General features: G+C 67.8%; 18 protein-coding genes and 1 long non-coding RNA gene across 19 annotated transcripts in view; 12 read left to right on the top strand and 7 right to left on the bottom strand.

Moving 5' to 3' along the window:
- Positions 1 to 590, top strand: part of KEAP1 (kelch like ECH associated protein 1) — a 6,830-nt gene extending 6,240 nt beyond the window's left edge. The window contains 1 exon segment of the mRNA XM_058419166.1: positions 243 to 590. Coding sequence (XP_058275149.1) covers positions 243 to 430 — 188 coding nt within the window. The 3' untranslated portion in view covers positions 431 to 590.
- A 74-nt stretch (positions 591 to 664) lies between these two features.
- LOC131378479 (uncharacterized) lies at positions 665 to 1,882 on the bottom strand. Its single transcript, XR_009207528.1, has 3 exons — positions 1,765 to 1,882; positions 1,607 to 1,683; positions 665 to 846 (listed from the first exon to the last, which is right to left on the bottom strand). It is a non-coding gene; the product is annotated as an uncharacterized LOC131378479 (long non-coding RNA).
- Positions 1,883 to 3,016, bottom strand: LOC120748305 (uncharacterized). The gene is made up of 4 exons (XM_058419165.1): positions 2,948 to 3,016; positions 2,549 to 2,795; positions 1,983 to 2,111; positions 1,883 to 1,914 (listed from the first exon to the last, which is right to left on the bottom strand). The coding sequence occupies exons 1-4, from the start codon at positions 3,014 to 3,016 to the stop codon at positions 1,883 to 1,885; spliced, it is 477 nt and encodes a 158-aa protein (XP_058275148.1).
- Positions 3,017 to 3,199: 183 nt separating this feature from the next.
- On the top strand, positions 3,200 to 5,750 carry LOC120748304 (YLP motif-containing protein 1). The gene is given in 3 exon segments (XM_058419164.1): positions 3,200 to 3,269; positions 3,771 to 4,423; positions 4,425 to 5,750. Coding segments are annotated over 3 exon segments (1,182 nt in total). The 3' UTR covers positions 4,884 to 5,750.
- Positions 5,751 to 7,077: 1,327 nt separating this feature from the next.
- BEST2 (bestrophin 2) lies at positions 7,078 to 12,278 on the bottom strand. Its single transcript, XM_040054430.1, is given in 10 exon segments — positions 7,078 to 7,300; positions 7,976 to 8,121; positions 8,522 to 8,602; positions 8,894 to 9,046; positions 9,579 to 9,656; positions 9,865 to 10,019; positions 10,934 to 11,083; positions 11,086 to 11,166; positions 11,830 to 11,924; positions 12,127 to 12,278. Coding segments are annotated over 10 exon segments (1,314 nt in total).
- Positions 12,279 to 13,812: 1,534 nt separating this feature from the next.
- Positions 13,813 to 18,108, bottom strand: GET3 (guided entry of tail-anchored proteins factor 3, ATPase). Its single transcript, XM_040054438.2, has 7 exons — positions 17,942 to 18,108; positions 17,290 to 17,437; positions 17,060 to 17,208; positions 16,819 to 16,969; positions 16,332 to 16,439; positions 14,657 to 14,854; positions 13,813 to 14,024 (listed from the first exon to the last, which is right to left on the bottom strand). Exons 1-7 carry the CDS (start codon positions 18,106 to 18,108, stop codon positions 13,893 to 13,895), a joined length of 1,053 nt encoding a protein of 350 aa, XP_039910372.1. The 3' UTR covers positions 13,813 to 13,892.
- Positions 18,109 to 18,353: 245 nt separating this feature from the next.
- On the top strand, positions 18,354 to 20,152 carry TRIR (telomerase RNA component interacting RNase). Its single transcript, XM_040054446.1, has 3 exons — positions 18,354 to 18,636; positions 18,935 to 18,998; positions 19,552 to 20,152. The coding sequence occupies exons 1-3, from the start codon at positions 18,365 to 18,367 to the stop codon at positions 19,657 to 19,659; spliced, it is 444 nt and encodes a 147-aa protein (XP_039910380.1). The 5' UTR covers positions 18,354 to 18,364; the 3' UTR covers positions 19,660 to 20,152.
- Positions 20,153 to 22,046: 1,894 nt separating this feature from the next.
- On the top strand, positions 22,047 to 38,202 carry TNPO2 (transportin 2). The gene is given in 25 exon segments (XM_040054445.2): positions 22,047 to 22,146; positions 22,638 to 22,713; positions 22,803 to 22,952; positions 23,876 to 23,982; positions 25,025 to 25,158; positions 25,878 to 25,959; positions 26,147 to 26,269; positions 26,958 to 27,076; positions 27,369 to 27,429; positions 28,088 to 28,250; positions 28,766 to 28,918; positions 30,242 to 30,467; positions 31,325 to 31,496; positions 32,785 to 32,871; positions 33,237 to 33,344; positions 33,754 to 33,769; positions 33,772 to 33,911; positions 34,527 to 34,614; positions 34,698 to 34,796; positions 35,434 to 35,529; positions 35,644 to 35,719; positions 35,813 to 35,885; positions 35,887 to 35,913; positions 37,422 to 37,496; positions 38,065 to 38,202. Coding segments are annotated over 25 exon segments (2,658 nt in total). The 5' UTR covers position 22,047; the 3' UTR covers positions 38,173 to 38,202.
- A 1,142-nt stretch (positions 38,203 to 39,344) lies between these two features.
- FBXW9 (F-box and WD repeat domain containing 9) lies at positions 39,345 to 41,685 on the top strand. The gene is given in 12 exon segments (XM_058419163.1): positions 39,345 to 39,591; positions 39,877 to 39,941; positions 39,943 to 40,017; positions 40,096 to 40,227; positions 40,340 to 40,452; positions 40,531 to 40,622; positions 40,708 to 40,856; positions 40,947 to 41,060; positions 41,150 to 41,156; positions 41,159 to 41,238; positions 41,360 to 41,425; positions 41,513 to 41,685. Coding segments are annotated over 12 exon segments (1,215 nt in total). The 3' UTR covers positions 41,588 to 41,685.
- Positions 41,686 to 41,969: 284 nt separating this feature from the next.
- DHPS (deoxyhypusine synthase) lies at positions 41,970 to 44,562 on the top strand. Its single transcript, XM_040054447.2, has 9 exons — positions 41,970 to 42,198; positions 42,291 to 42,452; positions 42,757 to 42,880; positions 42,963 to 43,060; positions 43,472 to 43,558; positions 43,648 to 43,753; positions 43,829 to 43,932; positions 44,027 to 44,152; positions 44,241 to 44,562. The coding sequence occupies exons 1-9, from the start codon at positions 41,998 to 42,000 to the stop codon at positions 44,454 to 44,456; spliced, it is 1,224 nt and encodes a 407-aa protein (XP_039910381.1). The 5' UTR covers positions 41,970 to 41,997; the 3' UTR covers positions 44,457 to 44,562.
- Positions 44,563 to 44,593: 31 nt separating this feature from the next.
- Positions 44,594 to 46,623, bottom strand: WDR83 (WD repeat domain 83). The gene is made up of 9 exons (XM_040054428.1): positions 46,413 to 46,623; positions 45,947 to 46,067; positions 45,762 to 45,867; positions 45,618 to 45,666; positions 45,399 to 45,525; positions 45,249 to 45,316; positions 45,047 to 45,155; positions 44,855 to 44,969; positions 44,594 to 44,775 (listed from the first exon to the last, which is right to left on the bottom strand). Exons 1-9 carry the CDS (start codon positions 46,621 to 46,623, stop codon positions 44,623 to 44,625), a joined length of 1,059 nt encoding a protein of 352 aa, XP_039910362.1. The 3' UTR covers positions 44,594 to 44,622.
- On the top strand, positions 46,610 to 47,421 carry WDR83OS (WD repeat domain 83 opposite strand). Its single transcript, XM_040054443.2, has 4 exons — positions 46,610 to 46,656; positions 46,771 to 46,876; positions 47,124 to 47,221; positions 47,303 to 47,421. Exons 1-4 carry the CDS (start codon positions 46,622 to 46,624, stop codon positions 47,367 to 47,369), a joined length of 306 nt encoding a protein of 101 aa, XP_039910377.1. The 5' UTR covers positions 46,610 to 46,621; the 3' UTR covers positions 47,370 to 47,421.
- A 1,053-nt stretch (positions 47,422 to 48,474) lies between these two features.
- MAN2B1 (mannosidase alpha class 2B member 1) lies at positions 48,475 to 58,940 on the top strand (the record flags this gene model as incomplete). Its single annotated transcript, XM_058419162.1, is given in 29 exon segments — positions 48,475 to 48,561; positions 49,101 to 49,203; positions 49,714 to 49,785; positions 49,788 to 49,886; positions 50,380 to 50,457; positions 50,460 to 50,495; positions 50,498 to 50,571; positions 51,379 to 51,511; positions 52,294 to 52,436; positions 52,933 to 53,044; positions 53,152 to 53,239; positions 53,378 to 53,498; positions 53,593 to 53,620; positions 53,623 to 53,670; positions 53,760 to 53,869; positions 54,471 to 54,592; positions 54,670 to 54,788; positions 54,875 to 55,062; positions 55,178 to 55,275; positions 55,361 to 55,389; positions 55,392 to 55,477; positions 55,568 to 55,686; positions 55,777 to 55,878; positions 55,973 to 56,060; positions 56,511 to 56,591; positions 56,666 to 56,921; positions 57,639 to 57,898; positions 58,557 to 58,658; positions 58,737 to 58,940. Coding segments are annotated over 29 exon segments (3,174 nt in total), but the record flags the coding sequence as incomplete, so codon positions are not given.
- Positions 58,909 to 65,248, bottom strand: TRMT1 (tRNA methyltransferase 1). Its single transcript, XM_040054439.1, is given in 18 exon segments — positions 58,909 to 59,017; positions 60,071 to 60,182; positions 60,383 to 60,502; positions 60,612 to 60,688; positions 60,803 to 60,911; positions 61,410 to 61,495; positions 61,803 to 61,937; positions 62,017 to 62,086; positions 62,183 to 62,266; positions 62,344 to 62,492; positions 62,597 to 62,709; positions 62,793 to 62,908; positions 63,682 to 63,742; positions 63,745 to 63,868; positions 63,962 to 64,074; positions 64,169 to 64,224; positions 64,518 to 64,776; positions 65,191 to 65,248. Coding segments are annotated over 18 exon segments (1,881 nt in total). The 5' UTR covers positions 65,213 to 65,248; the 3' UTR covers positions 58,909 to 58,942.
- Positions 65,249 to 66,995: 1,747 nt separating this feature from the next.
- On the top strand, positions 66,996 to 70,020 carry NACC1 (nucleus accumbens associated 1). Its single transcript, XM_040054440.2, has 5 exons — positions 66,996 to 67,886; positions 68,150 to 68,326; positions 68,423 to 68,528; positions 68,647 to 68,744; positions 69,662 to 70,020. The coding sequence occupies exons 1-5, from the start codon at positions 67,010 to 67,012 to the stop codon at positions 70,000 to 70,002; spliced, it is 1,599 nt and encodes a 532-aa protein (XP_039910374.1). The 5' UTR covers positions 66,996 to 67,009; the 3' UTR covers positions 70,003 to 70,020.
- Positions 70,021 to 72,661: 2,641 nt separating this feature from the next.
- IER2 (immediate early response 2) lies at positions 72,662 to 73,305 on the top strand. Its single transcript, XM_040054426.1, has 2 exons — positions 72,662 to 72,991; positions 73,144 to 73,305. Exons 1-2 carry the CDS (start codon positions 72,662 to 72,664, stop codon positions 73,303 to 73,305), a joined length of 492 nt encoding a protein of 163 aa, XP_039910360.1.
- A 1,683-nt stretch (positions 73,306 to 74,988) lies between these two features.
- CACNA1A (calcium voltage-gated channel subunit alpha1 A) lies at positions 74,989 to 116,549 on the bottom strand. The gene is given in 62 exon segments (XM_058419160.1): positions 74,989 to 75,117; positions 75,119 to 75,397; positions 75,399 to 75,452; positions 77,209 to 77,306; positions 77,309 to 77,488; positions 78,780 to 78,798; positions 78,801 to 78,977; positions 80,376 to 80,411; positions 81,268 to 81,306; positions 81,308 to 81,379; positions 81,491 to 81,629; positions 81,812 to 81,903; positions 82,461 to 82,561; positions 82,632 to 82,641; positions 82,643 to 82,740; positions 83,935 to 84,040; positions 85,386 to 85,485; positions 89,230 to 89,357; positions 89,601 to 89,751; positions 90,826 to 90,926; positions 91,209 to 91,274; positions 92,059 to 92,175; positions 92,295 to 92,378; positions 92,641 to 92,751; positions 93,349 to 93,513; positions 93,619 to 93,820; positions 93,912 to 94,052; positions 94,136 to 94,296; positions 94,400 to 94,499; positions 95,338 to 95,444; positions 95,541 to 95,604; positions 96,158 to 96,283; positions 97,295 to 97,410; positions 97,412 to 97,440; positions 97,530 to 97,651; positions 97,693 to 97,881; positions 99,383 to 99,530; positions 99,533 to 99,608; positions 99,610 to 100,016; positions 100,019 to 100,134; positions 101,350 to 101,456; positions 101,556 to 101,623; positions 101,726 to 101,843; positions 101,936 to 101,988; positions 101,991 to 102,007; positions 102,221 to 102,352; positions 102,443 to 102,545; positions 103,310 to 103,432; positions 104,345 to 104,554; positions 105,372 to 105,389; positions 105,392 to 105,460; positions 105,575 to 105,631; positions 106,490 to 106,605; positions 107,262 to 107,298; positions 107,301 to 107,364; positions 108,044 to 108,231; positions 109,222 to 109,374; positions 109,460 to 109,551; positions 111,982 to 112,121; positions 112,807 to 112,913; positions 116,266 to 116,323; positions 116,325 to 116,549. Coding segments are annotated over 62 exon segments (7,011 nt in total).
- A 3,609-nt stretch (positions 116,550 to 120,158) lies between these two features.
- YJU2B (YJU2 splicing factor homolog B) lies at positions 120,159 to 123,612 on the top strand. The gene is made up of 8 exons (XM_058419159.1): positions 120,159 to 120,789; positions 121,412 to 121,465; positions 121,737 to 121,819; positions 121,919 to 121,974; positions 122,107 to 122,167; positions 122,387 to 122,529; positions 122,659 to 123,159; positions 123,281 to 123,612. Exons 1-8 carry the CDS (start codon positions 120,787 to 120,789, stop codon positions 123,610 to 123,612), a joined length of 1,233 nt encoding a protein of 410 aa, XP_058275142.1. The 5' UTR covers positions 120,159 to 120,786.
- Positions 123,613 to 123,806: 194 nt separating this feature from the next.
- Positions 123,807 to 126,188, top strand: MRI1 (methylthioribose-1-phosphate isomerase 1). The gene is made up of 6 exons (XM_040054442.1): positions 123,807 to 124,021; positions 124,167 to 124,408; positions 124,971 to 125,143; positions 125,266 to 125,442; positions 125,580 to 125,804; positions 125,962 to 126,188. The coding sequence occupies exons 1-6, from the start codon at positions 123,890 to 123,892 to the stop codon at positions 126,090 to 126,092; spliced, it is 1,080 nt and encodes a 359-aa protein (XP_039910376.1). The 5' UTR covers positions 123,807 to 123,889; the 3' UTR covers positions 126,093 to 126,188.
- Positions 126,189 to 129,471: the final 3,283 nt, after the last annotated feature.

Genomic DNA, 129,471 nt, shown 5'->3' with positions numbered 1-129,471 from the left:
CTGTGGTCACTCTGGGGGGCTCCGGGCTAACCCTGGGGGGTCTGTGGTCACTCTGGGGGTCTGGGCTGACCCTGGAGGTCTATGGTCACTCTGGGGGTCTGTGGTCACTCTGGGGGCCCCGGGCTGACCCTGGGGGGTCTGTGGTCACTCTGGGGGGTCTGTGGTCACTCTGGGGGGCTCCGGGCTGACCCTGGGGGTCCAGGCTGACCCCTCTGACCCCGCTGCCCCTCTCTCCCGGGCAGGGGGCTACGACGGCCACTCCTTCCTGGAGTCGGTGGAGTGCTACGACCCCGGCGCCGACGCCTGGACCGAGGTGGCGCCGATGCCGTCGGGGCGCAGCGGCCTGGGGGTGGCCGTGGCCGTGGAGCCCCGCCGCCCCGAGCCCCCCCCCGAGGAGCATGAGGAGCCCCCCCCGGGCCGGCCCCGCTGACCCCGGCGCCGCCGGCGGGGCTGGGGGGGGCTCCCCAACTCCGCCTTCATCCCAAATTTAAACAAACCCCCCCAAATCCATCCCCCCGCCGGCGGCGGAGCGAGGGGTGCAGGGGAGGGGAGGGGGCGTCACCGAGACCCCAGACCCCCCAACCCCCTTCCCCACCCTAAAATAAAACCTCGACGGGAATTTCCTGGAGCCCCCAGCCCAAATGCGGCGCGGGGGGGGGGTGGGTTTCGGGGACGGCCGCGCTGGGTGCGGGAACGGAGTGGGTTAATTCGGGGAGGGGTCCGGGGGGGCTCTGCGGGGCCCCCACTGGGCGGGCACCAGCCCCCAGAGGTAGTCGCAGACGAAGGTGCCCGAGTGGCGCGACGCCTCCAGGTCCAGGGGCACGGCGATGTCGGGGCCGTGGTGAACTGGGGGCGAAGGGAGCGGGGTCACGGCGCGGGGGGCTTGGGGAGGGGTCCGGGGGGCTTTGGGGAGGGTTTGGGAGGGGTCCGGGGGGCTTGGGGGCTTTTGGGGAGGGGCTGGGGGGGCTTGGGGGGTGCCTTGGGAGGGGCTGGGGGGTTTTGGTGGGTTTGGGGAGGGGTCGGGGGGGTGTTTAGGGAGGGGCTGTGGGGTTTAGGGGGCTTTGGGGAGGGTTTTGGGGGCTTTGGGGAGGGGCTGGGGGTGCTTTGGGGGGGTTTTTGGGTTTGGGGAGGGTTTTGGGGTTTCTGAGATGTTTCGGGGTGGTTTTGAGGGTGTTTTTGGGGGTGTTTTTAGGGGTATTTTGGGCTGGGTTTTGGGTTGTTCTTTGGGTTCATTTGGTTTGTTTTTGGGCTGGTTTTTGGGGTGGTTTTGGGGCTGTTTTTTGGGGTGGTTTTGGGGCTGTTTTTGTTGTTTTTTGGGCTGTTTTTGTTGGTTTTTTTGGGTGGGTTTTGGGGCTGGTTTTGGGTGGTTTGGGGCTGTTTTTTTGGGGTGGTTTGGGGGTTTTTTTTGGTTGTTTTTTGGTTGTTTTGGGGCTGGTTTTTGGGTGCTTTTGGGGTTGTTTTGGGCTGTTTTTGGTTTGGTTTTTGGGGTTGTTTTGGGGCTGGTTTTGGGGGGTGTTTTTTGGGCTGTTTTTTTGGGGGTGGTGTTTTTGGGCCGTTTTTGGTTGTTTTTTGGGGTTGTTCTGGGGCCGCCCCGGGGCTGGCTCACCGCCGCGGATCCTCCCCGGCTCGGCGCCGTAGTCCCAGTCGATCCTGCTGATCTCGTAGTAGAGCTGCGCCACGTACCTGCGGCGGGGCGGGGCGGGGCTCTCACCTTGGCGCGGGGGCTCACCTGGGGGGGGATGGGGGGTCCCCGCGCCCACTCACACGTCGGGAGGAAGGCCCCGCTCCTCCTCCTCCTCCTCCTCCTCCTCCCGTGCTTCTCCAGCTGCCGCAGCTGCCGCCGCAGCTCCTCGGCGTCGCACCGCAGCGCCGTGGGATGGGGTCAAGGCAAACGTGGCGCCCCAAAAAAACCCCCTACCCCCAAAAAAAAAAATCCTCCCCCAAATCCCAGCAGCGCCAGGATATCGTGTCTGGTCCCTGGCGCCGCTCAGGGCCCCCTGCGCCCGCTGCAGCTCCGCGCTCCAGCTGCAGCCTGCGGCCCTGCAGGCGCTGCGCCTCTGCCTGCGCCCGCTGCAGGCGCCGCGACAGCCCCGCCTCGGCCTGCGACAGATCTGGGGGGCAGCGGGGATGGGGGCAATGAGGGTTTGGGGTTGTTCGGGGGTCAGGGGGGGGTGGTTTTTGGGGCGGTTTTGGGTGCGCAGTTTTGGATGTTTTGGGGGTGCAGTTGGGGTGTCAGGGGGCTGTTTCAGGGTGCAGCGGGGGGCAATTGGGGGGTCAGTGAGGGTGTTTTGGGGGTCAGTTTGGGTGTTTTGGGGTCAGTTTGGATGTTTCAGGGCTGTTTCGTTTTCGGGGTGCAGTTGGGGTGTTTTGGGGGTCAGTTGGGGTGTCTGGGGGGCTGTTTTGAGGTGCATTTTGGGCTCTTTCAGGGCTGTTTGGGGGTGCATTTTGGGCTGTTTCGGGGTGCACTTTGGGCTGTCCGGGGGCTGTTTTGGGGTGCATTTTGGGCTGCTTTGAGGCCGTTTCGGGGCACGCCGGGGGTCTCACCCACCCCGGGCCAAGCCCCGGGCCCTGCTCTGCGCCTCCAGCAGCCGCTGGTCCAGCCGCTGCCGGCACTCGAGGCCGCGGCGCAGCAGCTCCTCCGTGCAGCCCGAGCTCAGCTCCCGCAGCAGCTCCTGGCTCAGCTCCTCCACCTCCTCCACCGGGGGAAAACCCGCAGAGTCCTGGGGGATGACGGGGCAAAGAGCCGGGGTTTGGGGTTTGGGGTTTGGGTTTGGGGTCTGAGGGGGCGCAGAGGCCTGAGGGGTGCGGGTGACACGGGGAACCACGGGCCCGCGCCGGGATCGGGTTAACCCCCACCCGTCCTCCGTTTCTCCCCTCCCTCCCTGCCCGTTTCCGGGCTGGTTTTCCCCCCATTTTTTTTTTTTTCCCGTTTCCCCCATTTTTTTACCATTTTTTCCCTTTCTCCGGGCTCCGGCCCGCGCGCTGCGTTTGAACCGGGCGCGGCCGCTCCGCGCATGCGCAGCCCCCGCTCCTCCCCGCCCTCTCGCCGCGATGGTTCCGCCCGCCCGCGGCGCCCCCCGCGCCCCGCGATGGTTCCGCCCGCCGCCGGTGTCACCCCGCCCGCGGCCCCCCCCGCCCCGCGGCCCCGCCGCTCCGGTTCCGCGCTCGGCGGGTTTCCCGCGGCGGAGCCGTTCCGGTGATGGCGGCGGCGGCGGCGGCGGGCGGAGCGAGCCGCGGGCTCTGGGGGCGCCTGAGGGACAGCCGGCTCGGTGAGGGTCCCGGAGGCTCTCAGGGGCGACGGGGACCTCGCGGGGCGGGGAGACCGGGCCCTTGAGGGGGCGGCGCCGCGGGGCGCTCCGGTGTGGGGGCGATTCGGGGCCTCGGGAGGGTCTGGGGGGGTCTGGGGGTCCCCAAAGCCTCCCGTTCTCCCGGGGGGACCCCACTGGTACCGAAAGAGGAGCTCGGGGTGGTCCCCATAACTCAGGAGGGGCTCGGGTGGTCCCCATAACACGGGGGGGTGGTTTCCCCTCTCCCGGGGGTCTCTCTCCCCTCTCCCGGGGGTCTCTCCCTTTCCCTGGGGTCTCCCTCTCTCCCTGGGGGTCTCCCCTCTCCCGGGGGTCTCTCCCCGGGGGTCTCCATTCTCCCTGACCCCCCTGTCCATCCATCCATTCCCCGTCCATCCATTCTGGGGGGTCTTCCTGTCCCTGGGGGTCTCTCCCTCATTCCCGGGGGTCTCTCCTCTCCCTGACCCCTTGTCCGTCCATCCATTCCCCATCCATCCATCCATCCATCCATTCCCGGGGTCTCTCATCTCCCTGACCCCCCTGTCTGTCTGTCCATTCCCCGTCCATTCCCCGTCCATCCATCCATCCATCCATCCATCCATCCATTCCCGGGGTCTCTCCTGTCCCTGACCCCCTGTCCATCTATTCCCCATCCATCCATCCATCCATCCCTCCCCATCCATTCCCCATCCAACCATTCCCCATCTATCCATTCCCGGGGGTCTCTCCCTCATTCCCTGTCCCTGACCCCCCTGTCCATCCATTCCCCATCCATTCCCCATCCATCCATCCATCCATCCATCCCGGGGTCTCTCCTGACCCTGACCCCTTCTCCATCCATCCTGTCCCTGACCCCTTGTCCGTCCATCCATTCCCCATCCCTCCCCATTCCTCCATTCCCCATCCACCCATCCCTTCCCCACCCCTCCCGCTCCCTCCCCGCAGGCCGCTGGTGCCGAGCCCTGCTCCGCGACTACTCCACCTCCGTGCGCGAAGCCGCCGCCGCCGCCCGGCGCCGCCCGCTGCCCGCGCTGCTCTCCGCCGCCTCGCTGGCGCTGTGCGCGGCGCTGGCGCGCTCCGTGCCGGACCGGGACTCTCTGGAGAGCGCGGCCGTGGCGGCGGCGGCCGAGCTGGGGCGGGCTCCCGGCGGGGTCGCGGAGCCCCCGCGCCGAGCGCAGGGTGCGGCGGCTGCTGCGGCTGCGGGAGCTGGGGCGGCTCCGCGTCCGCGACCTGGGGCTGGTGGCCGTGGCCGCGGCCGAGCCCCGGGCCGCCGACGCCGCGCTCTACTCGGCGCTGTGCCCGCACCTCCGCCCGCCGCCCTGGAGCTTCGGGGAGCTGCTGGATTTGGGCTTCCTGGGGCGCTGGTGGCTGCTGCGGGAGGCGCTGAAGGACTGCGACGTCAACGACGAGGAGTTCGGGCACCTGCCGGAGCCGCTGCGCCGCCTGAGCCGCCGGGAGCTGCGCTCGGAGCGCAACGAGCGCCTGCACCGCCAGAACCGCAGCGCCGTGGAGCTGAGCCCCGCCGTGGAGCTGAGCCCCACGGAGCTGAGCCCCGCCGCGGAGCTGAGCCCCGCCAGAAGCACAGCGCCGTGGAGCTGAGCCCCGCCGCGGAGCTGAGCCCCACGGAGCTGAGCCCCGCCGCGGAGCTGAGCCCCGCCAGAAGCACAGCGCCGTGGAGCTGAGCCCCGCCGTGGAGCTGAGCCCCACAGAGCTGAGCCCCGCCAGAAGCACAGCGCCGTGGAGCTGAGCCCTGCCATGGAGCTGAGCCCTGCCGTGGAGCTGAGCACCGCCGTGGAGCTGAGCCCTGCGGAGCTGAGCCCTGCCGTGGAGCTGAGCCCCGCGTGGAGCTGAGCCCCGCCGTGGAGCTGAGCCCCGCGGTGGAGCTGAGCCCCGCCGTGGAGCTGAGCCCCGCCGTGGAGCTGAGCCCTGCCGTGGAGCTGAGCCCCGCGGTGGAGCTGGGCACCGCCAGAACCACAGCGCCGTGGAGCTGAGCCCCGCCGCGGAGCTGAGCCCCGCCACGGAGCTGAGCCCTGCCGTGGAGCTGAGCCCCGCCGTGGAGCTGAGCCCCGCCGTGGAGCTGAGCCCCGCCGTGGAGCTGAGCCCTGCCGAGAGGGGCGGCCCGCGACGGGCTGAGAACGGGGAGAAGCGGGGAGGAAAAATGCGTGAATAATATGGGTGAAAAAAAGTGAAAAAATGCGTGAATATGTGGGGAAAAAATGCGTGAATATGGGTAAAAAAAGTGGAAAAATGCGTCAATATATGGGGGAAAAAAGGGAATGTGGGGGGAAAAAAGGCGAAAAAATGCGTGAATATGGGTGAAAAAGGTGGAAAAATGTGTGAATATGGGTAAAAAAGGTGAAAATGTGTGAATATGTGTGAAAAAAAGTGAGAAAATGTGTGAACATGGGTAAAAAAAGGTGAAAAATGTGTGAATATGGGTGAAAAGGTGGAAAAGAAAGGGTGGAAAGGGGAGAAAAAGGGTGAAGAAAAGGGGTGAAAAAGTGTGAAAGCGTAAAAAATGTGTGAAAAGGGTAAAAAATGCATGAAGGGAGTTTAAAAAAGGGGTGAAAAGGTGTTTAAAAGAGCGAAAGGGGTTTAAAAAGGAGTGAAAAGAGGTGGGGGAAAAAAAGGGGAGGAAAGGGTGAAAAAAAGTGTGAATACGGAGGGAAAGGTGGAAAAGAAGGGTGGAAAGGGGTGAAAAAGGGTGAAATGGGTAAAAAAAAGGGTGAAAAAAGGCTGAAAAGGGGTGGGAGAGGGTGAAGAAAATGCGTTTTGCGGAGCTCCAACCGTTCTGAGCTCGCTGTAAAGCTTGGCCGTGATTCCGGCTTTGCTTCAGGGGTTTGTATTCTCAAAAAAAACCAAAAAAACCCCCAAAAATGAACGGGGCTGGGCGCGAGCGGCGGCGCGGGTGGGGATCCGGGAGGAGGAATTTTGGGGTTTGGGAATTTGGGCGTCGGGGTTTCCAGGGCGGGGATTCGGAGGTGAAAACCTGGGTTTGGGATTTCGGGGGTTGGAATTTCGGGGGTCAGGAATCTGGGCCTCGGGTTTTGAGGGCGGGATTTCGGAGTCGGGGTTTTGGGTTGGGAATTCGGATGCTGGATTTCAGGGGTGCAGATCCGGAGGCGGGATTCCAGAGGTGGAATTTCGGAGGCGGGATTTTGAGTGTGGAATTTCGGGTGCCGGATTCTGGGTGCGGGATTTTGGTTGTGGAATTTCGGAGGGGGGATTCTGGGTGCGGGATTTGGGGTGTGGGATTTTGGGTGTGCGATTTTGGATGTGGGATTCTGGGTGTGGGATTTTGGGTGTGGGATTCTGGATGCAGGATTCTGGGTGCAGGATTTTGGGTGCAGGATTTTGGGTGAAAGATTTTGGGTGTGAGATTTCGGATGCGGGATTCCGGGTGTGGAATTTCGGGTGCGGGATTCTGGAGGTGGAATTTCGGAGGTGGGATTTTGGAGGTGGAATTTTGGGTGCAGGATTCTGGTGTGGAATTTCAAAGGCAGGATTTTGGAGGTGGAATTTCGGATGCGGGATTCTGGGTGCAGGATTCTGGGTGCAGGATTCTGGGTGCGGAATTTTGGGTGCAGGATTTGGGGTGTGGGATTTCGGGTGCGGGATTTTGGACGCGGGATTCCGGGTGTGGAATTCCGGGCTCTGTCCCTCCTCACCCTCCCAGCCGCCCCTCTCCCCTCTCCCGGTTTTTTTTTTTTGTGTTTTTGTGGGTTTTTTGTGTGTGATTTCCCCGCTTTTGGTTAAATCCGTCCCTCCTCCCCGGTTCCGGGATCTCTCGAGTTTATTGGGGGTCTCGGGGTGCTCTCAGACGGCGTTCTCGGGGTGCAGCAGCCACCGCTCCTGGGGGTCCCTGTCGCCCCCCGGGGGGGTCTCGGGGCCGCCGCCCTCGGGGACAGCGACGGGCGGCGGGGAGCGGGGGCGGCGGCGGGGAGGGGTCCAGGGGGTCCCCGGGGGGGTCCCCGATGTCCTCCAGCGGCTGGAACTGCATCTCCTCCTTGGCCAGGCTGCGGGGAGCGCCGGGGGGGGTCAGCCCAAAATCCCACCCCCCCAAAAAAAAACAACACGGGGAACCCCAAAAAACCCAAAAACAACACGGGGATCCCCCCCAAAAAAACCCAAAAACCAGCACGGGGAACCCAAAAAAAACCCCGAAAAACAACACGGGGAACCCCCCCCAAAAAAACCCAAAAGACCAACCCGGGTCACCCCAGGCACCCCAAAAACCCCTCAGGGGGAGGCGCAGAAGGTTTGGGGGGGGGGGTGTCCCAGGAGTTTGGGCAATCCCAGGATGTGGTTCCCATTTTTGGGGGGGGGGGCGGATCCCAGGATGTGGTTTCCCGTTTTTTTTGGGCATTCCCGGGATGTGGTTTCCCGGTTTTCGGGGGGGTCCCGGGGAGGGGGTTCGGGGTTCGTGGGGGTCCCGGGGGGGGCTCGGGGGGGTCCCGGGGAGGGGGTTCGGGGGTCCGGGGGGGGTTCGGAGGTGGGGAATCGGGGGTTCGGGGTCGGGGGTCCCGGGGGGGTTCGGGGTTCGGGGGGTTCGGGTTCGGGGGTTCGGGGTTCGGGGTTCGGGGTGTCCCGGGGAGGGGGGTCGGGATTCGGGGGTCGGGGGTCGGGGGGGTCCCAGGGAGGGGGTTCGGGGTTCGGGGGTCCCGGGGGGGTCGGGGGCCGGGGTCGCTCACGTGACGTCGAAGGCGGAGCCGCGGAAGGTGGGGCGCGGCGCGGCCGCGGCCGTGTAGGGCGCCCGGGGGCTGGCGGCGTCCCAGTAGCGATCGCGCTCCAGCGCCGGCACCTCCCCGTAGAGCTCATCCACCGCCAGCATGGACACCTGGCACGGCGCGCACCTGGGCACGGCTGCGGCGGCCCGGGCCGCGCCTGGGGCAGCGCTGTGCGCACCTGGGGCACCCCTGTGTGCACCTGGGGTACCCCTGAATACACCTGGGGTAACCCTGTGCGCACCTGGGGCAACCCTGAACACACCTGGGGCAACCCTGAATATACCTGGGGCAGCCCTGTGCGCACCTTGGGTAACCCTGTGCGCACCTTGGGTGTCCCTGAATACACCTGGGGTGTCCTTGAATAAACCTGGGGTGTCCCTGAATAAACCTGGATCCCCCTGTGCGCACCTGGGGATCCCCACACTCACTCACCCGGGGATCCCCCACACTCACCTGGAGCCCCACACTCACCTGGGGATCCCCACACTCACCTGCTGTCCCCGCACTCACCTGGAAGTTGCGGTCGATGAGTGTGTTGGTCTCGAAGTCGTCGTCGTCCTCCCCGAAGGGGTTAATGAGCTGCTCGGCCACCTGCGGCGGGGGCCGGGGCTGGCAGGGGTCCCCAAAACCCCACAGGTGTCCCCAAAACCCCACAGGTGTCCCAGGTGTCCCCAGGAGTCCCAAAACCCCCTCAGGTGTCCCAGGTGTCCCCAGGAGTCCCCAGGAGTCCCCAACCCCCCCCGGTGCCCCCAGGTGCCCCAGGTGTGCCCCAGGTGTGCCCCAGGTGCCCCCAGGTGCGCCCCAGGTGTGCCCCAGGTGCCCCCAGGTGCCCCAGGTGTGCCCCAGGTGTGCCCCAGGTGCCCCCAGGTGCCCCCTGCGCACCTTGAGCCAGCCCACGTAGAAGAAGAACTGCAGCAGGGTGAACACGGGCACGCCCAGGTCCAGCTCGTGCCCGGCGTAGCCCTGGGCCGGGTCCAGGAACTGCCGCCCGATCAGGCAGGTGAGGAAGAAGGTGTACACGGCGATGGTGACCACCTGCGGGGACAGGGCCCGTCCTGTGTCCTGTGTGTGCCACCTGTGTGCTCCATGTGTGCCACCTGTGTGCCACCTGTGTGTGCCACCTGTGTGCCACCTGTGTGCCACCTGTGTGTGCTCCGTGTGTGCTCCGTGTGTGCCACCTGTGTGTGCCACCTGTGTGCCCCCTGTGTGCCACCTGTGTGTGTCCCGTGTGCTCCGTGTGCCACCGTGTGTCTCACAGGTGTCCCCAGCTGTCCCCAGCTGTCCCAGGTGCCCCCCGGTGTCCCAGGTGGTGTCCCCAGGTGCCCCCCAGGTGGCCCCCAGATGTCCCCCAGCTGTCCCAGGTGTGTCCCCAGGTGCCCCCCGGTGTCCCAGGTGTGTCCCCAGGTGCCCCCCAGGTGGCCCCCAGATGTCCCCCAGCTGTCCCAGGTGTGTCCCCAGGTGCCCCCCGGTGTCCCAGGTGTGTCCCCAGCTGTCCCAGCTGTCCCAGGTGTCCCAGGTGTGTCCCCAGCTGTCCCAGGTGTCCCCCGGTGTCCCCCGGTGTCCCCACCTGTGTGTACACCAGCGGGACGCTGATCCAGTCGTAGTGGAACAGGAGGCTGCAGTGGGCCCGGAACCGGTTCAGCTCCTGGGGGGTTCGGGGGGCTCAGGTTGGTCCCAGGTAGTCCCGTCGTGTTCCCGGTGTTCCCGTGGTGTCCCGTGGTGTTCCCGGGGGTCCCGTGGTGGTCCCAGGGGTCCCAGGGTATCCCAAGGTGTCCCGTGGTGTCCCATGGGTGTCCCATGGTGGTCCTGGCTGTCCCGTGGGTGTCCCCGGTGTCCCCGCGGTGCCCCGGTACCTCCATCAGCAGTTTGAGCGCGCAGTCGTCGCGCACTCGCCCCTCGCGCCGCGCCTGCCCCACCAGCGCCCCGAACCACGCGCACGGCACCCAGAACTTGTTGTAGGGCGAGCGCAGCCCCTCCAGGCGCCGGCGCTCCTCGCGCGTCAGGAACCCTGCGGGGACCCGCGGTCACCACGGACACGCACGGACACACGGGGTCACCATGGACACACACACACACGGACACCACGGGCACACACGGACACACACGGACGGACACGGACACCACGGACACCCCTGGATCCCTGGTGTCACCTCCGGGGTCACCCCAGTGTCACCCACGGACACCCACGGTCACTCCAGAGCCAGGGTGTCACCTCCAGACCTGGGACGTCACTCACTGCCCACACCGGGCACTCAGCGGTCACTCAGTGGTCACTCACTGCCCACACCGGGCACCCAGCGGTCACTCACTGCCCACGCTGGGCACTCAGTGGTCACTCACCAAGCACCCAGTGGTCACTCACCAGGCACTCAGCAGCGGTCAGCGGTCACTCACCGGCCTGCACCAGGTGGTCCGTGGTGGGGAAGTGGTCACTCACTGCCCACACCGGGCACACAGTGGGCACTCACCAGGCACTCAGCAGCGGTCAGCGGTCACTCACAGCTCACACCGGGCACTCAGTGGGCACTCAGTGGTCACTCACTGCTCACACCGGGCACCCAGCGGTCACTCAGTGGTCACTCACCAGGCACTCAGCGGTCACTCACCGGCCTGCACCAGGTGGTCGGTGGTGGGGAAGCGGTCACTCACAGCTCACACTGGGCACTCAGCGGTCACTCACTGCCCACACCGGGCACCCAGCAGTCACTCAGCGGTCACTCACAGGCACTCAGCAGCGGTCAGTGGTCACTCACAGCTCACACCGGGCACCCAGCGGTCACCCAGCGGTCACTCACCGGCCTGCACCAGGTGGTCGGTGGTGGGGAAGCGGTCACTCACTGCTCACACCGGGCACCCAGTGGGCACTCAGTGGTCACTCACTGCTCACACCGGGCACCCAGCGGTCACTCAGCGGTCACTCACCGGCCTGCACCAGGTGGTCCGTGGTGGGGAAGCGCTTGTACACGGGCGTGCTGACGGCGCGCAGCACCAGCAGCGCCGCCAGGCTCCCGTAGCGCAGCAGCGTCCGCCGCAGCAGCCGCCCGCGCGCGTCCGCGCCGTGGACACTGCCGCCACGGCCAGCATCAGCGCGTCCGGCGCCGGCACCGCCCGGAACTGGGCCCACCAGCGCTCCAGCACCAGCGCCACGTAGAACCCTGCCGAGAGCCGCGGTGACTGGGAGCACTGGGAGCCCTGGGAGGGGACTGGGAACACTGGGAACGGGACTGGGAACACTGGGAATGGGACTGGGAACACTGGGAATGGGACTGGGAACACTGGGAACACTGGGAATGGGACTGGGGGGACTGGGAACACTGGGAATGGGACTGGGAACACTGGGAATGGGACTGGGGGGACTGGGAATGGGACTGGGAGCACTAGAAATGGGACTGGGAACACTGGGAGCACTGGGAGGGGACTGGGAGCACTGGGAATGGGACTGGGAACACTGGGAATGGGACTGGGAACGCTGGGAACACTGGGAACAGGACTGGGAGCACTGGGAGGGGAACTGGGGGGACTGGGGAAACCGGGAACGCTGGGGGAACTGGGGCAGCTGGGGGGAACGGAGGGAACACTGGGAACACTGACGACTTTGGGGACACTGATGACTTTGGGGACACTGATGACTTTGGGGACACCAGGGGTCCTGGCGGTCCCAGAGTGGTCCCAGGGTGGTCCCGGGGTGTTCTCGGGGGTTTCTGGGGGTTTTGGGGGGGTCCCAGGGGGTCCCAGGGTCGTCCCAGGGGTCCCAGGGGTCTCAGGGCAGTCCTGGGGGTGCCAGGGGTCCCGGGGGTCCCGGGGTGCCGGGGTCTCACCGAGCACGAAGGACACGGGGATCAGGTTGGCCGATTTGTCGCAGTACAGCGCCAGCTTCTCGAAGAGGCGGCGCTGCGCCTCGGACAGCAGGAACCTGGCGGGGGACGCTCGTGTCCCTGTCACCTCCCGTGTCCCCGTGTCCCCGTGTCCCTGTGTCCCAGTGCCCCCGTGTCCCTGTGTCCCCTGTCCCTGTCCCTGTCCCTGTCCCGTGTCCCTGTCCCTGTCCCTGTCCCTGTCCCCGTGTCCCCATGTCCCCTGTCCCTGTCCCCGTGTCCCCGTGTCCCCGTGCCCCTCACCTGTAGGCCAGGCTGAGCCCCAGGTACGCTCCCAGGAAGAGCAGCAGCTCCCGGTACAGCAGTTTGTAAATGCTCCCGCGCCACAGCAGCAGCAGCCGCGAGAACCCGGCCAGGCGCGCGGTGGCCACGCGTGACGTGTAGGTGACAGTCATGGGGACACCGGGGGGACACCTGCGGGACACGGGGGACACGGGGGGACATCAGGGGACACGGGGGGGACACGGGGGGACATCAGGGGACATCAGGGGACACGGGGGGACATCAGGGGACACGGGGGGACATCAGGGGACATCAGGGGACACGGGGGGACATCAGGGGACACTGGGGACATCAGGGGACACGGGGGGGACACCGGCAGGACACGGGGTGGCACCCTGGGGACATCGGGGGACACCGCGGGGACACTGACCCCAAAGGAGGACACCCCCTGGGGACGCGCCACCCTCAGGGACATCGCAGGGACATGGCGGGGGGGGGGAGTTGGGGACGCTGGGGGGGCTTGGGGACACCAAAATCCCGCGGAGGGGGGACCCCAAACCGACCCCCGGGACCCCCCCCGCACCCCAGGGACCCCAAAACTGACACCCAGGGACCCCCGGGACCCCCCGGCACCACCCATGGGGACACGGAGCCGACACCCAGGGGACCCCAAATTGACACCCAGGGACCCCGAACCGACACCCAGGGACCCCAGGGACCCCTCGGCACCACCCCTGGGGACCCCAAACCGACGCCCGGGACCCCCCCCGCGCCCCTGGGACCCTCCGGTGTCCCCGTCCCCCCCTCACCTGCGGGCTCGGGCTCCCCGTGCGGGCTCAGCCCCCGCCCGCGCCGGCGCTTAAATGGGACACGGGAGGGGACACGGAGGGGAGGGGACACGGGGATGGGGACACGGAGGGGAGGGGACACGGGCTCGGGGGGGACACGGGCTCGGGGGGTCCCCGCTCCGGTTCCCCGGCGGTGGCCGCGCCGGTCCGAGCCCCCCGCGCCGGGCTCGGGGGGGATTTGGGGACCGGGGGCGGGGTTGTTTTGGGTCGGGGGGATTATTTTTGGCCGGGGGGGGGTTGTTTTTGGGACAGTAGCGGTGTTTTTGGGTTGTTTTGGGTTGTTTTTTGGGCTCCGGCTCCATCGCGGTGGCCTCGGGCCAGCGCCGGGGACAGATCCCAGCGGGACACGGGGGGGACACGGGGGGGGACACCGGGACCCCCCCCAAAGCGCCGCCGCTCCCCGGCTGCCCCTGCCGGGACCCCGAACCCCCCCCCGGGACCCCCAAATCCTCCCCAGGACCCCCCCCCCGCGCCCCCCACCCTTAATCCGGTGTTAATGAGGGTTCCCCGCCACAGCCGGGCTCGGCGCCAGCGGCGCTGACGTCACCGCCCCAAAATCCATCCGGACCCCCCCAGATCCATCCTGACCCCCCCCAAAATCCATCCTGAACCCGTAAAATCCATCCGGACCCCCCCAGATCCATCCTGACCCCCCCCAAAATCCATCCTGAACCCATGAAATCCATCCGGACCCCCCCCGATCCATCCTGACCCCCCCCCCAATCCATCCTGACCCCCCCCCAACCCGTCGCCCCCCTCCCCAATAAACCAGACGCGTTTTTGCTTCTCAAATTTATTATTTACACTCCCCCCCCACCCTCGGGAGGGGTCCCACCTCCGCCCCCAACCCCTCCCCAAAATGGGGGTGACAGCGGGGTGGGGGCGGTGAGGAGGGGGCCGTGCCCCCCCCGGGGGGTCGGGATGGAGCCCCGGGGGGGGTCATTTGGGGCTGGGGGGCTGGTAGGGGTCCAGCAGCAGGGAGCTGAAGGTGTTGACCTTGTCCCCCCCCCGCACCTCGTGCGGCAGCAGCGGCAGCTTCACGATGTGGAAATCCTCGTACAGGTCCTCCATCTGCGGGGGGGGGCGCGGGGGGCGTGGGAACGGGACCCCCGGAGCGCCCTGAGCCCCCCCGGAGCGCCCTGAGCCCCCCAGAACCCCTCAGAGCCCCCCCAGATCCCCCTGAACCCCCCAGGATCCCCCTGGATCCCACTGGACCCTCCTGAACCCCTCAGAGCCCCCCAGATCCCCCCCCCAAAAACCACCCCCCAAAATCCCTCAGAGCCCCCTGAACCCCCCCCAGAACCCCCCAGAGCCCCCTGAACCCCCCCCAGAACCCCCCAGATCCTCCTAAACCCCCCCCCAAAATCCCTCTGAACCCTTCAGAACGCTCCTGGATCCCCCAGTACCCCCCCAAACCCTCCCCACAGCCCAGGTGAGAGTTACCTGTCCATTTAACCCCTTCCTGACCCCATCCCACAGCCCAGGTGGGCGTTACCTGTCATTTAACCCTTTCCTAACCCCATCCCGCAGCCCAGGTGAGTGTTACCTGCCCCCCATAACCCCCCCAAACCCCATCCCACAGCCCAGGTGGGCATTACCTGTCCATTTAACCCTCTCCTAACCCCATCCCACAGCCCAGGTGAGCGTTACCTGCCCCCCATAACCCCCCCCAAACACCATCCCACAGCCCAGGCGGGCGTTACCTGGTCCAGGTACTTGGCCTGGATCTTGTGGCGCGCCTCGCACATGCGGCAGGGCCGCAGCGGGTCAGGGAACACCAGCTGGTTCACCACGATGTTGTGCGTGTCGATGCGGCACTTGGCCAGCTCCTGGATCAGGCGCTCCGTCTCGTAGAGGGACAGGAACTCGGCGATGCACACGCAGATGAACGTCGTCTGCTCCTGGGTGGGGACACCAAGGGGACATCAGGGACATTGGGGACACATTGGAGACATTGGGGATATCAGGGACACTGGGGACACAGCAGGGACAGACACAGGGACACAGGGACACAGGGACAGGAACTCGGCGATGCACACACAGATGAACGTCGTCTGCTCCTGGGTGGGGACACCAAGGGGACATCAGGGACATTGGGGACACATTGGAGACATTGGGGACACAGCAGGGACAGACACAGGGACACAGGGACACAGGGACACAGGGACAGGAACTCGGCGATGCACACGCAGATGAACGTCGTCTGCTCCTGGGGACACTGGGGGACATTGGGGACATTGGGGATATCAGGGACACTGGGGACACAGCAGGGACAGACACAGGGACACAGGGACACAGGGACACAGGGACACAGGGACAGGGACTCGGCGATGCACACGCAGGTGAATGCTGTTTGCTCCTGGGGACACCGGGGGACATCAGGGACATTGGGGACACATTGGGGACAAGGGACAGACACAGGGACACAGGGACAGGAACTCGGCGATGCACACGCAGATGAACGTCGTCTGCTCCTGGGTGGGGACACCGGGGGGACATTGGGGACATTGGGGACATCAGGGACATTGGGAACACAGCAGGGACAGACACAGGGACACAGGGACACAGGGACACAGGGACACAGGGACACAGGGACACAGGGACAGGAACTCGGCGATGCACACACAGGTGAACGCTGTTTGCTCCTGGGGACACCGGGAGACATTGGGGACATTGGGGACATCAGGGACATTGGGGACACACTGGGGACACACTGGGGCAAGGACGGACGCAAGGACACAAGGACACAGGTGCCACCCCCAGGTGCCCAGAGGGCTCCCTGTCCCTGTCCCCACCCTGCCCTCAGAGATGGCTCTGCCTTATCCCTGTGCCCATCTGGATCGCTGTCCCTGAGGCGTCGCTGTCCCTGTCCCTGTCTCCATCCCTGTCCCCATCCCTGCCCTGAGGCGCCCCTGTCTCTGTCCCCATCCCTGCCCCGAGGGGTCCCTGTCCCCATCCCTGTCCCCATCCCTGCCCTGAGGGGTCCCTGTCCCCATCCCTGTCCCTGTCCCCATCCCTGTTTTTTATTCTTTTATTCCCCTCAGGAATGTGCACGGACTGGCTCAGCCCTGTCCCTGTCCCTGTCCCCACCACCACTCGCTCCCAGCACCCCCCAGTCCCCCCCAGACCCCTCCAGCCCCCTCCCAGTCCCTCCCAGTCCCCTCCCAGTCCCTCCCAGTCCATCCCAGTCCCCTCCCAGTCCCTCCAGTCACTCCCAGTCCCCCCCCAGTCCCCCCAGTCACTCCCAGTCCCCCAGTCCTCCCAGCACCCCCCAGTCCCCCCAGCCCCCTCCAGTTCCCTCCCAGCCCCCTCCCAGTCCCCTCCCAGTCCCTCCCAGTTCCCTCCCAGTCCCTCCCAGTCCCCCGTCCCGGTGCTCACCGGGTCCTTGAACTGCTCGCTGACCGAGCGGATCACCGGCAGCGTCTCCTCCAGCTTGGACGCCAGCTGGTCGGCGTTCATGTCCCCGAGCCCCAGCATGTTACACATCTGTGGGGACGCTGCTGTGACCCCAAATATCCCCAAAACCCCCCCCCAAAAACCCCCCTGAATCCCCCCCAAAAACCTCCAAAACCCCCCTGATCATCCCAAATCCTCCCTGAATCCCCCCCTGGATCCTCCCAGCCCCAGCATGTTACACATCTGGGGGGGATGCTGCTGTGACCCCAAATATCCCCAAAACACCCCCTGAATCCCCCCCAAATCCTCTCCCTGCCGCCCCCCCGGCCCCGAATCCCCCCCAAATCCCCCCAAATCCTCTCCCTGCCGCCCCCCCGGCCCCGAATCCCCCCCGAATCCTCCCCAAATCCTCTCCCTGCCGCCCCCCCCCGGCCCCAAATCCCCCCGAATCCCCCTCCCGAACCCCCACCTGCGAGATGAAGGGGCTGATCTGGTTCTTGATCTGCATCAGGCGGCCCAGCCCGCGCTCCACGATGGTGGGGAAGTTGAGCAGGCGCAGCGTGTGCCCCGTGGGCGCCGTGTCGAACACCACCACCGAGAAGTTCATCCCCTTCACCAGCCTGGGGACGGGGCGGGGGGCTCGGGGGGCTCAGCACGGCGCCCCGGGAGCCCCCCCGCCTCACCCCGGCCCCGTCCCCCTCCGGGCCCACCTCATGACCTCGGCGTAGCTCATGGCCTCGTCGATGCCGGGGAAGGCGCTCATGGCCTCCTGCATCATCTTCTTGCCCATGCTCAGCACGTTGTCCTCCTCGAAGAACTCGTCGGGCAGCTCCGCCACGCCCAGGCTGGGGTCGATCTCCTGCGAGGACGGGATGGGGATGGGGCTCAGCACGGCCCTGGGACCCCTCCCCAAAACATCCCACCCCACCCCGAGACCCACCATGGCGAAGAGGTTGTCGTAGCCGGTGACCTTGGTGGGCACCTTGGAGAATTTCTGGTCGAAGGCGTCGGAGATGTTGTGAGCGGGGTCGGTGGAGATGATCAGCACGCTCTCGCGCACCCGCGACAGCTGCACGGCCAGGCTGCAGCTGGGGACGGCCACGGGGGGCTCAGGGGGGCTCGGGGGGGCTCAGGGGGGGTCTCTGGAGGGCTCAGGGGGGGGCCTGGATCAGGATCGGCCCTCACTGATCCCCCCCCCGAGCTGGAGCCAGCCCTCGGCAGAGGGGACAGGGGGGTGAGCGTGACCCCTCGGGGGGCAGGTGCCCCCTCAGGTGTCTCTGTCGCCCCTCGGGTGTCTGTGCGTCCCTTCAGGCGCCTCTGTCACCTCTCAGGTATCCGTGTCACCCCTCAGGTGTCCGGGTCCCCCCTCAGGGTGGTCGCTGCGTTGTCCCCCCCGTGTCCCTCCTCTGCTGTCCTCGCCACAGCGGATCCTCCATCCCGGCCCGGCGTCCCCGGTGTCTCCCGGCCCATCCCGTCCGGGGCCGCTCCTCCAGCCGCGCCCCGAGCCCCCGGCCCGTCCCGTTCTCCCCAGTCCCGCCCCGATCCCCGCCACACCTCCCGTTCCTCCGGTGCCGTCCCGGTCCCCGCCGCACCTGCACGTGGTCTTGCCCACGCCGCCCTTGCCGCCCACGAAGATCCACTTGAGGCTGCGCTGCTCGATGATGTTGGCCAGCGTCGGCTCCAGCGGCTCCACGTCGGGCGCGTCCTCGAACTCCTCGGGGGCCTCGGCCGCCCACCCGCCCGCCGCCGCCGCCGCCATCTTCCCCGCGCCGCCGCCCGCCGCGCTCTGATTGGCCAGAGCGCCGCCGCGCCCTCCGTTCTCTCTATTCCCATTGGCCGTGCTGGCCGTCAATCGCGGCCGGGGGCGGGGCGGAGCCGCGGCAGCCCCTCGCGTTGCCTGGCAACGCCGCCCCGCCGGCGGGGGACCTCGCTGACGTCACAAACCGGCGCCACCGCCGCCGCGGCGGTCGCGCTGACGTCATCCGGCGGCGCCGGCGGCGGTGGCGGCGGACAAGATGGCGGCGCGCGGCGAGGACCGGGAGGCCCCGGAGGCGCCTTCGCCGCCCCCCCCGGGCCCGGGCGGCGGCGTCAACGTGTTCGCCAACGACGGCAGCTTCCTGGAGCTCTTCAAGCGCAAGATGGAGGCGGAGGAGCAGCAGCGGGAGCGCGAGGCGGCGGCGGCCGCGGAGGCGTCCGGCGGCGGCGGCGGCACCGGGCTCGGCCCGCAGCGCGGGGCCGACGGCGCGAAGAGGAGCGGCGGCGCGCTCAGCTTCGTAAGGACGCGGCGGCCCGCGGGCTCCTCCCGGCTCCGCTCCCGCCGGCCCGGCCCGAACGCGTGAGGGGAACCGGGGCCGCTCCCGGGGCCGCTCCCGGGGCTCCTCGGGGCCGTGCCTGGAGCTCCTCGGCGGCGGCGGTGCCTCCTCCTCCCCGGCGCCGCCGCCGGACTCTTCCGTCCCGGTGCCTCCCCGGTTGTTTCCCCGTTCCGGGGCAGTTCGGGGCGGGTTGGAGCCCCGGGGGTCACCGCGCCCCCCCCCCCGCTCCCGGTAACGGGGCAGGTGTGTCCCTTCCCCAGGTGGGGCGGCGGCGGGGGGCAACAAGCTGGCCCTGAAAACGGGAGTGGTGGCCAAGAAGCAAAAGACGGACGAGGAGGTGGCGCGGGGGGGCCGGGAGGGGGGATTGGAGGGGTTTTGGGGGTCCTGGAGGGGGATTGGGGGGTCCTGGAGGAGGACTGAGGGTCTGGGGAGGGGAAATTTATCATCAGGTGGGGACATTGGGGGTCCTGGAAGGGAAATTTGGGGTCAGGGTGGGGGACTGGGAGGGAATTGGGGGTCCTGGAGGGGAAATCTGGGGTCGGGTGGGGATATTGAGGGGTGGCGAGAGGGGATTTGGGGGTCCTGGAGGGGAAATTTGGGGTCAGGGTGGGGGATTTGGGGGTCCTGGAAGGGGTTTTGGGGGTCTTGGAAGGGAAATTTGGGGTCAGGGTGGGGGATTTGGGGGTCCTGGATGGGAAATTCGGGGATCCTGGAGGGGATTGAGAGGGATGAGGCCAGAACTGGGGGTCCTGGAGGGGATTGGGGGTCTCAGGGTGGGCGAGTGGCCGACCCGGGCTGGGGTTCGGAGGTGGGGCCGGGGGGGGGTGTCGGGCGTGCCGAGACCCTCCCCCGATTTTTGGGGCGTTTTGGGGGCGTTTTTGGGGGCGCAGGTGCTGACGAGTAAAGGCGACGCGTGGGCCAAGTACCTGGCGGAGGTGCAGAAGTACAAAGCGCACCAGTGCAGCGACGACGACAAGACGCGGCCCCTGGTCAAATAGCGCCGGCCCCCCCCCAAAAAAAACACCCGCGGGGGGGGCCCCCGGCCCGGCCGGGACCCCCCAAAAAAACACCCGGTCAAAGAGACTCCCACCCCCCCCCCAAAATACCCGATGGGCGGGGCCCCGGACACGCCCCCTGCCCCAAAATTACCCGATGAAATAACGCCAACCCCCCCCCCAAAAATACCGGCTGGGGAGGGGGGGTCCTGACCCCGCCCACCCCCCCCAAAAAACATTTGATGAAATAGCGCTGACCCCCCCCCCCAAATGTGGCCACGCCCCCTCCCCAAAAACGCTTTCCAAGGCTGCGCCCCCCCTCCCCAAAACACCCACTGGGGGGGGTCCTGCCCTGACCCCCCCCCAAAATACCCATTGAGGGGGGGGTGCTGGCCCCGCCCCTTTTCTATGGCCACGCCCCTCTCCCCACGCCCGCGTTTTGGGGGGATTTGGGGGGGGGGGGCGGCGCAGCATTAAAGAGCTCAGAGGTTTCGGAGGAGCCGAGTGGTTTTTGGGGATTCTGGGGGGGGGGGGGGTTTGGGAGGGGGGGGAGCCCCAATGCCCCCCCCCAGCCTCAAAGCCTTTCTTTACCACGCCGCTTTCCCCAGCACTGTTTTTTACTTGTTTTGGGGGATTTTCACCCAGATAAAGTTGGGGGGGACACCGCCCTGAACCCCACCGGTTCATCCCAGTTCCCCCAGACTCCCACCAGTTCACCCCAGTTGCCCTCAACTGCCCCCATTTCCCTCCCAGTTCCCCCTGATCTGTGCCCAGTTCCTCCCAACTGCCCCAGACCCCCTCCCCAGTCCCCCCAGTTCCCTCTGGAGCCCTCCCCAGTCCCCCCAGTTCCCTCTGGAGCCCTTTCCAGTCCCCCCAGTCCCCTCTGGAGCCCTTTCCAGTCCCCCCAGTTCTCCCCAGTGACCCAGATCTGCAGGGGTGGGGGGGGACGACACTTGGTATTTCCCTCCCCCTCTTTCCTGGCAGTGATTCCGCCCGCGCGCGGTGCGCGCTGGGAGTTGCAGTCCCCGCCGCCTTCCGGGGACTCGGCGCCTGCGCGTTGCGGGCTCCCCTCTTCCCCGCGCGCGGCTCCGCCTCTTCCCCTCGAGGCCCCGTCCCCTGCGCACGTGACGCGGCCGCGCGGGGCGGACGGTGGCCGGCGGGGGTCACGGGGGGCAGCGGCGAAAACCCCCCCGGCCGCGCTCCCACCCCCCCCCCTCCCCGAACACCGGGACCGGCCCCCCCCCCGCAAAAAAAAACACCGGGATCCCCCCCCCCAAAAAAGAAACCCACACCGGGACCCCTCCGGGACCCACCGGGCAGGTACCGGCAGCGCGGGGGGCGGCGGGAGCGGCGCCCGGGGCCTGCGGGGGTGAGGGGGGGGCGCCGTGAGGGGAGAACCGGGGGTCCCGGGAGTGGGGAGAGCGGGAGAGGCCCCGGGGGTCGGAACCGGGGATCGGGAGAGAGGAGCGGGGCACGGGGGTGGTTGGGGATCTGGGGGGGCGTTGGGAGGGGGATTGGGGGCAGATCGGGGGTCCAGGGGGGGTATTTGGGGGTCCCGGGGGGTATTTGGGGCTCCGGGGGCGCTGCGGGGCTGTTCCGGGGGCGGGATGCCGGGGGCGGGGGCGGCCGGGGGCTCAATCCGGTGTGGGGCGGGGGGCGATGGAGCTCGGGGGGTGCCGGGGGGATTTCACCGGGGGCGCGGGGAGGGGAGGGGGGGGGAACCCCCGGATCCTTTCCATCCCCCATTCCCCCCTCCTCCATCCGTCCCGGTTCTCCCGCCATTCCCGGCCCCACGTGCGCGGCGCGCGCGTCCCTCCCCACCCCCCCCGAGCCTCCGGGAGGGGTCCCCAATGTCCCCCCCCACCCCCAAATCCATCCCGGGAGGATCCCAATGTCCCTCCTCACCCCCAGATCCATCCCAAGGGATCCCAATGTCCCATCCCGAATCCATCCCGGGGGATCCCCAATGTCCCCCCGACCCCTAAATCCATCCCGGGGGGGTCCCAATGTCCCCATCCCGAATCCATCCCAAGGGATCCCAATGTCCCCCCCCCACCCCCAAATCCATCCCAAGGGATCCCAATGTCCCCCTTCACCCCCAAATCCATCCCAAGGGATCCCATTGTCCCCCCGACCCCCAAATCCATCCCGGGGGATCCCCAATGTCCCCATCCCGAATCCATCCCAAGGGATCCCAATGTCCCCATCCCGAATCCATCCCAAGGGATCCCAATGTCCCCATCCCGAATCCATCCCGGGGGATCCCCAGTGTCCCTCTTCACCCCGAATCCATCCCGGGGGGGGGGATCCCCGCTTCCCGCTCCCCCCGGGACCCCCCCGCCCCATCCGGCGCTGTCTCCGCAGCCCCCCGGGCCCCCCGAGCCCCGGGCCATGGACTGGCAGCCGGACGAGCAGGGCCTGCAGCAGGTGCTGCAGCTGCTCAAGGACTCGCAGTCGCCCAACACGGCCACGCAGAGAGTGGTGCAGGATGTATCCTCGGGCACGGGGACACGGGGTGGGGACAGCAGGAGTGGGCTGGGACCCCCACACTGGGGCTTAGACTGCGGGGATGGGGGGGCTGGAACCCCCAGGATGAGGCTGGGACCCTCAGGATGAGGCTGGGACCCCCAGGATGGGGCTGGAACCCCCGGGATGAGGCTGGGACCCCTGGGAATGGGGCTGGGACCCTCAGGATGGGGCTGGGACCCCCAGGATGAGGCTGGGACCCTCAGGATGGGGCCGGGACCCCAGGATGAGGCTGGGACCCCCAGGATGGGGCCGGGACCCCCCGCAGTGGGTCTGGGGTCGCCGGCATTGGGTGGGTGAGAGCACCGGCTCTGGGGCATTCAGACCTTTTGGGGGCCGGAGGATCCCCGTCTTGTGGGGGGAAGAAGCTGGGGTGGGCGGTGTGGGCTGGGCGCCCCTGTCCCCTCTGCGCCCCCCCCGTGGTGCCCCCCATGCCCCCCTTAACCCCCCGGCAGAAGCTGAAGCAGCTGAACCAATTCCCGGATTTCAACAATTACCTGATCTTCGTGCTGACGCGCCTCAAGTCCGAAGGTGGGGGGCGTTCGGGGGGGGCCTGGGGGTGCTGGGGGTGTTCTGGGGGGGGTCCCTGCAGCCCCCCCAAAAGCCCCTCTGCCCCCCAGACGAGCCCACGCGCTCCCTGAGCGGGCTGATCCTCAAGAACAACGTCAAGGCGCATTTCCAGAGCTTTCCGCCGCCCGTGGCCGAGTTCATCAAGCAGGAGTGCCTGAACCACCTGGGCGACGCCTCCTCGCTCATCCGCGCCACCATCGGTGAGGGGCGCCCCAGAGCGCACCTGGGGCACCCCAAAACGCACCTGGGGCACCCTAAAACACACCTGGGGGGCACCAAAGCGCACCTGGGGCACCCCAAAACGCACCTGGGGCACCCCAAAGCGCACCTGGGGGGCACCAAAACGCACCTGGGGGCACCAAAATGCACCTGGGGCACCCCAAAATGCAACTGGGGGGCACCAAAACGCACCTGGGACACCCAAAAAATGCATCAGGGGCACCCTAAAACGCACCTGGGGCACCCTAAAATGCACCTGGGGTGCACCAAAATGCATCAAGGGCACCCCAAAATGCACCTGGGAGCACCCAAAACTGCCTGGGGGGCACCCGAAACTTCCTTGGGGTACCTAAAACCTGTCCGGGGGCACCCAAAAGTCACCTGTGAGCACCCCAAAACCTGCCCAGGACCCCTGCTCAGACCCCCACCCACCTGTCCTGTCTCCCCCTTTCCCTGTTTCCCACCGTGGTTTCCAAAAGATGCAGGTGTGACCCCCGGAGTACCTCAAAACTCTGTCCAAACCCCCCAAAATCCTTTCCAAACCCCCCAAAATCCCCTCAAAACCCCTCAAAACCTCATCTGACCCCCCCCAAACTCATCTAAATCCCCCCATTCCCTCTCCAAACCCCCCAAATCTGCTCCGAACCACCGAAAATCCTTTCTGGACCTCCCAAAATTCCCCCCAAACTCCTCTCCGAGCTTCCTAAAACCTTCTCAAATCCTAAAAACTCCCTCCAAGCCCCCCCAAAATCCTCCCAAATCCCCCCAAAACTCCATCCAGACCCCGAAATCTCTCCCAAAACTCCCTCCAGCCCCCCCAAATCCCCCAAAATCCCCTCCAAGCCCCCCCAAATCCCCCAACGCCCCCCGGCCCCGCCCCGCCTCACCTGAGCCCCCTCCCCAGGTATCCTGATCACCACCATCGCCTCCAAGGGCGAGCTGCAGATGTGGCCGGAGCTGCTGCCGCAGCTCTGCAACCTGCTCAACTCCGAGGACTACAACACCTGCGAGGTGCCGGGGGGGGGGGTGGCACACCTGGGCACACCTGGGCTCAGCTGGGCTCACACCTGGGCACACCTGGGCTCAGCTGGGGTCACCCGGGCACACCTGGGCACACACCTGGGCTCAGCTGGGCACACACCTGGGCTCAGCTGGGGTCACACCCAGACGCACCTGGGCACACCTGGGCTCACCTGGGCACACACCTGGGCTCATACCTGGGCACACACCTGGGCACACACCTGGGCACACCTGGGCACACACCCAGACACACCTGGGCTCAGCTGGGGTCACCCGGGCACACACCTGGGCACACACCTGGGCACACACCTGGGCTCACACCTGGGCACACACCTGGGCACACACCTGGGCACACCTGGGCACACACCCAGACACACCTGGGCTCAGCTGGGGTCACCCGGCACACACCTGGGCACACACCTGGGCACACCTGGGCACACCTGGGCACACACCTGGGCACACACCTGGGCACACACCTGGGCTCATACCTGGGCACACACCTGGGCACACACCTGGGCTCAGCTGGGCACACCTGGGCACACCTGGGCACACACCTGGGCACACACCTGGGCTCAGCTGGGGTCACCTGGGCACACCTGGGCTCACCTGGGCTCACACCCAGACACACCTGGGCACACACCTGGGCTCAGCTGGGCTCACCTGGGCACACCTGGGCTCACCTGGCTCATACCTGGGCTCACCCGGGCACACCTGGGCTCACACCTGGGGTTACCTGGGCTCACACCTGGGCTCACCTGGCCTCACCTGGGCTCACACTTGGGCTCATATGTGGGCTCACCCGGGCACACCTGGGCTCACCTGGCCTCACCTGGGCTCACACCTGGGCTCACACCTGGGCTCACACCTGGGCTCACCTGGGCTCACCCGGGCACACCTGGCCTCACCTGGCCTCACCTGGGCTCACACCTGGGCTCACACCTGGGCTCACACCTGGGTGCACACCTGGGCTCACACCCGGGCACACCTGGCGAGGGCGTGGCCCCCGCTGACCCCTCCCCTCCGCTCCCCTCAGGGCGCTTTCGGGGCGCTGCAGAAGATCTGCGAGGATTCCTCGGAGCTGCTGGACAGCGACGCCCTGAACCGGCCGCTCAACGTCATGATCCCCAAGTTCCTGCAGTTCTTCAAGCACTGCAGCCCCAAGATCAGGTGTGGGCGCACCTGGGGACAGGTGTGGGCGCACCTGGGGGCGGGGAGAGCCACCCCCCGCCCGGGGATGGGGGGATTGGGGGGTTTTGGGGGCTGAGAACGGAAATTTCTGGAAATGTTCCCGGATCCCAGTGGTTCCTGCCCCAGATTCGGGTGTGGGAGGGGCTCAGGTGTGGGTTTTGGGGGTGCCCAGGTGAGTTTTGGAGTGGGTCTTGGGGATCCAGGTGGGTTTTAGGGTGGATCTTGGGGTTCAGGAGGTTCTGGGGGTGCCCAGGTGAACTTAAGGGTGAATTCTGGGGGTGTCCAGGTGGATTTTGAGGATTCAGGAGGTTCTGGGAGTGCCAGGTGAGGTTTTGGGGTCAATTCTGGGGATCCAGGTGGGTCTGGGGGGGGGGTCTGGGTCCAGGTGAATTTAAGGGTGGATTCTGGGGATCCAGGTGAGTTTTAGGGTGGATTTTTGGGGTACAGGAGGTTCTGGGGTGCCCAGGTGAGGTTTTGGGGTGGGCTCTGGGAGTGCCAGGTGGGTTTTTGGGGTGCCCAGGTGAATTTAAGGGTGGGCTCTGGGTGCCCAGGTGAGGTTTGGGGTGCCCAGGTGAGGTTTGGGGTGGCCAGGTGAGGTTTGGGGTGCCCAGGTGGGTTTTTAGGGTACCCAGGTGAGGTTTGGGGTGCCCAGGTGAGGTTTGGGGTGCCCAGGTGACCCCCCCTGCCCCGCCCCACAGGTCCCACGCCATCGCCTGCGTGAACCAGTTCATCATGGACCGGGCACAGGCGCTGATGGAGAACATCGACACCTTCATCGAGGTGAGGGCACACCTGGGGCACACCTGGGGCACACCTGGGTCACACCTGGGGTTACCTGGGTCACACCTGGGGGTCCCTGGCTCACACCCGGGGCTCACCTGTGCCCGTGCCCAGCACCTGGGGTTACCTGGGTCACATCTGGGGGTCCCTGGCTCACACCCGGGGCTCACCTGTGCCCCGTGCCCAGCACCTGTTCGCGCTGGCGGTGGACGAGGACCCCGAGGTGCGCAAGAACGTGTGCAGGGCGCTGGTGATGCTGCTGGAGGTGCGCATCGACCGCCTGATCCCCCACATGTACAGCATCATCCAGGTGAGGGGCACCTGGGCCCGGGGGAGGGCTTGGGGGTGTCACCTGGGCCCGGGGGAGGGTTTGGGACACAGTTCAGGGGTTACCTGTGCACAAGTTAAGGGTTTGGGGAGCAGTTTGGGGGTTACCTGTGCCCAGGTGAGGGTTTTGGGGCACAGTTTGGGGGTGTCATCTGTGCCCAGGTGAGGGTTTTGGGGGTGTCACCTGTGCCCGGGGGAGGGGTTTGGGGCACAGTTCAGGGGGCACCTGTGCCCACGTGAGGGTTTGGGGGTGTCACCTGGCCCAGGTAAGGGTTTTGGGGGTGTTACCTGTGCCCAGGTGAGGGTTTGGGGAGCAGTTTGGGGGGTGTCACCTGTGCCCAGGGGAGGGTTTGGGGCACAGTTCAGGGGTTACCTGTGCACAGGTGAGGGGTTTGGGGAGCAGTTTGGGGTTACTTGTGCCCAGGTGAGGGTTTGGGGTGTCACCTGTGCTCAGGTGAGGGTTTGGGGAGCAGTTTGGGGGTGTCACCTGTGCCCAGGTAAGGGTTTTGGGGATGTTACCTATGCCCAGGTGAGGGTTTGGGGAGCAGTTTGGGCGTTACCTGTGCCCAGGTGAGGGTTTCGGGAGCAGTTTGGGGCTGTCACCTGTGGCCAGGGGAGGGTTTGGGGGTGTCACCTGTGCCCAGGTGGGCTCACCTGTGCCCCGCGCTCAGTACATGCTGCAGAGGACCCAGGACAGCGATGAGAACGTGGCGCTGGAGGCCTGCGAGTTCTGGCTGACGCTGGCGGAGCAGCCCATCTGCAAGGACGTGCTGACGGCGCACCTGGTGCAGTGAGTGACCCAAAAACACCCCAAAAACCCCCGAATTCACCCCAAAAACCCGCCCTGAACCCACCTCAGAGCTCACGGCGCACCTGGTGCAGTGAGTGACCCAAAAACCCCCGAATTCACCCCAAAAACCCGCCCTGAACCCACCTCAGAGCTCACGGCGCACCTGGTGCAGTGAGTGACCCAAAAACACCCGAATTCACCCCAAAAACCCGCCCTGAAACCCACCTCAGAGCTCACGGCGCACCTGGTGCAGTGAGTGACCCAAAAACCCCCGAATTCACCCCAAATCCAGGCTGATCCCGATCCTGGTGCACGGGATGAGATACTCGGAGATCGACATCATCCTGCTCAAGGTGAGCACTGGGGACACTGGGGACACTGGGGACACTGGGGACAGCGGGGACATTGGGGACATTGGGGACACTGGGGACAATGGGGACAATGGGGACATTGGGGACACTGGGGACAATGGGGACACTGGGGACACTGGGGACACTGGGGACACTGGGGGACACTGGGGACATTGGGGACATTGGGGACATTGGGGACAATGGGGACACTGGGGACAATGGGGACACTGGGGACACTGGGGACACTGGGGACATTGGGGACACTGGGGACATTGGGGACACTGGGGACAATGGGGACACTGGGGACACTGGGGACATTGGGGACATTGGGGACATTGGGGACAATGGGGACATTGGGGGACACTGGGGACGCTGGGGACACCAGGGACACTGGGGGACGCTGGAGATGATGACAGCATCGTGCTGACCCCTGTGATGGTCACTTGTGTTCGTACTGTCTGATCCTGCCCGGGGTGCGTCACGATGACGTCATGTCGCGATGCGATGACGTCACGTCCCGGCGCAATTACGCCGCGCCGCCACACGGCGGCGCTGTGCCACAACGTGATAACCTCACGTCGCAATACAGTGACGCTGTGTTGCGATACATTGCCCTCATATCACGATATGTCGCCCTCATATCGCGACCCGGCCCCCCCAGGGCGACGTGGAGGAGGACGAGGCCGTCCCCGACAGCGAGCAGGACATCAAGCCGCGCTTCCACAAGTCGCGCACGGTGACGCTGGCGCACGAGGAGCAGCGCGGCGGCGACGGCGACGGCGACGACGAGGACGACGACGACACCCTGTCCGACTGGAACCTGCGTACGCCGGGGCTTCGGGGCGGTTTTGGGGTGTCCCCGGGTTTTGGGGGTCCCCGGGGGTTTGGGGGTGTTCTCGGGTTTCAGGGCGTCCCCAGGATTTTGGGGTGTCCCAGGGGTTTGGGCTCCCCCCTGTGGATTTTGCGTTCCCCCTGTGGATTTTGGGGTCTCCCCTGTGGATTTCGGGGTGCCCCTGTGGGTTTATGGTTCCCCCCGTGGATTTTGGGTTCCCCCCTGTGGATTTTGGGGTGCCCCTGTGGGTTTATGGTTCCCCCCGTGGATTTTGGGTTCCCCCCGTGGATTTTGGGGTCCCTCCCCGTGGATTTTGGGGTCTCCCCTGTGGATTTCGGGGTGCCCCTGTGGGTTTATGGTTTCCCCCCTGGATTTTGGGTTGCCCCTGTGGATTTTGGGCTCCCCCCCGTGGATTTTGCGTTCCCCCCCGTGGATTTCGGGGTCCCTCCCCGTGGATTTCGGGGTCCCCCCGGTCCCGGGGCGCCCGTGACGCGGCCGCGCCCGCAGGGAAGTGCTCGGCGGCGGCGCTGGACGTCCTGGCCAACGTGTTCCGCGAGGAGCTGCTGCCGCACCTGCTGCCGCTGCTCAAGGAGCTGCTCTTCCACCTCGAGTGGGTGGTCAAGGAGTCGGGGATCCTCGTGCTGGGGGCCATCGCCGAAGGTGGGCACGGGGGGGCCCCGAAGGCGGCCTGGGGACCCCAGACACGGCCCTGGGGACCCCAAACACGGCCCTGGGGACCCCAAACACAGCTGGGGACCCCAAATACAGCCCTGTCCTGGTTAGAGGGACCCCAAACACGGCCCCAGACAGAGCTGGGGACCCCAAACACGGCCCTGGGGACCCCAAACACGGCCCTGGGGACCCCAAACACAGCCTGTCCTGGTTAGAGGGACCCAAACACGGCCCCAGCCTGATCCAGGGGATCCCAGAGCTGGGGAATCCTCAAATTGCTGATGGGTGGAGATCCTGTGCTGGGGTGACAATCCCTGTCCCGAGAGGTGACAATCCCTGGGGTGACAATCCCTGTGGTGACAATCCCCGAGAGGTGACAATCCCTGTGGTGACAATCCCCGAGAGGTGACAATCCCTGGGGTGACAATCCCTGAGAGGTGACGATCCCTATCCTGAGGTGACCCTGGCAGCGCCCCTCGGGATCAAACCCCCTCTCCCGTGCCGGTGTCCCCGTGTCCGTGTGTCCCCATGTCCTGGTGTCCCCAGGACCCTGATCCGCTGCCCGCAGGCTGCATGCAGGGCATGGTGCCGTACCTGCCCGAGCTGATCCCGTACCTGACCCCACACCTGGCCCCACACCTGACCCCACACCTGACCCCACACCTGGCCCCACACTGACCCCACACCTGACCCCGTACCTGACCCCACACCTGACCCCACACCTGGCCCCACACCTGGCCCCACACCTGGCCCCACACCTGACCCCACACCTGCCCCGCAGGCTGCATGCAGGGCATGGTGCCGTACCTGCCCGAGCTGATCCCGCACCTGATCTTGTACCTGACCCCACACCTGGCCCCACACCTGACCCCACACCTGGCCCCACACCTGACCCCACACCTGACCCCACACCTGCCCCGCAGGCTGCATGCAGGGCATGGTGCCGTACCTGGCCCCACACCTGGCCCCACACCTGACCCCACACCTGACCCCACACCTGGCCCCACGCCTGACCCCACACCTGGCCCCACACCTGACCCCACACCTGCCCCGCAGGCTGCATGCAGGGCATGGTGCCGTACCTGATCCCCACACCTGATCCCGTACCTGACCCCACACCTGACCCCACACCTGACCCCACACCTGCCCCGCAGGCTGCATGCAGGGCATGGTGCCGTACCTGATCTCGTACCTGACCCCACACCTGACCCCACACCTGGCCCCACACCTGACCCCACACCTGGCCCCACACCTGACCCCACACCTGACCCCACACCTGGCCCCACACCTGACCCCACACCTGCCCCGCAGGCTGCATGCAGGGCATGGTGCCGTACCTGCCCGAGCTGATCCCGCACCTGATCCGCTGCCTGGCGGACCGCAAGGCGCTGGTGCGCTCCATCGCCTGCTGGACGCTCAGCCGCTACGCGCACTGGGTGGTGGCGCAGCCGCCCGAGCTCTACCTGAAACCGCTCATGACCGAGCTGCTGCAGCGCATCCTGGACGGCAACAAGCGCGTGCAGGAGGCGGCCTGCAGGTGACCCTGGGGACACGGGGGACAGTGGGGACAATGGGGACACGGGGGACACGGGGGGCACTGGGGGGCACTGGGGGGGCACTGGGGACACTGCAGGTGACCCTGGGGACCCTGGGGACACGGGGGGCACTGGGGACACGGGGGACAATGGGGGCACTGGGGACAGTGGGGACACTGGGGACATGGGGGACATTGGGGAACTGCAGGTGACCCTGGGGACACTGGGGACATTGGGGACATTGGGGACACTGGGGGGCACTGGGGACATTGGGGACATTGGGGACACTGGGGACACGGGGGACATTGGGGACACTGGGGCGCTGGGGACAGTGGGGACAGTGGGGACACTGGGGACAATGGGGATCTGAGCCCCACGTTGTGTTTTTTTGGGGGTGTCCCCATTTTTTGGGGTTCTCCCTGACCCCGTGCTGTGTTTCGGGGGTCCCTGTGTGTGTTTCTTGGGGTCCCTGTGGGGTTTTTTGGGGTCCCCGTGCTGTTTTTGGGGTCCTCCCTGACCCCGCGCTGTTTCTGGGGTTCTCCCTGACCCCGCGCTGTGTTTTTTGGGGTTCTCCCTGACCCCGTGCTGGTTTCTGGGGTCCCTGTGGGGTTTTTTGGGGTCCCCGTGCTGTGTTTTTGGGGTTCTCCCTGACCCCGCGCTGTGTTTTTGGGGTCCCTGTGTGTGATTTTTGGTGTCCCCGTGCTGTTTCTGGGGTCCCTGTGGGGTTTTTTGGGGCCCTCGTGCTGTTTTTGGGGTTCTCGCTGACCCCGTGCTGTGTTTTTGGGGTCCTCCCTGACCCCGCGCTGTTTCTGGGGTCCTCCCTGACCCCGCGCTGTTTCTGGGGCGCCCCGGCGCGCAGCGCCTTCGCCACGCTGGAGGAGGAGGCGTGCACGGAGCTGGTGCCGTACCTGAGCTTCATCCTGGACACGCTGGTGTTCGCCTTCGGCAAGTACCAGCACAAGAACCTGCTCATCCTCTACGACGCCATCGGCACCCTGGCCGACTCCGTGGGCCACCACCTCAACCAGCCGGTGCGTCACCGGGGTCACCGGGGTCACCGGGGGGGTCGGGGTGTCACCGGGGTGTCACCGGGGTCACCGGGTGTCACCGGGGGGTCACCGGGGGGTCACTGGGGTCACCGGGGTCACCGGGGGGTCACCGGGGTCACCGGGGTCACCGGGGGTCACCGGGGTCATGGGGTGTCACCGGGGTCACCGGGGGGTCACCGGGGTCACCGGCGTGTCACCAGGGTCACCGGGGTCACCGGGGTCACCGGGGTCACCGGGGGTCACTGGGGTCACTGGGGGGTCACTGGGGTCACCGGGGGGTCACGGGGGGTCACCGGGGTGTCACCGGGGTCATGGGGTGTCACGGGGTCACCGGGGTCACGGGGTGTCCCCTGGGTGTCCCCAGTGCATCACGGCATCACCGGGGTCACTGGTGTCCTCTTGTGTCCCCTGGTGTCCCGTGGGTGTCCCCTTGGTGTCCCGTGGTGTCACCGGGGTCACTGGTGTCACCTGGTGTCCCCTGGGTGTCCCCTTGGTGTGCTTTCGTGTGCCCTCAGTGTCCCCGTTGTCCCCCAGTGTCCCCCTGATGTCCCCGGTGTCCCCCAGTGTCCCCTCATTGTCCCCCAGTGTCCCCGGTGTCCCCTCACTGTCCCCCCGGTGTCCCCCTGATGTCCCCAGTGTCCCCCAGTGTCCCCCAGTGTCCCCAGCGTCCCCAGTGTCCCTCTCACTGTCCCCCCAGTGTCCCCTCACTGTCCCCCAGTGTCCCCATTGTCCCCCCAGTGTCCCCAGTGTCCTCTCACTGTCCCTCCGGTGTCCCCAGCGCTGTCCGAGCCCGGTGATGACCACAGACATTCGAATCCCGAATTCCCCCTGTGGATGTCTCTGCTCTGAGGGCCTCAGGGCACGGCCGGGGTCACCTCCTGTGTCACATGTCCCCAAACCTGGGTGTCACCTGCTGTGTGTGTCCCCAAACCTGGGTGTCACCTGCTGTGTTCCCAACCCCTCAGTGTGTCCCCCAGGTGTCCCCCAGGTGTCCCCAGGTGTGTCCCCAGGTGTGTCCCCCCAGGTGACACGCTCCCTGCCCCACAGGAGTACATCCAGAAGCTGATGTCCCCAGGTGTCCCCGTGTCCCCCAGGTGTCCCCAGGTGTCCCCAGGTGTGTCCCCCCCCAGGTGACACGCTCCCTGCCCCACAGGAGTACATCCAGAAGCTGATGTCCCCAGGTGTCCCCAGGTGTCCCCAGGTGTCCCCAGGTGTGTCCCCATGTCCCCAGGTGTGTCCCCCCCCAGGTGACACGCTCCCCGCCCCACAGGAGTACATCCAGAAGCTGATGCCGCCGCTGATCCAGAAGTGGAACGAGCTCAAGGACGAGGACAAGGATCTGTTCCCTCTGCTGGAGGTGAGCGCGGGGGGGTCCCCAGGTGAGCGTGGGTGTGTCCCCAGGTGTCCCCAGTGTCCCCAGCTGTCCCCAGCTGTCCCCAGCTGTCCCCCCTGTGTCCCCAGGTGAGGGTGGGTGTGTCCCCAGGTGTCTCGGGTGTGTCCCCAGGTGGGGTGGGTGTGTCCCAGCTGTCCCCAGGTGAGGGTGGGTGTGTCCCAGCTGTCCCCGTGTCCCCAGTGTCCCCAGCTGTCCCCCGTGTCCCCGTGTGTCCCCAGGTGGGGTGGGTGTGTCCCAGCTGTCCCCAGTGTCCCCAGCTGTCCCCAGTGTCCCCAGCTGTCCCCAGTGTCCCCAGCTGCTGTCCCCAGCTGTCCCCCGTGTGTCCCCAGTGCCTGTCGTCGGTGGCCACGGCGCTGCAGAGCGGGTTCCTGCCCTACTGCGAGCCCGTGTACCAGCGCTGCGTCACCCTGGTGCAGAAAACGCTGGCGCAGGCCATGGTCAGCCCGGGCGGGGTCTGGGGGGGCACGGGGGGGTCACAAGGGCTTAGGAGGGGTCGAGGGGGGCTCAGAGAGGGTCAGAGGGGTCTGGGGGGGTCCAGGGAGGGGTCAGAGGGGGTCATAAGGGGGGGTAACGGGGGGTCAGAGGGGTCTGGGGGGCATGGGGGGGTCTCATGGGGGCTCAGGGGATTTCAGGGGGCTCAGGGTGGGTTCAGGGTGGGCTCAGGGTGGGCTCGGGGGGGCTCAGGGTGGGCTCGGGGTGGGCTCGGGGGGGCTCGGGGTGGGGTCAGGGGGCTCAGGGGATGTCAGGGGGCTTGGGGTGGGTCAGCGGGCTTCAGAGTGGGTTCAGGGGGTTCAGGGGGGCTCAGGGGATGTCAGGGGGGCTCAGGGGGCGCCGCTGCCCCCCCAGATGTACAACCAGCACCCGAGCAGTACGAGGCCCCCGACAAGGATTTCATGATCGTGGCTCTGGACCTGCTGAGCGGCCTGGCCGAGGGGCTGGGCGGCCACGTGGAGCAGCTGGTGGCTCGCTCCAACATCATGACCCTGCTGTTCCAGTGCATGCAGGTGAGGGGGCCCGAGCCCCCCGAGACCACCTGAGACACCTGAGACACCCCTGAACCTTCCTGAGCCATCCTGAACCCACCTGAGACACCCCTGAGACCCACCTGAACACCCTGAACCCACCCTGAGACCCCTGAGACACCCCTGAGACACCCTGAGACCCCTGAACCCACCTGAGACACCCCTGAACCCACCTGAGACACCCCTGAACCCACCTGAGACCCACCTGAACACCCTGAACCCACCCTGAGACCCACCTGAACACCCCTGAGACACCCTGAGCCACTCCTGAACCTTCCTGAGCCATCCTGAACCCACCTGAGACACCCCTGAACCCACCCTGAACCCACCTGAACCCACCCTGAGACCCCTGAACCCACCTGAGACACTCTGAACCCACCTGAGACATTCCTGAACCCACCCTGAGCCACCCCTGAGCCCACCCTGAACCTCCCTGAACCACCCTGAGACCCCTGAACCCACCTGAGACCCACCTGAACCCCCCCTGAGCCCACCCTGAGACCCCTGAGACACCCTGAACCTCCCTGAACCACCCTGAGACCCCTGAGCCCCCAGACCCCATGGGGGAGCTCCCACCTTCACCTGTCCCCTGCCCAGGACACGATGCCCGAGGTGCGCCAGAGCTCCTTCGCGCTCCTGGGTGACCTCACCAAGGCCTGCTTCGTGCACGTCAAGCCCTGCATCGGTGGGTCTGGGGTCCTGGGGGTCCCTGGGGGGTCCCTGGGGGGTCCCTGGGCACCACCTGTGCTCACCTGTGCCCCTCCCCAGCCGAGTTCATGCCCATCCTGGGCACCAACCTGAACCCCGAGTTCATCTCCGTGTGCAACAACGCGACCTGGGCCATCGGGGAGATCTGCATGCAGATGGGTGAGACCCCGGAACGGGGCTGGGGGCACCCCAAAACGGGGCTGGGGGCACCCCAAAACCTGCCTGACCCCCCAAAACATACCTGAGAGCCCCAAAACAGGGCTGAGGGCACCCCAAAACCTGCCTGACCCCCCAAAAACACACCTGAGAGCCCCAAAAGAGGGCTGAGAGCCTCAAAACAGGGCTGAGGGCACCCCAAAACCTGCCTGACCACACGAAACACACCTGAGAGCCCCGAAACACACCTGAGAGCACACCAAAACAGGGCTGAGAGCCCTCCTGAGCACCCCAAAACAGGGCTGAGAGCCCCAAAACACACCTGAGAGCACACCAAAACAGGGCTGAGTGCCCCAAAAAGGGGCTGAGGGCACCCCAAAACCTGCCTGACCCCCCCAAAACACACCTGAGAGCCCAAAGCCTGCCTGAGAGCACCCCAAAACCTGACCCCAACTGAGCCCCCCCCAAAACCCCCTGAGCCTCCGAAACACCTGAACCCAACTGAGCCCCCAAAAACTTTCCTGAGGGCCCCCCAAAACCCCCCAGAGCCCCCCAAAAACTCCCCAGAGCCCCCCCAAAACCCCCCAGAGCCCCCCAAAACCCCCCAGCGCCCCCCCCTGAGCCCCGGTGTCCCCCCCAGGGGCCGAGATGCAGCCCTACGTCCCCATGGTCCTCAACAACCTGGTGGAGATCATCAACCGCCCCAACACCCCCAAAACGCTGCTGGAGAACACGGGTGAGGCCTGGGGGGGCGGGGGGGGGCTCGAGGGGGAGCCTCTGGATGTGAGGAGACCCCCGGGACCCCTCCCCAAATCCTCCTGACCCCCCCCCTCCCCAACCCCGTCCCCAGCCATCACCATCGGCCGCCTGGGCTTCGTGTGCCCGCAGGAGGTGGCGCCGATGCTGCCGCAGTTCATCCGGCCCTGGTGAGTCCTGGGGGGGCTCCCGGGGGTCCCCCGCGGCGTGGGGAGGGGGCTCTGAACCCCAGATCTCCCCCCCACACCCCCCTGCCCGGGCAGGTGCACGTCGCTGCGGAACATCCGCGACAACGAGGAGAAGGATTCGGCGTTCCGCGGGATCTGCGTCATGATCGGGGGTCAACCCGGGGGGCGTGGTGCAGGTACGGGGCACGGGGCGGGGACGGCTGGGGTTTGGGGTAAAACACCGGGATTTGGGGTAAAAACACCAGGGGTTTGGGGTAAAAACACCTGGGTTTGGGGTAAAAAAAACACCAGGGTTTGGGGTAAAAACACTTCATTTTGGGGGTAAAAACACCTGGGTTTGGGGTAAAACACTTCATTTTGGGGTAAAACACTTCATTTTGGGGTAAAACACTTCATTTTGGGGTAAAACACCTGGGGTTTGGGGTTAAAACACCAGGGTTTGGGGGTAAAACACCAGGGTTTGGGGTAAAACAACACCGGGATTTGGGGTAAAACGCCTGGGTTTGGGGTAAAACACCTGGGGTTTGGGGTAAAACACTTCATTTTGGGGTAAAACACTTCATTTTGGGGTTAAAACACTTCATTTTGGGGTAAAACACCTGGGTTTGGGGTAAAACACCGGGGTTTGGGGTAAAACACTTCATTTTGGGGTAAAACACCAGGGGTTTGGGGTAAAACACCTGGGTTTGGGGTAAAACCCCGGGGTTTGGGGTAAAACACTTCATTTTGGGGTAAAACACTTCATTTTGGGGTAAAACACATGGGGTTGGGGTAAAACACCTGGGTTTGGGGTAAAAACACCTGGATTTGGGGTAAAACACCGGGGTTTGGGGTAAAACCCCGGGGTTTGGGGTAAAACCCCGGGGTTTGGGGTAAAACACTTCATTTTGGGGTAAAACACTTCATTTTGGGGTAAAACACCTGGGGTTTGGGGTAAAACACCTGGGGTTTGGGGTATTTGGTGTAAAACACTTCATTTTGGGGTAAAAACACTTCATTTTGGGGTAAAACACCTGGGGTTTGGGGTAAAACACTTCATTTTGGAGTAAAAACACCAGGGTTTGGGGTAAAACACCTGGGGTTTGGGGTAAAACACCTGGGGTTTGGGGTTAAAACACCAGGGTTTGGGGTAAAAAACACTTCATTTTGGGGTAAAACACTTCATTTTGGGGTAAAACACCTGGGTTTGGGGTAAAACACTTCATTTTGGGGTAAAACACCTGGGTTTGGGGGTTTAAAACACCTGGGGTTTGGGGTAAAACACCTGGGTTTGGGGGTAAAACGCCTGGATTTGGGGTAAAAACACTTCATTTGGGGTAAAACACCAGGGGTTTGGGGTAAAACACTTCATTTTGGGGTAAAACACCAGGGGTTTGGGGTAAAACGCCTGGGTTGGGGGTAAAACACCTGGGGTTGGGGTAAAACACCTGGGGTTGGGGTAAAAACACTTCATTTTGGGGTAAAACACTTCATTTTGGGGTAAAAAACACCTGGGTTTGGGGTAAAACACTTCATTTTGGGGGTAAAACACCAGGGTTTGGGGTAAAACACCTGGATTTGGGGTAAAACACCAGGGTTTGGGGTAGAACACCTGGGTTTGGGGTAGAACACCTGGGTTTTGGGGTTGAACACCTGGGTTTGGGGGTTCAACACCCCGTTTTTGGGGGCGGCCGCTCCCCTCCAGGATTTCATCTTCTTCTGCGACGCCGTGGCGTCCTGGGTGAGCCCCAAGGACGACCTGAGGGACATGTTCTACAAGGTGGGGGCCTGGGGGGCTCTGGGGGGCTCTGGGGAGGTCTCAGGGGGCACTTGGGGCGCTCTGGGAGATCCCAGGGGTCTTTTGGGGAGTTCAGGGGGGTCTCTGGAGATCTCCGGGGGACTCTGAGGGGGCTCTGGGTATTTCTGGGGATGTCCCCAGGGGTCTTTGGATGTCCCCAGGGGTCTCTGGGTGTCCCTGGGGGGGTCTCTGTGTCTCTCGGGGGACTCTGGGTCTCTTGGGGGTCTCTCTGGGGGTCTCTGGGTCTCCCCAGTGTCTCCCGGGGGTCTCCTGGAGGTCTCTGGGTGTCTCCCCAGGGGTCCTGGGTCTCCCCAGGGGTCTCTGGGTCTCTCGGGGGTCTCCCGGGGTCTCTGGGTGTCTCTCGGGGGTCTCTGGGTGTCTCTCGGGGTCTCGGGGGCCTTTGGGTGTCTCTCTGGGTCTCCGGGGTCTCTGGGGGTCTCTGGGTGTCTCTTAGGGGTCTCTGGGTGTCTCTGGGGTCTCCCGGGGGTCTCCCGGGGGTCTCTGGGTGTCTCCCGGGGGTCTCGGAGGTCTCACCCGCCGTCCCCCGCAGATCCTGCAGGGTTTCAAGGCGCAGGTGGGCGAGCAGAACTGGCAGCAGTTCTCGGAGCAGTTCCCGCCGCTGCTCAAGGAGCGCCTGGCGGCCTTCTACGGGGTCTGAGCGCGGGGGGAGCCCTGGGCAGGCGCGGGGGGAGGGGGGGGACCCCCAAAACACCCCCCGGGGGGGGAGGGGAGGGGCGGGGCGCCTCATCGCCCCTCCCCCACGGCCGGGGCCGGCCCCTCCCCCCGGCTCGGGGATAACGGGGGGGAACCGGGGCCGGTGCCCGGTGCCCGGGGGGGCCCCGAGAGCGGCTGGGACCCCCCCGGGGAGGAGGGGGGGAGGGGCTGGGGGGGAGGGGCCCGGATCCCCGGGTGGGGGAGGGGCCCGGATCCCCGGTGGGGGAGGGGCCCGGTTCCCCGGTGGGGAGAGGGGCGGAATTCGGGGCCGGGGGGCGGGGGGGGGGAGGGGCGGATCCCCCGTGGGGCCCCCCCCCGCCCCTCCCCCACAGCAGGAGCGCGGCGAGCCCCGGGCGGGGGGAGGGGCCTGGGGGAGGGGCCGAGCCGCAGCCGTTGTGCTTCGTCGTGAGCGAGTCGGTGCCGCGTCCCGCGTGTTTGATTTGCGCGTTTCCGTTACGGTTTTTTTTTAATTATTTTCGTTACGTTTTTTTTTTGTTTGTTTGTTTTTTTTGTGGGTTTTTTTTTTTTTTTTTTACCGTTTTACAGGGAGGGGGCGGGTGTGGCGGGGGGGAGGGCGCGGGGAGCCGGTTGTGTCGCGTCGGGCGGCACAAGAAAAAGCCGTTGTGAACCGTGCGCCGTGTCCGTGTCCTTTGTTACCGGGGGGCGGGGAACGGGGCCGGTCCCGGGGGTCCCGGCGCCGCCGCGGCCGCGCCCGCCTCGCTTCCGGCGCAGCACGATGACGTCACGCGAAGCGCGGAGCGCCATTGGCTGATTCGCGCGTCGCGCCGGAAGCGGCTCCCGCCGTGGCCCTGGCGACGGGACGCGACCGGGCCGGGCTGGGCCGGGAGCCGGTACCGGGGGAGGGAGCGGGGAGCGGTGATTGAGAGGGTCCCGGTACCGGGGGAGGGAGCGGGGAGCGGTGACTGAGAGGCCCGGTATCGGGGATCGGTGTTTTAGGGGGAATCCCGGTACCGGGCGGAACTGGATGGGGATCCGGGGGAGCGTGGCCCCGGTTCGGGCGGGTCCCGGTGTCCCGCTGTCCTGGTTTCCCACTGTCCCGATGCCCCGGTTCGGTGCGGGCCGCGCTCGGTGCTGACCCCGTTCCCCTCCGCAGCCATGGACGGTCCCCCCGCGCCCGCCGCCGCCTCTCCCGAGGATCCGGCCGGGCCGGCGGCGGGCACGGGGGGGCTCCTGGCGCTGCCTCCGGAGCTGCTGCTGCGGATCTGCGCCTTCCTGCGGGCCCGGGACGTGCGCTGGGTGCTGCCCCGCGTGTGCCGCGCCCTGCGGGACCTGGCCCGGGACGCCGCGCTCTGGCGGATCCGCCTGCAGCGCCGCGCCCGCCGCCCCCTCCCGGTGCTGCCAGGTGGGTCTGGGGGCTCGGGGGGGATCGGGACCCCCCCCTTTGGGCCGAACCCGTGGTTTTGGGGGACCCCCTTGACCCCCCCGGTGCTCCGAGGAGCCGGGGGTGTCTCAGGGATGGGAGCGGGGCCCCCCCCCGAGGGTTCACCCGGGGCTTTGGGAACCCTCCCGGGCCCCCCAAACCTCGGCGTTGGGTGGGATCCTCACCCGCGGAGCCCCCCGGTGCCTCTGGGGGGGTCTCTGGGACCCCTCCCCGTGGCCCCCCCCGTGATCTCGGGGCCCCCCCCAGAGGAAGGGTTCGACTGGGCGGCCGCCTGCGAGGACCTGGAGGAGCACCTGGAGCGCTGGGGGGGCCGGGGGTGCCCCCATGGAGCACTTCTCCCTGGACGAGGGGCACTTCGCCTCGGTGGACTCGGTGCTCCTGCTGCAGGTGGGACCCCGGGGTGGGGGGGCTCGGGGGGTCTCCAGGAGGGTCCCCGGCTCACCCGTGCCCCCTCCCCGCTGCCAGGGGGGGTCCCTGTGCGTCTCGGGGGGCCGCGACCGCAACGTGAACCTTTGGGACCTGCGGGAGCTGGGCCGGGGCCCCCCCGGGAAGGTTCTGGTGAAGGCGCTGGGCTCGGGGCGCAGCGGGACCCACAAGGTGCGGATCCGACCCCCACCCACGACCCCCAAAACTCCCCCTCGAGGCGGGGGGAGATCCCAGAGGGGGGGGGGCGCATCCGGGCTCCGGCAGCGCCTCGGGGTCCCCCCAGGGCTGGGTTTGGTGCTTGGCCGCCCGCGACGCCCGCGTCTGCTCCGGCTCCTGGGACAGCACCGTGAAACTCTGGGACCTGGCGGCCGAGGGGCAGCAGTTCGGGGAGATCCGGTACGGCCCGGGGGGCTCGGGGGGGCTCTGGGGAGGCCCCGGGGGGGGGGGGTCCCCGCTGAGCCCCCGCTCCCCCAGGGAGAAGGCGGCCGTGCTGTGCCTCTCGTACCGCCCCGACGTGCTCGTCACCGGCACCTACGACAAGACGGTGACCGTCTACGACCCGCGAGGGTTACCGGGGCGGAGAGGGGGGCTTTGGGCGGGGTTGGGGGCTCTGGGGGGGCTCCGCTGACCCCTCCCTGCGCCCCCCCCAAGCCGGGCAGGCTCAGGTGAGCAGCTACAAGCCCCACGCCAGCGCGGTGCTGTCGCTGGCGGCTGACGAGCGGCTGATCGTGTCGGGCAGCGAGGACCGGACCCTCGTGGTGTTCGACCGCCGCGCCGGCGCCGTCCTGCAGCGGCTGCAGGTGGGGGCCGCGACCCCTCCCTGCGCGGATCCTCCCCCCTGGAGCGTCCCCGAGGCCTCGGCGGTGACATTCAGGGCGTGCCCTCCGCAGCTGGACAATTACCTGCTCTCCATGTCCTACCGGGGCTCGCAGCTCTGGGCTGGCGACAACCAGGGCCGCGTGTACCTCTTCGGCAGCGGCGGCGGCGGCTTCCAGCCCGCTAGGGTAGGGACTTGGGGGGTCCCGGGGGGGTCCCGGAGGGGCAGGACCCCCCCCTTCCCGGCCTGACGAAGGGTTTCTGTTCCCTCCTGCAGTATTTCGACGTGGGCACCGGCTGCAGATCACGGGGCTCTGGCACTCGCTGGGCTCCCTCTACACCACGTCCACGGACAGGACGCTGCGGGTGGGGGCCTGCACGGCTCGGTCCCGTGGGGGCTGGGCCGGGCTGGGGGGTCCTGAGGGGCCTGGGGGGGTCCCTGAGGGGCTGGGGAGGCCGCTGAGCCCCGGCTTTGCCTCTCCTGCAGATCCACATCCCCACAGATCCGCCCCGCACCATCTGCTCCTGGACGCACGACGACGTCCTCAACGGGGTGAGGAGCTGTCCCCGGCCCTCGCACATGCGTGTGCACATGCAGCCCCCCGGGATGCCCCCCCTGACGCTCCTCGGTCCCCCCCAGATCAGCGTGGATGGGGACGTGGTGGCCGCGGCCTCGGGGGGACTCTCGGTGGAGGTGTGGAGGCTCCGGACCTGACGACGGCGGGGGAGCTCCGGCCGCACCCCCGCGGGGTCCGGGCCCGGTTCTGGGACGTGGGTGGGGCTGGGAGCCGCCGCCTGATCGCGGGTATTAAAGGATTGGACTGGAGCGGAGCTCGTGTTCCCCCGCCGCGGCTTTGGGGTGAATTTGGGCGGATTTGGGGGCGCTGCGGCCGTTCCGGGACTTCCTCCGTGCATCGGCGCCTTTTCGCATTCGGGGGAATCGCGTCCCTCCGCGGCCGCCGTCCTCCCAAGATGGCGGCGCGCGGCTGTACGGCACAGGCGAGCCGGGGGGCGCGGCCCAAGATGGCGGCGCCCAGTGCCGCCGTACGCGGAGGGCAGCGCGCAGCCGCGCGGGCCGGGGGGCGCGGCCCAAGATGGCGGCGCCCTGAGCGGCCCGGCGGAGCCATGGCGGCCCCGGGAGAGGCGCCGGGAGAGGCGCTCCGGGCCGTGCTGCGGCCCAGCGGGGCCCTCCCGGCCGAGGCTCTCCCGGTGCGCGGCTACGACTTCTCGGGCGGCGCGGACCACGCGGCGCTGCTCCGCTCCTTCCGCACCACCGGCTTCCAGGCCACGAGCTTCGCGCAGGCGGTGGCCGAGATCGAGCGGATGGTGCGGCCCCGGGGGCGCGGGGGGGGATCGCACCGGGAGGGTCCGGGCCCGCTGCGACCTCCCCCCGGTGCCCGTTGCCCTCCTCCCCGCAGATCGCGGCCAAGCTGGAGCCGCTGAGCGCGGAGCAGCGGGAGCGAGCGGCCATGGCCGGGCCGCGGCCGCCCTCGGGCTGCACCATCTTCCTGGGCTTCCCCTCCAACCTCGTCAGCTCCGGCGTCAGGGAGAGCATCCGCTACCTGGTGCAGCGCGGAATGGTGACAGGGGACAGGGACAGGGACATGGGGACACGGGGACAGGGGACAGGGACATGGGGACATGGGGACACAGGGACAGGGACATGGGACAGGGACATGGGGACCTGGGGACATGGGGCCAGGGACACAGGGTGGCGTAGGGACAGCGAGCACGCCGTGGGGACAACAGGGCACCTCGGGCAGTCACAGGCTTTGCTGTCCCACCCACCCCGGTGCCGGGAGCCCTCGGGGTGTCCCCAGGGCTCCCCGTGGGGTCAGGGTGGGCACGGCCGGGGTCCCTGAGGCGCTGCCCCCGCCCCGGCAGGTGGACGTGCTGGTGGTGACCACGGCCGGGGGCGTCGAGGAGGATCTGATCAAGTGCCTGGCGCCCACCTACATCGGGGACTTCCACCTGCGGGGCCGGGACCTGCGGGAGAACGGCATCAACAGGTCCGGGGCAGGGGCACGGGGGGCTGGGGACGCCTCGAGGACATCTCAGGGACACCTTGGGGACATCTCGGGTTCCTTCAGGATCGGGAAACCTGCTGGTGCCCAATGACAACTACTGCAAGTTCGAGGACTGGCTGATGCCCATCCTGGAGCGGATGGTGGACGAGCAGGACACGCAGGTGAGGCCGGGGGACACCCCTGGGGCCCCACAGTGCTGGAAGGGGTCCCTGCACACCTGGGCTGGGTTTGTGGGGGGGGGTCCCCTGCACACCTGGGCTGGGTTTGGGGGGGTCCCTGCACACCTGGGATGGATTGTGGGGGTCCCTGCACACCTGGGCTGGGTTTGTGGAGGTTCCCTGCACACCTGGGCTGGGTTTGGGGGGTCCCTGCACACCTGGGCTGGGTTTGGGGGGGTCTCTGCACACCTGGGCTGGGTTTGGGGGGGTCCCCGCACACCTGGGATGGATTTGGGGGGGGTCCCTGCACACCTGGGCTGGGTTTTGGGGGGGTCCCTGCACACCTGGGATGGGTTGGGGGGTCCCTGCACACCTGGGCCCCCCTGGCCGGGTTCCTGAGCCGGGTCCCCGCAGGGCGTGCGGTGGACGCCGTCCCGGATGATCGCCCGGCTGGGCAAGGAGATCAACAACCCCGAGTCCATCTGTTACTGGGCCCAGAAGGTACCGGGGGCACCGGGAGGGGCTCCGGGGGCGTCCCCAGGGGTGCCACCGGGTGCCGCCGGCCGTCACCACACCGCGTCCCCCTGCAGAACAACATCCCGGTGCTGAGCCCGGCGCTCACCGACGGCTCCCTGGGGGACATGATCTTCTTCCACTCCTACAAACGCCCGGGGCTCGTGCTGGACATCGTGGAGGGTGAGCGCGTCCCCGGGGCGCCCCCGGGGATTTGGGGCGCGCCCAGGGCGCCCTGACCGCGCCGTGTGCCCGCAGACCTGCGCCTCATCAACACCCAGGCCATCTTCGCCCCCAAGACCGGCATGATCATCCTGGGCGGGGGCCTGGTCAAGCACCACATCGCCAACGCCAACCTCATGGTGAGGGGACCCCCCGTCTGCTGGGGAGGGGGTTTGGGACCCCCGGGATGGGCGGGGACGGGCGGGGGGCTCACCCCGCTGTGTGCCCGGGCAGAGGAACGGCGCCGATTTCTCCGTCTACGTCAACACGGCGCAGGAGTTCGACGGCTCCGACTCGGGCGCGCGGCCGGACGAGGCCGTGTCCTGGGGCAAGATCCGCGTGGACGCCACCCCCGTCAAGGTGGGGGGGCCCCGGGGGGGATTTGGGGGAGCCCGGGGTCGGGAGGGGGGGAACCTCTCCCCCCTTGACCCCCCCTGCCCTGCGCCAGGTCTACGCCGACGCCTCGCTCGTGTTCCCGCTGCTGGTGGCAGAGACGTTCGCCCGGAGCGCCGACGCCTTCCCGGTGCCCGCGGGGGACCCCCGAGGCCTGAGGGACCCCCGAGGTGTGGGGGACCCCCCAGGCTCAGCTCTGGGTGTGCTGAGCCCCCTCGCTGCCGGGGCTCCTGGCTCAGCGCTGCCCACAGCGTGGGGAACAGTGGGGTGAATCCCCTGGGGAGAGGGGCGGGGGGACAGGGGCCCCCCACGCCTGCACCCCGCTGTCCCCGTGTCCCCCTCGTCCCCCCCTCCCTGCAGCGCTCGTGTCTATTTATTCCGGCTCCCAATAAAGCACGGCAGGGTCTCCGCTCGGGGTTTATTCCCGGGGGTCCCGCTCAGGCGCCGGGGTCCCCGTCGGGCTGGAAGTTGTCCTCGCGCCACAGCGTCACCTGGCCCTGGGTGGCCGCCAGCAGGCAGGGCAGGCGCGGGTGGAAGGCCAGCGACTGCACCACGCCCTGCCCCACGGGCAGGCTGAGCGCCAGCGAACCCTGGGGGGACACTGGGGCTCAGCGAGGGTCGGGGGCGTCCCCAAACATCCCCCCACCCCAGCCAGGGACCCTCCCTCACCTCTACCAGGTCCCAGAAGTAGACGCTGCCGTCCTCGGAGGCGCAGCCCACGTGCGTGTCCTGCTCGTTCAGGACGCAGTCCAGCCTGTACGTGGTGCTGCGGTGACCCGTGTACCTGGGGAGGGGGCGCGGGGTGAGCCGGGGGTCCCCCGAAGCCCCCGGACGGCGCGGGGACCCGGGGGGGGGCCGTACTCGCCCAGCAGCTCCCCGGTGTCCTTGTCCAGCAGCCGCAGCGTGGAGTCCAGGCTGGCGGCCAGCACGCACTGCCCGTCCTTGCTGAAGCACACGCTGGTGATGGGGCCTGGGGGGGCACACGGGGAGGTTGGGGGGGTCCCGCGGAGCGCCCCCCGAGCTCTGGGAGCTCCCCCCGGGCCCTCCCGCAGGCCCCACTCACTGCCGATGTAGTCGGAGCAGAGCTGCCCTGTGCGGAGGTCGTAGCGCCGGACGCGCCCGTCCACGGAGCTGCGGGGAGGACGGAGGTTTAGGGGGGGGGTCCCCAATTTTCCGGGGGGGGGGGTCCCCAATCCCCGCGCTCGTCCCTCACCCCGTCAGGATCTCGTGGGCTGAGAGCTTCACGCTGGAGATGCCGTCCTTGGCCTCGTCCAACACCTGGATGGGGTCGGGGCGGCGGGAGCGGCAGTCCCAGCACCGCACCGTGGAGTCGATGGAGCCTGGGGGAAAAAAAAAAAGGGGATCAGGGTGGGAAAAGGGGGCGCAGGGATGTCCCGGGGCTTGCAGGGTGTCCCCCAAAGCACCCTCTCACCGGACACAATGACAGTGGCTTCCTGGTTGAACTGGACGCAGTTCACCTTCTGCGGGAGAAGCAGGGAATCGGTGTCGCGACCCGCGGGCAGGATCCCAAATCCCCCTCCCCAAATCCCACCCCAGACCCTCAACTCCTCCTCACCCCGGCGTGTCCCCGGTACTTGCGGACCACTTGCCCCGTGGTCACGTCCCAGAGCGCCACGGCCTTGTCGGCGCCGCCGGAGCAGATCTGGCTGTTGTCGAAGGATCTGCGGGGGCGCGGGGGGCTCCGGTGAGCGCGGCGGGGCTCCCCCGAGGCGGGGAGGGGTCCCCGGAGCCCCTGCTTACCCCGCGGCGTCCAGCACCTCGTAGCCGTGGCCCTGGTAAGTGCGCAGGGCTGTGCCCTTGTGCGGGTTCCAGAGCTTCAGCGTCTTGTCGCTGCCGCACGTCAGGCAGTAATTCCCGTCCGCTGCGGGGGTGAACGGGGGTGATCCCGGGACCCCCGCACCGGTACCTCCATCACCGGGACACCGGCTGATCCCCGGGATCCCCACACCGGTACCTCCATCACGGGGACACACCGGCTGATCCCGGGATCCCCACACCGGTACCTCCTTCACCGGGGACACCGGCTGATCCCCGGGATCCCCCACACCGGTACCTCCTTCACCGGGACACCGGCTGATCCCCGGGATCCCCACACCGGCACCTCCACCCTCGGGATCGCCGCACCGGCACCTCCATCCCCGGGTCCTGCTCACCTCCCCCCGGCCTCCGTTTCCCCCCCGTTCCCTCCCGGTATCCCCGGTCTCACCGTTGAAAGCGGGCGGCCCGCACCGCTCCCTGCCCGCACTGCAGGGTCTGCACCCGCTGCCGGGGGCAGCTCGGGCCGGGCGGGCCGCGGCCTCGGGAACGCCATGGCTGGAGCGGGGCCGGTACCGCGGATGGGGCCGGGGGCGGCACGGGGATGGGGCCGGGCCCCTTCCGGCGGCGGCGGAAGAGGCGGTTGAAGGCGGCGGGGCCATGGCGGACCCGCGGAGACCCGGCAAGGTGGCCAGGTGGGACCGCGGGCAGCGCGGAGAGACCCGGCGGGCAGGCGCTGACAGAGCCGCGGGAGGGACGGCGGCATCCGCGGGGTGCCGGTCCTGACGGAGCCCCCTTCCCCTCGCCAGGTACAAGCCCCCGGCCACCGAGACCAACCCGGCGCTGGAAGACCCGACCCCCGACTACATGAACCTGCTGGGGATGGTGTTCAGCATGTGCGGGCTCATGCTCAAGGTAGGGCGCGGAGGGGCACCGGGAGCTGCCGGCGGCACCGGCCGGGATCGGCCCCGGGCCCTGTGCTGAGGGGAATTCGGGGGCGGGAGGTGCAGAGAGAGCTCCTGGGGGTGCTCAGCGGGGCTCGGGGCCATCCCCGGGGATCTCTGGGCTCTCCGGAGGTCTCCAGGGCGTCTCGGGGGGGTCTCAGCGCCATCCCCGCGGGTGGCTCGGGGGTCTCACGGGGCCCGTCCCGGGGGTCCCGCAGCTCAAGTGGTGCGCCTGGATCGCCGTCTACTGCTCCTTCATCAGCTTCGCCAACTCGCGCAGCTCCGAGGACACCAAGCAAATGATGAGCAGCTTCATGTGAGTGCCCGGGGGGGGGGTCCTGGGGGGTCCCGGGCCGCGTTTGGGGGGGGTCTCTGACGGCTGCGTGTACCCTCCCAGGCTCTCCATCTCGGCCGTGGTCATGTCGTACCTGCAGAACCCCCAGCCCATGTCCCCGCCGTGGTGACGGGGACCGGGGTGGGGGGACCGCGCGGGGGCAATAAAAGGGGTTCGTGGCACTGCTGTGGTTTGTGTGTACCTCACCAGGGGACGGGGGAGCCCCCCGGGAGAGGGAGGAACGGCCGGGGGGAGTCCTGGGGGGCTCTGAGGGGGCTCTGAGAGCAACTGGGAGGGTTTGAGGGGTTTGGGGGTCTGAGGGCACTTGGAGGGTCTGAGGCTGGCCGGCTCTGCGGGGACTCGGGGGCTCTGAGGGGGCTCTGAGGGATTTGGGGTGTCTGAGGGGGCTCTGAGAGCGACTCGGAGGGTCTGAGAGGTTTGGGAGGTCTGAGGGCACTCGGAGGGTCTGAGGCTGGCTGGCTCTGAGGGGATTCGGGGGCTATGAGGGGACTCAGAGTGTCTGAGGGGGTCTCTGAGGGGGCTTTGACAGGGCTCTGAGGGGGACTCGGAGGGTCTGAGGGGTTCGGGGTGTCTGGGTGGACTCTGAGGCGGCTCTGAGAGTACTCAGGGGCTCTGAGGGGATTTGGGGACTCTGAGGGAGGCTCTGAGGGGACTCTGAGGGTACTCGGGGGCTCTGAGGCTATTCGGGGACTCTGAGGGGTCTCTTGAGGGGGCTCTGAGGGGACTCGGGGTGTCTGAGTGGACTCTGAGGCGGCTCTGAGGGGATTCGGGGACTCTGAGGGAAGCTCTGAGGGTACTCGGGGGCTTTGAGGGTACTCGGGGACTCTGAGGAGACTCTGATGGGGACTCAGGGGCTCTGAGGGAGGCTCTGAGGGGACTGAGGGGACTCGGGGGCTTTGAAGGGGACTCGTCGTAGGCGGGGCCTCGGGAGCCGCCACCGTTCATTGGCCGCTGCTCGTTTCCCGCCGTTGCCAGCGCCCTCACGGAGATCTGTCAATCACGCGCGCTCCTCCTCCTCATTGGCTCCTGTCCCTCCTGCCCCCCTCCCCGCGCCGTCCCGTTGCTCTCCGCCCCTCGGGGCAGCAGCAGCGAATCAGGACGGGAGGCGCGGCTGCCGCCCTTTTCCTCCCCCGGCGCCATTGGCTGCGGCAGGAGGGCGGGGGAGGGAGCGGGCGGAGGCGAGCCCGCGTGTCATGTGAGGGCGCTGTCACGTGACCGCGGGTGTCATGGCGGTGCCCGGGGCGGCGGCGGTGCCGCTGCTGCTGCTCCTGCTCGGGGCGGCCGCGGGCTGCGGGTACCAGGTGGGACCGGGAGCGCTGGGAGAGACGGGCCGGGGGCACCGGGATGGGCCGGGGGCACCGGGATGGGCTGGGGGGTAGCGGGGCGCCCTGGATAACGGGAACCGGGGTAGGCTGGGGACACCGGGAGGGGCTGAGGGGACACCGGAGCGATCTCAGGAAAGGGGAACTGGGAGGACTGGGGGCACTGAGGTGGGCTGGGGGCACTGAGGAGGCGGGAACTGGGAGAACTGGGGGCACTGGGGACGCTGAGGAGACGAGAACTGGGGTGGACTGGGTGGACTGCGGAAAGGGGAACTGCGGCCATTGGTTTTGCAACCGCTTCCTGAGCCCAACGGTTCCCCCGGGGCAAGCGGCCGGGGGTGTTCCGGGGGATCCCGGGGTGTCCCAGGGAGTCCCGGGGGTTCCAGGGGTGTTCGGGGTGTCCTGGGGGGGTCCAGGGGTGTTTGAGGTGTTCTGGGGGGTCCCAGGGGTGTTCCGGAGGGTCCCGGGGGTGTCCCGGGGCGTCCCCGGGGTCTCAGCCCCCCCCCGAACCCCCCCAGTCGTGCCCCCCGACCCGTCCGGACATGCTGAACGTGCACCTGGTGCCGCACTCGCACGACGACGTGGGCTGGCTCAAGACGGTGGATCAGTACTACTACGGGGGTGCGTGGGGACGCGGGGGACACCCGGTGACACCGCTGGGCCCCCCCCCGGCTGCCCTTGTCACCCTGGCTCTGTCACCGGGCGCTTTGCGCGTGTCCCCGCTGTCCCCAGCCCCGAGGAGCCACCCCCGGGGCTTCCTGTGCACGTCCCCTGTCCCCAGGATGCCAGCGGGACACGTCCCCCCAGTGTCCCCAGTGACGCCGTGCCCCGTGTCCCCAGTGCCCCCCAGTGTCCCCAGTGCCCCCCAGTGTCCCCAGTGCCCCCCCAGTGTCCCCAGTGTCCCCAGTGTCCCCAGTGTCCCCAGTGACGCCGTGCCCCGTGTCCCCAGTATCCCCCAGTGTCCCCAGTATCCCCCAGTACCCCCAGTGACGCCGTGCCCCTGTCCCCAGTGTCCCCAGTGCCCCCCAGTGTCCCCAGTGTCCCCAGTGACACCATGCCCCGTGTCCCCAGTGTCCCCAGTGTCCCCAGTGTCCCCAGTGCCCCCAGTGACGCCGTGCCCCGTGTCCCCAGTGCGGAACTGGGACCAGCACGCCGGTGTCCAGTACATCCTGGACTCGGTGGTGGCCCAGCTGGCCGCCGACCCTCCCGGCGCTTCGTCTACGCCGAGGTGGCGTTCCTGGCGCGCTGGTGGCGGCAGCAGGACCGGGCCACCAGGAGCCTGCTCAGGGAGCTGGTGCAGGAGGGTACGGGCCACTGGGGGCACTGGGAGGGACACTGGGGCACTGGGAGAGACACTGGGGGCACTGGGAGTGACTGGGGGGCACTGGGAGGGGCACTGGGAGTGACTGGGAGCCACTGGGAGACACACTGGGAGCACTGGAGGATCATGGGGGGCACTGGGAGGATCATGGGGGGCACTGGGGGACGCTAAAAGGGACATGGGTGACACTGGGGGGGTCATGGGGGGCACTGGGCTGGGGGTCTGGGCTCTCTGTGACCAAGATTTGGGGGGGAACAGCAATGCCAGGGGTGTCCCCAACACCCAGATTTGGGGACGCCATGCTGGGGGTGTCCCCAACACCGAGATTTGGGGGAACAGCAATGCCAGGGGTGTCCCCAACTCCCAGATTTGGGGACAGCTGTTCCCAGGGGTGTCCCCAACTCCCAGATCTGGGGACAGCCGTGCCCGGGGGTGTCCCCTGAGGGGTTTTGGGGCGCGCTCTGTCCCCGCCCCAGGCCGGCTGGAGTTCGTGGGGGGCGGCTGGTGCATGAGCGACGAGGCGGCGGCGCACTACGGGCCGGCGCTGGAGCAGCTGGGCTGGGCCGCCGCCTCCTGCGCCGCCTCTTCGGGGCTGCGGCACCCCGCGCGTGGCCTGGCAGATCGACCCCTTCGGCCACGCCCGCCACCTGGCCGCCACCTTCGCGCAGGTGACCCCCAGGGCGGCCCGGGGACCCCAAAACTGCTCCTGTGTCCCCAAACCTGCCCCTGTGTCCCCAAATGGGGATCCCCCAGATCGGCCTGGGGACCCTAAAAACTGCTCCTGTGTCCCCAGACCTGCCCCTGAGTCCCCAGAGCGGCCTGGGGACCCCAAAACTGCTCCTGTGTCCCCAAACCTGCCCCTGTGTCCCCAAATGGGGATCCTAAAAGTGATCCTGTGTCCCCAGATCGGCCTGGGGATCCCCAAAACCTTCCCTGCACTCCCAACACCTTCTCAGCACCCCCAAACTCACCTTGGTATTCCCAATGCCCCCCAAGTCTAGTAGGGACCCCTGTGACCCCCAGCTGGCTCTGACGGGGTTTTGGGGATCCCCTGTGACCCCCAGCGGGCTCTGACGGGGTTTTGGGGATCCCCTGTGACCCCAGATGGGCTATGACAGGGTTTTGGGGATCCCCTGTGACCCCCAGCTGGGCACTGACGGGGTTTTTGGGGACCCCTGTGACCCCCAGATGGGCTCTGACGGGGTTTTGGGGATCCCTGTGACCCCCAGCTGGGCTCTGACGGGGTTTTGAGGATCCCCTGTGACCCCCAGATGGGCTCTGACGGGGTTTTGGGGACCCCTGTGACCCCCGGATGGGCTCTGACGGGGTTTGGGGACCCCTGTGACCCCCAGATGGGCACTGACTGGGTTTTGGGGACCCCTGTGACCCCCAGATGGGCTCTGACGGGGTTTTGGGGACCCCTGTGACCCCCAGATGGGCTCTGACGGGGTTTTGGGGACCCCTGTGACCCCCAGATGGGCTATGACGGGCTCTTCCTGGGCCGTGTGGATCACCAGGACAAGTGGGTGCGGCTGCAGCGCCGGGAGCTGGAGCTGCTCTGGAGGGGCAGCAGCAGCCTGGAGCCCCCCCAGGCCGACATCTTCACCGGTGACGCCCCCGGGACCCCCCCCGGGACCCCCCCGGGACCCCCGAACTGCCCCCGGGACCCCCTGCCAGTGACCCCAAACTGACCCCGGACCCCCGAACTCTTCCTGTCATCTCCCTTCCCAAGGCTTTGTCCCTCGTCCCCTCCCAGGGGGTTCCCAGCCCCTTTCCTCCTGTCCCCACCCATGTCACTGGTGTCACTCCCAGTGTCCCCAGCCCCTTTTCTCCTGTCCCCACCCATGTCACTGGTGTCACTCCCAGTGTCCCCAACCCTCCTGTCCCCACCCATGTCACTGGTGTCACTCCCAGTGTCCCCAGCCCTCCTGTCCCCACCCATGTCACTGGTGTCACTCCCAGTGTCCCCAACCCCTTTTCTCCTGTCCCCATCGTGTCCCCACCGTTTGTCGCACTCTGTCCCACTCCCAGCTGTGACCCCAGTCCTGTCCCCTGTCCCCGGTGGCGGTGGCCGGGAGGTGACAGCTCCGTCCCCTGTCCCGGAGGTGACAGCCCTGTCTCCTGTCCCCGGTGGCGGTGGCCGGGGAGGTGACAGCCCTGTCCCCTGTCCCCGATGGTGGCCGGGGAGGTGACAGCCCTGTCCCCTGTCCCGGGTGGTGACAGCCCTGTCCCCAGTCCCCGGTGGCGGTGGCCGGGGAGGTGACAGCCCTGTCCCCTGTCCCCGGTGGTGGCAGTGCTGTCCCCTGTCCCCGGTGGTGGCCGGGGAGGTGACCAGCCCTGTCCCCTGTCCCCGGTGGCGGTGGCAGGGGAGGTGACAGCCCTGTCCCCAGGGATCCTGCCCAACGTCTACGACCCCCCGGCCGGGCTGTGCTGGGACCAGCTCTGCGCCGACGCGCCGCTGGTGGACGGCGACGGCCCCGAGCGCAACGTGGACGCCGTGGTCGACTCCTTCCTGGGGGCCGCGGCCACGCAGGTCCTGGGCGGGGGACACGGGGGGGGCCGGGACCCCCGAGGGGGAGCTGGGGCTGCCCTCAGGGCCTGGGGGTCCCGAGGGTCCCTGGGGTGGGGGGTCCCGAGGGTCCCTGTGCCCCTGGGATGGAGGGAATGGGGGTCCCCTGTCCCTCTTGGGGATTGGATGGATGGGATTCTGGGGTGTCCCTGGGTGTCCCCAGGTGTCCTGTGCCCTGGGAGGGATTTCTGGGTGTCCCTGAGTGTCCCTGTGCCCCAGGCAGATGTCCCTTGGTGTCCCTGGGTGTCGCTGTCCCCTGGGATGGGATTCCCGGATGTCCCTGGGTGTCCCCATGCCCCAGGATGGCATTCCCGGGTGTCCCTGTCCCCCAGGACGGGGTCCCCGGGTGTCCCTGTCCCCCAGGATGGCATTCCCAGCTGTCCCTGTCCCCCAGGACGGGGTCCCCGGGTGTCCCCGTGCCCCGGGCGGGGGTCCCGAGCCGCGTCCCCCCCCTCCCCAGGCCCAGCAGTACCGCACCAACCACATCCTCATGACCATGGGCTCCGACTTCCACTACGAGAACGCGCACCTGTGGTTCAAGAACCTGGACAAGCTCATCGCCCACACCAACGCCCCGGGTGAGGGGCTGGCCCCCCCAAAAACCACCCCCCCCGCGCCTCGGGTGTCCCCAGACCCCCTCGGGTGTCCCCAAACCCCCCCCCGAGCCCCTCCCCTTTGTCCCAGCAAGCCAACGGCAGCCGCGTCCACGCCCTGTACTCCACGCCCTCGTGTTACCTGCGGGAGCTGCACCGGGCCAACCTCACCTGGTGAGGGGAGCGAGGGGCAGGAACGGACGGACGGACGGACGGGGGGGACGGAACGGACGGACGGACGGAGGGGACGGACGCACGGACGGCGGTCAGCGGCCGTGTGTCTGCGTGTTCCCCCCTCCCCTGCTGCCCCAGGCCCCTCAAGACGGACGATTTCTTCCCCTACTCGGACGGGCCCCACCAGTTCTGGACCGGCTACTTCAGCAGCCGCCCGGCGCTCAAGGGCTACGAGCGGCTCAGCAGCGGCTTCCTGCAGGTGAGGGGGCACCTGGGGACCCCCCCCGCGCGGGTCTCGGGGGGTCTCGGACGCCGGTGGGACCCCCTCCTCAAACACCAATCCCACCCCTCAGGTCTGCAGCCAGCTGGAAGCCCTGGCGGGGCGGCGGCGCGGGTCGGTCCCTACGGGCCTGGGGACAGCTCCGTGCTCCGTGAGTACCTGGGGGACACCTGGGGGACACCTGGGGGACACCTGGGGGACCCCTGAGCCCCCCCGAGCCCCCGTTTTCCCGTCGCCGAGGCGAGGCCGTGGCCGTGGCGCAGCACCACGACGCCGTGGCCGGCACCGAGAGGCAGCACGTGGCCAACGACTACGCCCGGCAGCTGGCCAAGGGCTGGGACACCTGCCAGGTGAGCCCCCCCCACACCTGCCAGGTGAGAGCCCCACACCTGCCAGGTGAGAGCCCCCACACCTGCCAGGTGAGAGCCCCACACCAGCCAGGTGAGCCCCCACACTGCCAGGTGAGAGCCCCACACCTGCCAGGTGAGAGCCCCACACCAGCCAGGTGAGCCCCCACACCTGCCAGGTGAGAGCCCCACACCTGCCAGGTGAGAGCCCCACACCTGCCAGGTGAGAGCCCCACACCTGCCAGGTGAGAGGTGAGCCCCCCACACCTGCCAGGTGAGCCCCCCACACCTGAGCCCCCACACCTGCCAGGTGAGCCCCCCCACACCTGAGCCCCCACACCTGCCAGGTGAGAGGTTGAGCCCCCCCACACCTGCCAGGTGAGCCCCCACACCTGCCAGGTGAGACCCCACACCTGCCAGGTGAGCCCCACACCTGCCAGGTGAGCCCCACACACCTGCCAGGTGAGAGCCCCACACCAGCCAGGTGAGAGGTGAGCCCCCCACACCTGCCAGGTGAGCCCCCACACCTGCCCAGGGCTCCAGGTGAGGGTTTTGAGGGGTCCAAGGACGGGTCTGGGGGTGACCCGAAGCCCCCCCTCCCCAGGTGCTGGTGGCCAACGCCCTGTCCCTCCTGGGGGGCACCAAGGACCCCCTGGAATTCTGCAACGCCCTCAACGTCAGCGTGTGCCCCCTCAGCGAGGCCAGCCCTCAGGTGAGCGCCCCTGGGTGCTCCGCGGGGGCCGATCCGGGGGTCCCCCGCCGTGGGGCTGACGCCGTGCGCCCCCCTCCCCTCCCCTCCCCAGTTCACCGTCCATCCTCTACAACCCCCTGGCCCGCGCCCTGGCCTGGCCCGTTGCGCCTGCCCGTCGGGGGCAGCTCCTACGCCGTCAGCGACCCCCAGGGCCGGCCCGTGGCCAGCCAGGTGAGCCCCGGACCCCCCCCCAAAACCCCCCTCCTATCCCCCCCTCCTCTCCCCCACCTCACCTGTCCCGACCCCCCCTTGCCCAGGTGCTGCCGGTGTCCGGCGTCACGCGGCGGCTGCGGGGCGGCGCCGGGGGGCCCCGGGGGAGCTCCTGTTCCAGGCCTGGGCCCCCCCCTTGGGCTTCAGCGCCTTCGGGGTGCAGCGGCTGAGCTCGGGGAGCCCCCCGGAGCCCCCCAGCCCCCCGGGGGACGCGGAGCCGTGGATCGAGAACGAGGTGAGGGGAACGTGGCTTTGCTTGGGGAGCTCCCAGTTAAACCAGTTTGGGGGTGACTGGGATGGGGGGGGGGGGGCGCTGAGCTGTTTCTGTGCCCCTCCCTCGCCTCGCCCAGCACCTGCGCGTCCTCTTCGACCCCGTCACGGGGCACCTGAGCGAGATCCACAACCTGGCCGAGGGGCTCTCGCTGCCCGTCTTCCAGAGCTTCTACTGGTCAGTCCTGCTCGGGGGGGGGGGGTGTTTTTTGGGTCTGGGGGTGTCCCAGCAGCACCCCCCCCACCCCCGAGCTCCCCCCCAGGTACAACGCCAGCACCGGGGACGCGCTCTCCCCCAAGCCTCGGGCGCGTACATCTTCCGCCCCAACGCCTCCGATCCCATCCCCGTGGCCAAAGCCGCGGCCACGCGCCTGCTCAAGGTGGGCGGGGGTCCCGGGCGAGGGGCGGGCGGGGGTCTCCCGATGTCGCTGAACACGTGTGTGTGTTGTGTGTCCCCCACCCCACCGCAGACCCCGCTGGTGCAGGAGCTGCAGCAGAACTTCTCGGCGTGGTGCTCGCAGGTGCTGCGCCTGCGCCCGGGGCAGCCCTACCTGGAGCTGGAGTGGAGCGTGGGGCCCATCCCCGTGTCGTGAGTTTGGGGAGGGGTCCCGGGACCCCCCCACACCCCCCGGAGCCCCCCCTGGCTCCCCGGGGTGACCCCACACCTGGCCCCGCGCAGGGACGGGCTGGGCAAGGAGGTGATCAGCCGCTTCCGGACGCCGCTGGCCACGGCCGGGCGCTTCCACACCGACTCCAACGGGCGCCAGGTGCTGGAGCGCAGGTGAGGAGGGGGAGGGCGGGGCTCAGGTGAACCCCGGGACCCCCCCCTTGGCCTCCTGCAGGGGTGTGAGGGGACCCCCGTGACCCCCCCCCAGGCGTGACTACCGGCCCACCTGGAACCTGAGCCAGAGCGAGCCCGTGGCCGGGAATTATTATCCCGTGAACACGCGGATCTTCATCGAGGTAGCGGGGCGGGGCACAGCTGGGAACACCTGGGCAACACCTGGGCACACCTGGGGCTGTGCAGGGCACACCTGGGCAACAGCTGGGAACACCTGGGCACACCTGGGGCTACGCAGGGCACACCTGGAGCTGGTCAGGGCACACCTGTGCACACCTGAGGCTAGGCTGGGCACACCCAGGGCTATGCCGGGCACACCTGGAGCTGGTCAGGGCACACCTGTGCATACCTGGGGCTATGCCGGGCACACCTGTGCACACCTGGGGCTGGTCAGGCACACCTGTGCACACCTGGGGCTATGCAGGGCACACCTGGAGCTGGTCAGGGCACACCTGTGCACACCTGGAGCTGGTCATGGCACACCCGTGCCCACCCGGGGCTACGCCGGGCACACCTGGGCACGCCCGTGCCCCGCCCCGCGCTCCTCACACCTGTCCCCACTCCCCGGGCAGGACGGCAAGGTGCAGCTGACGGTGCTGACGGATCGCTCCCAGGGCGGCAGCAGCGTCCTGGACGGGTCCCTGGAGCTGATGGTGACCTGGCAGGGGGGCGGGGACGCGCCCCGCGCCGGGGGCGCACCTGCCACATGCCCCGCCCCGCCCGCCAGGTGCACCGGCGCCTGCTGAGGGACGACGGCCGGGGGCTGGGCGAGGCGCTGGACGAGCCAGGTGCCGACGGGCGGGGCCTGGCGGTGCGCGGCCGGCACCTGTTGCTGCTGGGCGCGTCGGCGGCGGCGGAGGCGGCTTGGCAACGCCCCAAGGGCGCAGGAGATGGCGAGCCCCCGCACCTGGTGCTGGCAGCGGGCCCGGGGCCTCACCTGCGCCAGGTGAGCGGGGCCGGGATGGCAGGGTCACCTGCGCCAGGTGCGCAGGGCTGGGATGGCAGGGTCACCTGTGCCAGGTGAGCGGGGCTGGGATGGCAGGGTCACCTGCGCCAGGTGAGCGGGGCTGGGATGGCAGGGTCACCTGTGCCAGGTGAGCGGGGCAGGGATGGCAGGGTCACCTGTGCCAGGTGAGCGGGGCTGGGATGGCAGGGTCACCTGTGCCAGGTGAGCGGGGCTGGGATGGCAGGGTCACCTGCCCCAGGTGAGCAGGGCGGGGCTCTCCCCCTCACCTGCCCCAGGTGAGCAGGGCGGGGCTCTCCCCTCACCTGCCCCAGGTGAGCAGGGCGGGGCTCTCCCCTCACCTGCCCCAGGTGAGCAGGGCGGGGCTCTCTGGTCTCACCTGCCCCAGGTGAGCAGGGCGGGGCTCTCTGGTCTCACCTGCCCCAGGTGAGCAGGGTGGGGCTCTCTGGTCTCACCTGCCCCAGGTGAGCAGGGCGGGGCTCTCCCCCTCACCTGCCCCAGGTGAGCAGGGGCGGGGCTCTCTGGTCTCACCTGCCCCAGGTGAGCAGTGCAGGGCTCTCTGGTCTCACCTGCCCCAGGTGAGCAGGGCGGGGCTCTCCCCCTCACCTGCCCCAGGTGAGCAGGGCGGGGCTCTCTGGTCTCACCTGCCCCAGGTGAGCAGGGCGGGGCTCTCTGGTCTCACCTGCCCCAGGTGAGCAGGGCGGGGCTCTGCCCCTCACCTGCCCCAGGTGAGCAGGGCGGGGCTCTCTGGTCTCACCTGCCCCAGGTGAGCAGGGCGGGGCTCTCTGGTCTCACCTGCCCCAGGTGAGCAGGGCGGGCTCTCCCCCTCACCTGCGCTCCCCGCAGTTCTCTCGGGCTGCGCCGGCCGCTGCCGCCCACCTGCACCTGCTGTCGCTGGAGGCGCGCGGCGCCGGGAGCGTGCTGCTGCGCCTGGAGCACCTGTACGAGCGCGGGGAGAGCCGGAACGGCTCCCGGCCCGCCACCGTCGACCTGACGGTCAGCGCCCCAGGAACGGGGGGCTCAGCCTCACCTGGGGGGAGCCAGCCTCACCTGGGGGGAGCCAGACACACCTGGGGGGTCCTAGACACACCTGGGGGGGGTTCCAGACACACCTGAGGGTTCCCCACTACACCTGGGGGGACCAGCCTCACCTGGGGGGTTCCCAGCTACACCTGGGGGGACCCAGCTTCACCTGGGGGGTTTCCAGCCACACCTGGGGGGTTCCAGCTACACTTGGGGGGTTCCAGACACACCTGGGGGGGTTCCAGCTACACCTGGGGGGGTTCCAGCCACACCTGGGGGCGTCTAGCTACACCTGAGGGGTTCCAGCTACACTTGGGGGTTCCAGACACACCTGAGGGGTTCCAGCTACACCTGGGGGGACCCAGCCACATCTGGGGGTCCTAGACACACCTGGGGGGTTCCAGCTGTACCTGGGCAGCCCCAAGGCTGATCCAGGGGGTCCCAGCCACACCTCGGGGGGTTCCAGCCTCACCTGGGGGGTCCTAGACACACCTGGGGGGTCCCAAAGCCGTTCCAGGGGTTCCCTCCCTCGCTCACCCTCCCGCAGCCCCCCCCGCCCCGTGCTCGGGGTGTATTTTTCGGGGGTGTGGGGTGGGGGTCTCTCTCTGACACCCCCCCCCGTCGCCCCCAGACCCTTTTCTCGGCCTTCACCGTCACCTCGTGCGGGAGATGGCGCTGGGCGGGGACGTGCCCCTGGAGAGCGTCTCCCGCCTGCTCTGGAACACGGACACAGGTACCCGGAGCAGGAGGTGGGGGTGGGGGTCCCGGGGGTCCCGACCCCTCCCTGACCGCCCCCCCCCCTCCCCAAAAGGCACCCCCAAGCCGCGGCGGGCGCCCCGGCCGGACCCGCGGCGCGTGCGGCTGGAGCCCATGGAGATCCGCACCTTCCTGGCCTCGGTGCGGTACCGGGGGCCCGGCGAGGGGGGGTCCTGAGCCGGGGACCCCCCCGCCCGCGAATAAAAATAAAAAAAAAAACCTCTGCATTCGGAGCGCGCCCCCCCCGCACACCGAGGTGCCTCAGTGATTTATTGGGGGGCTGCCGGGGGGGGGCTCGTGGGAGTAGCAGCAGTGCTCGCCCTGGGGACAGCAGCCCTGGAGGGGGGGGGGGGGGGACACAAAGAGGGGCTGGGAGCTGATCCAGGACCCCTCCCCAAATTCACAGACCCTTCCTCACATTCCCAGACCCCTCCCCAAATTCCCAGACTCATCCCCACATTCCCAGACCCCCCCCACATTCCCAGACCCCTCCCCAAATTCACACACTCATCCCCACATTCCCAGACCCCTCCCCACATTCCCAAACCCCTCCCCACATTCCCAAACCCCTCCCCAAATTCCCAGACCCCTCCCCAAATTCCCAGACCCTTCCCCACATTTCCAGACCCTTCCCCGCATTCCCAAACCCCTCCCAAATTCCCAAACCCCTCCCCACATTCCCAGGCCCCCTCCCCACATTCCCAGACCCTTCCCCACATTCCCAGACCCCTCCCCACATTCCCAAACCCCTCCCCACATTCCCAGACCCTTCCCCACATTCCCAGACCCCTCCCCAAATTCCCAGACCCCTCCCCAAATTCCCAAACCCCTCCCCACATTCCCAAACCCCTCCCCAAATTCCCAGACCCTTCCCCACATTCCCAGACCCCTCCCCAAATTCACAGACCACCCCCACATTCCCAAACCCCCCCCCCAATTCCCAGACCCTTCCTCACATTCCCAGACCCCTTGCCACACTCCCAGACCCCTCCCCAAACTCCCTCCCCACATTCCCAGACCCCTCCCCACATTCCCAAACCCCTTCCCAAATTCCCAGACCCTTCCCCACATTTCCAGACCCTTCCCCACATTCCCAGACCCCTCCCCAATTCCCAGACCCCTCCCCTCCTTTCTCCCAACCCCTCTTTCATTCCCGTTGGATTTTCCCAACTCCTTTCTCCCCAACCTTTTCCCGACCCCTCCCCGTTTATTCCCGGCCTCCCCCTGCCCGTTCCGGGGCTCCCCCCCGTGTTTCGGGGACCCTCCCCGCCCTGTTTTGGGGACCCTCCCCGCCGTGTTTTGGGGCTCCCCCCCGTGTTTTGGGGCTCCCCCCCGTGTTTTGGGGACCCTCCCCGCCGTGTTTTGGGGGCTCCCCCCTCCCTCGCCCACCTCCCGGAAGCGTTTGCAGGGGAATTGTTTGAGCCCGGCCCCGTCCGGGCGCTGCGTCCGCTTGTTCTGGAGCCGCTCCCGCTTCTCCTGCAGGGAGGGGGCGATGCCCCCCCTGGAAAAGCCGGGAGTGAGCCGGGGACCCCCGGGAAGGGCCAGGGGCATCTCCCCACACCCCCCCCCCCAAAAACAACCGAGCGCGGGGTTCACGCTGCTCTGGGAACGAACAAACGGCGGAACCTCGCCCTTGGGGAGGGTGGGGGGGCCACCTGAACCCCCCCAAAACCGCCCCCACCACCCCCCCCCCCGGCTCACCCCGGCTTGGCCCTGGCCTTGGGACCCCAAAAAGGCTCGGGGTTCTCCGGGAACCGCTTCAGGCCGCGCTTCCGCGAGCTGGGGTTGGCGTCCTCGTGGAGGGCGAAGGAAGCCTGGAGCCTTGGGGAGGGGGGGAAAAGAGGGGGGGGGGGTTCAGAGGGGTCTGGGGGGGTCTGAAGGGGTCTGGGGTCCCCTCCGAGCCCGTCCCAGCCCATCCCGGGGGTCCTACGTGGGCTCCACCGAGAGGATCCGGGCGGCCGGGCTGGAGTCCGGGAGCCGCTCCAGCTTCACCGGGTGGAGCTTGGCCTGGGGAAAACGGGGAAGGAAAAAAAAAACGGGAGAAGGGTGGGAAATGGGGGGGTGGGCGGGGTTCAGCCCACCCCGAGGGTCCCCCCGAGGGTCCCCGAGCCCCCTCCTCACCCAGCAGCGCATGATGTCCCAGAGCGCGGCCGGGGGCGCGTCCGTCTTCACGGCGTTGCGGCAGGCGTGGGACAGCGAGACGCGGAACCCCGCGTGCAGCAGGGCCGACCTGGGGGCCGGGACGGGGTTTGGGGGGGTCCTGAGGGGGGCTGGGGGGGTCCCTGAGGGGGTCCTGAGGGGGTTTGGGGATATAGGACAGGGTTTGGGGGCAAGGACAGGGTTTGGGAGGTCCCTGAGGGGGTTTGGGGGGTCCTGAGGGGGCTGAGGGGGTCCCTGAGGGGTTTTGGGGGTCCTGAGGGGGTCTGGGGTAGTCCTGAGGGGGCTTGGGGGGCCAGGACAAGGTTTGGGGGGGGTCCTGAGGGGGTCTGGGGGGCCAGGATGGGGGTTTGCAGGGTCCTGAGGGGGTCTGGGGAGTCAGGATGAGGTTTCGGGATCCCTGAAGGGGTTTGGGGGTCCCTTGGGGGGTTTGGGCGTCTCTGAGAGGGTCTGGGGCTCCCTGAGGAGCTCTGGGTGTCTCTGGGGTGTCCCTGGGTGTCCCTGGGCTCCCCCGGGGTTTGGGGTGTCCCCGGGGTTTTGGGGTGTCCCCGGGGTGCCGGGCGCTCCCCACCTCAGCTGCAGCAGCGACGGCGTGTTGCTGCGGATGGTGCTGCTCAGCCCGTCCAAGGTGTAGTACAGGGGGACGTCACTCAGCTCCTGCCCCACCAGCGGCGCCGGGGTCACGGCCAGCCCCACACCCGGGGGTCCCGGCTCCGGGGGGGTCCCCAGATCCCCCCCCACAGCCCTGGGGGTGTCCCCTGCTGCCCCACAGCCCCGGGGTGTCCCCAACTTTGGGGGTGTCCCCAGCTCCTCCCCACATCTCCAGGGGTGTCCCCAGCCGTCACCCCCAGCTTTGGGGGTGTCCCCAGCTGTCACCCCCAGCTTTGGGGGTGTCCCCAGCCGCCCCCCCAGCCCCTGGGGTGTCCCCATCTCCCCCCCCCAGCCCCCCGCCCGCCGCCGGCACCTCGGCGATGACGCTGAGCATCCCCCGCAGCCGCGGCTCGCTGCGGAAGCGCCCGGGGCTCCGCTCCAGCGCCGCCAGCACCCGCTCCACGAAGGCGGGGTCGTGCAGGGGCTCGGCCCACACCGGGCCCCCCACCTGGGGAGCGGGGAAAAGCGGGGTTCAGGCCCCCCGGGAACGGGGGGCGCCGAGGGCGGGGGCCGGGGAGGGGCCGCACCTGGTGGCGCTGCTGGCAGAATTCGCAGGTGGGGCCCACGGGCGGCCCCGTGGCTGCGCTGTACTTGAACCTGGGGGGGAAAGAAACGGGGTCACCCCCCACCCCCCCAAAAAAATGGCCGTGGGGGTCTCGGGGAGCCCCCAGCCCGCTCGGGACGCGGCCGTACCCGCTGCCGTGGCTCGTGGCCCTGCCCAGGCGCTGCAGGTGGTGCGAGCCGCAGCCCACGCAGTGGAACACCAGCGCCTGTTTGCTGCGGGGAAACCGAGTCAGGGCGGCTCCGGGTAACCCCAAAAACCAGCCCCCCCCACCCCCCCCAAAAAGGCTCACCTGGCCGAGGCCTTGACCTTGGCCTGGCCCGTGAAGACCCTGACGAAGACGCGCACGTAGAAGTCGGCGCTGACCGACAGCAGCGGCACCACGAAGCGCTGGTAGCAGTTGGCGCGCAGGTCGAGGCTGTGCAGGACGATCCGCAGCGCCTGGCCGGGGAAACGGGGTGGGGGGGGACACGTGGGACACCCCCGAACCCCTCCTCGCCCTCGGGGGACCCCCACCCCACCCAAAAGGCCCCCCCAGCACCGACCATCTCGTGGCAGAAGCGGCCCTTGAGGGACACGGCGCCGTATTTGCTGTAGCAGGTCTCGGCGCTGTTGCCGGCCATCACGGCCACGTCCGTGCAGGTGACGCACAGCAGCCCTGGGAAATCGGGGGTCAGGGGGGGGTCTGGGGAGGGTCCCGGGGGGTCCCCCGGAGCCCCCCCACCCCACCCCGGCACTCACCGCCCTCGCTGACGGCCTGCACGGCCGCGTCCAGGAAGGGCGCGGGGCTCCCGTAGGGATCCAGGTCGATGACGTCGAAGGGCTCCCGCTCGGCTTTGCTCTGGTACATCAGCATCCTGGGGGGGCCCGGGGGGGGGCCCTCAGCACCCCCTGGGGGACCCCAAACCCCACCCGGGGCACCCCCAGCCTCTGTGAGCCCCTCACTGCCCACCTCGGGGGGAAGGAGGGAGCTCGGGGATATCGGGGGCAGCTCCCGGGGGAAAAAGGGGGTGTGGGGACCCCCCTGAGACCCCCAAACCAGGGCAGGGGAGGTGTCAGGGTGCCCCAAACCCTCCCCAGAGACCCCAAACTGGGGCAGGGGTGGTATTGGGGTGCTCTGAACCCCCAGAGACCCCAAACTGGGCCAGTGGAGATACTGGGGTGCCCCAAACCCCCCCCAGAGACCCCAAACCAGGGAAGGAGCAATGTCAGGGCACCCCAAACCCCCCCCAGAGACCCCAAACCAGGGCAGTGGAGATACTGGGGTGCCCCAAACCCCCCAGAGACCCCAAACCAGGGCAGGAGCGATGTCAGGGCACCCCAAACTCCCCCCAGAGACCCCAAACCAGGGCAGGAGAGATGTCAGGGCACCCCAAACTCCCCCAGAGACCCCAAACCAGGGCAGGAGCGATGTCAGGGCACCCCAAACACCCCCCAGAGACCCCAAACCAGGGCAGGAGCGATGTCAGGGCACCCCAAACCCCCACCCAGAGACCCCAAACCAGGGCAGGAGCGATGTCAGGGCGCCCCAAAACCCCCCCAAACCCCCAACCTGTTGCAGGAGCTCTGGGGGCCCCCTTTCCCCCCGTCCCCCCGGGGTCTCTCTGGGGGTCCCCCCGGGGGGGGTTACCTGGCGTCGGCCAGGCGGGGGGTGACGAGCCCCCCGACGCCGTTGCGGGCCACGTTGCGGGCATGAGGCGGGCGGCGCGCGGGGAGCGGTCGCTGGCCACCACGGCGCCGAGCCCCGGCACCTCGCGGGCGAAGCGAACCGAGCGCAGCCCCGAGGCCGCCAGCGCCTCCAGCACCCGCAGACCCCCCTGCGGGGACACGGGGAGGGCTCAGGGGAGGGACGGGGGACACCCCCCCCAAAAAAATCCCCCCCCCAAAAAAAAATCCCCCCCCCCACGCACCTCACAGGGCTCCCCCGGCCGCGCCGCCCGAAGGGGCTCGGGGGGGTCCCCGGGCTCGGGGGGGTCCCCGGGCTCGGGGGGGTCCCCCACTTCTTCCTCGCCGGGAAGGACGACTGGGAAAAGAGGAGGGTGGGGGGGGGATGAGGGGGGGGCAGTGCTGGAGACCCCCCAAAATGGGGTCTGGGGTGTGGGACGTAGCGGCCGTACCCCGAATTCCTTTGGGGCGCAGCTGGAGCCGGGCGAATTCGGTCAGGACGGCGCAGCTGGAGGTGGGGAGGGGGGCGAGGGGGTGTCAGGGAACCCCTGAGAGGGGGGGTGACACCCCCAAAACCTCCCCCAAAAAACACCCCCCAGACTTTCCGGGGTGATCCAGAACCCCCCAGACCCTCATGGGTGGCCCAGACCCCCCCCCAGAGCCCCCCCAAAACCCTCCCGGGATAACACCAGGATCATCCCAGGACTCTCCAGAGCCCCCCCCACCTCCGGGACCCCTCCTCACCCCAGAATCCCCCCGGGACGAGGCTGAGCCCCCCCCCTCCCCTACCCCCGAGCTCACGTGAGGTCGCGGTTGAAGCCCTGCACGGGGTTGTAGAACACCTCGTTGGTGCTGGGGAAGGCGATGGTGGCGCGGCCCTCGGTGATCAGCGTCTCCCCGGGCTCGGGGGAGCTCTCCCGGCTGGGGCTCTCCCGGTCCTGGGGGGGTCCGGCCGAGCCCCCCACCCCCGGGGCAGCCCCCGCGCCGTTGGAGGGGGAAGCGCCGTCCATGGCGGGGGGGAGCGGGGGGGTTCTGCTGAGGGTCCTGAGAGCTGCAGCGGCTGCGGGGGGAGGACGGGGCGGGGGGGGGTCGGTTACCGGAGCGATCACCGGGGGGGGCCCGCGGCAGAACCGGAGCGGTTTTGGGGAGAAAACGCAGCGATTCGGGCCGGCCCCCCGCAGGGTGGGGAAAGGGGAGGAGATCTGCCAGGAGAAGGGGAGGAAGAGGCGGGGGAGAGGGAGGGGATGAGAGGAGGGAGACGCGGGACCCCCGTGAGAACGGGGAGACCCCCGTGAGAACGGGGAGACCCCCGTGAGAACGGGAGCGCGCCCCCCTCCCCAAGCACGTGGGCCGGGGGGGGGGGGGGGCTGAACCCCGCCTCGGGGTCGCCCCCCCCCGTGTCCCCCGACCCTCTCCTTGTCCCCTCATGTCCCCCCCTGTCCCCCCCTTGTCTCCCCCCCTACCCCGCGCTCACCCGCGCGCGCCGCCCCGCGCATCCCCCGCGCCGCCCCTCACATGGGCGCCGCCATCTTCCGCCGGTCACGTGGCTCCGGCGGCCGCGCAGGGCCCGAAAACCTCCGCCCGCCCCTCAAAAAAACCGCGATCCCTCGGGGGCGCCTCCCGGCGGCGCGGAGAGGGACCGACCCCTGCGCCCCCGGCCCGCGGGGAGCCGCGTGTCAGGGACCCCTCGCGTTTTCCGCGCGTTTTCCGCGCGTTCCCCGCTCGTTTCCGCGTCCCCCGCTCCCCCGGGCTCCCTGAGGGCGCCGCTGGGTGGATGATTCGGCGCTCGGCTGGTCGCGCAGGCGCGGGCGCGCTCGGCGCTCGGCTGGTCGCACCTGCCGCACAATGAATGGCCGCTGAGCGCGGCGGCACCGGGAGCGGCTCCGGGAGCGGCCGCGGCCCCAGCGCAGCCCCCCCGGCCCCCGGTAAGGCGGGGACCCCCCGGCCCCGCCCTCAACCCGCCCCCGCCCCCCTGCACCGCTTCCCCGCCGCCGCTTCCTTCCCCCGCCGGCCCCGGTGAAATTCCGCGGCCCCCCCCCCACCTCCGCTCCCGTTCCCCCGGCCTGCGGCGCCTGCCGCCCCCCCCCGCGCCGGGGATCCCCCGGTTCCCCCCATCTTCTGCTCCCGGTAATGGGGGCGCTGCTGTGTCCGTGCCCCCCCCCTGCGGGGATTGGGGTCCCCCTGTTGCAGCCCCCCCTGGATTGGGGGGGGTTTAACGACCCCTCCCCCAAAAAATTTGGGGGCCCCCTCGTTGTCACCCCTGAGGGTTCGGGGGTCCTCTCCCCTCTCCTGCTGGAGAGTGGGGGTCTCCTCTGTCCCCAGCCCAGGGAGTGGGGTCTTTTTTTGGTGACCCCCCGTGTTTTGGGGTCCCTCTGCCCCTCTCTCCCTCCCCCAAGCTGGGGGATTGATCGCCCCCCCCCCCCCCGGAATTTGGGGGATCGTGCCCGTTTCCCCTCTGTGGGCCTAAAGGTCTCCCCGTGTCCCCCCGGTGCCTGGGTCAGGCTTGGGGGGCTCCTTTCTCCCCCAAACTGGGGGTGTCTCCCTGTGCCCCCCCCCGTCCAAAACCTGGGGGCACCCCGGGGGTGTCGCAGGCCTGGTGTCCCCCCCATGTCCCAGGGCTGGGGACCCCTCAGAGCCCCCCTGGCCTTGGCAGGGCCCCCTCCCCTGCGCCCCTGTCCTGGGAGGGGTCTGGGGGGAGGATTTGGGGTGACCCCGGGCTGGGGGCTTTGTCTGAGCTCTGTCTGTGCTCTGTCCCTGTATCCCTGTCCTTGTGTGCCTGTGTCCCTGTCCCTGCCCCATTCCTGGTGTCCGTGCCCCATTCCCGGTGTCCCTGTCCCTCTGTCCCTGCCCCATTCCCGGTGTCCCTGTCCCTCTGTCCCTGCCCCATTCCTGGTGTCCCTGTCCCATTCCGGTGTCCCTGTCCCTGTCTCTCTGTTCCTGTTGTCCCCCTGTCCCCGTCCTGCTGTCTCTGCTCTCCCTGCTGTCCCTCTGTCCCCTGTCCCTGCTGTCCCTCTGTCCCTGTCCCTGTTGTCCCTCTGTCCCCTGTCCCTCTCCCCCTATCACGCATCCCCTGTCCCTGCTGTCCCTGTCCCCTGTCCCCCATCCCTCTGTCCCCCTGTCCCCCTGCCCATGCTGTCCCCTGTCCTCCATCCCTGTCCCTTGTCCCGCTGTCCCTGTTGTTCCCCTGTCCCGCTGTCCCTGTTGTTCCCCTGTCCCGCTGTCCCTGGTGTTCCCTTGTGTCCCCTGTCCCCCTGTCCCCGTCCCCGCCCCGCAGGCCCCCCCCGGCCCCCGCCATGGCGCAGACGCTGCAGATGGAGATCCCCAACTTCGGCAACAGCATCCTGGAGTGCCTGAACGAGCAGCGCCTGCAGGGGCTCTTCTGCGACGTCTCGGTGGTGGTCAAGGGCCACGCCTTCAAAGCCCACCGGGCCGTGCTGGCCGCCAGCAGCTCCTACTTCCGAGACCTGTTCCACAGCTCCAAGAGCGCCGTGGTGGAGCTGCCGGCCGCCGTGCAGCCCCAGTCCTTCCAGCAGATCCTCAGCTTCTGCTACACCGGCCGCCTCAGCATGAACGTGGGCGACCAGTTCCTGCTCATGTACACGGCGGGCTTCCTGCAGATCCAGGAGATCATGGAGAAGGGCACCGAGTTCTTCCTCAAGGTCAGCTCCCCCAGCTGCGACTCGCAGGGGCTGCACGGCGACGACGCGCCGGGCTCGGAGCCGCAGAGCCCGGCGGCGCAGGCCTCGGCGGCGCAGGGCTGGGCGGCCGCGCTGCCGCTGGTGTCGCGGGTCAAGACGGAGCAGGGCGAGCCCGACGGCGTGCAGTGCACCTTCGTGGTCAAGCGCCTCTGGGACGGGGCCCCCAAGGACGCCGGCGGCAACGGCAGCCGCAAAATGGCCAAATTCTCCGAGGCCGCCCCGCGCCCGCCGCCGCCGCCGCCCGCCAACAGCAGCGCCGCCAACAGCGGTGCCAACGCGGCGGCGCCCGGCGCGGCCGCCGACCAGACCAGCCCCGGCGGCACCTCCAGCGCCTACACCAGCGACAGCCCGGGCTCCTTCCACAACGAGGAGGACGAGGAGGAGGACGCGGGCGAGGAAGGCTCGGACGAGCAGTACCGGCAGATCTGCAACATGTACACCATGTACAGCATGATGAACGTGGGGCCCGCAGGTGAGATGGGGCCCGCACGGAGTGTGGGGCTTGGGGGGCGAGACCCCCTCCTCGTTCCGGGGTGGGCTCCATCTGTGCCCCCCCTGCCCTCCTCCCCTGCCTCAGAGCCCCTCCGAGCCCCGAGGTGGGACCCCCTCAGCCCCCCGCCGTCCCCTCGGGGGTGTCTCCGTGCCTGCTGCAGCGGCTCCCCCTCCCCGTGGCTGGGCTGGGCAGGGCAGGACCCCCCCACACACACATTGAGACCCCTCCCGGTGCCCCCCCAGCCGCCGAGAAGGTGGAAGCGCTGCCCGAGCAGCCGCCGCCGGAGCCCCGGGCCCGCGCCCGCCTGCGCCAGGACCTGGCGTCGCTGCCGGCCGAGCTGGTCACGCAGATCGGCAACCGCTGCCACCCCAAGCTCTACGACGAGGGCGACCCCGCCGAGAAGCTGGAGCTCGTCACCGGTACCCGGGGGGGCTTGGGGAGGTCAAGGGAAGGGTTTTTTATTTTTTTGGGGGGGTTTCTCCTCGCTGAGCCCTCTCCCCGCGCCCCCTGCCCAGGCACCAACGTGTACATCACGCGGGCGCAGCTGATGAACTGCCACGTCAGCGCGGGCACGCGGCACAAGGTGCTGCTGCGCCGCCTCCTCGCCTCCTTCTTCGACAGGTGAGACCCCCCCCCAACCCTGCACACCCCCCGGGGGCGCCCCCCAGCCCCCGAAATCGGGGGTCTGGAAGGGTTTTTGGGGGACGGGGGGTTCAGCCTGGGTTCCGCTCCCTTCCAGGAACACGCTGGCCAACAGCTGCGGGACCGGCATCCGCTCGTCCACCAACGACCCCAGCCGGAAGCCGCTGGACAGCCGGGTGCTGCACGCCGTCAAGTGTGAGTGGGGGGCGCGGGGGAGACCCCCGGGGATTGGGGGGGGGGGGGCTGTGACACCGAGGGGCTGGGGGCTCGGGGTTGGGGGGAGCTGGGGGAGAGGGGACGGTGGGAAATGTGGGGGGAAAAGGGGCAGCATGGAGAGGGGACAGGAGTGAGGACAGAGAGGGGACAGGAGGGGACAGGAGTGACCACGGGGAGGGGACAGGAGGGGACAGGAGTGAGCACAGAGGGGACAGGAGTGACCACAGTGAGGGGACAGGATTGACCCCAGAAGAGGGACAGGAGTGACCTCAGAGAGAGGATGGGAGTGAGCACAGAGAGGGGACAGGAGTGACCACAGGAAGGGACAGGAGTGACCACGGTGAGGGGACAGTGAGACCCCAGAGGGGCGCAGAAGGTGACCCCAGAGAGGAGACAGGAGTGAACACAGGGAAGGGACAAGGTGGGACAGGAGTGACCACGGAGGGGGGACAGGGTGGGGACAGGAGTGATCTCTGGGAGTGACCCCAGAGAGGGGACAGGAGTGACCACGGGGAGGGGACAGGAGTGACTCCAGAGAGGGGACAGGAGTGACCTCAGGGAGGGGACAGTGGGACCCCAGAGGGGCGCAGAAGGTGACCCCAGAGAGGAGATGGGAGTGACCCCAGAGAGGGGACAGGAATGACCACAGTGGGGGGACAGGAGTGGCTATGGGGAGGGGACAGGAGTGACCACAGAGAGAGGACAGGAGGGGACAGCAGTGACCCCAGAGAGGGCACAGAATGGGACAGCCGTCACCTCAGGGAGGACACAGCAAGACCCCAAACAGACCACAACCCCCGACCCCAACCCGCATTTCCCCCCCCCACCCTCTCCTCGGGTGCTCCCCAAATGCCCCCCCACGACCCCTCCCTGACCTTTGCCCCCCCACCCCTCAGTTTACTGCCAGAACTTCGCGCCCAACTTCAAGGAGAGCGAGATGAACGCCATCGCGGCCGACATGTGCACCAACGCGCGGCGCGTGGTGCGCAAGAGCTGGATCCCCAAGCTCAAGCTGCTCATGGCCGAGGGCGACTCCTACACCTCCTTCATCAACGACACCGGCAAGCTGGAGCCCGACATCATGGGCCCCGAGCCCCCCTTCGAGGCGGGGGCGCCGAGCCCGAGGGGGGCCCCGCAGGGGAGGGGCTGCAGTGACACCCCCCCCCCTCCCTCCAGGAGACCCCCGGGATGGGGATGGGGAGGGGGCTGCACCCTCCACACAGGGGGGGGGGTGTGAGGGTGTAGGGACCCCCTCCCCAATTAAAGGGCAGGGTGCCCCCCCCACCCCGTCCTCCAGCGAGGATGAAGGGACCCCCCCCCCCCCAACCCCGCCCCTACGAGGGGGAAGGGTCCCACCAACAAGGGACCCAGGTGGTTTAGGGACCCCCCCCCCACAACCCTAAACCCACAGGGGCTGGGACCGCCCCCCCCCTCAAAGGTGGGGACCCCACGGTGAGGCCCCGGTGGGTTTTGTTCTGCCCCCCCCCCTCCCCCCCAGGATTTGGGGGGTTTTTTGGTGTTTTTTTTTTTTTGGGGGGGGAGGGGGCGGCGGCGTCTCGGCACAAGCGCAGCTGCCCCCCCCCCCCAACCCCCCCCTCAGCGTTTAGAGGGGTCTGGGGGCTCGGGGAGGGAGGAGGAGGAGAGGGGGGGGGGCTCGGCTTTGGGGTCTGGTTGCCCCCCCCCCCCCCCACCCCGTGCACCCCGGTTCCCCTCCAGGCACCCGCATGTGTGTCCCCCCCGTGTGCCCCCCACCCCCCAGGGACCCCCGTGGCTCTGGGACCCCCCCCCCCGCATGTGTCCCCCCGCCCCCCGGGTCACCTGTCCGTGTGTGTCCCCAGGTGTGTGTGTGTGTCCCCGCCCCCGGCACAAAGGGAGGTGTCACCTGTCTCTGTGTGTGTGTGTGTGTGTGTGTGTCCCCCTCCCCAAAAAAAGGAGCCAGGGCTGCCAAATTGAGGGGGGGGGTGTCCCTTTATTGCCCCCCCCCCACGCTGGTGTCTCAAAGTTGGGGGGGGGGGGACACACGCGTGGGTGTGACCTGGGCGGGGCTCTGCAGGTCGGGATCTCACCTGTACGGGGTGGGGAGGGGGCTCAGAGGGAGGTGGGGGACACGGGGGGGACACACACCCCCCCGCCCCCCCCCCCCGCAGCCGCGCCCCCTCCCCAGGGCTCGGCGCCGGCTTCACTCCAGAGGGGAAACTGAGGCACAGTTGGGTGACACCGCCCCTATCCCATCGCATTCCGGGTGGGGGGGGGGTCACCAGGAGCACCCCCCCCTCATCCCGCTCAGCCCGGGGGGGTCCCCAGGTGTCCCCAGGTGTCCCCAGGTGTCCCCAGGTGTCCCCCCCCCTCCCCAGGTCTCCTGACGTTTGGTCAAGTGCCTTACCCGACCCTCCCCCGGGCTCCCTCCGCGTCTCCGCTGCCCCCCCCCGGGACCCCCCCCCCTCTCCCGGTGTGGGGTGGGGTCACGGGACCCTCCCCCAAACACCCCCCCCCCCCCAAAATAGCCTGGGGTCCCCCCCCTCCCCTCTCCCCGTGCCTCAGTTTCCCTTTTCCCACGAGTCCTGCCGGTCTCACCCTGCCCGGTGAGGGGGGGGGGGGTGTGGGTTTGTCCCCCCCCCCGCTGCAGCCCCCCTCCCCAAAATCGGGGTCCCGCTCTTTCTCAGCGCCCCCCCCCGTCTCTTCGCTGTACAGAAATGGTGGGGGGGGGTCTCGGCAGCATGGACCCCCCCCCGCCCCGTGCTTGCGCTTCCCCCGGGACCCCCCCCCAGTGTCTGTCCTGTGTAATGAAGTGCCAAGACCACCCCCCACCCCCCCCAGGGGTCCTTCTGGAGCCCCCCCCCCGCCCCCCCCAGGACCCCCCCCCCCGACCCCGAGCCCCCCCGACGCTGGAGGTTGCACATGAACTGCTGTTGGGCGCGAGGGAGCGTGTGAATAGTGAAAATAAACACAGAGTTTGTAACAGCCGCGGCCTGGAGACCCCCCCCCCCAAAAAAAAACACCCCCCCGAGGGGGTTAACGGGGGCTGGGGAGGGGTCGCGCAGCGCTGGCCACGCCCCCTTCTCCCCCCGCCCTTATATGGGCAGGCGGAAGCGGCTCCGCCCCCCGCGCGCGGACCGGGGCCACGCCCCCTGCCCGTGGCGTCACCGCCCCCCTTATTTGGGCATGGAAGGGGGCGGGGCCGGGGATCCCCGGGAAAACGGGGGGGGGGGGGGGGACACGGGGAGTCCCCCCCAAAATATGGGGAAACACGGGGGGGGCACAGGGACCCCCCAAAAACACAGGGGACGACGCAGGGACCCCCCCCAAGGAAACGGGGGGGGGCACGGGGACCCCCACAATAAATGGAGGGGGCACAGGGACCCCCAAAACACGGGGGGGGCGGCACAGGGGCCCCCCCAAACACACACGGGGGGCACAGGGACACACCCCCCCCCCAAATCTGCGTTGGGGCGGCACAGAGAACCCCAATCATTGAGGGGGGGCACAGACCCCCCCCCCATCCACCCCTTCCCGGGAATTCCAAGCCCCCCTTCCCCAATCCCGGGAATTCCAGCTCCCCCCCCGATCCCGGTAATTCCAGCTCCCCCTCCCCAATCCCGGGAATTCCAGCTCCCCCCCGAATCCCGGGAATTCCAGCTCCCCCTCCCCAATCCCGGGAATTCCAGCTCCCCCTCCCCAATCCCGGGAATTCCAAGCCCCCCCCCTTTGTGCCCGGGCCCCCCCCGCTGCCGTTTCCGTCCCCGGCGCCGCCGAGACGCGCGGAGCCGCCCCGGGGCCGGATGCGGCGGCGGGCGCGGGGGGGGTCCCGGGGCGGTGCCGGGGCCGGATGCGGTGGCGGCGGCGGGGTTACAAAAAGCTCTCCGAGGCCGAGGCGGCGCACCCGGAGCGCGGCCGGCATGGAGGAGGCGCAGCGGCTGCTGACGGTGTCGGTGTGGAAGCTTTACCGGTGCCGCCTGCGGCGGGGCGGCCTCCGCCTGCACCGGAGCCTGCAGCTCTCGCTGCTCGTCCGCGCCGCCCGCCACCGCTACCTGAGCGCCCGCGCCGCCGCCGAGAGCCTCCCGGGAGCGGCGTGCGGGCAGAGCCCCCAACGGGAACCGGGCCGGGACCCCCGAGCCGCCCGCTGCCCGGACCCAGCGGAACCGGCCGCCGGCAGCCGGCGGGAATGGGCGAGCCCCCGGAAGGAATGCACCGGGGACCGCCCGAACCTCCCGACCGGAGCCCCCGCAGTGAGTGGGAGCGGGGGTGTCCCCCCCCGAGCCCCCCGAGCCCCCCGAGCGGGGCCGGCCCGGCCCCGGCGAGCGCGGATCCGCATCCCGGACCGGACCGCGCCAGCCGGGACCGGGACCCCGCCACCGCCGGAGCCCCCCGGGCCGGGCAGAAGAAGCGGAGAAGCGGCGGCTCGGCGGGGCCGGGCCCGGGCCCGGTACCGAGCAAACGGGCGCGGCTGGAAGCGGAGGCGCCGCCGCTGCCCCCGGGGCGCTGCTCGGGGCCGCCCGCGGCCGCCTTCGGCTTCGTGCTCCGGGCCGTGGGGGCGTGCTGAGAGCTCCGGGGAGCCCCGGGACACGCGGGACTAAACGGAGATCCGGTTCTGGAACCGCCGGGACACGCGGGACTAAACGGAGATCCGGTTCTGGAACCACCGGGACACGCGGGACTAAACGGAGATCCGGTTCTGGAACCACCGGGACACGCGGGACTAAACGGAGATCCGGTTCTGGAACCGCCGGGACTTAACGGGGATCGCCCTCGGACACGAGAGATCGGGTCTGGAACCTCCGGGACCAGTTCTGGAACACCCCCGGAACACACGGGACTTAACGGGGATCCCCCCGGAACACACGGGACCGGTTCTGGACACCCCCGGGACCGGTTCTGGAGCCCCCGGAACACACGGGACTTAACGGGGATCCCCCCCGGATCGCTCGGGACCGGTTCTGGACCCCCGGGATTTAACGGGGACCCCCCCGGGACACACGGGACTCCCCAAACTCCGCACGGATGGAGCCGGCCGGGGCCGTGCGGGCTCTCGGGGGTCCCGGTGGGCGCCCCCCCGCCTCCGGGGACCACCGCGCTTTGGGGAGGGGGCTCCAGGCTGGCTCTGCTGAGCCCCCCCCTCCTTAATTATGCTTAATTATTATTTCGTTAATCAAATAAAAGTGGGTTTTGTGCAGCCGCTGCCTCGGGGGGATTTGAGGCGGGGGTCGCTGTGTCCCCGTGACCCCTCCGCGGTTTGGGGCGGGGGGGGTCAGAGGGGTTGGGGGGCGTTCGGTGGCTGCTCCGATGGGTCTGGGGGGGGCTCGGTCCGAACCGGGGGGGGGCGGAATTCGGATCTCTGCCCCCACCCCCGGCGCTTCCTGCTCCGGTTCACGGGGGCGGGGAATGTCCCGGGAAACCCCCCCCCGGTCCCGGAACCCCCCCGGTCCCGGGACGCCCCACGCCGTGCGGGGTTACCGGGGTGTCACGGGGGGGCTTCGGGGGCCCCCCCCGCGCTTCCCCCCACCCCCATCCCGGGAAGGAGCGAGACGGGCTCGATCCAAAATTCCTTTTTTTTTTAATGGTTCTGGGACTTTTCGGGGTTCGGGTTGGGTTTTGTTGGTTGCTTTGTTGTGTGGGGTTTTTTTTTTCCTTCCCCTTTTTTTTCCTTTTTCTTTTTTTTTTTTTTTTTTTTTTTTTTTTTTTTTCGTCATTGATCTTTTTATTCTGGTTTCGGTAACTCGGTTCATGCAATGGCGGCGGCCCCGGTTCCGCCGCCTCCGTGCCTCGGGCGGGGGGGGCCCGGTGCCCGTTCCCGGTGCCCGTTCCCGGTGCCTGTTCCCGGTGCCCGTTCCCGGTGCCGGTGCCGGGTGCCGCTTCCCGGATCCCGTTCCCGGTGCCAGTTCCTGGTCCCCGGATCCCGTTCCCGGATCCCGTTCCCGGTGCCGTTTCCCGGATCCCGGTGCCCGTTCCCACTGTTCCCGGTGCCCGTTCCCGGGCTCCGCTCCCGTCCCGGCGGCTCCTCCCGGCCGGGGGCTCCCTCCGGGCTCGGGGAGCTTTTTGGGGGGGGGGGTCCCGTGGATGCTCGGGGTGGGGGGGGGGGGTCCCCGTTTCCGCCTCGCCCCCCCCCCTCTCCTCACGGCGGCGGCGGCTCCTCCAGATGATAAAACTCATCCATAGCCCCGGGAGCGGGCGGGAGGAGGGACAGCGTCCGCGGGCGATATGTCGCGACAGGCGGCGGGAGGCGCCGCTAGCAGCAGTCATCGTCCGTCTCGCTGTAGGGGTCGCGGAGGCCCGGCCGCCCCCTCCCCGCGCCGCGGCTCGGGTAATACCCGTTCGGCAGCCGCCGGCCGGGCCGGGGGGGCGACGGGCCGGGGGCTCCGGTTGCCGCGGGGGGCTCGGGGGGCTCGTCCGTCGTGCGGCGGCGGCGGCGGCGGCGGCGGCTCCGCGTCCCGGGGCAGCCCTCGGGGGGGGCTTCGGGCCAGCGGGCGGAGGGGCGGGGCGGGGGCTCGGGGCTCCGCGGGCGGCGGGGGGCGGCGGGGGCCGCGGGCGGGGGGCGGCGGCGCGGCGGGCGGGGGGCGGCGGGCGGCGGGCGAGTACGAGACGTGGGGCCGCGGCGTGGCGGGGGTCGGCGGGAGCTGGCGGCGGGCGCGGCGCGGGGGTGCTGGTCCCGGACGTGGAGAGCACCGGGCTGCCGCTGACCGAGCTGCTGCCCTGCGGCGACAGCGACACGGGCTGGCGGCGGCGGCGGGGGCGGCGGGGGGGCCGGGAGGGGCGGGGGTCGCAGCCACGGGGGGGGGTCCGGGAGGGGCGGGGGGTCGCAGCCACGGGGGTGGGCTGGGGTGGGGAGGGGTCCGGGAGGGGCGGGGGTCGCAGCCACGGGGGGGGGGGGGTCCGGGAGGGGCGGGGGTCGCAGCCACGGGCCGTGCAGGCGAGGGAGGGGACGAAGGACGCAGCGCAAGGGGCAGAGGCGGCGCGGGGGGAGCTGGGGAGGGGGCGCCGGGACCCCCAAAGCGCTCGCAAGGCAAAGCTCGGGATTAAGGGGCGGGGGGGGGGAAAAAGCGGGGGGCTGGAGAAGTTTGGAAGAGTCAGCCCGGGAAACGGGGGGGGGGGGGGAACGGAGGCTGAACCCCGAATTTGGGGGTGCTGGGGAGCTTTATGCAGCCCCCTCCTCACTCGGAGGGGAGGGGGGGGCTGGGGGTGGACCCCAATTGTGCCGTGAGCCCCCGGGGCGGGGGGGGGGGGGGCAAGGGACGGTCACCCCCAATTTGGGGTCTGGGGGAGGCCCGTGCTCTTTGAGGAAGGGGGGCTGAGGACCCCAGACCCATCTCAGAGCCCTGAGCACCCCCAAACCTCAGCACAGGCGTTGTGGCCCCCCCCCACCCGCACTACGGGGGAGCCCCCAGACCCAGCTGGGGGGGGGGTGGGGTTTGAGACCCCCGATTCAGGGATGGGGAGGGGTCTCTGCACCCCAATTTTGGTCTGGGGGAGTTCCGGGCTCCTTCTGAGGAGGGGGGCGGTGGGTGTCCCCCCCCACGGGAGATAAATGGGGAGATGTGGGGGGCACCCCAAAACATCCCGGCGAGGCAAAGCCGCTCCTCCTGGAGCCGCAGCCGGATTTTAGGGGGGGGGGGGTGTCTGGGAATTTTTTTTTTTTTTTGGGGGGGGGTGGGGGCAGCTTCATTCCAAACTTTCCAGGGTGGCCGGAGCCTGGGGGGGCCGGAGCGGATTTTGGGGGGGCCCCGAGCCGCTTACCTGGGCCACCCCTCGCCGTGACAGCGCAGCCAAAGCACAGCGATGGGGAAAACAGAGAGGTGAATCAAGGCAGGGCCCCCCCAAGCAGCCGGGGGGGGGCCGGGGGGGCCAAGCGAGGGGGGCTCTGTGCGGGCAGGGTGGGGGGCGCGGGGTGGGGGGGGGCCGAGAGCAGGGAGGGGAGGGGGCGCATCCCCAGGGCTCGAAGCGTCGCCGCCGCCCCCCCCCTCAAATCCTCGCGGGGGGGGGTCCCCCCATTGCCCCCCCCCTCAATGGGTGCTGCCCCTCCTTTTTTTTTTTTTGGGGGGGGGGGCGAACCCCCGAGGAGGCTTGGCTGGACACTTGGGAGGGGGCTGGACCCCCCAAATTCGGGGCTGGACACCCCCAAGGTGGGGAGGGGGCTGGACCCCCCCCAAGGCGGAGCGCTGAGGGGGCTCTGCTGGTGTAACTGGGACTCCACCAGTCCCGAACTGGGGCGGGGGGGCGCTGGGACTCCCCCCCCACCCCGACCCACAGATTTGGGAGACCCCTCCCCAGCCTGAACAGCACCCATGGGTGGGAGGGTGGGAGCTGGGGAGGGGTCTTTGGTTGAAGACACCGGGGGGTGCAGCCCTTGTGTCCCCCCCCACCCCACCCCGTGGCTGTTTTGGGGGGTTTTGGGGGTTTTGGGGGGGGGTCCTAGAGGCGCATCGGGGGGGGAGCGGAGGGGGGCACCCACCTGGCGGGGGGCGGCGTGTTCCCGACCCTCGCTGGGGGAGCGGGACCAGCGCCGGTCCCGGGAGCGGGGCCGCCCGTAGTCGTGGCGCTCGGCGGCGGCGGCGGGGGGGGCGCAGCGCTCGCGGTCCCCCCGGAGCCCCCCGCGCCGTGGTGGTGGTGGTGGTGGTGGTGGTGGTGGTGCCGGTGCCGCCGGTCCTTGGGCCGCCCCCGCTCCGGGTCCCGCTCCTTGGGGCCGGCCGCGTCCCCGGAGTGAGTGGTGACGCTGAGGTCCGTGCCCAGCCCTGCGGGGGACGGCGCGGGGTCACCGGGGGGGACACCGGGGGGGACACCGGGGGGACACTGAGGGGACACTGAGGGGATACTGAGGGGACACTGAGGGGACACTGAGGGGACACCGGGGGGGACACTGAGGGGACACTGAGGGGACACTGAGGGGACACCAGGGGGGACACTGAGGGGACACTGAGGGGGACACTGAGGGGGACACTGAGGGGGGGACACTGAGGGGACACTGAGGGGACACTGAGGGGACACCGGGGGGACACCGAGGGGACACTGAGGGGACACTGAGGGGACAGGACACCCGGGGGGACACTGAGGGGGACACTGAGGGGACACTGAGGGGACACCGGGGGGACACTGAGGGGACACCGGGGGGACACTGAGGGGGGACACTGAGGGGGACACCGGGGGGACACTGAGGGGACACTGAGGGGACACTGAGGGGACACTGAGGGGACACCGGGGGGACACTGAGGGGGGACACTGAGGGGACACTGAGGGGGACACCGGGGGGACACTGAGGGGGACACCGGGGGGACACTGAGGGGACACTGAGGGGACACTGAGGGGACACTGAGGGGGACACTGAGGGGACACCGAGGGGACACTGAGGGGACACTGAGGGGGACACCGGGGGGACACTGAGGGGACACCGAGGGGACACTGAGGGGACAGGACACCCAGGGGACACTGAGGGGGGACACTGAGGGGGACACTGAGGGGACACTGAGGGGACACTGAGGGGGACTCTGAGGGGGACAGGACACGGGGGAGACACCCAGGGGGACACTGAGGGGACACTGAGGGGACACTGAGGGGGGGACACTGAGGGGACACTGAGGGGACACTGAGGGGGGACAGGACACGGGGGGTGACACTGAGGGGACACTGAGGGGACACTGAGGGGACACTGAGGGGGGACAGGACACGGGGGGTGACACCCAGGGAGTCAGGATAAGGGGGTGACACCCAGGGGGACAGGACACAGGGGTGACACCCAGGGTGACACCCAAGGGACACGACACGGGGGTGACACCAAAGGGACAGGACAAGGGGGTGACACCCAGGGGGGACACCCAAGGGACACGACACGGGGGTGACACCAAAGGGACAGGACACGGGGGTCACACCCAGGGGGGACACCCAAGGGACACGACACGGGGGTGACACCCCGCCGTGTGGCCGGGAGGGGACACACGGGGACCCGCTGGATTTGGGGGGGAGACCCGGGGGACGGCGGCGGCCTCGGGGACACCCGGTACGGGGCGGGGGGCACGGCGGGGGTCGCACCTGTGTCGCCGTCGGTTTTGTGTAGCGGCTGAGGGAGCGCTCGGAGGCGCGGTGGCCGCGGTGGCCGCGGCGGGGGTGGTGGCGCTGGCCGTCCTCGGCGGGGGGGACGCGCTCCAGCGAGAAATCGTCCAGGCGCACGCCGCGGGCGCGGCCCAGCAGCGACGCCGAGCGCTTCATGGGGCTCGAGTCCGCGATGGTCTGCGGGACACGGCCCGGGGGCGTCACCGGGGGCCGGGGGCGTTCGGGGAGGGGGTCTGGGGTGGGGGTTACCTGAGGGGGCGGGGCCGGCGAGCTCCAGGGTGGGGTCACCTGAGCGCCCTGAGCCCTGCGGAGCTTGGGATGCTCCAGATCCCTCCGTCCTTTATCCATCCCAAATCTGTCCTAAATCCATCCATCCCAAATCCGTCCTAAATCCATCCATCCGTCCATCCTAAATCCATCCATCTGTCCGACCATCCCAAATCCATCCTAAATCCATCCATCCGTCCATCCTAAATCCATCCATCTGTCCATCCATCTGTCCATCCATCCATCCTAAATCTATCCATCCGTCCATCCAAATCCATCCTAAATCCATCCCTCCGTCATCTGTCTGTCCATCCGTCCATCCTAAATCCATCCATCTGTCCGTCCATCTGTCCATCCATCCATCTCTCCATGGATCCATCCATCCATCCTTCCCTATCCCTCCTTTGGATACAGCATCTGACTGCTGTCCCCTCCAGGACTGTCCCCTCACAGCTGTCCCCTCACTGCTGTCCCCTCCAGGACTGTCCCCTCAGAGCTGTCCCCTCAGGACTGTCCCCTCACAGCTGTCCCCTCACAGCTGTCCCCTCACAGCTGTCCCCTCAGTGCTGTCCCTCACACCTGTCCCCTCACAGCTGTCCCCTCACAGCTGTCCCCTCAGGGCTGTCCCCTCAGGGCTGTCCCCTCACAGCTGTCCCCTCCAGGACTGTCCCCTCACAGCTGTCCCCATGCCCCCCACCCCTGACCCACCACACTCGGTGTCCCACCTCTGGGCTGGGAGGGACGCGGTGCTGTCACCGTGTCCCCATTGTCATCACGTCACCATTGTCACCGTGTCCCCGTTGTCACCGTGTCCCCGTTGTCACCGTGTCCCCATTGCCATCACGTCACCATTGCCATCGTGTCACCACTGTCCCCGTGTCACCACTGTCCCCGTGTCCCCAGGGCCCTGGGGGTGCCCCCCCAGGACAGATCCCCCCCCTCCCGCTGCTCTAAGCATTGAGCTGCTGACCCCTGGGCGGGATCGGGGGGGGCACAGGGGGGCAGCGGGTGGGGACAGGGGGACAGGGGGACAGGGGGACAGGGGGACAGTGACAGGAGCGCTGCTCCTCACTGACCGGGCTGCAGGTGTCGGTGCAGGGGGGGTGACACAGAGGGGACACAGAGGGGGGGACCCGGGGGGGTGCAGGGGCTTTGGGGGGGGTGCTGCTGTGGGGGTCCTGGGGGTGTCCACCAGAGGGGCTCTGCAGGGGAATGGGGAGTGGGGGGCTCTGGGGGTGGCTGTGGGGGGTCCGAGGGGCGGGGGGGGGCTCCGGCTGGGGGGGCTCGGGGGGCCCCCGCGGTACCTACACTGAGGTTATTGCCTCGGGGTCGGACCTTCCTCCGCTGCCAGAGCCGGCCCAGGCGGTGCCCGCGGAGCCGGAGGAGAGACACAGAGCGCCGTCAACCCCCGCCGGGGGTCCTGGGTGGGGGTCCGGGGGGGCGGGCAGGGGGCGGCGGGGATGTGGGGGGGCGCGGGGGGGGGGATGCGGAGCAGCCAAGCAGCGGCCGGGGGAGCAGCAGCAGCAATGAGCAGAGCAGCCACAGCGTCCCTGTCCCCGTCCTTGTCCCCGTCCCTGTCCCCATCCCTGTCCCTGTCCCCATCCCTGTCCCTGTCCCCGTCCCTGTCCCCATCCCTGTCCCCGTCCCTGTCCCCGTCCCTGTCCCCATCCCTGTCCCTGTCCCCGTCCCTGTCCCCATCCCTGTCCCCGTCCCTGTCCCCGTCCCTGTCCCCATCCCTGTCCCCATCCCTGTCCCCATCCCTGTCCCTGTCCCCATCCCTGTCCCTGTCCCCGTCCCTGTCCCCATCCCTGTCCCCGTCCCTGTCCCCGTCCCTGTCCCCATCCCTGTCCCTGTCCCCATCCCTGTCCCTGTCCCTGTCCCCATCCCTGTCCCCGTCCCTGTCCCATCCCTGTCCCCGTCCCTTGTCCCCGACCCGCAGAGGCTCCCAAAGCTGGCGCCCAGGATGAGGAGCCCCCGCACCCCGGACCCCCCAATCCGAGCTGCAATCTGCGCTGGACCCGTGTTCCCCCCTCCCCAAAAAAAGCCCCTGCTGCCATGCTCGTGCCCCCATGGAGACCCCCAGCCCAGCGCTGCAGCCACGGCGGGGGGGAAAGGGGGGACGGACGCGGGGCGCTGCCCGGGGGGACACCGACGGGGCCGGGGACGGTCCCTGGTGTCCTCGGGGGTGGCGTCCCCTCACCTGGGTGTCGGCGGGCAGCCGGGGCATGGAGGCGGCGCGGGCCGTGCCCCTCCATGGGCAGGTAGTCGCTGTCCGAGTGGCCGTCCTTGGGCATCTCCCGCATCTCCACCAGCTGCGGCGGCGGCGGGGGGGAAACTGAGGCACGGCGCCGCGGCGGGAAACGCCGCGGGGCGCGGCGGGGACAACCCGGGGACGGGAGGAAGGCGGCGGCGGCGGCGCTCACCTGGGAGCTGGGGCGGCTGCTGGGGACGTCGTCGGGGTGTCCCCGCTCGGGGCTCCAGGTGCCGGTCCTCTGGAACATCTCCTGGGCGCGCTGGGTGACCCAGGACTGGCTCTCCTTCATGTCCCCGTCCCGCGCGGCCCTGGGGGACGGCGGCGCTCAGAGCCGCGGCGGGGACACCGGGGGGCATGGGGTGGCACGGGGTGGCTCAGGGTGGCTCAGGGTGGCACAGGGTGGCACAGGGTGGCACGGGGTGGCACAGGGTGGCACGGGGTGGCACGGGGTGGCTCAGGGTGGCACAGGGTGACACGGGGTGACACTTACGGCTCCGCCGCGGGCGCCGCGTCCGGCCCCGGGGGCCCCTCCTGGGTGGGGGACGGGGGCTCCATGCGCTGGAACATGAGCGGCGTCCGGTTCTGCGGGGACACGGGGACACTGAGGCATGGGGACACGGGGACACTGAGGCACAGGGACACGGGGACACGGGGACACTGAGGCACGGGGACACCGGGACACGGGGACACTGGGACACTGAGGCACGGGGACACGGGGACACTGAGGCACGGGGACACGGGGACACGGGGACATGGGGACACTGAAGCATGGGGACACGGGGACACCGGGACACCGGGACATGGGGACACTGAGGCACGGGGGATACCGGGATATGGGGACACCGGGACATGGGGACACTGGGACAGCGGGGACACCGGGACATGGGGACACTGGGACAGCGGGGACATTGGGACATGGGGACACTGAGACATCAGGACACCAGGACAATGGGACTTGGGGACACGGGACATGGGGACACTGAGGCATGGGGACACCAGGACAGTGGGGATACTGAGGCACGGGGACATGGGGACACCGGGACATGGGGACACAGGGAGAGGACGGGGCCGGGCTGGGGCCCTTGGGGGCTGGGGGGTGACAGTGAGGGGACCCCGGGGGGACACTGCCGGTGCCCCACCTGCTCCTCGCGCATGGCCTGCAGCTTCTTGGCCTTGCTCTGCCGGTAGTACTCCATGATCATCATGGCCGCGTAGATCTTCCCCACCGTCAGGTCGGTGGCTGCGGGGACACGGGTGAGCGGGGACAGGGACGGGGACAGCGACAGCACCAGGGCCGGGGCTGCCCTTACACTTGTGCGGGGGTGACAAGCAGGTCCAGGTTTTTGGGGGACAGGTTGGGCCAGATGGCGATCATCTCCTTGCGCAGCTCCGCGTCCATCTGCTGCTTGTCGGCCCCGCCTGCGGGGACGCGCGGGTGACGCGGGTGGCTCCGGGTGGCCTCGGGGGACCCCCGGGGACGTGTGCTCGGCCGAGCCCCCGTGTCCCGCACACCCTCCGTGTCCCCCCCCCCCCGTGTCCTGCTGTGCCGCCCATGTCTGCTGTCCCCCACCGTGTCCCTGGGTGTCCCCATGTCCCCTCGTGTCCGTGTCCCCTCCTGTCTGTGTCCATGTCCCCCTTGTCCCTGGGGGTCCCCCCATGTCCCTATGTTCCCCATGTCCCCCTGTCCCCTAGTGCCTGTGTCCCATATCCCTGTGTCCATGTCCCCGTGTCCTTGTGTTCCCATGTCCCCGTGTCCCCATATCCCCCCGTGTCCGTGTCCCCTCCTGTCCCCTGTCCCGGTGTCCCCGTGTCTGTGTCCCCTCCTGTCCCCGTGTCCCCATGTCCCCGTGTCCCGATGTCCCCGTGTCCGTGTCCCCTCCTGTCCCCGTGTCCCGGTGTCCCTGTGTCCCAGTGTCCCCTCCTGTCCGTGTCCGTGTCCCGTCCTGTCCGTGTCCCGGTGTCCCGATGTCCCTGTGTCCCCGTGTCCGTGTCCCGATGTCCCCTCCTGTCCCCATGTCCCGGTGTCCCCCCGTGTCCCCGTGTCCCCTCGTGTCCCCGTGTCCCCTCGTGTCCCCATGTCCCATGTCCCCGTGTCCTGGTGTCCCCGTGTCCGTGTCCCATGTCCCCATGTCCCCGTGTCCCGGTGTCCTGCTGTCCCCATGTCCCCGTGTCCCCGTGTCCCTGTGTCCCGTGTCTGTGTCCCCCTGTCCCGATGTCCCCCGTGTCCCCCTGTCCCGATGTCCCCCCGTGTCTCCGTGTCCCTGTGTCCCCGTGTCCATGTCCCCGTGTCCGTGTCCCCATGTCCCCGTGTCCGTGTCCCCCTGTCCCCGTGTCCCGGTGTCCATGTCCCCGTGTCCGTGTCCCTGTGTCCCCATGTCCCCTCCTGTCCCCATGTCCCAGTGTCCCCCCGTGTCCATGTCCCCGTGTCCCCTCGTGTCCCCATGTCTCCCCGTGTCCATGTCCCCTCCTGTCCCCGTGTCCCCCCTCGTGTCCCCCTGTCCCCGTGTCCCCGTGTCCGTGTCCGTGTCCCCCTGTCCCGATGTCCCCCCCTGTCCCCGTGTCCCCGTGTCCCCCCTCATGTCCCCATGTCCCGCTGTCCCCGTGTCCCCGTGCCTTTGGCGATCTTGATGTCCAGCGCGGTGCGGATCAGCGCCATCAGCGTGGAGTTGAAGTGCACCGTGTTGTCGTCGGCCACCGGCAGGTCCATGCGGAGCAGCCGCTGCGGGGGGGGGACACGGCCCGGATTGGGGGGCGGGGGGCGTCACCCGGCACCCCCGACCCCCCCCCGCGTGTGAGGGGGGGGCGCGGGGCTGGTGAGAAGGCGGGGGCTCCCCCCCCATCCTCCCCCCACGGCCCCCCGCCTTCTCCCCACGGAATTCCTTTTTTTTGGGGGGGGGGGGGCACGGCCAAGCGGGACCCCCAAAATTTATTTTTTTTTGGGGGGGGGGCGGCGCATGCGGCTCATGCAGCGGTGGGGGGTGGGGGGGGCTCATTCCCAATCCCATTCCGGGTTTTTTGGGGGGGGGGGGTTGTCACACGTGCAGGGTTGGGGGGGGGGAGTGCGATGGATTTGCCAGGCCTCAGCCCCGCGCCCCCTCCCAAAAAAGAGCGGGGAGCCCCCCCCCTCATCCACAACCCCCGCCCCGACCCCCCCCATGCAGCCCAGGGTGCGGAGCAGAGCGGTGCCGGGGTGGGGGAAACTGAGGCACGGACCCCCCCCCCAAATCTCCATGCCCGAACCCCCCCCACACACGATGCAGGACCCCCCCCGACCCCCCCCCACTTCACGATGCAGCTCCGGAGCCCCCGCGGTTTGGGGGGGGGGGGGGGGGGGGGGGAAGAGGGCGGGGGTCGTGCAGCAGCCGGGGGGGGGTCTTTAGGGGGCGGAGGGAGGGGCTGGGATAAAGGGGGGGTGGTCCTTAAAAATAGGGGGACCCCCAAATGGGGGCGGGGCCTGATGGGGGGGGGACCCCAAATAAGGGGGTCTGGGGGGGGGGGGGGGGGCGGCGCTGGTTGAGCCATTTGGGGAGACCCCAAAAGGAAATTTGGGGGGGGGGGGCTGAAATGGGGTCTGGGGGGGGGGGCGCTGAGCCCCAAAAGGGACCCCCAAAGAGGGGTGAGGGAGGGGGGGCGAGCCCTCGGGGGGCTCAAGGTGAAGGGGGGGGGCTGAGTCCCACCGGGGGGGGGGTCCCACACTGAGGGACCCCAAATTGAGGGGGGGGGGGCGCATCTCCTTGGTCCTTTGAAGGAGCCCCCAAAAGGAAATCTCTGAGGGGTGGGGGCTGATATTTGAGGGGGGGGTCCAGCTGAGCCCCAAGGAGACCCCCCCCTCCCCAAAAACCTTTTCGGGGTGTAGGGGTCGGGTGGGGGGGGGCGCATCTTACCCAGCCCATCCTGGGGGGGGCTCAGCAGGGGCCGGCGGCCGCAGGAGGGAAAAAAAAAAAAACCAAAAAAAAAAAAAAAAAAAAAAAAAAAAAAAAAAAAATTCCCCAAAATGCGGCCGGGGGAGGCCGGGGCCGGGGTGGGGGGGGGCGCACCCCCGGGGGGGGGGGGCGTTATTCTACCTTATAGGCCACGCGGGGGGGGCAGCTGGTGCCCAGCCCCAGCGGCGGCGACGACATGTGCCGCAGCATTTCGTACATGTCGGCGAGGGTCAGGCGGCCCCTGGGGGCGAGAGAGGGGGGGGGACACACCGGGGGGGGGTTACGGCGCCGCAGGGGGAGGAACTCCCGGAGGAGAAAAGGGAAAAAAATAAAATAAAATGGGGGGGGGAGGGGGAGGAAAAAAAGGAAAAAAAAAAATGGGGGGGGGGGGGAAGGGAAAAAAAAAAAAAAAGGGGGGGCGGAGGTTGTGTTTAAAAAAAAAATAAATAAAATGTAAAATTGAAATAGCGGAAATGATAAAAGTTAAAAACGGGAAAGGAGGTGGGGATTGGGAAGGGTAAAAGGAGAGGGGATGGGGAGAATGGAAAGGGAGGAAAAGGAAAAAGGGGGGGAAAAATAAAAGGGGGGGAAAAAAAAAAAGGGGGGCGGAGGTTGTGTTTAAAAAAAAAAATTAAAATGTAAAATTGAAATAGCGGAAATGATAAAAGTTAAAAACGGGAAAGGAGGTGGGGATTGGGAAGGGTAAAAAGAGAGGGGATGGGGAGAGCGGGAAGGGAAAGGGAGGAAAGGAAAGGAAAAAGGGGGAAAAAATAAAAGGGGGGAAAAAATAAAATGGGAAAAAAAAAATAAAATGGGAAAAATTAAAAGAGGAAAGAAATTAAAATGGGGGAAAAATTAAAATGGGGAAAAATTTAAATGGGGGAAAATTAAAAAGGGAAACAACTAAAATGGGGAAAAAATAAACTGGGAGAATGCAAAGTAATTAAAGCGAGTGATAACGATGGCGAAGGGTAAGGTAAATAAAAATAATAAAAGGTAAAAATAACGAGAATAAAAAATGAAAATAATAAAAAGTAACGGTAATAACGACAATAAAAATAATGATTATTTTTATTGCTATTATTATTTTTGTGTTTGTTTCTTACTTTTTATCATTTTATGTTTTATTTCCGGGCTGTTATCTTTACTTTTTATTATTTTATTGTTAAACAAAAAAAGGCACCGAAAGAAGGAGTGGGAAAAGCAACAAGTAAAGGTAAAATAGCAAATTAAAATCTAAAAAAAATAAATTATAAAAACATCAGAGTAATGTGCAGCAGCGATAAACCCGAAAATTATAAAAAGTAATAGAAGTTTAAATAATTAGTAAAACAGGAAAAATTGGTTAAGTCAAGAAAAGTAATAAAAAAATAGGAAAATAAAGTAATGTAATAAAACTAAAGTAATAAAATTAATATAAGACACTTTTACACTTGAAATTGATGAAAACCAATAAAAATGAATAAAAACCAACGAGAACATAAGGTTATAAGGATTACGGGAAAAATGACAATAATTAAATGATTAAAAAATTAATTTTGCAGTGAAAAGGGCAAAGGAGAGAAGGGGAAAAAAAGAAAATTAATACAGAGGGTAAGGAGCGTAAAAATAATGAGGAGAATAAAGAGAACTGGAAAAAAAAGGGGGTAAAAAATAATTAAATAGTAAAAAACATGGAAGTGATGACAAAAAGGTTTAAATAATAACAAAAAAAAATTAACGACAAATAATCAAACAACGAAAACGTTTTAATGATTAACACATTTCAACGGCGCAAAAATAAACGATGCCCGTGGTTTAATAACGAAAGCAATTAAATAATGAAAATAAATAATGGAAATAATTAAATAACTGAATCAATTAGAGCAACTTAAAGTCCAAAAATAATTAAACAATGGAACCAATTAAAACCACTGAAGCAAACAAAGACCGAAAAGAATCAAAAACAAAAGCGACGAAGCGATTAAAAGAAGTAAAGGCCGAAAATAACTAAGTCATGAAAACAATTAAACAATTAAAGGCCAAAAATAATATTTTTTTAAAAGATAAATAACCAGAAACGTTCAAATGAAGAAAATAAAAAAAGAGTGACGCCGAATCGTTCAATAAGGAAAAGGATCAATTAACGAAGATAAGCGAGGAAAGTGATCAATTAATGGGGGGAAAAAAGAGAGAGTAATAAATCAATAAATAAATAAATGGCGGGAAAGAAACGAATAAATACATAAATAAATAAATGACAGAAATTAATTAAATAAATCACCAAAGAAACTAATAAGTAAATACACAAATGAATCGATAAATGACAGAAAATGAATCAATAAATCAATAAATCAATAAATCAATAAAGGGGAAACAAATAAATGGGTAAATGGCGGGAAATAAATAAATAAACACGCAATAAATGAATAAATAAATAAATGACGGGAAAGTAGTCAGGCAATATTAATTAAAAAAAGAAGTTAGACAATGGCAAACAATTAAACCACGGCGAATAGCAATTGAAATGAAAATGAAAATGAAAATGAAAATGAAAATGAAAATAAAAATAAAAATGGAAATAAAAATGGAAATAAAAATTGAAATAAAAATGGAAATAAAATTGAAATAAAAATGGAAATAAAAATTGAAATAAAAATAAAAATAAAAATAAAAATAAAAATTGAAATTAAAAAAAAAAAATTAAAAAAAAAAATTAAAATTAAATTAAAAAAAATAATCAAACCGAAAGACCAAGGCGAACCAAAGAACCCAGACCAAGGCGAAGCAGCGTTTCCCCGCTCGGCCCCGCCCGCGCTGTTTGTTTTTTTTTGGGGGGGGGGGGATTTGGGGGGTGCAGGGTGTGCGGGGGGGGGGGGGTGCCCCATGCCGGGGGGGGGTCGGGGTGAGGGTGGGGGGCTCCTGGCGGGAGCAGGGGGTATATAAATATACGGGATGTATATGTATATACGGCGCCGGGCAAGCGCATTCCAGCCCCGCGCTCGGGCACGGCCGGGGGGGGGTCCCGGGGGTCGGGGGGGGGGCGCTCCGGGGTGGGGGGGGATTTGGGGAGGGGGCGAACCTTGCAGGCCACCCTATGGGGGCATTTCTTGCCCAGCCCCAGGGGGGGGGAGATCACGCGCAACAAACTGTACATGTCCCGGTAGTGGATGCGCCCGCTGCAAGAGACACAGGTTAGCGCGGGACCCCCCCCGGACTCACGGGACCCCTCCCCAAAATATTCCCGGGACCCCCCCACCCCGGGGAGGTGCCTGAGTGCTGGGGGGGGGGATGAGGAGGTTTGGGAATCGGAGACCCCCGCTCCGGGAGGGGGTGGGGGGGGTAGAAACCTCCAGAACGCTCCCCCCCCACCCCGTGCCACCCCCCCTCATCCCCGAGGGGATTTGGGTATCGAAGACCCCCCCCCAAAAGAGCTCCAAGGACCCCCGTGGGTGGGGAGGGGGGTGTGGGGGTCCTTGGGGACACCCCTGGGGTGGGTGGGGGGTCACACCAAGGGGACCCCCAAGATGGGAGGGGTCACACCAAGGGGACCCCCAAGATGGGAGGGGTCACACCAGGGGACCCCCAAGATGGGAGGGGTCACACCAGGGGGACCCCCAAGATGGGAGGGGTCACACCAAGGGGACCCCCGAGTTGGGGTCACACCAGAGGACCCCCGAGTTGGGGTCACACCAAGGGGACCCCCGAGATTGGGAGGGGTCACACCAGGGGGACCCCCGAGTTGGGGTCACACCAAGGGGACCCCCAAGATGGGAGGCGTCACACCAAGGGGACCCCCGAGTTGGGGTCACACCAGAGGACCCCCATCATGGGGTGAGGAGGGGGGGGTCCCATCAGCCTCCGTCACTCTTTCTGCCCCCTGCCCCGGGGGACTTGGGGGGGGCACACGACCCCTCCTCAGCGTCCCCGGCGGCGGGAGGTGACACGGGGGGGGGGGTCCGGGGGTCTCCCTGTGCCCCCCCCCCCCGGGGGCGGGGGTCCTTACCATGCGGCGGGGTCGTACTCGGCCCACACCCGCACGTACTCGTCCAGGTGATGCGGGCCCAGGATGGACGAGTCCCGCGTCAGGTACTCGAAGTTGTCCATGATGACGGCCACGAAAAGGTTCAGCATCTTCGGGGGAGGGGGCGCCGGGGGGGGAGGGGGGTCAGGGTACCCCGGAGCCCCCCCGGAGCCCCCCCCCAAAACCCACTCAGAACCCCCCAGAACCCCTCGGAACCCCCCCGGGCTCAGCGCAGGGAGAGGAAGGAGCGGGATGTGGGGCACGGGGGGATCCCCGGGGCGGGGGGGGGGGGTCCCGGGCGGTTTGGGGACCCCCCCCCCGGGTGGTGGCAGCGGTGGGCAGGGGTCTCTCACCAGGAAGGAGCAGAGGAAGATGAAGGACACGAAGTAGAAGTAGGCGAACTCGTTGCCGCACTCGTCCTCCTTGATGCCCGAGTTCTCGTCGCAGGGTTTCCCGCTGAGGCACGACAGCATGATCTCGTGCCACGCCTCGCCCGTGGCGCTCCTGGGCGCGGGGGACACGGCTGTCACCGCCACGGCACGGGGGGACACGGGACACGGGGGGGACACGGGGGACACGGCTGTCACCGCCACGGCACGGGGGGACACGGCACGGGACACGGGGACACGGGACACGGGGGACACGGCTGTCACCGCCACGGCACGGGGGGACACGGCACGGGACACGGGGACACGGCTGTCACCGCCACGGCACGGGGGGACACGGGGGACACGGGGGACATGGGGGACACGGCTGTCACCGCCACGGCACGGGGGGACACGGGACACGGGGGACACGGGGGACACGGGGGACACGGCTGTCACCGCCACGGCACGGGGGGGGACACGGGACATGGGGGACATGGGACACGGGGGACACGGCTGTCACCGCCACGGCATGGGGGGACACGGGGGACACGGGGGACACGGCTGTCACCGCCACGGCACGGGGGGACACGGCACGGGACACGGGGGACACGGGGGACACGGCTGTCACCGCCACGGCACGGGGGGACACGGCAGGGGGACACGGGACACGGGGGACACGGGGGACATGGGGGACACGGCTGTCACCGCCACGGCACGGGGGGACACGGGGGACATGGGGGTACACGGGGGACATGGCACAGGACACAGCACGGGACACGAGGGACACGGCTGTCACCGCCACGGCACGGGGGGACACGGCACGGGACACGGGGGACACGGCTGTCACCGCCACGGCACGGGGGGACACGGCACGGGACACGGGACACGGGGGACACGGCTGTCACCACCACGGCACGGGGACACGGCATGGGACACGGGGGACACGGGGCACACGGGGGACATGGCGTGGGGGTCACCGGGTGGCACCAGGTGGCACTGGGTACCTCGGTGACACTGGAGTGGCACCGGGATTTAGCCAGGGGACACACTGAGGTGGCACAGATGACCCCGGGGTGTCACAGGTGACCTCAGGGTGGCACAGCTGACCCCAGGGTGGCACAGGTGACCCCGGGGGTGACACATGTGACCCCGGGGGCGGCACAGGTGACCCCGGGGTGGCAGCGGCCGCCCGGGTGACCTCGGCGCTCACCTGAAGAGCAGCATCAGCGCCTGGAAGAAGGTGCGGAAGTTGTTGTGCTGCGTGATGGCCGACTCGTCATCCTCCTCCTCGATCCCGATGTTCCCGAACACCTGCGGGGCACCGGGGCGCTCGGGGGGGTGCTGAGGGTGTCACCTGCACCTGGGGTGTCACCTGCACCCGGGGGTGCTTCACCTGCACCCAGGGGTGTCACCTGCACCCCGGGGGTGCTTCACCTGCACCCGGGGGTGTCACCTGCACCTGGGGTGTCACCTGCACCCAGAGGTGCTTCACCTGCACCCAGGGGTGTCACCTGCACCCAGGGGTGTCTCACCTGCACCCAGGGGTGTCACCTGCACCCAGGGGTGCCTCACCTGCACCCAGGGGTGCCTCACCTGCATCCCGATGATGGCGTAGATGAAGAAGAGCATGGCGATGAGCAGGCACACGTAGGGCAGGGCCTGGGGGCACAGCGGGGGCCGGTCACTGGGTGGGTTTTGGGGGGCACTGGGTGGGGTTTTTTGGGGGGCACTGAGTGGGTTTTTTTTGGGGGGGGCACTGGGTGTGTTTTTTGGGGGGCACTGGCTGGGGTTTTTTTGGGGGGCACTGGCTGGGGTTTTTTTGGGGGGCACTGGGTGGGTTTTTGGGGGGGGCACTGGGTGGCTTTTTTGGGGCACTGGGTGTGTTTTTTTGGGAGGGCACAGGGTGGGTTTTTGGGGGCACTGGGTGGGTTTTTTTGGGGGGCACTGGGTGGGGTTTTGGGGGGCACTGGGTGGGTTTTTGGGGGGGCACTGGGTGGGTTTTTTGGGGGGCACTGGCTGGGTTTTTTGGGGGGCACTGGGTGTTTTTTTGGGAGGGCACAGGGTGAGGTTTTTTTGGGAGGGCACTGGGTGGGTTTTTTGGGGGCACTGAATGGGTTTTTGGGGGGCACAGGGTGGGTTTTTGGGGCACTGGGTGGGGTTTTTTTGGGGGGCACTGGCTGGGTTTTTTGGACACTGGGTGTGTTTTTTTGGGGGGCACTGGGTGTGTTTTTTTGGGGGGCACTGGGTGGGTTTTTGGGAGGGCACAGGGTGGGTTTTGGGGGGCACTGGGTGTGTTTTTGGGGGGCACTGGGTGTGTTTTTTGGGACACTGGGTGTGTTTTTTTGGGAGGGCACTGGGTGGGTTTTTGGGGGCACAGGGTGCGTTTTTGGGGCACTGGGTGTGTTTTTTGGGGGGCACTGGCTGGGTTTTTTTTCGGGGGCACCTTGAAGGACTGCACGAAGGTCCAGAGCAGGATGCGGATGGTGTAGCCCTGGCGCAGCAGCTTGATGAGCCGGGCGGCGCGGAAGAGCCGCAGGAAGCTCAGGTTGATGAAGTTGTTCTGGGGAAAAGCGGAGGGGGGGACACACCAAAAAACAAAAAAAGGGGGTGAGGGGCGAGGAGGGGGGCGAGAGAGACCCCCCAAAAAAGGGAGGGGAGGGGGCGGCGGCGCCCACCTACCCCGAACTCCGTCACCAGGATGTCCGTGATGCTGCCCAGCACCGTCACGAAGTCGAAGACGTTCCAGGCGTCGCGGAAATAATTCTGGGGAAGGCCGGAAGGGATGAGGGGGTCCCGGACCCCGGGGGACCCCCACCCCAAATCCACCCCCCCCCCTAAAATCCCTGTATCCGGGATTCCCGGTGACAGATCCGGGGTCCCCGGAAGGTTTTTGGGCTCCTCTGGGGTTCCCTGATGCCTTGGGACCCCTGCCCACCGTGTCCCCAGGGTGCCCTGGTGGCACAGGGGTCCCCCCCAAAATCCCGGGGTCACCCCCCAAAATCCCGGGGTCCCCCCTCCCCGGTACCAGGACGCCGAAGGCCATGATCTTGAGGAGACACTCGAGGGAGAAGAGGGAGGTGAAGACGTTGTTGAACATCTTGAGGACGTTCTCGTAGGTGTCGGAGGCGTCGTAGAACTGCGGGGACAGCGAGGGAGGGTGGGGACAAGGGGCGCATGGAGGGGTCCTGGGGGGTACGGGGACAGGTCCTGGGGGGGGACATTGGAGTCTCCTGGACCCCAGGAGTGGTTCTGTGGGGACAGAGATGGGGACGGGTCCTGTGGGGGGACAGGGACAGGTCCTGGGGGGCACAGTGGCATCTCCTGAACCCCAGGAGCAGTCCTGGGGGGCACGGGGACAGGTCCTGGGGGGCACAGTGGCACCTCCTGGACCCCAGGAGTGGTTCCATGGACACAGGGACAGGTCCTGGGGGCACGGGGACAGGTCCTGGGGGGCACAGTGGCACCTCCTGGACCCCAGGGGTGGTTCCATGGGCACAGGGACAGGTCCTGGGGGGCACAGTGGCACCTCCTGGACCCCAGGAGCGGTCCTGGGGGGACACAGTGACAGCTCCCAGGGGCACAGAAGCGCAGGACAAAGCCGAGATCCAGGAACTGACCCCCCCTGGGCGCAGATCAGGACAAACCCCAGGGACCAGGGACACTTCTGGACTTCGGGGGGGGGGTCTGACAACAACCCCCAGCCCCCCCCCGCCGCCCTCAGCGCCGTGCCCACCTTCATCATCAGCACGATGGTGTTGAGGGCGATCATGGCCATGATGGTGTACTCGAAGGGCGGCGACACCACGAACTGCCACATGCGGTACTGGAAGCTCTGGCGGTTCTGGGGCATGTGCCGGGTCAGCGGCTTGGCGCTGATGGCGAAGTCGATGCAGGCTCTCTGCGGCAGGGGCGGGGGGCACACGGGGCCGTCACCCACCCCGGAGCGGCTCCGCGCCCCCCGCCCCAGCCCCGCCGGCCCTTCGGGGGGGGGGGTGCCCCGCACCTCGTTCTTCTCCAGGCTGTACTCCTCCATCATCTTGTCGCCCTGCTCCTGGAAGGTGATGATGATCAAGGCCACGAAGATGTTGACGAAGAAGAAGGGGAAGACGACGAAGTAGACGACGTAGAAGATGGACATCTCCATGCGGTACCCGGGGCTCGGGCCCTGGTTCTCGTACGTGGCGTCCACAGAGTGCTTCAGGACCCTGCGGAGGGGGCGGGGGCGGGCTTGGGGGGGTCCCGCTGACCCCCCCCTCCCCGGACCCACCCCCGGATCCCCAAAACCCCTGCCCTTACTGCGGCCACCCCTCGCCGGTGGAGACGGTGAAGAGCGTGAGCAGCGCCCAGAGCACGTTGTCGTAGTGGAACTCGTACTTCTTCCACTCGCGCTTCTGCGCCTTCACCTCGTTGTCCTTCTCGTACACCAGGTACTCGCCCCTGCCCGGGGAGGGGCGGTGGGCTCGGGGGGCCGGGCCGGGCCGGGGCGGGGGGCTCGGGCCCCTCCCGGCCGCGCCCTTTACCTGCAGTCCTTCTCGAACTCCTTGGACTCGTCGGTGCAGTAGAAGAACTTGCCCTTGAAGAGCTGCACGGCCACCACGGCGAAGATGAACATGAAGAGCATGTAGACGATGAGGATGTTGAGGACGTTCTTCAGCGAGTTCACCACGCAGTCGAACACGGCCTGGGGAGGGGATGGGGTCGGCACCGCTGGCTGGGGACGCCCCCCCCTCCCCAAATTCGAATCCTCCCCCCCCTCCTCTCCCCGGTGGGCTGCGAGCTCCCACCTTGAGCTTGGGCAGCCTCTTGATGGTCTTGAGGGGCCGGAGCACGCGGAGGACGCGGAGGGACTTGATGGTGTTGATGTCCTTCCCTTTGCTGCTGCCGCTGCGGGCGAACGGGGAGGGGGCGTGGGACCCCTGGAGCGACCGGGACGCCCCCCGGAACCCCGGCAGGGTCAGGGGTGGTCCCACACCCTCCCCTCCCCTCCCCATCGCCTTTGCCTGAGGGAGGGTTTTTTGGGTTTTTTTTGGGGGGGGTGGTGTGGGAATTTGGGGAGGGGGGAGCGAGGCACGACCACCAGCACGAGGAGAGAGGACGAGGACGGAGACGAAGGCAGAAGGATTTACCGTGAGCTGCTCCTGCGGCGCGGGCGGAGGAAGCGGAGAGACAAAGCACGGTCAGAGCCCCCCCCCCCCCAACCTCCCCAAACCCCCGGCACCTCCGGGACCCCCACCCCCGGGAGAACGGGGACCCCCGGGGGGGGCAGCCCCACCTCCTGGGAGGTGCTCGGGGGTCTCTGCCCCCCCCCGTTCCTCGGGGGTCTCTCGGCTCGGTTACTCGGGGGATGCTCGGCCTTTACTCGCAGGACGCTGAGGCTTTGGTTTTACGGCTGCTGAGACGCTCAGGGGGGGGGTCTCAGCCTTTATTTGGGGAGGGGTCTCTCGGGGCTCGGGGTTGGGGGGGGGCTCTGGGCCCTTCCTAGGGGCTCTCTCACCCCTTTCCTAGTGGGTTCCTCCTCCATCCCTGCGACACCGACACGGGGACGGTGACAGGACGAGACAGACGCAGCGACAAAGCGGCCGAGGACGGACGGATGGACGGACGGACAACAGAGAGCGCGGGGGGACGGAGACCCCCCCCCCCCCCCCCCAATTCCCTCCCTCCCGGGGGTGGGGGGCTTCCGGCAGCGGCCTCCCCCTCCCCTCCGAGCCGGGGCACTCACGTGAAGGCGAAAGCCACCAGCGCCCCGCTGACCACGATGAAATCCAGAATGTTCCACAGGTCCCGGAAATAGGCACCTTGGTGAAGCACCAGCCCCAGATCCACCATCTGCGGGGGGGGGAACGGGGAGGGGGGCGGTCAGGGGGGGGTCTCGAGGTGCGTGGGGGTCATCCCCTGACCCCCCCCCGCCCTGCAGACCCTCACCTTGATCACCATCTCGAAGGTGAAGACCCCCGTGAAGACGTAATCGAAGTAGCGCAGCACCTGGAGGGGGGGGGGTGGGTGGGCAAGGCTGGGACGGCACCCCAAGATCCCTGGGACCCCCAGGGAGCCCCCCCGGACCACCCAGAGCCCCCCCCCGGACCCCCTAGAGCTTCCTCAGGACCCCCCCCGAACCCGCCCAGGATCCCCCAGTGTCCCTCGGCACCACAGAGACCCCCCCAGAGCCCCCCAGGACCCCCCAGAGCCCCCCCAGCACCACAGAGACCCCCCCAGAGCCCCCCAGGACCCCCCAGAGCCCCCCAGGACCCCCCAGAGCCCCCCCAGCACCACAGAGACCCCCCCAGAGCCTCCCAGGACCCCCCAGAGCCCCCCTCAGACCCCTCAGAGCCCCCCCAGCACCACAGAGACCCCCCCAGAGCCCCCCCAGAGCCCCCCAGGTTTCCCACTCCCCCTCCCCAGCGCCCACACTCGTTCTCTCAGAGCCTTCGCTTCGAGAGTCATTTTTGGGGGGGGGTCACCGATGGGCCCGGGGAGGGGGGGTCCCGGGTGGCGCAGGAAGGGGGGGTGCAGGCGAGGGAGGGGTGGGGGTCTCACGTTGTTTGCGGGGGGCGTTGGGCTGCACGGGGTCCTCGGCCGCCAGCGCGATGCTGCTCATGGCGATGACCATGAGGATGCACATCTCGAAGTACCGCAGGTTGACGATGTAATGGCACAGGCGCCGGAACCTGCGGGGGCGGGGGGGTGTGGTGAGGGGGAGCCCCCCCGGGGACCCCCCCGGAATCCCCCTGAACCACCCCTGGGACCCCCCGGAATCCCCCTGAACCCCCCCTGGGACCCCCCGGAACCCCTGGAACTTCCTGGAACCCCTGGAACCCCTCCCGGAATCCCCCTGAACCCCCGGAACCACCCCCAGGAACTCCCTGAACCCCCCAGGACCCCCTGGAACCCCCCTAAACTCCCTGGAACCCCCCGGGACCCCCTGGAACCCCCCGGGACCCCCCGGGACCCCCAGAACCCCCCCCGAACCACCCCCAGGACCTCCCTGAACCCCCTAGAACCTCCCCGGGACCCCCTGGAACCCCCCTGAAGCTCCCTGAACCCCCCCGGGACCACCCCTGGAACCCCCCTGAACCCCCCGGGACCACCCCAGGAACCCCCCTGAACCCCCTGGAACCACCCCCCGGGATCCTCGGGACCCCCTGGAACACCCTGGGGACTCCTCCCTGGAACCCACCAGGACACCCCGGGACCCCCTGAACCCCCTGGAACCCCCCTGAACCCCCCTGGAACCCCCCGGAACCCCCTGGGACCCACCAGGGACCCCCCTGAACCCCCGGGACACCCCTGGGACCCCCCAGAACGCCCAGAACCTCCTGGAATCCCCTGGAAACCTGCCTGGAAGCCCCCTGAACCCCTCGGGACCCCCCGGAACCCCCTGAAACCCCCCCCCGGGACTCCCTGGAACCCACCAGGACACCCCGGGACCCCCCGGAACCCCCTGGAAACCCCCCTGAACCCCCCCTGGAACCCCCCTGAACCCCCCCGGAATCCCCCTGAATCCCCCAGGACCCCCCCCCAGGAACCCTCTGAACCCCCCGGGACCCCCTGGAACCCACCAGGGACCCCCCTGAACCCCCCGGGACCCCCCCGGGACACCCCTGAACCCCCCCGGGACGCCCCTGAACCCCCCCCAGGACCCCCCCGGGACCCCCGCCCGTGCCCCCCGCCGCGCTCACGGGTTGGTGGTGGACAGGATGAACATGGAGCTGTAGGGCACCATGGGCTTGGGGCCGTTCTCGTCCTCCTGCCCGTCGCCTTCCTCCTCCTTCTTCTCCTCCTCCTCCTTGCGGGGGCAGCGGCTCGGGGTTGGCGTTCCTGTTCACTGAGGGGTGGGACAGCGCCGTCAGGGACCCCCACCCCAAAAAATCCCCCAGACCACCCTCACCCCCCCAAACGCCCCCGGAGCCCCACCTTGGACCAGGGCGTTGCTGGGGGGCGCCGGGAAGGGCGGTGGGATGTCCACGGCCGTGTGCTCCGGTTTGCCCCCTCCCTTGGAGGGGTTGTTGGGGGGCTTGGCCACCACCCGGGCCGCCCTCGGGGGCGCGGGGTCGGTGGTGGGGGGCAGCGCCGGCGCTGGGGGCCGGAGGAGGGGCAGTGGTTGCCCAGGGCCGGGGGCGCGGGGGGCTCGGCCGTGGCCAGCTTGTTGTTCTTCACGTTGTCCATGTCCTCGGGCACGGGCGGCTCCCGGCGGCCGGGCTCCTGCTGGATGGGGCGGGTGGTGGAGAGCGTGGGGCCCGACGGCGCCGGGGGCGGCTGCGGCTCCCTGCGGTGGTGGGGCTGGGCTCAGAGAGGAACCCCCGGAGCCCCAAAAAGCGCTCCGGGGAGCCGGGAGAGCCCAGAGAGGCTGGGTTCTCTCTTGGGAGCCGGAGCGGCCGCTGCTCGGAGGGTCCCGCCTGATCCGGGGTGGGGGGCGGCAGTGCCGGGGGGTCCCAGCAGCTCCGGGAGGGTCCCACCATCTCCAGGAAGATCCCACCATCCCCAGGAGGATCCCACCACCTCCAGGAAGATCCCACCATCTCCAGGAGGATCCCACCATCCCCTGGAGTGTCCCACCATCCCCAGGAGTGTCCCACTACCTCCAGGAGTGTCCCACCACCTCCAGGAGGATCCCACCATCCCCAAGTGGATCCCACCATCCCCAAGAGGATCCCACCATCTCCAGGAGTGTCCCACCAGCTCCAGGAGGATTCCCCCACCTCCAGGAGGATCCCACCATCCCCAGGAGGATCCCACCATCTCCAGGAGGCTCCCACCACCTCCAGGAGGATCCCAGTATATCCAGGAGGATCCCACCATCTCCAGGAGTGTCCCACCATCTCCAGGAGGATCCCACCACCTCCAGGAGGCTCCCACCATCTCCAGGAGGATCCCACCATCCCCAGGAGGATCCCAGTATATCCAGGAGGATCCCACCATCCCCAGGAGGATCCCACCATCTCCAGGAGGCTCCCACCACCTCCAGGAGGATCCCAGTATATCCAGGAGGATCCCACCATCTCCAGGAGTGTCCCACCATCTCCAGGAGGATCCCACCACCTCCAGGAGGCTCCCACCATCTCCAGGAGGATCCCACCATCCCCAGGAGGATCCCAGTATATCCAGGAGGATCCCACCATCCCCAGGAGGCTCCCACCATGCCCAGGAGGATCCCACCACCTCCAGGAGGATCCCACCATCTCCAGGAGGATCCCACCATCTCCAGGAGGATCCCACCATCCCCAGGAGGCTCCTATCACCTCCAGGAGGATCCCACCATCCCCAGGAGGATCCCACCATCTCCAGGAGGATCCCACCATCTCCAGGAGGATCCCAGTATCTCCAGGAGGATCCCACCATCCCCAGGAGGCTCCTATCACCTCCAGGAGGATCCCACCATCCCCAGGAGGATCCCACCAGCTCCAGGAGGCTCCCACCATCTCCAGGAGGATCCCAGTATATCCAGGAGGATCCCACCACCTCCAGGAGGCTCCCACCATCTCCAGGAGGCTCCCACCATCCCCAGGAGGATCCCAGTATATCCAGGAGGATCCACCACCTCCAGGAGGCTCCCACCATCTCCAGGAGGGTCCCACCATCCCCAGGAGGCTCCCACCATGCCCAGGAGGATCCCACCACCTCCAGGAGGATCCCACCATCTCCAGGAGGATCCCACCATCCCCAGGAGGCTCCCACCATCTCCAGGAGGATCCCACCATCCCCAGGAGGCTCCTATCACCTCCAGGAGGATCCCACCATCCCCAGGAGGATCCCTCCCGCGCCCTCACCTCCTCCGCCGGTGCCGCCGCTCCTTGTCCTCCCTCCTGCCCTCTCCGTCGTAGCCGGGCGGGGCTCCGTGCCGGTGCCTCCTCCGCCGCTCGCCGTCCCCGTGCTGCTGCTGCTGCTCCCCGTCTCCCTCTGCCCTCGGCGGCCTCCCCCGTCCCGGTGCCGCGGCCGCCGCTCGGGCCTGGCTCCCTCCTCTCCCTCCTCCGTCCCCCTCCGGTGCCCGCGGTTGCCTCCGGTGCTCGCGTTCGGGCGGGGAACCCGGCGCGGCGTCGCGGCTGCGGTGCCGCCCCTTGGGCCGCTCTCCCTCGCCGTAGCCGCGCTCCTGGCTGGGCTCCCGCTCCGGTTCGCGGCTGCCGCTGCGGGGCCGGCGGCTCCCGGGGGGCGCCGAGGGTTCCCCGGGCCGGGGGCCGCCGCCGCCGCCGCGCTCGGGGTAACGCTGCTGCTGCTGCTGCTGCCGCCGCAGCTCCTCGGCCCGCAGCGGCCCGAAGCGGGGCTCGGGCTGGGGCGGATCGCCGGGACGGGTTTTGTTGGTGTTGTTGTTGCGGTTCTCCTGCGGGTCCACCACCAGGGGCCGGTCCAGGTGGGTCTTCATGTCCGGGCGCAGGTGGCGGGCGTAGGGCACCTTCCAGCGCTCCCGGGGTCCAGCTCGCTGTAGAGCGCCTCGCGGCTGGCCAGCAGGTTCTGCTTCCGCAGCTCGCTGGTGCGCTGCTCCCACACCGACTTGGAGGATTTCTGGTTCTTCTGCTGCTCCTTCCTGCGGGACACGAGCGGGGAGGAGGGAGTGGGGAGGGTCGGGAGGGGTCGGGGTCAGGGAGGGATCGGGATGGGGACGGGGCGGAGGAGAGGGCGGGGATGGGATGGAGCCGGGATGGAGCCCGGATGGAGCTGGGATTGGAGCAGGGATTGGAGCTGGATTGGAGCTGGGATGGAGCTGAGGAAGGAGCCGGGATGGAGCCGGGATGGAGCTGGGATGGAGCCGGGATGGAGCCGGGATGGAGCCGGGATGGAGCCGGGATGGAGCAGGGAATGGTGCAGGGAATGGTGCAGGGATGGAGCCGGGATGGAGCTGAGATGGAGCCGGGATGGAGCAGGGAATGGAGCTGGGATGGAGCAGGGATGGAGCCGGGATGGAGCCGGGATGGAGCAGGGATGGAGCTGGGATGGAACCCGGATGGAGCCCGGATGGAGCCCGGATGGAGCTGAGGAACGAGACAGGATGGAGCCGGGATTAGAGCAGGGATGGATCTGAGGAAGGAGCCGGGGTGGAGCCGGGATTGGAGCCAGGGTGGATCCAGGGATGGAGCCGGGATGGAGTTGAGGAAGGAGACGGGATGGAGCTGGGATTGGAGCAGGGATGGAGCCCGGATGGAGTTGAGGAACGAGACAGGATGGAGCCAGGGATGGAGCTGGGATGGATCCAGGGATGGAGCCGGGATGGAGCCGGGATGGAGCAGGGAATGGAGCTGGGATGGAGCCGGGATTGGAGCAGGGATGGAGCCAAGATGGAGCCCGGATGAAGCCGGGATGGAGACGGGATGGAGACGGGATGGAGCCCGGATGGAGCTGAGGAACGAGACAGGATGGAGCCGGGATAGAGCTGGGATGGAGCCGGGATTGGAGCAGGGATGGAGCCAGGGATAAGAGCCGGGATGGATCCAGGGATGGAGCTGGGATGGATCCAGGGATGGAGCTGAGATGGAGCCAGGATGGAGCCACGGTGGATCCAGGGATGGAGCCGGGATGGAGCCGGGATGGATCCAGGGATGGAGCTGGGATGGAGCCAAGATGGAGCCGGGATGGAGCTGAGGAAGGAGCCGGGATGGAGCCGGGATGGAGCCGGGATGGAGCCGGGATGGAGCAGGGATGGTCAGGGATCTAGCAGGGATGGACCCTAGGACGGAGCCAGGGCAGACCCGGGGACGGACCCGAGGACGGGTCCTGGCGCCGCCGGCGGGCTCCGGACACTCACATGGTGACGGACATGTTGGCTGCGGACAGCGGGCTGACCTCGGCCACCTCCTTCGCCTTCTGCAGCGCCAGCTTCTGGTTGGCGGCTTCCTCCTCCTCCTGCTCGTCCTGCGGAGCGCCGGCACCGCGTCCAGCCTGGCTCCCAGGGACCCCCAGGGACCCCAGACCCCCTCCCCGGACCCTCCAAAGCCCCCCCGGACCCCCGACCTTGGTGAGCTCCTGCGCGTTGGCCAGGTTGTCCACAGCGATGGCCAAGAAGACGTTCAGGAGGGTGTCTGGGAGTGGTGTCAAGGCAAAACCGGGGCCAGGGCAGCTCCTCCCCTCCCGAGACCCCCTCCTTGAGACCCCCGGGACCCCCCCCGGGACCCCCAGAATACAGTTGCCAAAGAGGGTGAGGACGATGAAGTAGACGGAGAAAACCATCCCGCCCTTGACGCCGCCCTGAGATTTGATCCCGTCGTACATCACCGCGTTCCAGTCTTCTCCCGTCAGGATCTGGGGTGGGGGGGGGAACGAGGAGCCCTGGGGGCAGTGGGGAACCCTCCCCCGGGCCCCCTGGGGACCCCCGCCCCGGGAGTGGGGCCTACCTGAAACACCGTCATTATTGCTGCTGGGAAAGTGTCGAAATTGGTGGGAGGGTCCCGTCGTCAAAATTGAACCTGGGGGAGTTTCGGGAAGGGGGGGGGGCAGCGGTGGGAGCCCCACCAGCACCAGGTGCCGCCCCCCCCCCCCAAGCAGGGACCTGGGGGGGGCACGGAGACCCCCCCCCGCCCCCTGCCCCACTCTGGGAACCGGGGTGGGGTTGGGGGGGGAACATCCCGGGGGACCCCCGTTTCCCCCCCCCCCCGCCCCCCCCGACCCCGGTCACTCACTGTCCCCCGAAGAGCTGCATCCCCAAAAGGGCGAAGACGACGATGAAGAGGAAGAGGAGGAAGAGGAGGCTGATGATGGATTTCATGGAGTTCAGCAGGGACACCACCAGGTTCCGCAGGGAAGCCCAGTACCTGCGGGGAGAGCGCCGGGTGGTGGGGCGTGGGGGGCGTGGGGGGCGTGGGGGACACGGGGGGACACGGGGGGGGGGACGTGGGACTCACTTGGTGACTTTGAAGATGCGCAGTAACCTGAGAGCTCGCAGCACGCTGATCCCGAAGGATGTTCCCGGCTTCACAACAGCCCAGATCACCTCGAAGATGCTTCGATGATAACCTGGGAGAGGGGCGGGGGGGGTGGCATTGGATCCCACCCCACTGATCCCATCCACTGATCCCATCCACTGATCCCATCCACTGATCCCATCCCACCCCACTGATCCCATCCACTGACCCCATCCTGTCCCACTGATCCCATCCCACCCCACTGATCCCATCCACTGACCCCATCCTGTCCCACTGATCCCATCCCACCCCACTGATCCCATCCCGCCCCACTGATCCCATCCACTGATCCCATCCCGCCCCAATGATCCCATCCACTGATCCCATCCCGCCCCACTGATCCCATCTACTGATCCCATCCCATCCCACTGATCCCACCCCACTGATCCCATCCCACCCCACTGATCCCATCCCACCCCACTGATCCCATCCCACCGATCCCATCCCACTGATCCCATCCACTGATCCCATCCCGCCCCACTGATCCCATCCCGTCCCACTGTTCCCATCCCACTGATCCCATCCCACCCCACTGATCCCATCCCATTGATCCATTATCCCATTATCCCACCCCGTTATCCCATAATCCCAACCCCACTATCCCATCCCATTGACCCCACTGATCCCGTTATCCCACCCCATTATCCATTTTCCCACCCCATTTTTCCAGCCTGTTATCCCGTTTCTCCCATTATCCCATTATCCCATTTCCCATTTTCCCGTTTTCCCGTTTTCCCATCCCATTTTCCCATCCCATTTCCCATTTTCCCCTTTTCCCCTTTTCCCGTTTTCCCCTTTTTCCCGTCCCGGCGCTCACGGCACAGTCGAAGCAGTTGAAGGACGAGTGGAAGTAAGGCCGCGTCCCCAGCCCGTACATTTTTATAAACATTTCGGACATAAAGAGTCCCAAGAAAATGAATTCTGCATAGTCTGGGGAGAGAGGGGGGGGCCCAGCGGTGAGGGGGGGGCGATCCGGGGGTCCCGGGGCTCGCGTGGGGCTGGGAAATCCCGGGAGATTGGGGGGGGGGGGGTCCCAAAAGCTGAGGGGGTGTCCAGGAGCTGGAGGGGTCCAGGGGGCTCTGGGGGTCTTGGGGAGGCTCTGGAGGGTTCTGGGGGAGGTTTGGGGGGTCTCTGGGGGGCTCTGGAGGTGGTTTGGGGTCTCCAGGGGTCTCCAAAGGGCTCTAGGGGGAGGTTTAGGGAGGCTCGGGGGGGGGCTCTGGGTGAAGGTGTGGTGGTCTCTGGGGGTCTCCAGGGGAGGTTTGGGGGTCTCTAGGTGGCTCTGGGGGGAAGGTTTGGGGGTCTCTGGGGATCTCGGGGGGTGCTCCAAGGGAGGTTTGGGGGTCTCTAAAGGTCTCTAGGGGTCTCTGGGGGTCTCCAGGGGTGCTCTGGCGGGAGGTTCAGGGGTCTCTGGGTGTCTCTGGGTGTCTCTGAGGGTCTCTGGGGGTCTCCAGGGGTGCTCTGGTGGGAGGTTTGGGGGTCTCTGGGTGTCTCCAGGGGAGGTTTGAGGGTCTCTGGGTGTCTCTGGGGGTCTCTGGGTGTCTCTGGGTGTCTCTGGGGGTCTCCAGGGGTGCTCTGGCGGGAGGTTCGGGGGTCCCCGGGGGTCTCCAGGGGTGCTCTGGTGGGAGGTTCGGGGGTCTCTGGGTGTCTCTGGGTGTCTCTGGGGGTCTCTGGGGGTCTCCAGGGGTGCTCTGGCGGGAGGTTCGGGGGTCTCTGGGTGTCTCTGGGGTCTCTGGGTGTCTCTGGGTGTCTCTCTCTCTGGGTCTCTCTGGGTATCTCCAGGGGTGCTCTGGCGGGAGGTTCGGGGTCCCCGGGGGTCCCCGGGGGTCTGGGGCCGGCACTCACAGAGGAAGTCGGAAAGCCAATCTGGCTGGTCGTAGTGAACGATAGCAACACACAGGGTGTTGAGGGCTACCAGACTCAGCACGGTCCAGTAGAAGGCCTGAGTTTTCACCATCCGCCGGATGTGGAAGCGCATCCGCCGCTCCCGCTTGTGGAAGAAGGTGGCGTTCTCCAGCTTGGCACTTTTGAGGCTGGCACGGGCGAAGGGGGACCCTGCGGAGACCCCCCCCCCGCCGCCGGGGGCCTGGCGTGTCACCACGGGCTGTCCCCTGTGCCACCCACCCACGCCCCAAATCATCCCTGTGTCACCCACCCACGCCCCAAACCCACCCCTGTGTCACCACAGGCTGTCCCCTGTGCCACCCGTGTCACCTGCCACCCCCTAAACCCACCCCTGTGTCACCACGGGCTGTCCCCTGTGTCACCCACCCACGCCCCAAATCATCCCTGTGTCACCCACCCACGCCCCAAACCCATCCCTGTGTCACCCACCCACACCCCAAATCATCCCTGTGCCACCCACCAGGCCCCAAACCCACCCCTGTGTCACCCAGTGCTGTCCCTGTGTCACCCGTGTCACCTGCCACCCCCAAACCCATCCCTGTGTCACCACGGGCTGTCCCCTGTGCCACCCACCCACGCCCCAAATCATCCCTGTGTCACCCACCAGCCCCTAAACCCATCCCCGTGTCACCACGGGCTGTCCCTGTGTCACCCACCCATGCCCCAAACCCATCCCTGTGTCACCCAGCGCTGTCCCCATGTCACCTGTGTCACCTGCCACCCCCCAAACCCATCCCTGTGTCACCCAGTGCTGTCCCTGTGTCACCCGTGTCACCTGCCACCCCCTAAACCCATCCCTGTGTCACCCCAAATCATCCCCGTGTCACCCCAGGCTGTCCCTGTGTCACCCCAGGCCATCCCCAAACCACCCCCTGTTCCCCCCCCACCCCAAACCCCCCCTGGGACCCCCTCCCCACCCCAACCCCCCCTTGGGACCCCCCCCCCCCCCCGTGTCCCCGTCGCCCACCCATGGCGGCGATGTCCCCAGCTGCTCCTCGCCCTCCTCGGGGCTCAGCAGGTCCGTCTTGCTCCTCTTGCTGGTGGCCCTCCGGAGAGCTCCCGCAGGGGGGGGGCACAGGGGGGCGGCCGTCAGCGGGGGGGTCCCCGCTGCGCCCCGGGGGTCTGGGGTGGGGGGCTCGGGTGGGGGGCTCGGGGGTGTCCCGCACTTACCATCGAAAGGGCGCCGGGGCTCGGCCTCGGGCTCGTCCTCGGCCAGGATCACCTCTTCTGAGGGAAAGCGGGGGGCTCAGGGGGGCTCGGGGGGGTTTGGGGGGCTTGGGGGGGTTTGGGGGGGCTCAGAGAGGGGTTGGGAACCCCTCTGGGAGAGCTGGGGGGTGGGGGGCTGCGGGGTCTTTGGGGGGGTTAAAAGGGTTCGGAGAGGGCTGGGAGCGGGGTTGAGGGGGGCTTCAGGGATCGGGGGGCTTCAGGGATTTGGGGGGCTTCAGGGATTGGGGGGCTTCAGGGATTTGGGGGGCTTCAGGGATCGGGGGGCTTCAGGGATTTGGGGGCCTTCAGGGATCCAGGGGCTTCAGGGATTTGGGGGGCTTTAGGGGTCCTTGGAGGGTGGTTGGAGGTCCTGGAAGGGGTTGGGGAGGGGTGGGATGCGTTGGGAGGGGGTTCAGAGGGTTTGGGGGGACCCCAGGGGAAAATTTGGGAGGGTTTGGGGGACCCCAGGGGAAAGTTGGCAGGATTTGGGGGTCCCATAGGAAATTTGGGGAGGGTTTAGGGGTCCCATAGGAAATTTGGGAGGATTTGGGGGATCCCAGGGGAAGGCTGGCAGGATTTGGGGGTCCCATAGGAAATTTGGGGAGGTTTTGGGGGGTCCTATAGGAAATTGGGGAGGATTTGGGGGTCCCATAGGAAATTTGGGGAGGCATTCGGGGGGATCCCAGAAATCCCCTGAGCGCGCTGGAGGACACCTGGGGAGGTTTCGGGGGTTTTTGGAGGGGGATCCGGGGGGGGCCCAGGAGGATTCGGGGGCTCTCTTTGGGGAGGATCTGCTCCAAGTGGGAGGGGGATTTCGGGGAGGGGGATTTGGGGGGGGGGCGGATTTTATTTTATTTTGGGGGGGGTCGCGGCGCTCACCCGCCTTGGAGATCCACTCCATGTATCCGTTGAGCTCCCGCTCGATCTGCTGCTGCCGCCGCAGCTTGAGGAACGCCCGGCGGTTCTCCACCCGCTCCCGCTCTTTGGCAAACTCCCTGCGGAGCCCCCCGAGCTCAGCTCCGGCAGCGGGGACCCCCCGAGACCCCCAAGAGCCCCCCCAGAGCCCCCCGAGACCCCCAGAGCCCCCCGGACTACCCCAGAGCCCCCCCAGAGCTCCCCCCGAGACCCCCAGAGCCCCCCAGAGCCATCAGAGGGCCCCCCAGAGCCCCCCGAGACCCCCAGAGCCCCCAGAGCCCTCCCGAGCTCAGCCCCGGCAGCGGGGACCCCCCGAGACCCCCAGAGCCACCCCAGAGCCCCCCTGAGCCCCCCCGAGCCCCTCCAGAGCCCCCCCAGAAGCCACCCAAAGCCCCCCAGAGCCCCCCAGATCCCCCCAGAGCCCCCCCAAAGCCCCTCAAAGCCCCCCAAAGCCCCCCAGAGCCCCCCCAGATCCCCCCAGATCCCCCCAAAGCCCCCCAAAGCCCCCCAGAGGCCCCCCAGATCCCCCCAGAGCCCCCCCAAAGCCCCCCAAGGCCCCCCAGAGGCCCCCCAGATCCCCCCAGAGCCCCCCCAGATCCCCCCAGATCCCCCCAAAGCCCCCCAAAGCCCCCCAGAGCCCCCCCGAGCCCCCCCAGAGCCCCCCCAGATCCCCCAAAGCCCCCCAAAACCCCCCAAAGCCCCCCAGATCCCCCCCGAGCCCCCCCGAGCCCCTCACCCGGACAGGACCCCCAGCACGAGGTTGAGCATAAAAAGGAGCCGATGATGATGAGGGGGATGAAGTACAGCCAGTTCCAAGTGTTCCCTGAGGCGTCGTTGCTCTGCGGAGGGGAATTTCGGGGTGGGTTTTTTTTGGGGGGGGGGGTCCCAGGAGGGTCACGTGGGGGGGTCCCAGGGGAGGACACGGAGTTGGGGGGGACAGGAGGGGACGGACACGGGAGGGGGGGCTTCGGAGGGGGAAGGAGGGGACGGGGGGCACCGGGAAGCACCGGGGGGCACCGGGGGGGCACCGAGTGGGCACTGGGAAGCACCCGGTGAACACGGGATGAGCACCGGCAGGCACAGGGTGGGCACCGAGCAGCACCGGATGGGCACGGGGCAGCACCGGGAAGCACCAGGAAGCACCGGGTGGGCACCGGATGAGCACCGGGCAGCCCCAGGAAGCACCGGGCAGCACCGGATGAGCACCGGGCAGGACCGGGTGGGCACAGGGGAGCACCGAGCACCACTGGGTGGGCACTGGGAAGCACCGGGCAGCCCCAGGAAGCACCGGGAAGCACCGGATGAGCACCGGGCAGCACGGGGCAGCACTGGGCAGCACCAAGCAGCACCGGGTGAACACCAGATGAGCACCGGACGAGCACCGGGCAGCACCGGGCAGCACCGGGCAGCACCGGGAAGCACTGGGTGAACACCAGATGAGCACCGGGCAGCAGCGGGCAGCACGGAGCCGGGCACCGGGCGGGGAGAGGAGCGTGCCGGGCGGGCCCAGGCCCTCACATAGTAGAGGAGGTCGGTCCACCCTTCCATGGTGATGCACTGGAAGACGGTGAGCACGGCGAAGAGGATGTTGTCGAACTGCGTGATGCCGTAGTTGGGCCCTTCCCAGTACTTCTTGCACTTGGTGCCGTTGGGGCAGATCCGCGCCGGCTCGTCCGTCCCGCACGGGACCTCCACCTTGATCTCGTCTGCCGGCAGGGGAGGGGGCGTCCCGCGGCCTGAAACCCACCCCTCACGGCGCCCCCCGGGACATCCCGCCCCCTCCCCGAATTTCCCCCCCGGCGCCACGGACGGAAACAACCGCGGCCAATTCGCGGCTCCGTCCAGGGAGAGCGGCAATTAGAACATTCCAATTAATTCCAGCGCTGGCCGCCGGCCCGGGGGGGTTTGGGGTGGGCAGAGGGGGCAGAGGATCCCATCTCCCCACGGCTCCCGGGACCCCAACCCCGGGATCCCGACTGAGGCACGAAGGGGAGCGGGGAGGGGGGGAGATTGAGGGGGGGGTGGTTAGGGGAATTTGGGGGGATTCAGGAGGTGGTTAGAGAGGGTTTGGGGGTGCTGGAGGAGGGGTTGGTGGGCTTTAGGGGGGGTTTGGGGGACTTGGAGGGGGAATTCAGGGAGGTTTGGGGGATTCAGGGGGGTTTGGGGGGGATTCAGGGAGGTTTGGGTGGATTTGGGGGGGTTGGGGGGGATTCAGGGGGGTTTGGGGGATTCAGGGAGGTTTGGGGGGGATTCAGGGAGGTTTGGGGGGATTCAGGGGGGGTTTGGGGGATTTAGGGAGGTTTAGGGGGATTTAGGAGGAGTCAAGGGTGGTTAGAGAGGGTTTGGGGGTGCTGGAGGAGGGGTTGGTGGGCTTTAGGGAGGGTTTGGGGGGGATTCAGGGAGGTTTGGGGGGATTTAGGGAGGTTTGGGGGGGGATTCAGGGGGGGTTTGGGGGATTCAGGGAGGTTTGGGGGGGATTCAGGGAGGTTTGGGGGGATTTAGGGAGGTTTGGGGGGGATTCAGGGAGGTTTGGGGGGATTCAGGGGGGGTTGGGGGGGATTCAGGGAGGTTTGGGCGGATTTAGGGAGGTTTGGGGGGATTCAGGGAGGTTTTCAGGGATTATGGGGGGTTTGTGGGAATTTGGGGGGGCTTTGACAGGACCCCGAGGTGGGGGGGTGGGCGGGATTCGGCCCCACCTGTGACCAGGTCGAAGCAGGTGGTGTGGAATTTGCCCATATAAAACTCTAATCCTATGATGGCGAAGATGAGGATCGCGAAGAAGAGCAGGAGCCCGATCTGCAGCAGCGGGATCATCGCCTTCATGATGGACTTCAGCACCACCTGTAAACCTGCGGCAGCGGCGGCTGAGCGGCCGCGAACCCCCCGTCCCCCCTCCCACCCCCCAGGACCCCCAAATCCTCCCCCGGCACTCACTTGGGATCCCCGAGACCAGCTTGAGGGGCCGGAGCACGCGCACGGCCCGCAGTGTCCGCAGGTCGAACTGGGAGCCCACCGAGGCCAGGATGCTGCGGGGGGGGGACGGAGGGGTCAGCGGCTGTGGGGACCCCCAGATGGGAACCGCGACCCCCACCCCCAGAGCAGAGCGGCCACGGCCACCGGCACGGCCAGGGACCCCCGGGACGGGGCCACCGTCAGAGCAGTGTCCCTGTCACAGGTCCTGTCCCCAGAGCAGGGCAACCAGCGCCCGGCCACCCTGAGCCCCCGAATCTCTGTCACACAGCCGTGAGACCCCAAATCTGTCACACGGCTGTGAGCCCCTGGCCCCCAGGAGCCCCCAAATCTCTGTCACACAGCCGTGAGACCCCAAATCTGTCACACAGCCGTGAGACCCCAAATCTTTATCACATGGCCACAAAGCCCTGGCCACCCTGAGCCCCCAAATCTCTGTCACACATCCATGAGCCCCTGCCTCCCATGAACCCCCAAATCTCTGCCACACAACCATGAACCCCTGGCCACTGTGAGCCCCCAAATCTCTGTCACATATCCATGAGACCCCGGCCACCGTGAATCCCCAAATCTCTGTCACCCATCCACGAGCCCCCGGACCCCCGCCAGCCCCGTGTCCCTGTCACACCCCCAGGAGCCCCCCACGAGCCCCGTGTCCCTGTCACACCCCCACGAGCCCCCGTGTCCCTGTCACACCCCCAGGAGCCCCCCACGAGCCCCGTGTCCCTGTCACACCCCCACGAGCCCCCGTGTCCCTGTCACACCCTCACGAGCCCCGTGTCCCTGTCACAGGTCCAGGAGCCCCCCACGAGCCCCCGTGTCCCTGTCACACCCCCACGAGCCCCCCACGAGCCCCCGTGTCCCTGTCACGCCCCCAGGAGCCTGTGGCCATGCCGTGGTGGCCCCCACGAGCCCCGTGTCCCTGTCACACCCCCACGAGCCCCGTGTCCCTGTCACACCCCCAGCACCCCCCGTGTCCCTGTCACACACCCCCAGGAGCCCCCCACGAGCCCCCGTGTCCCTGTCACACCCCCAGGAGCCTGTGGCCATGCCGTGGTGGCCCCCACGAGCCCCGTGTCCCTGTCACACCCCCAGGAGCCCCCCACGAGCCCCGTGTCCCTGTCACGCCCCCACGAGCCCCCCTGTCCCCGCCGCAGGGCCACGTGCCGCGGGGCCGGCAGCCGGTGCCGCCAGCGCGGGCGGCAGCTCCCGGTTATTTTTAGCCTTTTCCGGCGACGCTGCCGGGGCTTTGGCTGGTGCCAGCGCCGGGCCCGGCCCGGGGGTCGCGGCCGGGGGCCAGCAGCGGGCCCGGAGCCCCCGAGGTGCCCAAAAAGGGGGGTGTGAGGAGAGGGGGGGGGGGTCCGGGTGTACCCCGGGGGTTCAGCGCTGGCCCCGGCGCTGCGGACGGCGCCCTGTTGTCACGGCAACCGGCTGGAGATGCTCATCCATCATCTCCTCCCGCCTCCGTCAGAGCTGGACCCCCCCCGCGACCCCAGCACCCCCGTTCACCCCCAATTTATCCCCCCCTCCGTCACCCCTTTCCTTTAACGCCCCCCCCAATCGCCTCAATTAATTCACCCCAATTAATCCACCCCCGAATCACCGCAATTAATTCACCCCCCCATTACAGAGCCACCCCAAAAGCGCCCCCCCCCAAAAAAAAACCTCCTGCCTCAGTTTCCCCAGTGAGGAAGCACAAGGCACGGGGGGCTCTGTGACGGGTGGGGGTCTCTGTGACCTGGGGAGGGGTCTCTGTGACTGGGGAGGGGTCTCTATGACCTGGGAGGGGTCTCTGTGACCTGGGGGGTCTCTATGACCTGGGAGGGGTCTCTGTGACTGGCGAGGGGTCTCTGTGACTGGGGAGGGGTCTCTGTGACTGGGGAGGGGTCTCTATGACCTGGGGAAGGGTCTCTGTGACCTGGGAGCGGTCTCTATGACCTGGGGAGGGTCTCTATGACTGGGGAGGGGTCTCTATGACCTGGGGAAGGGTCTCTGTGACTGGGGAGGGGTCTCTATGACCTGGGAGGGGTCTCTGTGACCTGGGGGGTCTCTATGACCTGGGAGGGGTCTCTGTGACTGGCGAGGGGTCTCTGTGACTGGGGAGGGGTCTCTGTGACTGGGGAGGGGTCTCTATGACCTGGGGAAGGGTCTCTGTGACCTGGGAGCGGTCTCTATGACCTGGGGAGGGGTCTCTGTGACCTGAGGAGGGGTCTCTATGACTGGGGAGGGGTCTCTGTGACTGGGGAGGGGTCTCTGTGACCGGTGAGGGGTCTCTGTGACTGGGGAGGGGTCTCTGGGGTGGCCGAGGTGGGTTCCTGCGGCACTGCCGGTGCCGGTGCCACGCGCTGAGTGACAGCGCCGGCTGGGGACAACGGGGACGGCCACGACGGGACGCGGGGGGACGCGCGGGCGGGGGAGCGGCCCCCCAAAACCGCGGGGGGTGTCCCCGGTGCGCCCCCCGCCCCACTCCGGCTCCCGGGGCTCACCCCGTGAGCACCACCACGAAGTCCATGACGTTCCAGCCGTTGCGCAGGTAGGAGCCTTTGTGGAAGGCGAAGCCCAGCGCGATGATCTTGATCCCCGCCTCGAAGCAGAAGATGCCGATGAAATACGGCTCCGTGTCGTCCTGGGAGCGGGGGGCACAGGGAGGTCGGGGGGCGCCCGCCACCTCCGGACGCCCCCGCCCCAAACCCCCGCGGGACCGGGGGGTCAGCGCTGCCCCCCCTCCCCACCCCGGGCCCCCTCCGACCCTCCCCGCGGGGCTCCGGGCGGAGGCGGCGACGCTCCAGGCGTGGCCCAGATTCCCCAGTAAGGAGGAAACTGGGACGCCGAGCGGGTCCGGGGGGAACTGGGAATCGTGGCCAGGTGCGGGCTGGCACCCCCCCGCCCCACAACCCCCCCCGCACCCCACCTGTGGGGACACGGCGGGGACCCCAGGGTGGGCTGGGGACCCCCAGAGCGGAGCCCCCCGGGGATCCCCACCAAAGCTCAGGGGGGGTGCCCGGGCGGCTCCCAGGGGTGCGGGGACCCTCCCCGGAGCCCCCCAGGAGTGCTGGGGACCCTCCCCGGAGCCCCCCAGGATTGCTGGGGACCCTCCCCGGAGCCCCCCAGGAGCACGGGGGACCCTCCCCGGAGCCCCCCAGGAGCGCGGGGGACCCTCCCCGGAGCCCCCCAGGAGCACGGGGACCCTCCCCGGAGCCCCCCAGGGGTGCGGGGGACCCTCCCCGGAGCCCCCCAGGATTGCTGGGGACCCTCCCCGGAGCCCCCCAGGAGTGCGGGGGACCCTCCCAGGAGCCCCCCGCCCGCCTCACCAGCCGCTCCGACATGGGGGTCTTGTCCTCGTCGGGCAGGTGCTGCTCCAGCGCCAGGACGATGCAGTTCGCGATGATGGTGGCTAAAATCATGTATTCAAAAGGAGTGGGGGGGCGAGTCAAGGAAAAACAAACAAACAAACAAACAAAAAAAAAAATCGTCCAAGGGACCCGCGCATCGCCCCGGGCGGGGAGCGGGGAAACTGAGGCAGGAGCGGGGCCGAGGCGCTCCCCGTGCCCCCGGTGTCGGCGCCCGCGTGTTCGGCGGCTCATTAATTAATTCCCTCATCAAAGCGGCAGCCGCGGCCTCGGCTCCGCGGCGCGATCAAAGCGCCCCGGGGACAGCGGGACCCGACACGGCCCCGCTGCGCCCGCGGGCACCGGGCACCCCGGGGGCTCCTGCCCCGTGTCCCCCGCCCCACGGCCCTGTCCCCTGCCCCACATCCCGCCCCATCCCGCACGGCTCGGCACGGCTCGGCACGGCCTGGCACAACAGGGCCACCCCGAACGGCTCCCCCACCACCCCCGGCACAGCGCTGCCACCTGGCACGGGCACCGGGCACGGCCCTGGCACGGGGACACGGCGCTGCTGTCCGGCACAGCGCCCTGGCACGGCACGGCACGGCTCCTGGTGCCGGTATCCGGCCCGGTGCAGCGCCCTGGCACAGCCCGGGATCCGGTGCTGGTGCCCCTGTACCCAGCTCGGCTCCCGGTACCGGGATCTGGCCCGGCACAGCTCCATGGCACAGCCCGGGGATCCAGCACGGCTCCCGGTACCGGGATCTGGCACAGCCCAGGATCCAGCCCCGCTCCCGGTACCGGGATCTGGCACAGCCCAGGATCCAGCACAGCTCCCGGTACCGGGATCTGGCACAGCCCAGGATCCAGCTCGGCTCCCGGTAAACCGGGGTCTGGCACCGCCCGGGGATCCAGCACCGCTCTCCGGTACCGGGATCTGGCCCAGCCCAGGATCCAGCACCGCTCCCGGTACCGGGATTTGGCCCAGCCCGGGGATCCAGCACCGCTCCCGGTACCGGGATTTGGCCCAGCCCGGGGATCCAGCACCGCTCCCGGTACCGGGATCTGGCACCGCCCGGGGATCCAGCACCGCTCCCGGTACCGGGATCTGGCACAGCCCAGGATCCAGCACCGCTCCCGGTACCGGGATCTGGCACAGCCCAGGATCCAGCACGGCTCCCGGTACCGGGATCTGGCCCAGCCCGGGGATCCAGGGCAGCTCCCGGTACCGGGATCTGGCACCGCCCGGGGATCCAGCACCGCTCCCGGTACCGGGAACTGGCACAGCCCAGGATCCAGCTCGGCTCCCGGTACCGGGATCTGGCCCAGCCCAGGATCCAGCACGGCTCCCCGGCATGGCACAGCTCCCAGAGCCGGGATCCTGCCCGGCTCCTGGCGCGCCCCGGGCATCCGGTGCCGGATTCCGGCCCGGCACGGCTCCTGGCACGGCCCGGCCCGGTTATCCGGGGCAGCGGAGCGCGGCGATGCAGCGCGGATCCAGCGCGGATCCGGCACAGCACAACCTCCCATCCATGGGGCTCTGCGCCCCCAAACCGAGCTCGGGAGCGGGCTGGGGGGGTTCTCCCCGTTCCCTCCACGCCGTGCGCCCCCTCCTCACCCCGGGATTCCCCCCCCCCCGCCTCCCCGGGACGGGTTTTGGGGCTCGGCGGGATCAACCCCCGGCTGCCGCCGCCCCCCTCGCCCCGGGCCCGGCGTGGGAGGCTCCGCGTGCCGCAGGATGGGACCCGCAGGGCCGCGCCGGGGAGCGGGGAGGGGGGGGGGACACCGATGCATCACCCCCACTTCCCTCCCGGCACCCCGGAGCCCCCTCCCCGGAGACCCCCAGACCCCTGCCCCGGGCGCTGTCCCCTCCCCGGCCCCGCTGCGGCACCGAGAGACGCGACCCCCGGGACCCCCCCCCCCCGCCCCGCGGCCCTTTGGGGGGCACCCGAGGGGACGATCCGCCGCCCCAAAGTGCCCCCGGGGGTCCCCAAAAGCTCGTGGAGGAGCCAGAGACCCTCAAAACCGCGTGGGGACCCCCCCCCCCTCAATCCGGCTCCGGGCTCCCCCCACCCCCGGGCAGCCAGGAGAGGCGGCAGCGGCTGTTTTGGGGTGCTGGGGGGGTCCTTTTGGGGTGCTGGGGGTCCTTTTGGGGTGCTGGGGGGTCCTTTTGGGGTGCTGGGGGTCTTTTTGGGGTGCTGGCGGGGGTCCTTTTGGGGTTGCTGCTGCGGGCCGAGCATTCCAGGGGGCAGAAAAAAAAGGGGGAAGGGGCTCGGAGGAGCCCCAAGAGCACAGTGGGGCTTTGGGGGGGGGTTTTGCACCTCCCCAAAATAGCCCAAAATAGCCCCAAATAGCCCAAAATAGGCCCCAAACACCCCGGGGAGGGGGGGAGCAGGAGGGTTGTGGGGTGCAGGAACTGGGGGGTGCCAGCTCCCCAAAAATAGGGCACCGGCAGCTGCGGGGTGCAGTGGGGTCCCCCTTTGCCCCCACCCCCATAGGATGAGCAGGACCCCCCCCCCCAAGTCTGGGGAGAGGGGTGGGATGGGGGGACAGCGGGGGAAAGGGGGACCCCAAAGCAGGGCAGGGGGTGGGGGACCCCAAAAGGAGACCAGGGACCCCAAAAGGAGGCCGGGGACCCCAAAAAGAGACCGGGGAACCCAAAAAGAGACCGGGGAACCCAAAAGGAGGTCAGAGACCCCAAAAGGGGGCCAGGGACCCTAAAAAGGGGGCCAGGGACCCTAAAAGGAGGTCAGAGACCCCAAAAGGGGGCCAGGGACCCCAAAAGGAGGTCAGAGACCCCGAAAGGGGGCCGGGGACCCCAGCGCTGGTCACAGGGCTGCGGACGTCGGACGGGGATCCCAGTGGGGACGTGGTGACCCCGATACGGGTCTGGAGCCCCCCGTGGGGACCCCGGAACAGGGACGGTGACCCCGATACGGGGGACCGGGAGGTGACGCACGACCCCAACGGGGACCCCGGCGCCGGGCAGGGAAATGGGGTCCTCGACGGAGGCTGGGGGGGGGCCTCGTGCAGCTCAGGGGAACCCCCAAATCGGCTCGGGGGGAACCCCAAATCGGCTCGGGGGGAACCCCAAATCGGCTCAGGGGACGGAGCCGTCACATCGGGACCCCAACACGAGGACGGGGACCCCCAACGCGGGGCCGAACAGCGCGTGCAGGACGCGGACACCCCGATTTTTTTGGGGGGGGGCGGGGAGAGGCCGGGGTCCCCAGCGCAGGACGGGGTGACCCCCAACTTGGGGCGGGGGGGGGGGGGACCAGAACCAGAGCTCAGGCTGCGAGCTGGGGCCGGGGGGTCCTGCTGCCGACCCCCCACTTCCCACCACGCGGCGCCGGGGCCGGGCGCCCTCCATCCCGGCGCTCGGGGCTCGGGGGGGGGGGTGCCCCCCAACCCCAACCCGCACCCCGAAGAAAGGATATGGCCATTCGGTGATCTTTTTGGCGTATTTCCTCACCACGTTGTCCTCGCTGAAGAGGAAAGAGCGAGCGGTTGACGGTGAGGCAGTTCTGCCGCACCGGGATGGGGTTGTACAGGGCCATGGTGCGGGCGCGCTGGGCCATGGACTGCTTGTAGAGGCGCTGAGCCCCGGGGGGGCCCTGCCGAGGACCCCCCCCAGCTCCCCGGCCCCCCGCCGCCGCCCCGGGGCCGCTCCCGACGCCGCCGGGCCCGTAGCGGGCCGCCACCTCCTCTCCGAAACGAGCCATCCCTCCGGGCCGGGGGGGGTCACGCTGCTGAGGCCGGCACCGTCCAGGAGCTCGTCACATCCCATGGGCACCCCCCCCACAAAAAAAAAAAAAAAAAAAAAAAAAAAAAAAGATGCTCCGTGTGTTTTTTTGGGGGGGGGGGCGGCGGCGGTGGGGTCGGGGTCCGTCCCGACCCCCCGGCGAGAAGCGCTCAGGCGGCGGAGGAGAGCGGCGCCGGCATCCCGAGCATCCTCCGGTGCGGCGGGCCCCCCCCGCCAGCCGGTGCGGCGGGGACGGGGGGGGGACGGACCCCCGGCAGGGTGAGGCGAGGTGGGTGGGGGGTCCTGGAGGTGCGGGGGTCTCTCCTCTGCGGCGTCCCGGAGGATGGGGAGCGGGGTGGGGGGGGGCTCTTCTCTGGCTGCAATCCGGAGCCCAGGGGTTGGGGGTCTTCTCTCCCCACGCCCCCCCCCGGGGGAAGGGGGTCTCCGGCGCTGCGGTTCTCGGTGCGGAGGGGGGTCCCGGTGCCCCGGAGGGGGTGTCGGGGGTCCTGGCGCTGCGGTTCTCGGTGTCCCGGAGCGGGGTTGCGGGAGGGGGGGGTCCCGGCGCTGCGGCTCCCGTTGCCTTTTCGCCCCCCCGGGAGGGGGGTTGCGGTAATTTGGGGCCGGGGGAGAGGGAAGGAAGGAAGGAAGGAAGGAGGAGACAGAGGTTCGGGAAAAAAAAACCCGGGATTCTCTCAGCGCATCCCGGCCCGGAGCATCCGTGAGAAAGTAGGGGGGGGGGAAGGTAAAAAAAAAAAAAAAAAATCCCCCCCCCCGAAAATCCCCAAACGGCCACAAAATCCAAAGGATGAGGGGGGGGAAAAAAATTTAAAAAAAAAGGCGAAAGCGGCGGCGCCGGGGGCTGGTGACCCCTCCCCTTGGGGGCGGCGGGGCCGGGCGGGGGTCGCCTCAGCCCCCCGGCAGCAGCGGGGGTGGCGGGGCCCATCGGGCCGGGCTGCGGCAGAGCTCTCGCTGCTGCTGCTCCTCCTCCTCCTCCTCCTCCCCCTCTCCTTCCCCCCCCCCCAATACCCGGGACCTTCCTCCTCCTCCTTCTCCTCCTCCTCTTTCTCCTCCTCCTCCTCCTGCCCCTCAATTCCAGAGATTTTCACCCTCCTCCTCCTCCTCCTCCTCCTCCTCCTGCTGCTGCTGCTCCCCGAGTGCCCGGGACCTTCCTCCTCTCCCTCCTCTTCCTCCTCCTGCTTCCCCCCCCGCTCCAATGCCTGGGACTTCCCTCCCTTAACCACCCCTTAATTATCACGGTTCTATTAAATCGCCGAGCTTTAATTACCCCGCCGCTGCCTCAGTTTCCCCACGCGGCGACCCCCGGTGTCGCGCCCCCTCCCCTCTCCCCCCGGCTCGTTCCCGCGGAGGCCCGGGGGTCCCGCGGGGTCTCCCCCCTCCGCTCCGCGACCCCCCCCCCCAAAAAAGAGGCCGAAACTGGGTCAGCCGGTGCCCCCCAGCCCCCGCTGACGTCACGGCGCTTTTGTCCCCAGCGTCGCTTTTGTCCCCAGCGCCGCGGCCGCCGCACGTGGCCCCGGCCGGTGCCAGCCCCGGGCCACCGGGACCCCGAGACACCCGGGCGCGGGGGGCGCGGGGGGGCTCCTCCGGTACCGGGCCCCAAAAAGAGAGGGGCTGTCCCCCAAAGTGGGGGTCCTGAGTGTCACCTGCGAGAGAAGGGGACCCCGAAAGAGTGAGCGGCCCCACACCTGAGCACGGCCCCACACCTGAGCACGGCCCCACACCGGTGTCACCCGGCTGTCACCGTGTCCCCACACACCGCCAACCCCGGCCGTGTCCCCAAGTTTCAGGCTCACCCTCTTCTCCCTGCCCTGGGTGTCCCCAAAAGCTGCCAGACCCCCGTGTCCCCCCGTGTCCCCCCGTGTGTCCCCCCCGTGTCCCCCCCGTGTCCCCCCCGTGTCCCCCCCGTGTGTCCCCGTGTGTCCCCGTGTGTCCCCCCCCGTGTCCCTCCCGTGTCCTCCCCGTGTCTCCCGTGTCCCCCCCGTTGTCCCCCCCGTGTCCCCCCGTGTGTCCCCCCCGTGTCCCCCGTGTCCCCCCGTGTGTCCCCCCGTGTGTCCCCCCCGTGTCCCCCCGTGTGTCCCCCCGTGTCCCCCCGTGTCCCCCCGTGTGTCCCCCCCCGTGTCCCCCCGTGTCCCCCCGTGTGTCCCCCCGTGTCCCCCCGTGTCCCCCCCGTGTCCCCCCGTGTGTCCCCCCCCGTGTGTCCCCCCCCGTGTCCCCCCGTGTCCCCCCGTGTCCCCCCGTGTGTCCCCCCGTGTCCCCCCGTGTATTCCCCCCGTGTCCCCCCGTGTCCCCCCGTGTCCCCCGCGCGTGGCCGGTGGCAGGTGCGGCCCTGGGGACACGGCCGCGGTGGCCCTGGTGGCCCGGCGCCGCCTCATCAGCGCGTCCCTGTGATGAGGCGGTGGCCGCCCGCGGGGGCTGATCAGAGGCCACCGCGACACCCTGGTGGCACCTGCGGGGACAGGGGTGGGCCCGGGGACACCGCCAGCGCCAGGGGGGGACACGGGGAGGGGCAGGGACACCGCCAGCCCCACGGGGACACAGCGTGATGGGGACACTGATGGGGACACTGCCAGCCCCACGGGGACACTGCCAGCCCCACGGGGACACTGAGAGCCCCATGGGGACATTTATGGGGACACTGCCACCCCGGTGGGGACACTGCCAGCCCCATGGGGACACAGGGTGATGGGGACATTTATGGGGACACTGCCAGCCCCATGGGGACACTGCCAGCCCCACGGGGACACTGCCAGGCCCATGGGGACACTGCCACCCCTGTGGGGACACTGCCAGCCCCACAGGGACATGGGGTGATGGGGACACTGATGGGGACACTGAGAGCCCCATGGGGACACTGCCACCCCGGTGGGGACACTGCCAGCCCCATGGGGACACAGGGTGATGGGGACATTTATGGGGACACTGCCAGCCCCATGGGGACACTGCCAGCCCCACGGGGACACTGCCAGCCCCATGGGGACACTGCCACCCCCGTGGGGACACTGCCAGCCCCACGGGGACACAGGGTGATGGGGACATTTATGGGGACACTGCCACCCCCGTGGGGACACTGCCAGCCCCACGGGGACACTGCCAGCCCCATGGGGACACTGCCAGCCCTGTGGGGACACTGATGGGGACACGGGGTGATGATGCTGGGGAGCAGTGGGGGGGGGTGATGGTTAGGGGAGCAGCCGGTTGCTATGGAACCCGTTGCTATGGAGTCCCGTTGCCATGGAACCCGTTGCTGCGGACCCCCGTTGCCGTGAGCTCCCCCCCCCCCGTCGCTATGGACCCCGTCGGTTTGCGGCCGGTTGCTATGGAGACGCACGCTAGGAACGCCGTTGCCACGGTGACCATGGCCACGGGGCCCCCCGAAGCTGCGGACCCCCGTTGCTACGGAAACGCGTTGCTACGGACCCCCTCGTTGCTACGGAGCTCCCGTTGCTATGGGCCGCCGTAAGTCACGGCGCTGCGGCGCCGCCGGAGGTCGCGAACGCCGCCGGGAAGGTTCCGCCCCTCGGCCGCGAATTGACCAATCAGCTCGCGGGGAGAGAGGAAGGGGCGGGGCTTGAGCAGCGCAGCCGGAAGCGGTCGGTGCGGAGCGGGGGGCGCGAGCGGGGCCGGTCCCGGGACAGCGCGGGACAGCGAGGGATGGGACAGCCCACGGATAGACCAGGGACAACTCGGGACAGCCCAGGAACAGCCCAGGGATAGCGAGGGACAGCGAGGGACAGCCCGGGATAGCGAGGGACAGCCCGGGATAGCGAGGGACAGCGCGGGATAGCGAGCGACAGCGAGGGACAGCCCGGGATAGCGAGGGACAGCCCAAGAACAGGCCAGGGACAACTTGGGATAGCCCACGGATAGACCAGGGACAACTTGGGACAGCCCAGGGACAGCCCAGGGATAGCGAGGGACAGCCCAGGGGTAGACCAGGGACAACTCGGGACAGCCCAGGGACAGCCCGGGACAGCCCAGGGACAGCCCGGGACAGCCCAGGGACAGCCCAGGGACAGCCCAGGGACAGCCCAGGACAGCCCGGTGACCCCAGACTGGGGGTGGCTGGTCCCCAGTAGGGACCAGTGACCCCCAAACCGCGCGGGGGGCCTCTCCCGGTACAGCCCGGTGACCGCTGACCCCCGTCCCGGTGACCACCGGGGGCTCCCCGTGATCTCCTCGCTGCCCGCAGACCCTCGGCCATGGTGAGTGGGGACGGGGCCAGCGCGGTCAGTGTGGTCAGTGTGGTCACAGCGTGGTCAGTGTGGTCACAGCGCGGTCAGTGTGGTCACAGCGTGGTCAGTGTGGTCACAGCGTGGTCAGCGTGGTCAGTGTGGTCACAGCGCGGTCAGTGTGGTCACAGCGTGGTCACAGCGCGGTCAGTGTGGTCACAGCATGGTCAGTGTGGTCACAGCGCGGTCAGTGTGGTCACACTGTGGTCAGTGTGGTCACTTCATGGTCACTGTGGCCACTGTGGTCACTCTGTGGTCACACCGTGGTCACTGGGGTCACTGTGTGGTCACTCCACGGTCACTGCGGTCATTCCATGGTCACTCCATGGTCACTGCAGTCACTCCATGGTCACTCCGTGGTCACTGTGGTCACTCCATGGTCACTCCATGATCACTGTGGTCACTCCGTGGTCACTGCAGTCACTCTGCGGTCACTCTGCGGTCACTCTGTGGTCACACCATGGTCACTGTGGTCACTCTGCGGTCACTCCGTGGTCACTCTGTGGTCACACCATGGTCACTGTGGTCACTCTGCGGTCACTCCGTGGTCACTCCGCGGTCACTGCGGTCACTCCTGACCCCCGATTCCCCGCAGGGCGAGCGCAAGGGCACCAACAAGTACTACCCGCCCGACTTCGACCCCGCCAAGGTGGGCCGGGGGCTTGGGGAGGGGCTTGGGGAGGGCTTCGGGGGGTCCCAGGCTGCTGAGCGGGGGTTTGGGGGGCCGGGGGGGGGGCGAGGGGCTGGGTTTTGGGGGTGATATTGGGGTGCCCAGGTCGTGGGGAGGGCGTGGATTTTTGGGGGGCAGCAGGAGCATTTGGGCAGTGCAGTTTTGGGGGGCTGGATTTTGGGGCGGGACGGGGATTTTGGGGGTCCCGGCCCCTCCCTCACTCCCCTTTTTCCGCCCCCCCCCACCCCAGCATGGCTCCCTCAACAAATACCACCACAGCCACCCGCTGCGGGAGCGCGCCCGGAAACTCTCCCAGGGCATCCTTGTCATCAGGTGAGGAGCGGGGTGGGGGGGGACGGCGGGGGACCACCCCGAAATGTCCCTGGGGGCGACGCTGACGCCCCCAAACCCCCCCACCCGACCCCTCCCCAGGTTCGAGATGCCCTTCAACATCTGGTGCGACGGGTGCCAGAACCACATCGGGATGGGTGAGCGACGCCTCTGCTCTGGGGGGGGCTTTTTTTTTTGGGGGGTGGGTGGGGGGGGGGCTCCCCGAATTTTTTTTGGGGTGGGGGGGGTGTGTGTGGGTGTGGTTTCACCCCCTCCCCATCTCCCCACAGGCGTCAGGTACAACGCGGAGAAGAAGAAGGTGGGGAACTACTACACCACGCCCGTGTACAGGTGAGGCACCGCCGCCCTCCCTCACCTGTGGGGACCCCCCTGATGGGCGTGACCCCACCCTGGGGACCCCCCTGATGGGTGTGAACCCACCTGAGACCCCCCTGATGGGCGTGACCCCACCCTGGGGACCCCCCTGATGGGTGTGAGCCCCACCTGAGACCCCCTGATGGGCGTGACCCCACCCTGGGGACCCCCTTTTGGGCGTGACCCCCCCTCCAGGTTCCGGATGAAGTGTCACCTGTGCGTCAACTACATCGAGCTGCAGACGGACCCCGGGAACTGCGACTACGTCATCGTCAGCGGGGCCCGGCGCAAGGAGGAGCGCTGGGACCCCGGCGACAGCGCCCAGGTGCTGCCCACAGGTGAGCCCCAGTGCCCCCCAGTGCCTCCCAGCACCCCCCAGTGCCCCCCAGTGCCCTCCAGTGCCCCACAGCACCTCCCAGTGCCCCCCAGTGCCCCCAGCACCTCCCAGTGCCCCCGGTGTCCCGCAGCCCCGGAGCAGCGGGAGCGCCTGGCCCTGGACCCCATGTTCCGCCTGGAGCACGGCGTGACGGACCGGGGCGTCCTGGAGCGCGCCGCCCCCAGCCTGACGCGCCTGCAGGAGGCCCAGGACGCCTGGAAGGACGATTTCGGCCTCAACAGCCGCCTCCGGAGGCGCTTTCGGGTCGGTGGAGAGCCCCCAATCCTCACCGGGGGGGGGGCGGATCTCCAGGATTCCCCCCCAAATACCCACCGGGGGAAAACTCCTGAAATTCCCAGCGAGGGGATTCCCGCCCGCGCAGGGCTCTCCGGGCCCCGGGGCGGGGGGGGGGGGTGTCTTTCCTCTCCCCCAGCCCCGTTGTTCCCCTCCAGGAGGAGAAAGAAGACGCTGCGGGAGGAGGAGGAGGAGGCGGCGGCGCTGCGGGCTCGGGCCGGGCTCAGCATCCCGCTGCTGCGGGAGGAGGAGGAGGATCGGCGCCTGGCCGCGCTGCTCACCCTGCGCGCCCCCGACTGTGCGTGGGGGGGCTCCGGGGGATCGGGCGGGGGGTCCCGGGGTGGGGCGGGGGTTCGGGGCGCCCCCCTGACCCCCGCCCCCGGTGCTGTGTCCCCCCCCCATCCCTTCCCTCCCCACAGCCTACGAGGAGAAGCAGCGGCTGAAGCGCTCCGAGATCTCCCAGCGCTCCTGGTTCGCCCCCGGCGCGGCGCGAGCGCCCGCGGGGACCCTGCAGAAATTGGGTCTGGGGGCGGCCAGAGCGCCCAAGGCACCGCCGGGGCCGCCCCCGACCCCCGCCGGGCTCGGCATCGTGCGGCGGCGAACCGGGGAGGAAGGGGCGACCCCGGCAAGCCGCGAGACCCCCGAGGCCGGGCCGGAACCCCCGGTGTCGCCCCCCAGGACCCCCCCGGCGTCGCCCCCCGCCCCGTCTTTGGTCGCCGATTACTCGGACTCGGGCTCCGACAGCCCCTGAGCGGAGCTTCGGAGGGGCCGGACCCCCTCCATCCCCACCCCGGGCTGGTCTGGGGAGGGGGTGTGGGGGGCTCCGAGCCCCCTGCCCGCCCCCCGAGACCCGCCCCCCACCCTGTAATTTATGTCCCCGAGCAGCCCGAAATTAAAAGCGGTGTCCCGAGTGTCGCGTTGTGGCCGCGCCGCCCCTGGGCGGGGACCCGGAAGGGGCGGGCTCGGTTCTATCGCGGGGCTCGGTTCTATCGCGGGCTCTGTCGCGGGCTCTGCTCTCTTCTGTCGCGATGGCGCTGGAGTCGCTGCGCTACCGCCGCGGCTCCCTCGAGGTTCTGAACCAGCGGCTGCTGCCGGGGCAGCTCCGCTACGAGCGGGTGGGGGGCGTGGAGCGCGCCTGGAGCGCCATCCGCGACATGGAGGTGAGGGGAGACCCCTCCCCAAAACCCCCCCAAACCCCCTCCCCGAGACCCCCAAAGTGCGGGGGCGGGGGGAACCCCGCGAAACCCCCTTGTCTAGGGGGTGGGGGGGGGGGGCTCAGGGTCCGCTCTGTGCCCCCCACCCCAGGTGCGGGGGGCTCCGGCCATCGCGCTGCTGGGCTGCCTGAGCCTGGCCGTGGAGCTGGCGGGGGGCCAGGGCCCCTGCGAGGATTCGGGAGCCCTGGAGGAGTTCGTGGGGCAGAAATTGGGGTTCCTGCTCAGCGCCCGCCCCACGGCCGCCAACCTGGGCCGTGAGGCCGAGCGGCTCCGCGCCTTCGTGCGGCAGCGGGCGGAGACCCCCGGGGTGACCCCCCAGCAGCTGCGGGAGAGGTGACGGGGATGGGGAGGGGGGCGGGTTGGGGGCGTTGAGGTCGGTATCGGGGATCCCCGCGGCTGGGAGAGATCTCGGGTGCTTCCTGGGGTGTCGAGGGGGGGGGTCCTGGGGTCTCCCGGGTGAGGATTGGGGGGTCCTGGGATGGATTTGGGGTTCCAGGTGTCGCTGGGGTGGGTTTGGGGTGTCGAGGGGGAGATCCCGGGGTCTCCTGGGTGAGGATTTGGGGGTCCTGGGATGGATTTGGGGTTCCAGGTGTCACTGCGGTGGGTTTGGGGTGTCGAGGTGGGGGTCCTGGGGTCTCCCGGGTGAGGATTTGGGGGTCCTGGGATGGATTTGGGGTTCCAGGTGCCGCTGGGGTGGGTTTGGGGTGTCGAGGTGGGGATCCTGGGGTCTCCCGGGTGAGGATTTGGGGGTCCTGGGATGGATTTGGGGTTCCAGGTGCCACTCTGGGCAGGGTGCTGGGTGTCGAGGGGGGGGTCTCAGGATCCATTGGGGGTGGGTTTTGGGTGTGTGTGGGTGGGGGTGTCACACCCCGTGTTTTTTTCCCCCCCTCCCCAGCATCATTGAGTACATCGAGGGGCTCCTGGAGAAGGACCGCAGGGACAACCGGAACATCGGGGCGCACGGGGCGAGCCACATCCTGGGGAGGGTCCCGGGGGGGGGTCCCGTCACCCTCCTGACCCACTGCAACACCGGGACGCTGGCGACAGCGGGCTACGGCACCGCCCTGGGTACGGGGGGGCGCTGGGGGGCTCAGCACCCCATTTTCCCCCAGGGGTTTTGCGGGGCTGTCTCTATCGCAGGGGGGCGCGTCTCTGTCGCGACGTCCCCGACGCGTCCCGCGTGTCCCCAGGTGTCGTGCGGGCGCTGCACCAGCGCGGGTCCCTGTCGCGCGTGTTCTGCACCGAAACCCGCCCCTACAACCAGGGCTCGCGGCTGTCGGCGCTGGAGCTGCGCCACGACGGCGTCCCCGTCACGATAATCGCCGACAGCGCCGCCGCCGCCGCCATGAGGGAGCGGGGAGTCCAGGGTGAGAGGGGCCGGGAGGGGACGCGGGGTGGGTGACACAGGGTGGGGACAGGGAGGAGGGACGCGGGGCGGGTGACACGGGGGGGCAGAGGGAGGGGACGCAGGACCGGGGTCCCTCTGACCCTGCTCTGTCCCCAGCCGTGGTGGTGGGCGCGGACCGCGTGGCCGCCAACGGGGACGTGGCCAACAAGATCGGGACGTTCCAGCTGGCGGTGGCCGCGCGGCACATGGGCATCCCCTTCTACGTGGCCGCCCCGAGCAGCACCTGCGACCCGACGCTGGCCTCGGGCCGCCTGATCCCCATCGAGGAGCGCCCGGGGACAGAGCTCACCCACCTCGGGGGCGTCCTCCTGGCTGACCCCGGTGCGTGCCATGCTGGGACCTGGGGCGCGGGGTCCCAGAGCCCAGGGTGGTGTGTAGGGTTTGGGGTTCCCTGGGGGGGCTCTCGGGGGGTCCCGCCCCTGCCTGGGGTCGCTGCCAGAGCCCCTCTGACCCCGTGTACCCCCTGCTCGTCCCGCAGAGGTGGACGTGTGGAACCCGTCCTTTGACGTCACGCCGCAGGAGCTCATCACGGGGGGCATCATCACGGAGTACGGGGTCTTCGCCCCCTCCGAGGTCTGCCGGGAGCTGGCGGAGCGAGGGGAGCCCTGACGGCTTCTGCCTCGCTGCACCCCGGCGTGCCTTGCGTCGCGGTTCGGTATATCGCGACAGATTTGGTTACAATAAAAATCTCGGTGTATCCCGACAGCCTTTGCGGTACTATGGCAGCGGTATATCCCGGCAGTTCATAGGGCAATATGGCCGCGAAGAGTGCCGCGATATATCCCGGCAGGGCTTGCGGCAGCATGCCCCGGTAAATCCCGGCAGTGCGTGCGGCAATATGGCCGCCGAGGTTGCCGCGTTGTATCCCGGCAGAACTTGCGGCAACATGCCCCGGTAAATCCCGGCAGAGCTTGCGGCAATATGGCCGCCGAGGTTGCCTCGTTGCATCCCGGCAGCCTCCGCGGCAGCATGCCCCGGTGTATCCCGGCAGAGCTTGCGGCAATATGGCCGCCGAGGTTGCCTCGTTGCATCCCGGCAGCCTCCGCGGCAGCATGCCTCGGTGTATCCCGGCAGAGCTTGCGGCAATATGGCCGCCGAGGTTGCCTCGGTGTATCCCGGCAGCCTCCGCGGCAGCATGCCCCGGTGTATCCCGGCAGACCGTGCGGCAATATGGCCGCGGGGGTATGCCACGGTATATCCCGGCAGACCTTGCGCCAGCATGCCACGGTGTATCCCGATAACCTCCGCGGCAATATGGCCGCGGAATCCGCCGCGGTGTATCCCGGCAGCCTTTGCGGTTGAATGCCCCGGTGCATCCCGGCGTGCCGCGCGCCCCATTACTTCGGCCTGTTCCGGCCCTGAGCCGGAAGTGACCATGGCCCAGGGCCCGGCCTATGGCCGCGGCCCGGGTTTCTCACGGCCCGCGGAAGGGCGGTGAGGCGCGCCCCGAGGCCGGGGGTCCTGGGGAACGGTGCAGGGGCAGAGGCGGACTCGGAGGTCCAGGGGTTGCTCAGGGGAGCCCGAGGCTGGGGGGCGAGAGGCGGCCCCGGGAGTTTGGGGTGGAAGGGAGGCCCCGATTTGCCGAGGGTGCTCCGTAGAGGTCCTGGGGGGTCTCCGGTGCCTTTCCCGGGGCCTCTTCGGGAAGCTCGGGGTTGTCAGTTCCCGGGGGGGGTCTCTCAGGCCCCCGCCCTTCTTTTTAATAAAAGGGATTTGCCCGCAGCGTCCGGTGTCTGATCTGTGGGGACCGGGGATGTGGCCGCGGAGGGCTTGGGGGGCTCCTGGGGGTGTCCCGGTGCTCCCGGGAGGGCGTCCGTGTCCCGAGGGGGTGCCTCAGGTGTTCCCGGGGGTCCCGAGGGAGCTTCTCTGGGTCCCCGGAGGGGTCCCAAGGGCGTCGCGTTGTCCCCAAGGGGCGTTAGGCCGGGCCCTGCGCCATGGCCACTTCCGGCTCAGGGCCGGCACAGGCAGAACTAATGGGGCGCGCGGCACGCCGGGATACACCGGGGCATTTAAGCGCAAAGGCTGCCGGGATACACCGCGGCACATTCCGCGGCCATATTGCCGCGAAGCCTTTCGGGATACACCGTGGCATGCTGGCGCAAGGTCTGCCGGGATATACCGTGGCATACTCCCGCGGCCATATTGCCGCACGCACTGCCGGGATACACCGGGGCATGCTGCCGCGTAGCCTGCTGGGATACACCGAGGCATACTCGGCGGCCATATTGCCGCACGCACTGCCGGGATTTACCGGGGCATGTTGCCGCAAGTTCTGCCGGGATGCAACGAGGCAACCTCGGCGGCCATATTGCCGCACGCCCTGCCGGGATACATCGGGGCACTCCACCGCAAGTGCTGCCGGGATACACCGAGGCAATCTCGGCGGCCATAAATCCTCATGTACTGCCGGGATACACCGCGGCATTCTACCGCAAAGGCTGCCGGGATATACCGCGGGCATAGTACCGCAAAGGCTGTCGGGATACACCGAGATTTTTATTGTAACAAAATCTGTCGCGATATACCGAACCGCGACGCAAGGCACGCCGGGGTGCAGCGAGGCAGAAGCCGTCAGGGCTCCCCTCGCTCCGCCAGCTCCCGGCAGACCTCGGAGGGGCCGAAGACCCCGCACTCCGTGATGATGCCCCCCGTGATGAGCTCCTGCGGCGTGACGTCAAAGGACGGGTTCCACACGTCCACCTCTGCGGGACGAGCAGGGGGTACACGGGGTCAGAGGGGCTCTGGCAGCGACCCCAGGCAGGGGCGGGACCCCCGAGAGCCCCCCCAGAGAACGGGGAAGGGACGGGACCCCCCCGCAGCCCCGGGAATCCGCCGAGAGCACCCGCAGGACACCGGGATCTCCCCGTAGTTCCACCCCAAGGACACCGGGCTGTCACGGGTTAGTACAGTTTGGGTTTTTAGTTATAGAAAAATGTAAAATAATTCTCCAGGTCAGGACGTGGCAATTGCTTTACAAGAGACAGAGACCTATCAGAGAGTTAGTTACAATATTGGCATCTATTCTGGCCACTGAAATTGTTGGCTGCGACTTTGGGAATACCATATTAAACCCCATGAATTTCCTGCAGGTGGGTCCTTTTTCTTCTTCCTTTGGCCAGAGAGAGACATCGAGGCTTCCAGAGCTCAGCCCTTCTCTGAGAGAGTGAGAAAGGACAGAGTGAACATAAAGAACAACAGGATGAAGTCAGTAGAGCAAAAGTGAACAGACCGTTGGGACAGAGGGTTGGAGGAGGTGGTTCTTCTATTCTTAGTTGAGCCATGGAAATGAACTCTATATTTAGGTCATTCCTTTAAATCATGGGAAAGATATGCATTTGGGGAGATGATTGTTTTAATTTATGTGTAGATTTAAGCAAAGGTGGGTTTTTTTGTAACAAAATGTGATGAACTGAGTAATATCCTATACGACGCTTGAACAGAGATCAAGATGAGAAGCCCCCTGCGCCAGGGAAGAAGTGAGAAGATATCTCTGTCCCTTGAAATGAAGAATCCTTTGCTTTAGAGTTATTCTTCTTTAAAAGGTGACACCCCAGTGTGCAAAAGTCTGAGACCCATGACCCATAAGCAGCTTGGGAAACTGCTCCTGGGAGGGTCACAAAGGCAGGTTTCTCCGGGCGGTTGTTTTTGTGACAGTTTAAAACCCACAAGAGAACTGTTTGAGGTTGTCAGTGGGATCCCTGACTCAAAAGGATACTCTTCCCCTAATGAATTGATGGAAGACTATTATTAGATAGTGGAAATGACTGAAAATTACAAGTTTTGTCTCTTTATGTTGTTTTGTAAGACAGTGAAAAGTTTGTAAGGGGAGGGAAAAGTGTTTTTAAAGTTTCATTCTATTTTCGTTTTTTTTCCAACATCCTTTTTTTCTCTTCTTTTAGTGGATGTTAATAAACTATTTGTTAATTTTAAGGCTGAGCCTGCTTTGTTTTTCTCCTAGTCTCTCTCTCTCACAAAAAGAGTAAGTACCAAG

Source organism: Hirundo rustica, unplaced genomic scaffold, assembly GCF_015227805.2.
Source record: "Hirundo rustica isolate bHirRus1 unplaced genomic scaffold, bHirRus1.pri.v3 unplaced_BUSCO_368798at7742, whole genome shotgun sequence".
NCBI classification, from domain to species: domain Eukaryota; kingdom Metazoa; phylum Chordata; class Aves; order Passeriformes; family Hirundinidae; genus Hirundo; species Hirundo rustica.
Note: the sequence above shows the minus strand (reverse complement) of the source record. Positions and strands in the feature narration are given on the sequence as shown.

Excerpts from the sequence above, each read along its gene's own strand:
- GET3 (XM_040054438.2), bottom strand. The coding sequence starts at position 18,108 with ATGGCGGCGGCGGCGGCGGGCGGGTGGGCGGCCGAGGCCCCCGAGGAG. Across the intron at positions 16,970-17,059 it reads AGCTACGCCGAGGTCATGAG|GCTGGTGAAGGGGATGAACT; the intron begins GTGGGCCCGGAG and ends CCCCGTCCCCAG. Across the intron at positions 14,855-16,331 it reads GCGAGCAGTTCAAGGACCCG|GAGCAGACGACGTTCATCTG; the intron begins GTGAGCACCGGG and ends GTCCCCACCCAG.
- WDR83 (XM_040054428.1), bottom strand. The coding sequence starts at position 46,623 with ATGGCCCCGCCGCCTTCAACCGCCTCTTCCGCCGCCGCCGGAAGGGGC. Across the intron at positions 45,667-45,761 it reads AGTACCGGGGACACGCCGGG|AAGGTGAACTGCGTCCAGTT; the intron begins GTGAGGAGGAGT and ends CTTCTCCCGCAG. Across the intron at positions 44,970-45,046 it reads ACCGGGGAGCTGCTGGGCGA|GTACACGGGTCACCGCAGCA; the intron begins GTACGGCCCCCC and ends CCCCCTCCCCAG.
- IER2 (XM_040054426.1), top strand. The coding sequence starts at position 72,662 with ATGGAGGAGGCGCAGCGGCTGCTGACGGTGTCGGTGTGGAAGCTTTAC. Across the intron at positions 72,992-73,143 it reads TCCCGACCGGAGCCCCCGCA|AAGAAGCGGAGAAGCGGCGG; the intron begins GTGAGTGGGAGC and ends CGGGCCGGGCAG.
- LOC120748305 (XM_058419165.1), bottom strand. The coding sequence starts at position 3,016 with ATGCGCGGAGCGGCCGCGCCCGGTTCAAACGCAGCGCGCGGGCCGGAG. Across the intron at positions 2,796-2,947 it reads CCGGAGAAAGGGAAAAAATG|GCCTCTGCGCCCCCTCAGAC; the intron begins GTAAAAAAATGG and ends CGCACCCCTCAG. Across the intron at positions 2,112-2,548 it reads GGCCCGGGGCTTGGCCCGGG|ATCTGTCGCAGGCCGAGGCG; the intron begins GTGGGTGAGACC and ends GCTGCCCCCCAG.
- NACC1 (XM_040054440.2), top strand. The coding sequence starts at position 67,010 with ATGGCGCAGACGCTGCAGATGGAGATCCCCAACTTCGGCAACAGCATC. Across the intron at positions 68,327-68,422 it reads GAAGCTGGAGCTCGTCACCG|GCACCAACGTGTACATCACG; the intron begins GTACCCGGGGGG and ends CCCCCTGCCCAG. Across the intron at positions 68,745-69,661 it reads GGTGCTGCACGCCGTCAAGT|TTTACTGCCAGAACTTCGCG; the intron begins GTGAGTGGGGGG and ends CCCACCCCTCAG.
- TRIR (XM_040054446.1), top strand. The coding sequence starts at position 18,365 with ATGGCGGCGCGCGGCGAGGACCGGGAGGCCCCGGAGGCGCCTTCGCCG. Across the intron at positions 18,637-18,934 it reads AGCTTCGTAAGGACGCGGCG|GGGGGGCAACAAGCTGGCCC; the intron begins GCCCGCGGGCTC and ends TGGGGCGGCGGC. Across the intron at positions 18,999-19,551 it reads AGCAAAAGACGGACGAGGAG|GTGCTGACGAGTAAAGGCGA; the intron begins GTGGCGCGGGGG and ends TTGGGGGCGCAG.
- WDR83OS (XM_040054443.2), top strand. The coding sequence starts at position 46,622 with ATGGCGGACCCGCGGAGACCCGGCAAGGTGGCCAG. Across the intron at positions 46,657-46,770 it reads AGACCCGGCAAGGTGGCCAG|GTACAAGCCCCCGGCCACCG; the intron begins GTGGGACCGCGG and ends TCCCCTCGCCAG. Across the intron at positions 47,222-47,302 it reads CAAATGATGAGCAGCTTCAT|GCTCTCCATCTCGGCCGTGG; the intron begins GTGAGTGCCCGG and ends GTACCCTCCCAG.
- MRI1 (XM_040054442.1), top strand. The coding sequence starts at position 123,890 with ATGGCGCTGGAGTCGCTGCGCTACCGCCGCGGCTCCCTCGAGGTTCTG. Across the intron at positions 124,409-124,970 it reads CCCCAGCAGCTGCGGGAGAG|CATCATTGAGTACATCGAGG; the intron begins GTGACGGGGATG and ends CCCCCTCCCCAG. Across the intron at positions 125,443-125,579 it reads GAGGGAGCGGGGAGTCCAGG|CCGTGGTGGTGGGCGCGGAC; the intron begins GTGAGAGGGGCC and ends CTCTGTCCCCAG.
- DHPS (XM_040054447.2), top strand. The coding sequence starts at position 41,998 with ATGGCGGCCCCGGGAGAGGCGCCGGGAGAGGCGCTCCGGGCCGTGCTG. Across the intron at positions 43,061-43,471 it reads TGGACGAGCAGGACACGCAG|GGCGTGCGGTGGACGCCGTC; the intron begins GTGAGGCCGGGG and ends GGGTCCCCGCAG. Across the intron at positions 43,754-43,828 it reads CGTGCTGGACATCGTGGAGG|ACCTGCGCCTCATCAACACC; the intron begins GTGAGCGCGTCC and ends GTGTGCCCGCAG.
- YJU2B (XM_058419159.1), top strand. Across the intron at positions 121,820-121,918 it reads CAGGGCATCCTTGTCATCAG|GTTCGAGATGCCCTTCAACA; the intron begins GTGAGGAGCGGG and ends ACCCCTCCCCAG. Across the intron at positions 121,975-122,106 it reads CCAGAACCACATCGGGATGG|GCGTCAGGTACAACGCGGAG; the intron begins GTGAGCGACGCC and ends ATCTCCCCACAG.